Source organism: Oncorhynchus masou, chromosome 14 (assembly GCF_036934945.1).
Source record: "Oncorhynchus masou masou isolate Uvic2021 chromosome 14, UVic_Omas_1.1, whole genome shotgun sequence".
Lineage (NCBI taxonomy): Eukaryota > Metazoa > Chordata > Actinopteri > Salmoniformes > Salmonidae > Oncorhynchus > Oncorhynchus masou.
In genome coordinates this window covers 12,301,811-12,444,386 of record NC_088225.1, presented here as the reverse complement: position 1 = coordinate 12,444,386, position 142,576 = coordinate 12,301,811, and the positions used below count along the sequence as shown (strand labels likewise).

General features: G+C 45.1%; 8 protein-coding genes and 1 long non-coding RNA gene across 12 annotated transcripts; 2 read left to right on the top strand and 7 right to left on the bottom strand.

Moving 5' to 3' along the window:
* Positions 1 to 8,675: 8,675 nt before the first annotated feature.
* Positions 8,676 to 10,414, bottom strand: LOC135554879 (myosin heavy chain, embryonic smooth muscle isoform-like). The gene is made up of 5 exons (XM_064987311.1): positions 10,403 to 10,414; positions 10,041 to 10,249; positions 9,649 to 9,757; positions 8,955 to 9,127; positions 8,676 to 8,842 (listed from the first exon to the last, which is right to left on the bottom strand). The coding sequence occupies exons 1-5, from the start codon at positions 10,412 to 10,414 to the stop codon at positions 8,686 to 8,688; spliced, it is 660 nt and encodes a 219-aa protein (XP_064843383.1). The 3' UTR covers positions 8,676 to 8,685.
* A 5,602-nt stretch (positions 10,415 to 16,016) lies between these two features.
* LOC135553719 (ubiquitin carboxyl-terminal hydrolase 26-like) lies at positions 16,017 to 17,067 on the top strand. The gene is made up of 4 exons (XM_064985669.1): positions 16,017 to 16,107; positions 16,211 to 16,284; positions 16,651 to 16,720; positions 16,806 to 17,067. The coding sequence occupies exons 1-4, from the start codon at positions 16,089 to 16,091 to the stop codon at positions 16,946 to 16,948; spliced, it is 306 nt and encodes a 101-aa protein (XP_064841741.1). The 5' UTR covers positions 16,017 to 16,088; the 3' UTR covers positions 16,949 to 17,067.
* A 6,839-nt stretch (positions 17,068 to 23,906) lies between these two features.
* On the bottom strand, positions 23,907 to 128,758 carry LOC135554254 (myosin-10-like). Of its 4 annotated transcripts, XR_010457667.1 has the most exons (42): positions 128,675 to 128,758; positions 127,250 to 127,622; positions 113,011 to 113,167; positions 93,300 to 93,327; positions 90,925 to 91,027; positions 90,498 to 90,530; positions 86,390 to 86,482; positions 85,916 to 85,979; positions 84,982 to 85,080; positions 84,615 to 84,758; positions 84,436 to 84,531; positions 83,331 to 83,449; positions 83,028 to 83,180; positions 82,723 to 82,896; positions 82,461 to 82,634; positions 81,528 to 81,642; positions 77,094 to 77,287; positions 76,024 to 76,145; positions 75,540 to 75,609; positions 75,145 to 75,305; positions 74,880 to 74,988; positions 74,587 to 74,718; positions 74,057 to 74,263; positions 73,762 to 73,899; positions 73,526 to 73,649; positions 73,262 to 73,433; positions 72,248 to 72,605; positions 71,899 to 72,105; positions 71,709 to 71,813; positions 71,007 to 71,159; positions 70,608 to 70,856; positions 70,260 to 70,472; positions 69,869 to 70,081; positions 69,570 to 69,731; positions 69,274 to 69,402; positions 68,938 to 69,150; positions 68,533 to 68,741; positions 68,141 to 68,249; positions 67,482 to 67,654; positions 65,705 to 67,371; positions 47,913 to 47,998; positions 23,907 to 23,938 (listed from the first exon to the last, which is right to left on the bottom strand). XR_010457667.1 is itself a non-coding variant. In XM_064986426.1 (40 exons), the coding sequence occupies exons 2-40, from the start codon at positions 127,592 to 127,594 to the stop codon at positions 67,215 to 67,217; spliced, it is 5,976 nt and encodes a 1,991-aa protein (XP_064842498.1). In that variant the 5' UTR covers positions 127,595 to 127,622; positions 128,675 to 128,758; the 3' UTR covers positions 65,665 to 67,214. The 4 variants fall into 4 exon arrangements, 2 of the variants coding, with proteins under 2 accessions (XP_064842498.1, XP_064842499.1); XR_010457666.1 differs by lacking the exon at positions 23,907 to 23,938 and having other exon boundaries at positions 47,873 to 47,998; XM_064986426.1 differs by lacking the exons at positions 23,907 to 23,938; positions 47,913 to 47,998 and having other exon boundaries at positions 65,665 to 67,371.
* LOC135554878 (myosin heavy chain, embryonic smooth muscle isoform-like) lies at positions 30,391 to 33,741 on the bottom strand. Its single transcript, XM_064987310.1, has 5 exons — positions 33,724 to 33,741; positions 31,801 to 32,009; positions 31,409 to 31,517; positions 30,818 to 30,990; positions 30,391 to 30,706 (listed from the first exon to the last, which is right to left on the bottom strand). Exons 1-5 carry the CDS (start codon positions 33,739 to 33,741, stop codon positions 30,550 to 30,552), a joined length of 666 nt encoding a protein of 221 aa, XP_064843382.1. The 3' UTR covers positions 30,391 to 30,549.
* On the bottom strand, positions 48,904 to 51,898 carry LOC135554877 (myosin heavy chain, embryonic smooth muscle isoform-like). The gene is made up of 5 exons (XM_064987309.1): positions 51,881 to 51,898; positions 50,253 to 50,461; positions 49,861 to 49,969; positions 49,177 to 49,339; positions 48,904 to 49,083 (listed from the first exon to the last, which is right to left on the bottom strand). The coding sequence occupies exons 1-5, from the start codon at positions 51,896 to 51,898 to the stop codon at positions 48,914 to 48,916; spliced, it is 669 nt and encodes a 222-aa protein (XP_064843381.1). The 3' UTR covers positions 48,904 to 48,913.
* Positions 53,296 to 55,543, top strand: LOC135553718 (uncharacterized). The gene is made up of 3 exons (XR_010457621.1): positions 53,296 to 53,331; positions 55,122 to 55,260; positions 55,387 to 55,543. It is a non-coding gene; the product is annotated as an uncharacterized LOC135553718 (long non-coding RNA).
* A 961-nt stretch (positions 128,759 to 129,719) lies between the features above and the next one.
* Positions 129,720 to 132,876, bottom strand: LOC135554253 (probable ATP-dependent RNA helicase DDX47). The gene is made up of 11 exons (XM_064986425.1): positions 132,731 to 132,876; positions 132,114 to 132,207; positions 131,792 to 131,980; positions 131,625 to 131,696; positions 131,334 to 131,524; positions 131,098 to 131,214; positions 130,844 to 130,990; positions 130,569 to 130,706; positions 130,382 to 130,452; positions 130,156 to 130,285; positions 129,720 to 130,072 (listed from the first exon to the last, which is right to left on the bottom strand). The coding sequence occupies exons 1-11, from the start codon at positions 132,860 to 132,862 to the stop codon at positions 129,902 to 129,904; spliced, it is 1,452 nt and encodes a 483-aa protein (XP_064842497.1). The 5' UTR covers positions 132,863 to 132,876; the 3' UTR covers positions 129,720 to 129,901.
* Positions 132,877 to 133,190: 314 nt separating this feature from the next.
* Positions 133,191 to 139,638, bottom strand: LOC135554252 (WW domain-binding protein 11-like). The gene is made up of 12 exons (XM_064986424.1): positions 139,446 to 139,638; positions 137,227 to 137,313; positions 136,942 to 136,973; positions 136,755 to 136,848; positions 136,435 to 136,631; positions 136,177 to 136,310; positions 135,931 to 136,082; positions 135,577 to 135,816; positions 135,322 to 135,444; positions 134,829 to 135,113; positions 134,507 to 134,692; positions 133,191 to 134,230 (listed from the first exon to the last, which is right to left on the bottom strand). The coding sequence occupies exons 2-12, from the start codon at positions 137,288 to 137,290 to the stop codon at positions 133,581 to 133,583; spliced, it is 2,157 nt and encodes a 718-aa protein (XP_064842496.1). The 5' UTR covers positions 137,291 to 137,313; positions 139,446 to 139,638; the 3' UTR covers positions 133,191 to 133,580.
* Positions 139,639 to 140,423: 785 nt separating this feature from the next.
* Positions 140,424 to 142,125, bottom strand: LOC135553717 (osteocalcin-like). Its single transcript, XM_064985668.1, has 4 exons — positions 142,043 to 142,125; positions 141,763 to 141,810; positions 141,494 to 141,587; positions 140,424 to 140,754 (listed from the first exon to the last, which is right to left on the bottom strand). The coding sequence occupies exons 1-4, from the start codon at positions 142,101 to 142,103 to the stop codon at positions 140,652 to 140,654; spliced, it is 306 nt and encodes a 101-aa protein (XP_064841740.1). The 5' UTR covers positions 142,104 to 142,125; the 3' UTR covers positions 140,424 to 140,651.
* Between the last annotated feature and the right edge of the window lie 451 nt (positions 142,126 to 142,576).

Genomic DNA, 142,576 nt, shown 5'->3' with positions numbered 1-142,576 from the left:
TGAGAGTCTTCAGGTGGCTTTTGGCAAACTCCAAGCGTGCTGTCATGTGCCTTTTACTGAGAAGTGGCTTCCGTCTGACCACTCTACCATAAAGACCTGGTTGATGGAGTGCTGCAGAGATGGTTGTCCTTCTGGAGGTTTCTCTAATCTCCACAGAGGAACTCTGGAGCTCTGTCAAATCAAATCAAATCAAATAAATGTTTATTTGTCACATACACATGGTTAGCAGATGTTAATGCAAGTGTAGCGAAATGCTTGTGCTTCTAGTTCCGACAATGCAGTAATAACCAACAAGTATTCTCGCTAACAATTCCAAAACTACTTCCTTATAGACACAAGTGTAAGGGGATAAAGAATATGTACATAAAGATACATGAATGAGTGATGGTACAGAGCGGCATAGACAAGATACAGTAGATGGTATCGAGTACAGTATATACATATGAGATGAGTATGTAAACAAAGTGGCATAGTTAAAGTGGCTAGTGATACATGTATTACATAAAGATGCAGTAGATGATATAGAGTACAGTATATACGTATACATATGAGATGAATAATGTAGGGTATGTAAACATTATATTAGGTAGCATTGTATTAGGTAGCATTGCCACTGCTGCGCCTTCTTCACGATGCTGTCTGTGTGGGTGGACCAATTCAGTTTGTCTGTGATGTGTACGCCGAGGAACTTAAAACTTACTACCCTCTCCACTACTGTTCCATCGATGTGGATAGGGGGGTGTTCCCTCTGCTGTTTCCTGAAGTCCACAATCATCTCCTTAGTTTTGTTGACGTTGAGTGTGAGGTTATTTTCCTGACACCACACTCCGAGGGCCTTCACCTCCTCCGTGTAGGCCGTCTCACCGTTGTTGTTAATCAAGCCTACCACTGTTGTGTCTTCCGCAAACTTGATGATTGAGTTGGAGGCGTGCGTGGCCACGCAGTCGTGGGTGAACAGGGAGTACAGTAGAGGGCTCAGAACGCATCCTTGTGGGGCCCCAGTGTTGAGGATCAGCGGGGTGGAGATGTTGTTGCCTACCCTCACCACCTGGGGGCGTCACATCAGGAAGTCCAGTACCCAGTTGCACAGGGCGGGGTCGAGACCCAGGGTCTCGAGCTTGATGACGAGCTTTGAGGGTACTATGGTGTTAAATGCCGAGCTATAGTCGATGAATAGCATTCTCACATAGGTATTCCTCTTGTCCAGATGGGTTAGGGCAGTGTGCAGTGTGGTTGAGATTGCATCGTCTGTCAACCTATTTGGGCGGTAAGCAAATTGGAGTGGGTCTAGGGTGTCAGGTAGGGTGGAGGTGATATGGTCCTTGACTAGTCTCTCAAAGCACTTCATGATGACGGAAGTGAGTGCTACGGGGCGGTAGTCGTTTAGCCCTGTTACCTTAGCTTTCTTGGGAACAGAAACAATGGTGGCCCTCTTGAAGCATGTGGGAACAACAGACTGGGATAGAGATTGATTGAATATGTCCGTAAACACACCAGCCAGCTGGTCTGCACATGCTCTGAGGGCGCGGCTGGGGATGCCGTCTGGGCCGGCAGCCTTGCGAGGGTTAACATGTTTAAATGTTTTCCTAACGTCAGCTGCAGTGAAGGAGAGTCCGCATGTTTTGGTTGCGGGCCGTGTCAGTGGCACTGTATTGTCCTCAAAGCGGGCAAAAAAGTTATTTAGTCTGCCTGGGAGCAAGACATCCTGGTCCGTGACGGGGCTGGTTTTCTTTTTGTAATCCGTGATTGACTGTAGACCCTGCCACATACCTCTTGTGTCTGAGCCAATTTGTAAGTCGCTCTGGATAAGAGCGTCTGCCAAATGACTTAAATGTAAATGTAAATGTAAATGAGCCGTTGAATTGAGATTCTACTTTGTCTCTATACTGAAGCTTAGCTTGTTTGATTGCCTTGCGGAGGGAATAGCTAAACTGTTTGTATTCGGTCATGTTTCCGGTCACCTTGCCCTGATTAAAAGGAATGTTTTAATCATTGCTATGGGAACGACATCTTCAACGCACGTTCTAATGAACTCGCTCACCGAATCAGCGTATTCGTCAATGTTCTTGTTTGATGCAATACGAAACATATCCCAGTCCACGTGATGGAAGCAGTCTTGGAGTGTGGAATCAGATTGGTCGGACCAGCGTTGAACAGACCTCAGCGCGGGAGCTTCTTGTTTTAGTTTCTGTCTGTATGCAGGGAGCAACAAAATGGAGTCGTGGTCAGCTTTTCCGAAAGGAGAGCGGGGCAGAGCCTTATATGCGTCGCGGAAGTTAGAATAGCAATGATCCAAGGTTTTTCCAGCCCTGGTTGCGCAATCGATATGCTGATACAATTTAGAGAGTCTTGTTTTCAGATTTGACTTGTTAAAATCCCCAGCTACAATGAATGCAGCCTCAGGATATATGGATTCCAGTTTGCAAAGAGTCAAATAAAGTTCGTTCAGAGCCATCGATGTGTCTGCTTGGGGGGGAATATATACGACTGTGATTATAATCGAAGAGAATTCCCTTGGTAGATAATGCGGTCGACATATGATTGTGAGGAATTCTAAATCAGGTGAACAGAAGGACTTGAGTTCCTGTATGTTGTTGTGACCACACCACGTCTCGTTAAACATGAAGCATACGCCCCCACCCCTCTTCTTACCAGAAAGATGTTTGTTTCTGTCGGCGTGATGCGTGAAGAAACCAGCTGTCATAGTGACCATCAGGTTCCTGATAGCTCAGTTTGGCCAGGCGGCCAGCTCAAGGAGTCTTTGGGGTTCCAAACTTCTTCCATTTAGGAATGATGGAGGACAATTCCTTCGACCTCATGGTTTGTTTTTTGTTCTGACATGCACTGTGAACTGGGACCTTATATAGACCTTTCATATACAGGCCTTTCTAATCGACCTGGCCGGGGTATCCTGGAAGGATATTGATCTCATCCCGTCAGTAGAGGATGCCTGGTTATTTTTTTTAAATGCCTTCCTACCCATTTTAAATAAGCATGCCCCATTCAAGACATTTAGAACCAGGAACAGATATAGCCCTTGATTCTCACCAGACCTGACTGCCCTTAACCAACACAAAAACATCCTATGGCATTCTGCATTAGCATCGACCAGCCCCCGTGATATACATTTACATTTACATTTAAGTCATTTAGCAGACGCTCTTATCCAGAGCGACTTACAAATTGGTGAATTCACCTTCTGACATCCAGTGGAACAGCCACTTTACAATAGTGCATCTAAATAATTAAGGGGGGTGGTGAGAAGGATTACTTATCCTATCCTAGGTATTCCTTGAAGAGGTGGGGTTTCAGGTGTCTCCGGAAGGTGGTGATTGACTCCGCTGTCCTGGCGTCGTGAGGGAGTTTGTTCCACCATTGGGGGGCCAGAGCAGCGAACAGTTTTGACTGGGCTGAGCGGGAACTGTACTTCCTCAATGGTAGGGAGGCGAGCAGGCCAGAGGTGGATGAACACAGTGCCCTTGCTTGGGTGTAGTGCCTGATCAGAGCCTGGAGGTACTGCGGTGCCGTTCCCCTCACAGCTCCGTAGGCAAGCACCATGGTCTTGTAGCGGATGCGAGCTTCAACTGGAAGCCAGTGGAGAGAGCGGAGGAGCGGGGTGACGTGAGAGAACTTGGGAAGGTTGAACACCAGACGGGCTGCGGCGTTCTGGATGAGTTGTAGGGGTTTAATGGCACAGGCAGGGAGCCCAGCCAACAGCGAGTTGCAGTAATCCAGACGGGAGATGACAAGTGCCTGGATTAGGACCTGCGCCGCTTCCTGTGTGAGGCAGGGTCGTACTCTGCGGATGTTGTAGAGCATGAACCTACAGGAACGGGCCACCGCCATGATGTTGGTTGAGAACGACAGGGTGTTGTCCAGGATCACGCCAAGGTTCTTAGCGCTCTGGGAGGAGGACACAATGGAGTTGTCAACCGTGATGGCGAGATCATGGAACGGGCAGTCCTTCCCCGGGAGGAAGAGCAGCTCCGTCTTGCCGAGGTTCAGCTTGAGGTGGTGATCCGTCATCCACACTGATATGTCTGCCAGACATGCAGAGATGCGATTCGCCACCTGGTCATCAGAAGGGGGAAAGGAGAAGATTAATTGTGTGTCGTCTGCATAGCAATGATAGGAGAGACCATGTGAGGTTATGACAGAGCCAAGTGACTTGGTGTATAGCGAGAATAGGAGAGGGCCTAGAACAGAGCCCTGGGGGACACCAGTGGTGAGAGCGCGTGGCGAGGAGACAGATTCTCGCCACGCCACCTGGTAGGAGCGACCTGTCAGGTAGGACGCAATCCAAGCGTGGGCCGCGCCGGAGATGCCCAACTCGGAGAGGGTGGAGAGGAGGATCTGATGGTTCACAGTATCGAAGGCAGCCGATAGGTCTAGAAGGATGAGAGCAGAGGAGAGAGAGTTAGCTTTAGCAGTGCGGAGCGCCTCCGTGATACAGAGAAGAGCAGTCTCAGTTGAATGACTAGTCTTGAAACCTGACTGATTTGGATCAAGAAGGTCATTCTGAGAGAGATAGCGGGAGAGCTGGCCAAGGACGGCACGTTCAAGAGTTTTGGAGAGAAAAGAAAGAAGGGATACTGGTCTGTAGTTGTTGACATCGGAGGGATCGAGTGTAGGTTTTTTCAGAAGGGGTGCAACTCTCGCTCTCTTGAAGACGGAAGGGACGTAGCCAGCGGTCAGGGATGAGTTGATGAGCGAGGTGAGGTAAGGGAGAAGGTCCCCGGAAATGGTCTGGAGAAGAGAGGAGGGGATAGGGTCAAGCGGGCAGGTTGTTGGGCGGCCGGCCGTCACAAGAAGCGAGATTTCATCTGGAGAGAGAGGGGAGAAAGAGGTCAGAGCACAGGGTAGGGCAGTGTGAGCAGAACCAGCTGTTCAGGGAAGCTAGAAACCAGTATACACAAGCAGTTAGAAAAGCCAAGGCTAGCTTTTTCAAGCAGAAATTTGCTTCCTGCAACACTAACTCAAAAAAGTTCTGTGACACTGTAAAGTCCATGGAGAATAAGAACACCTCCTCTCAGCTGCCCACTGCACTGAAGATAGGAAATACTGTCACCACTGATAAATCCACTATAATTGAGAATTTCAATAAGCATTTTTCTACAGCTGGCCATGCTTTCCACCTGCCTACTCCTACCCCGGTCAACAGCACTGCACCCCCCACAGCAACTCGCCCAAGTCTTCCCCATTTCTCCTTCTCCCAAATCCAGTCAGCTGATGACCTAAAAGAGCTGCAAAATCTGGACCCCTACAAATCAACCGGGCTAGACAATCTGGACCCCTTCTTTCTAAAATTATCTGCCGAAATTGTTGCCACCCCTATTACTAGCCTGTTCAACCTCTTTCGTGTCGTCTGAGATTCCCAAAGATTGGAAAGCAGCTGCGGTTATCCCCCTCTTCAAAGGGGGACACACTCTTGACCCAAACTGCTACAGACCTATATCTATCCTACCCTGCCTTTCTAAGGTCTTCGAAAGCCAAGTCAACAAACAGATTACCGACCTTTTCGAATCTCACCATACCTTCTCTGCTATGCAATCTGGTTTCAGAGCAGGTCATGGGTGCACCTCAGTCACGCTCAAGGTCCTAAACAATATCTTAACCCGCCATCGATAAGAAACATTACTGTGCAGCCGTATTCATTGATCTGGCCAAGGCTTTCGACTCTGTCAATCACCACATCCTTATCGACAGACTCGACAGCCTTGGTTTCTCAAATGATTGTCTCGCCTGGTTCACCCACTACTTCTCTGATAGAGTTCAGTGTGTCAAATCGGAGGGTCTGCTGTCCGGACCACTGGCAGTCTCTATGGGGGTGCCACAGGGTTCAATTCTTGGACCGACTCTCTTCTCTGTATACATCAATGATGTCGCTCTTGCTGCTGGTGAGTCTCTGATCCACCTCTACGCAGACGACACCATTCTGTATACTTCTGGCCCTTCTTTGGACACTGTGTTAACAACCCTCCAGGCAAGCTTCAATACCATACAACTCTCCTTCCGTGGCCTCCAATTGCTCTTAAATACAAGTAAAACTAAATGCATGCTCTTCAACCGATTGCTGCCTGCACCTGCCCGCCTGTCCAACATCACTACTCTGGACGGTTCTGACTTAGAATACGTGGACAACTACAAATACCTAGGTGTCTGGTTGGACTGTAAACTCTCCTTCCAGACCCACATCAAACATCTCCAATCCAAAGTTAAATCTAGAATTTCGCAACAAAGCATTCTTCACTCATGCTGCCAAACATACCCTTGTAAAACTGACCATCCTACCATCCTCGACTTCGGCGATGTCATTTACAAAATAGCCTCCAATACCCTACTCAACAAATTGGATGCAGTCTATCACAGTGCAATCCATTTTGTCACCAAAGCCCCATATACTACCCACCATTACAACCTGTACCCTCTCGTTGGCTGGCCCTCGCTTCATACTCGTCGCCAAACCCACTGGCTCCATGTCATCTACATGTCATCTACAAGACCCTGCTAGGTAAAGTCCCCCCTTATCTCAGCTCGCTGGTCACCATAGCATCACCCACCTGTAGCACGCGCTCCAGCCGGTATATCTCTAGGGTCCTACCCCCAAAACCAATTCTTTCTTTGGCCGCCTCTCCTTCCAGTTCTCTGCTGCCAATGACTGGAACGAACTACAAAAATCTCTGAAACTGGAAACACATCTCCCTCACTAGCTTTAAGCACCAACTGTCAGAGCAGCTCAGATTACTGCACCTGTACATAGCCCACCTATAATTTAGCCCAAACAACTACCTCTTTCCCTACTGTATTTAATTTATTTATTTATTTTGCTCCTTTGCACCCCATTATTTTTATTTCTACTTTTCACAATCTTCCACTGCAAATCTACCATTCCAGTGTTTTACTTGCTATATTGTATTTACTTTTTTTCCTTTACCTCCCTTACCTCACCTCATTTGCTCACATCGTATATAGACTTGTTTATACTGTATAATTGACTGTATGTTTATTTTACTCCATGTGTAACTCTGTTGTTGTATGTGTCAAACTGCTTTGCTTTATCTTGGCCAGGTCGCAATTGTAAATGATAACTTGTTCTCAACTTGCCTACCTGGTTAAATAAAGGTGAAATCAAAAATAAATAAAATAAATAGACAGGTGTGTGCAGTTCCAAACCATGTACAATCATGTACAAGTATTTCTGTTTTTTATTTTGTATAAATTTGCTACAATGTCTAAAAACCTGTCTTCACTTTGTCATTATGGGGTATTGTGTGTAGATTGATGATTTTTTATATCCATTTTGAATAAGGCTGTAACATAACAACATGTGGAAAAAGTCAAGGGGTGTGAATACGATCTGAATGCACTGTATAAGAGGCAATCTATCATTCATTCATGTTGGGTAAAAAGAGGAAACAGTTAATAATACAACAATATTGTGTGTCTGTGCACAGTCTATCTACACACTTCCTCAGGGTTTTAATGTAACCACAAATACAATGAAGTAAGGGAACAATGAATGGCAATGTAACATAGACCATACATCACATATCAGTTTGGAGACAGTCTTGACCCACAACTACTGTGGGAAAGACTAAGAGGACATCAATGTGTTGCACAAGAAATATAGAAGAACATTTGTTTTCTATAATGAATATGTTTATTGGTCTTTTACAACAACAACAACAACAAAAAAGTCTAGAAATACAAGAAATAAAAGGAGATGATGAATACCTGGTCGTCAACAGCCAGTCCACTAATAATAACAACCTTCAGGATGTTAAAGCTTTGAACCCAATGAAAACCTACTTTCTGCCTGGCAGACAGAAGGCTCCATAAATCACTCTGTTATAACACTGGTTCACACCAACACGATGGGAGAGGTGCTTATGGTATAATATGACACTAAAGCTATGAAACTGGTTCAAACACTATACACTTTTTTCCCCTCATGTCTTTATTGAGAAGTGTCTTTCAAGAGAAACAGATAAACCTTTTTTCCCCCAATTTGTTATGGCTTAAAATAATAATGAAGGCCTCAAATATGTAATTAGTCATTTACAAAATGGTCATTTATGTTTAACAATTAATAATCAAGGCATCATCAAGTGTGCATATTCAAATTGATCGATTGCTCTACCCTGAACCACTGAATTAAAACCAACGCTCCAACACTCAATAAAACATGAATTACCCCTCTGTAAATCATGCTAATATTATTCAGCCATTTGTAATGCATTGAAATTAAGGTGACACGAGATGTCAAAGAGACCTTTTTGAGTTAAGTATTTTGTACATGGTACAGAAAACATAACTGAATAGCCAGAATTATACATAGCAATATTATAGTATGTCAAGCACACATTTGGGCTGTCTTTCTAAAAAAAGGGCCTTTGCTCCAAGTCTGACAAACCTAATTCCACACATTATCGTACACCACTTAAAGTAGATTGATATGTCAAATATAAAATGGTGGGTTATTGGACAAGGTTATATTGATAAAGTTTTGATGAAAAACATTTGATGGGATCGTCATTTAGGCTACCATTTAAAAATAATTCCCTCGCTTATGCTGTCCTTTGTTTTACATATCCTGGTCCAATACTGTACAATCATGAAAGACACATGTTTTTACAGGTTTGTGGGGGCCGAGGCCATGCTGCGTGTGGGCTGGAGGGAGCGCGTCTACTCTGGTTGGGGAGCTGCTGGCGTCTCGTTGGCATTGGCGTCCGTGGTCTTGTTTTCCACCTCATCGTCGGATAGGAGGTCGAGCGATGTTCCCTCCACCTGCAGCTGATGCCTTCCCGAGCGGCTGGAGGAGAAACTGATGGGGCCCCCACGCCTGCAGGGGACATAGGGGGCCAGGAGAAGTATTAGTAACGAGGACCATCAATTTGGCCAATATACACAACTGTTTGTGTGTGTGTGTGTGTGGAGGGGGGGGCTCTAAATACCTGAGGCGGCTCTTGAGTGTGTTGACCTCACGGCTGAGACCCTCGCTGCCCTCAGTGGCATCGTCCAGCTCCCTCTGCAGCTTCCTGCGGTAGGTGTTGGCACGTGTGGCCTCCTCCTCAGCCTCCTCAAGCTGCCTCTTCAGCTGCTTCATGCGAGAGTTGGCCTTCTCCATCTGACCCAGCCAGGAGTCACAACAGACATCAACAATGATGAACAGTCAATACTAATACTTACAATACTCAGCAGTCCTGTGGTCCAGTGGTTACTGGAAAGAACCTACTGTAGGAAAGACTCCAATCCTAAATCTTCACACCTATCCAATCCTGGCCCACCTTTGCAAGTTGTACTGAATTGGATAGAATTCCTTCATTAAAAATGCACTATGCAGCATTTGCCTAATTTCTGTTTGTGTCAAAAGAAGCAGTCATTGTGTAGAGAATCCATAACCAAAAATCTATATATTTTCAGCTGTTGTACAAAACCGAAAGTAAAAGACACAAAAACTCAATTTAAGAATGGAAAGCATAGAAATGGAGCACTTAGAACAGATCTATTGCTTTTTAGACTTGTTTTCAATGAGAATTAAATATCTATAACTCAAATTTCTATGTTAATTTGGTTAAGTCTCCCAAAAAGTTACATATTGTAGCTTTAATATCTGAGACGTCCAAACTTCTGTGACAAGCTCGTCACCTGTTCCTTGTACTGGTCGGAATGGCGGCGCTCGTCCTCCACCTGCAAGCACACCTCCTTCAGCTTCTTCTCTGTCCGTCTCACGAGCTTATTGGCCGCTGCTCGCTCCCTGATAGGAGGACAGAGGAATGAGGTCATAGGACAGTTAGAGCACCACAGGAACCGCACTGTAACAAAGGCTGTCAGTCATAGATCTTCAAGTACATCTCTTAAGATTGCTTTTGACTCATTACATTGATCACATTAACATTTAGATCACATTCAAGAACCTCTCTTCCAACGGGATGAGCTTGTTCTAAGGCCCTCATGAACTCCTCCTGAGTCTTGGTCTGCTATTTCACCTTGTCTAATAAGCTATGGAGTTGTTATAAGAGAGTTGCTCTGTTTCTCACTTTGCCTCCTGCTCCAGCTGCTCCTCCATCGGCAGTATCTTGGCCTCCAGGGCGGTGATGGAGGCCTTGAACCGGCTCTTCATGGAGCCCTCCAGCTCACACAGCTTGGCTCGCAAGTCCTTGTTCTGCCTCTCCAGCTGCTGGCGCGCATTCTCACTCTTCTGGGCCATGCTGCGCTCTGCCACAAGCTCCAGGGTCAGGGTGTCCACCTGGGGGAGGAGAGGGGGAAGAGAGAGGTGGAGAGAGGAAAACAGGGAATGAAGGAGAGAGGGGAAAGTGAGAGAGAGATAAGAGTACTTTTTATGACTGGTGTGGTAGAGACCAACTGGGTTTACAGAACAGCAAATATACAACAAATGTACTAACGTTACCATTTTTTTTTAGTTTACAGTCACTAGGCAGAGTGGCACCTTTTCAATGAGGTATGGTCAGAGATTAATATATCCATCTGTGTTAAGGTGCTCCTAACATTATAAGCTGATGAAGACAGCTTTTCGGTCAGAAAGGTTGGATATTAGGTTATTAAATTATTGAGTCTGCGCAAGAGTGTGCAGCTCTCCTTTTGTTTTTCAAAGGTCCTCCTAACAACCATTGCAAAGCTACGTTCGATCTGTATCAGATCAGCGTCAACTGAAGTGAAATAGGCATTTTACTTTCCATAATAAAATGTTACTCTAAAGTATCTTAAGATAGAAGCTAATAAATATGTTTTATGTTTACTGCATATTGTTTAAGGCTGCAAATGTGTCTTTACGTTTGTCTATTGCTGGCAGCACCAATTCATTGAGTCAAATTCTGTGAATGTGTGAATGTAGGCCACTTGGCCAATAAAAGTTGTTTTGATTCTGATAGACAGTAACGTTACTTTGAATGTCCTAGCTTCTTCCCATATCCCATACAATCACGCATCAGTGGCCCAGGGAGCGTGGGAGAAAGATACCCCAATGTTTTCTCAATAAAAAACAGGTGTATTGGCAAGAATCTAGTTATTTTGTATATTTTATGAAATAGGAATAACTCTGAATTACACAATAAATTAATTTTGTAAATCATTTTTCAACATTTTGGCGTGTGTGATTTGTTTACTATTTATGCTGGTGACGTGGAGACAGGCGCATCATAATTTGGTTTATGACATCACAATGTGAAATGGGCAACATATTTTGATGTTCTGTAAAATAAGGCACAGTCTACAAATACACTGAAATGGGATGTTTGTGTTGCTGTAAAAAGGTATATGTCTATTCTGGGCTAGAATTTGTCTAATTATGTTACGCTTTAGAGTGTATTCTATTATTTTCAGCTATTCCTAGTTGTTTCATTGTCTATTTATGTGTCCCAAATGGCAGGATTTGGGACAGAGGGTATAACTGTATGGTTACAATGGTTTTATTTTTATAAACATGTATTTATTATTGCTATTTGTTGGCCTATGATACAGAATTCAATATGATTGGGCGACAAGTTCTTTATTTTATAGTCAGATCATGTGGTTTGGGTGTGACATTTGCTGCTAGTTCAAATATAACATATATAATGTTTCTCCAAACAGAAAAAGAAGTGCAGAGTTCGCCTCGGGATTGGGAGCCGCTGTCCATCGCCGTTCCCAATCCCACCCAAACTGACGTCATTGGATGCCAGCATGGTAACTGCGTCAGTTTGGAAAAACCGGGAGAAGAAGAACGTAAAGGATCACCACCAACTTGATTCTTCCTTTGTCTCTTCTTTCCATTTGAAAACGTCTACAACATCTCTGACGCACCTCGACCCCTTGTCCGGCCGAACACCAATCGGCACTCCATCCCCCTCACCCCCCTCACCCCCTGGATCCCCTGCCAGATCCCCTTCCACTCTCTCCAAGTTCTTCGGCCTCTCTTCCATCTCCTCTCTCCACATGTCATCTCTCTCTTCTTCTTCTTCTTCAGAGGAAGGATCACAGACCTCCTCACCTTTTAGTGCTTCTTTTGTTTCCCTGGCTGTCTCAACTCAGTTTTCCTCCTCTGCCACTCCCCCAGTCCTGCCTGCACTTCCTCCACAACCCACGTCTCCTCCCCTGCCCCCCAGTCCTCCTCTCCAAACCCTCTGGACCACCATGGAGAGACCAACAAAGACAGTGAGATTGGCAGGTACTGCAGCCTCATATCACATTTCATGCCAACCAACACCATTAAATTGAAATGCAAAAGCCAATATAATATAGCTAACCTAATGCATATGTCTGTGTGTCTTTACAGAGATCTTATGAGCTCTGAGGTCAAAGAGGTGGGGGCAGTTGTTCCACAGACAAAGAGAATGGTACCTCTATTTGCTGGCATCGCAGGTCTGTAAACGGGTGCCATTTTTTGGTGCTATTTGTCTCAATTCATCTTTGACAAAGCTTCTCTCTTACCGCTCTCCGTCTCTCGGTCTCTCTCTGCAGAGGCCTCCATTGACCTGAAGGCTTCCTCTGTCTCCTTGGAGAGGTAAGTACTGTATACAATAGCCACCTTCATCTCACTCAACTCTACATAAGAGTGGTCACTCACACCATGACATGGTAAAGAATATCTGTATGCCTGCACATTAAAACAGTGTTCAAACAGACTGATTGGTGTTGAGCTACTGCTACTGAGGCCTCTACCCTGTCTCTCTTCCTCCAGGCCATTGGTCAGGCCTCGGGAAGCCATGGCTCACCTTCCTAACCTGTTCAGCAAGAGTAGCACCCAGCTGGGGGAGCAGAGCTGCACAGGCGAGGGCGAAGACAACACCAAGCTTCTCGGGTAAAACACACACTCACACACACACACACCTACTCTTATCTCTGAGCTCTGCTTTTTGTTTTAAATAATTCGGTGTGGTACTCAGAGTTATCTTGTGTTCATGCCTTACAAATACATTCATTAGTTTACCTTTGGTCCACAGTTCAGATATTAGTGTGTAACTGATGGCTCCTTTCCCTCAGGTTGCCCAATATTGGCAACACCTGCTTCATGAACTCTGCTCTGCAGTGCCTGCTGGGGCTGCCAGCATTTTGCAGAGACATCCTGAGACAGCAGAACATCTGGAGTTCCTCCCCCTACTCTCAACTGCTATGGTATACAGCCTCGCTCTCACCCTCCTGTCCCACCTGTACACACACTGACCCACCCACCTAGACGCTTATTGTTACAGTACACAAGTTCCGCCTCAATGTATGTGTCAGTGGAGGCTGCTGAGGGGAGGACAGCTCGTAATGATGTCTGAAACGGAGCAAATGGATTGGCATCAAACACATGGAAACCATATGTTTGATGTATTTGATAGCATTCCACAGATTCCGCTCCAGCCATTACCACGAACCCGTCCTCCCCAATTAAGGTGCCATCAACCTTCTGTGGTATGTATGTATGTCTGTCTATCTATCTATCTATCTATCTATCTATCTATCTATCTATCTATCTATCTATCTATCTATCTATCTATCTATCTATCTATCTATCTATCTATTTATGTATGTGTGATAAACAAAAATATAAACATATAAATATTCAACAATTTCAAAGATTTTACTCATTTACAATTCATATAAGGAAATGAGTCTATTGCAATAAATGAATTAGGACATAATCTATGGATTTCACGACTGAGCAAGGGTGCAGCCATGGGTGGGGCTGGGAGGGCATAGGCCCACCCACTGGGGAGTTAGACCCATCCGATCAGAATGAGATTTCCCCACAAAAGGGTTTTATTACAGACAGAAATACTCCTCAGCACCCCCTCAGACGATGCCGCAGGTGAAGAAGCTGGATATGGAGGTCCTGGGATTGTGTGGTTACACCTGGTCTGCGGTTGGGAGGCCGGTTGGACATACTGCTAAATTCTCTAAAACAATGTTGGAGATGGCTTATGGTATAGAAATGAACATTCAATTCTCTGGAAACAGCTCTGGTGGAGATTCCTGCTGTCAGCATGCTAATTGTACACTCCCTCAAAACCTGAGACATCTGTGGTATTGTGTTGTGTAACAAAACTGCACATTTTAGAGTGGCCTTTTATTGTCCTCAGCACAAGGTGCACCTCTGTAATGATCATGCTGTTTAATCAGCTTCTTGATATGCCACCTGACAGGTGGATGGATTATCTTGGCAAAGGATAAACGCTCACTAACAGATATGCAAACAAATCTGTGCAAACAAATCAGAAATAAGCTTTTTTTGTGCGTATGGAAAATTTATAGGATCTTTTATTTCAGCTCATGAAACATGGGACCAACACTTCACATGTTGCATTTATATTTTTGTTCAGTATACTGTATGTATGTATGAATGAATGGATGGATATATATTGTCCTTCGTACACTCTTAGTGCCTCATAACATTTTTAAGATAAAACCACACCCAACTCAGCTTCTGATTAACACCAGAGATGATTTCCTGTCACAGTCAGGAATCAGTTGAATCATATTTGATCAGAGGCTAAAGTAGAAGCACTGTCACGGGATTCTTCCTGGGAAGGAGAGGTGGACCAAAACGCAGAGTAGCTATTTTGATACATCTTTAATAAAGATGAAAATAGAACAATATACAAAACAAGAACTATGAAAAAAAAAATCAAAAACAGCCCTATCTGGTGCAACAAACACAAAGACAGGAACAATCACCCACAAAACCCAACACAAAACAGGCTACCTAAATATGGCTCCTAATCAGAGACAATGACTAACACCTACCTCTGATTGAGAACCATATCAGGCCCAAACACAGAAATAGACAAACAAGACATCCAACATAGAATGCCCACTCAGATCACACCCTGACCAAACAACACATAGAACATACATAGCAAACTATGGTCAGGGTGTGACAAGCACAGAGCTAATCTGTGGCCAAGGTGAGAGAGTGAAACCTGAATGCATGCTCTTTGTCTCCCTCCACAGCTGCTTTGCCGAGTTACATCAGGCCAGGCTTTCTGGAGGCACTGTTCATGCTAAGAACAAGGAAAATAAGAAAATCCTTCAAACAGTCAAGCGCTGTCTTTCCGTTGTCAATGAGGACTATGAGGAAGACTATGAACAGGTAAGATATTATTTGCTGAAAGACTCACTTAACAATAAACCTGGGACACGTGACAGTGTTTTTCCTCAGCTCTGTTTCAGTTGGAGTTGTTGATGTATTTTCTGCTTCTTTCCCATTCTTCTCTCAGGATGCCCATGAATGTGTGTTGCTCCTCCTCTTTCAGCTGAAGGAGGAGGGTATGGCATTAAAGGGCTCACCAGAGCCATACACCTGCCCCGTGAAGCAGTTAGAATTCAAGCTGAAGACTTCCCGTACCTGCACCAGGTAACAGCTGTCATTTCTATACGGTGTACCTTGATGTCGTCATCACATTGGTGAGGAGGTTTAATGTCAGCATAACATGCAGGATACAGAGGTAAAGCATTAAGACAGTGTGTAGAGGGATCAAAAGGTTTGTGTTGGATAGCTGATGCATTTCTCTCCGTACTTCTGAAGCTGTGGAGTTATAGTGTATGGTCAGGAGGATTACAATCACTTGTCACTGAGCCTGAGCCATTACCTGCCACACAGCCTGGACCTCTACTTTAAGGTCAGCACTTAGCTTAAACCAAGAGTTAGTATGTCAAGGAACACTATCATTAATGTCATAATGTTCATAATTGTATTGCTATCCTTTGCCACCTAGCCATCTGCGTTAGAGTGTGCATGCAGGGTGTGCTCAGGCAGCATGGCATCTGTGACTAGACACTTCCTCACGCTGCCCCGGTGAGTCCCCCCATCATCATCTCAGATTACAATTGACAGTCCTGATCTAACTCACCGAACTGGGTTATTGATTTGAGTACAAGACTGATTCCTTTGTCTGTGTGAATGCTTGCCTGGCCGTCTCTGTATGTGTCTGTCTGTCTGTCTGTCTGTCTGTCTTTGTGAATGCCTGCCTGTCTGTCTCTGAGCAGGGTCCTAATGCTTCATATCAAGCGATTTACTGTAGGCAACTGGGAGCCAGAGAAGGTGGATGATCCCATGTCCATCCCTGCAGAAATAACCCTCCCAGCCGTATGTGGGAAGACAGCCCATGTCCAGTATGGAGCCAGGTTGGTTTACACTCTGTTTGGGGACATTGCACATTGAGTAGCCAACACACACCATGATTTTCACACACTAGATATTTATTTTCAATGCCATCAATTTACACAGGGCAAGCTCCCTGGGGAAAAACAACATGGACAACACACCTGCAAACTCCCCGAAAGGCACCCTTGATAGACCAGGTAGGACATTGTGTTACTGACATCATGCAGAACACCCTCTCATGAAACAGGACTGTTGAGGAAAGCAAGTCGGAAGCTGAAGTTAAGAGTATATTTGTTGATAGGTTTCCACTTCACTTTCTGGTTTGCATTTACACTATATTTGATATACCCCCACCAGCTTCAAATTCCTCTGACCAGCTAGAGAAACCAGCTGACAGTGAGAAAAAGCAGCAGGCAGCCACTGTGGTGAGGAGAGAGAAAAATAAATAACAGATAATCAGATCCAGTTGAGATAGTGGGCGGATCAAGATAAGGCAGTTATAGAAGGCACCCCTATCCTGTAGACAAAATAACAATCCTATTATTAAATGTGTTTCCTTACAGAGACACCAGCCAGACAATATCTACAAATTGTCAAGTGTGATCTCACATCTGGGAGACAACATGTATACAGGTATGCAGGCATGCAGTTATGCAGGCACGCACACACAATTATGAAAGCTTAATGTACACTCTATTTTGTTTCCCTTGTTCCCTAGGCCACTACATCAGTGATGTTCTGGACAGCCGTGGCAGTGGGTGGCTCTGCCTGGATGACGCACATGTCTTGAGGACAGATGAGGCCACTGTGCTGAAGGCGATTACACAGACTGCCTACATCCTGTTCTATGTCTGCAGGTAAGGCACTAGGCCACAAATTTGAGAAGAATGTCACAAATGGAGTCAATGACGACAATGAGTCATCAAGAAAAAAAAAGTGTTTACCAAAGCTGGAAAGATGATTTATTGACCACGCATTAAGAGTTATCCCTTTAACCTGTAATCCCTCTGTATGTTATTTTTCAGACATTGTATGTACATGTAAGATCTCTCTGTCATTTCTCATTGAAGTGGAGCAGGTGAAGGAGACCAGGCCCCTCACTACCAGGAGAGGGACCAGGAGAACCCATCATTAAACTCAGGGAGAGGCACAGGGCTCAGGGACCACCTGGAGTAGCACGTACCACACACCAAGAAACATCAGATTCATCGAATGAGGCTGCCCTACACCACCATCAACTGCCTTAGACCACCATAAAGCTGCCCTAGACCACCATCAGCCTGCCCATCACCACCATCAAGCTGCCCTAGACCACCATCAAGCTGCCCTAGACCACCATCAAGCTGCCCTAGACCACCATCAAGCTGCCCTAGACCACCATCAAGCCGCCCTACACCACCATCAAGCCGCCCTACACCACCATCAAGCCGCCCTACACCACCATCAAGCCGCCCTACACCACCATCAAGCTGCCCTACACCACCATGAGACTATCCTAGACCACCATCAATCCTCCCTACACCACCATCAAGCTGCCCTACACCACCATCAAGCTGCCCAACACCACCATCAAGCTGCCCTACACAACCATCAAGCTGCCCTAGACCACCATCAAGCTGCCCTAGACCACCATCAGTCTGCCCTACTCCACCATCAAACTGCCCTACACCACCATTAAGCTGCCATACACCACCATCAAGCTGCTCTAGACCAACATCAGACTATCCTAGACAACCATCAAGCTGCCCTACACCACCATCAGACTATCCTAGACCATTAGGACATCATGCTGGCCTAAACCACCTAGACACCAAGCTGCCCTAGACCACCAGAACACCAGGCTGCCCTAGACCACCTGGACAGCAGGCTGCCCTAGACCACCAGGCTGCCCTAGACCATCAGAAGAAACAGCCTACACCACAAAGCATGTACCCACTCTTGAGCATCTACTGTATGTTTACAATTATATAAATATAAAACATCTCACCTACCGAGTGCAATTAATGTTCTTTTACTGTACATGGTAGTGAATAAATGTACCTACAGTGCATTCAGAAAGTATTCAGATCCCTTGACTTTTTCCACATTTAGTTAAGTTACAGCCTTATTCTAAAATGGATTAATTTATTTTTTCTTCTTCTCATCAATCTACCCCATAATGACAGCAAAAACAAGATTTTAGATTTATTTGCAAATTTATCAAGAACATAAATCTAAACTATTACATTTACATAAGTATTCAAACCCTTTACTCAGTACTTTGTTGAAGCACCTTTGGCAGCGATTACAGCCTCAACATTTCTTGGGTATGACGCTATAAGCTTAGCACATCTGTATTTGGGGAGTTTCTCTCATTCTTCTCTGCAGATCCTCTCAAGCTCTGTCGGGTTGGATGGGGAGTATCGCTGCACAGCTATTTTCAGGTCTCCAGAGATGTTCAATCAGGTTCAAGTCCGGGCTCTGGCTGAGCCACTCAAGGCCATTCAGAGACTTGTCCCCAAGCCACCCCTGTGTTGTCTTGGCTGTGTGCTAAGGGTCGTTGTCCTGTTGGAAGGTGAACCTTCGCCCCCAGTCTGAGATCCTGAACGCTCTGGAGCTGGTTTTCATCAAGCATCTCTCTGTACTTTGTGCCGTTCATCTTTCCCTCGATTCTGACTAGCCTACCAGTCCCTGCTGCTGAGAAACATCCCCACAGCATGATGCTGCCACCACCATGCTTCACCGTAGAAATGTTGCCAGGTTTCCTCCAGACATGGCGCTTGGCATTCAGGCCAAAGAGTTCAATATTGGTTTCATCAGACCAGAGAATATTGATTCTCATGGTCTGAGAGTCTTCAGGTGGCTTTTGGAAAACTCCAAGCGTGCTGTCATGTGCCTTTTACTGAGAAGTGGCTTCCGTCTGACCACTCTACCATAAAGACCTGGTTGATGGAGTGCTGCAGAGATGGTTGTCCTTCTGGAGGTTTCTCTAATCTCCACAGAGGAACTCTGGAGCTCTGCCAAATCAAATCAAATCAATTTTTATTTGTCACATACACATGGTTAGCAGATGTTAATGCGAGTGTAGCGAAATGCTTGTGCTTCTAGTTCCGACAATGCTTGGAGGGTACTATGGTGTTAAATGCCGAGCTGTAGTCGTAGAATAGCATTCTCACATAGGTATTCCTCTTGTCCAGATGGGTTAGGGCAGTGTGCAGTGTGGTTGAGATTGCATCGTCTGTGGACCTATTTGGGCGGTAAGCAAATTGGAGTGGGTCTAGGGTGTCAGGTAGGGTGGAGGTGATATGGTCCTTGACTAGTCTCTCAATGCACTTCATGATGACGGAAGTGAGTGCTACGGGGCGGTAGTCGTTTAGCTCAGTTACCTTAGCTTTCTTGGGAACAGGAACAATGGTGGCCCTCTTGAAGCATGTGGGAACAACAGACTGGGATAGGGATTGATTGAATATGTCCGTAAACACACCAGCCAGCTGGTCTGCGCATGCTCTGAGGGCGCGGCTGGGGATGCCGTCTGGGCCTGCAGCCTTGCGAGGGTTAACACTTTAAATGTTTTCCTCACGTCAGCTGCAGTGAAGGAGAGTCCGCATGTTTTGGTTGCGGGCCGTGTCAGTGGCACTGTATTGTCCTCAAAGCGGGCAAAAAAGTTATTTAGTCTGCCTGGGAGCAAGACATCCTGGTCCGTGACGGGGCTGGTTTTCTTTTTGTAATCCGTGATTGACTGTAGACCCTGCCACATACCTCTTGTGTCTGAGCCGTTGAATTGAGATTCTACTTTGTCTCTATACTGACGCTTAGCTTGTTTGATTGACTTGCGGAGGGAATAGCTATACTGTTTGTATTCGGTCATGTTTCCGGTCACCTTGCCCTGATTAAAAGCAGTGGTTCGCGCTTTCAGTTTCACGCGAATGCTGCCATCAATCCACGGTTTCTGGTTTGGGAATGTTTTAATTGTTGCTATGGGAACGACATCTTCAACGCACGTTCTAATGAACTCGCTCACCGAATCAGCGTATTCGTCAATGTTGTTGTTTGATGCAATACGAAACATATCCCAGTCCACATGATGGAAGCAGTCTTGGAGTGTGGAATCAGATTGGTCGGACCAGCGTTGAACAGACCTCAGCGCAGGAGCTTCTTGTTTTAGTTTCTGTCTGTACGCAGGGAGCAACAAAATTGAGTCGTGGTCAGCTTTTCCGAAAGGAGAGCGGGGCAGGGCCTTATATGCGTCGCGGAAGTTAGAATAGCAATGATCCAAGGTTTTTCCAGCCCTGGTTGCGCAATCGATATTCTGATACAATTTACATTTACATTTACATTTAAGTCATTTAGCAGACGCTCTTATCCAGAGCGACTTACAAATTGGTGAATTCACCTTCTGACATCCAGTGGAACAGCCACTTTACAATAGTGCAACTAAATCATTAAGGGGGGGGGTGGTGAGAAGGATTACTTATCCTATCCTAGGTATTCCTTGAAGAGGTGGGGTTTCAGGTGTCTCCGGAAGGTGGTGATTGACTCCGCTGTCCTGGCGTCGTGAGGGAGTTTGTTCCACCATTGGGGGGCCAGAGCAGCGAACAGTTTTGACTGGGCTGAGCGGGAACTGTACTTCCTCAATGGTAGGGAGGCGAGCAGGCCAGAGGTGGATGAACGCAGTGCCCTTGCTTGGGTGTAGGGAGTCTTGTTTTCAGATTAGCCTTGTTAAAATCCCCAGGTACAATGAATGCAGCCTCAGGATATATGGATTCCAGTTTGCAAAGAGTCAAATAAAGTTTGTTCAGAGCCATCGATGTGTCTGCTTGGGGGGGAATATATACGGCTGTGATTATAATCGAAGAGAATTCCTTTGGTAGATAATGCGGTCCACATTTGATTGTGAGGAATTCTAAATCAGGTGAACAGAAGGACTTGCGTTCCTGTATGTTGTTGTGACCACACCACGTCTCGTTAACCATGAAGCATACGCCCCCGCCCCTCTTCTTACCAGAAAGATGTTTGTTTCTGTTGGCGTGATGTGTGAAGAAACCAGCTGTCATAGTGACCATCAGGTTCCTGATAGCTCAGTTTGGCCAGGCGGCCAGCTCAAGGAGTCTTTGGGGTTCCAAACTTCTTCCATTTAGGAATGATGGAGGACAATTCCTTCGACCTCATGGTTTGGTTTTTGTTCTGACATGCACTGTGAACTGGGACCTTATATAGACCTTTCATATACAGGCCTTTCTAATCGACCTGTCCGGGGTATCCTGGAAGGATATTGATCTCATCCCGTCAGTAGAGGATGCCTGGTTATTTTTTTTAAATGCCTTCCTACCCATCTTAAATAAGCATGCCCCATTCAAGAAATTTAGAACCAGGAACAGATATAGCCCTTGGTTCTCCCCAGACCTGACTGCCCTTAACCAACACAAAAACATCCTATGGCATTCTGCATTAGCATCGAACAGCCCCCGTGATATGCAGTTGTTCAGGGAAGCTAGAAACCATTCCCAAAGATTGGAAAGCAGCTGCAGTCATCCCCCTCTTCAAAGGGGGACACACTCTTGACCCAAACTGCTACAGACCTATATCTATCCTACCCTGCCTTTCTAAGGTCTTCGAAAGCCAAGTCAACAAACAGATTACCGACCATTTTGAATCTCACCATACCTTCTCTGCTATGCAATCTGGTTTCAGAGCTGGTCATGGGTGTACCTCAGCCACGCTCAAGGTCCTAAACGATATCTTAACCGCCATCGATAAGAAACATTACTGTGCAGCCGTATTCATTGATCTGGCCAAGGCTTTCGACTCTGTCAATCACCACATCCTCATCGGCAGACTCGACAGCCTTGGTTTCTCAAATGATTGTCTCTCCTGGTTCACCAACTACTTCTCTGATAGAGTTCAGTGTGTCAAATCGGAGGGTCTGCTGTCCGGACCTCTGGCAGTCTCTATGGGGGTGCCACAGGGTTCAATTCTTGGACCGACTCTCTTCTCTGTATACATCAATGATGTCGCTCTTGCTGCTGGTGAGTCTCTGATCCACCTCTACGCAGACGACACCATTCTGTATACTTCTGGCCCTTCTTTGGACACTGTGGCCCCCAATTCCTCTTAAATACAAGTAAAACTAAATGCATGCTCTTCAACCGATCGCTGCCTGCACCTGCCCGCCTGTCCAACATCACTACTCTGGACGGTTCTGACTTAGAATACGTGGACAACTACAAATACCTAGGTTTCTGGTTGAACTGTAAACTCTCCTTCCAGACCCACATCAAACATCTCCAATCCAAATTTAAATCTAGAATTGGCTTCCTATTTCGCAACAAAGCATTCTTCACTTATGCTGCCAAACATACCATTGTACAACTGACCATCCTACCATCCTCGACTTCGGCGATGTCATTTACAAAATAGCCTCCAAAACCCTACTCAACAAAATGGATGCAGTCTATCACAGTGCAATCCGTTTTGTCACCAAAGCCCCATATACTACCCATCATTGCGACCTGTACCCTCTCGTTGGCTGGCCCTCGCTTCATATTCCTCGCCAAACCCACTGGCTCCATGTCCATCTACATGTCATCTACAAGACCCTGCTAGGTAAAGTTCCCCCTTATCTCAGCCCGCTGGTCACCATAGCATCACCCACCTGTAGCACGCGCTCCAGCAGGTATATCTCTAGGGTCACCCCCAAATTCTTTCTTTGGCCGCCTCTCCTTCCAGTTCTCTGCTGCCAATGACTGGAACGAACTACAAAAATCTCTGAAACTGGAAACACTTATCTCCCTCACTAGCTTTAAGCACCAGCTGTCAGAGCAGCTCACAGATTACTGCACCAGTACATAGCACACCTATAATTTAGCCCAAAACAACTACCTCTTTCCCAACTGTATGTTATTTATATTTATTTTGCTCCTTTGCACCCCATTATTTTTATTTCTACTTTTCACATTCATCCACTGCAAATCTACCATTCCAGTGTTTTACTTGCTATATTGCATTTACTTTGCCACCATGGCCTTTTTTTCCCTTTTCCCTCCCTTATCTCACCTCATTTGCTCACATCGTATATAGACTTGTTTATACTGTATTATTGACTATATGTTTGTTTTACTCCATGTGTAACTCTGTGTTGTTGTATGTGTCGAACTGCTTTGCTTTATCTTGGCCAGGTCGCAATTGTAAATGAGAACTTGTTCTCAACTTGCCTACCTGGTTAAATAAAGTTGAAGTCAAAAATAAATAAAATAAATAGACAGGTGTGTGCAGTTCCAAACTATGTACAATCATGTACAAGTATTTCTGTTTTTTATTTTGTATAAATTTGCTACAATGTCTAAAAAAATGTCTTCACTTTGTCATTATGGGGTATTGTGTGTAGATTGATGATTTTTTATATCCATTTTGAATAAGGCTGTAACATAACAACATGTGGAAAAAGTCAAGGGGTGTGAATACGATCTGAATGCACTTTATAAGAGGCAATCTATCATTCATTCATGTTGGGTAAAAAGAGGAAACAGTTAATAATACAACAATATTGTGTGTCTGTGCACAGTCTATCTACACACTTCCTCAGGGTTTTAATGTAACCACAAATACAATGAAGTAAGGGAACAATGAATGGCAATGTAACATAGACCATACATCACATATCAGTTTGGAGACAGTCTTGACCCACAACTACTGTGGGAAAGACTAAGAGGACATCAATGTGTTGCACAAGAAATATAGAAGAACATTTGTTTTCTATAATGGATATGTTTATTGGTCTTTTACAACAATAACAAAAAAAGTCTAGAAATACAAGAAATAAAAGGAGAGGATGAATACCTGGTCGTCAACAGCCAGTCCACTAATAATAACAACCTTCAGGATGTTAAAGCTTTGAACCCAATGAAATCCTACTTTCTGCCTGGCAGACAGAAGGCTCCATAAATCACTCTGTTATAACACTGGTTCACACCAACACGATGGGAGAGGTGCTTATGGTATAATATGACACTAAAGCTATGAAACTGGTTCAAACACTATACACTTTTTTCCCCTCATGTCTTTATTGAGAAGTGTCTTTCAAGAGAAACAGATAAACCTTTTCTCACCCAATTTGTTATGGTTTAAAATAATAGTAAAGGCCTCATATGTAATTAGTCATTTACCAAATGGTCATTTATGTTTAACATTTAATAATCAAGGCATCAACAAGTGTGCATATTCAAATTGATCGATTGCTCTTCCCTGAACCACTGAATTAAAACCAACACTCTAACACTCAATAAAACATGAATTACCCTTCTGTAAATCATGCAAATATTATTCAGCCATTTGTAATGCATTGAAATTAAGGTGACACGAGATGTCAAAGAGACCTTTTTGAGTTAAGTATTTTGTACATGGTACAGAAAACATAACTGAATAGCCAGAATTATACATAGCAATATTATAGTATGTCAATGTCACGGGATTCTTCTGTTGAAGGAGAGACGGACCAAAACGCAGCGTGGTTATTGTGATGCATCTTTAATAAAGATGAAAATAGAAAAATATACAAAAACAACGTGAAAAATCGAAAACAGCCTTATCTGGTGTAACCAACACAAAGACAGGAACAATCACCCACAAAACCCAACACAAAACAGGCTACCTAAATATGGTTCCCAATCAGAGACAATGACTAACACCTGCCTCTGATTGAGAACCATATCAGGCCCAAACACAGAAACAGACAAACATCCTACTTTTGTTCATGTAATTTTCCTGGACATTAAAGCGTGTTTTTTCCCACATCTTTTGCTCTCTGCGCCTGACTCCACACCTCCTCACTCATTCTTCGTAACAGAAGCCAGCACAACGATATGGAGTCAGCAGGAGCAGCGACCACTCCACTTCCCACTATGGAGGAGAGAGTCCTTCATCACACGTCCATCCTCCATCGCCTAGGATCAGCGATGGATCAAATGATGGAGAGGATGGATCGTTGGGAGAGGAATGGTCTCCCTACTACCCCACCGACCCTCCCACCAGCAACTCTACCATCTCCCCCATCTGGATCCGGTTCCAGCACTCTGCGCATTACGCCTCCGAGGGAGTACGATGGAGCAGCGACGGGGTGCCAGGGATTCCTGCTTCAACTAGACCTCTACCTGGCCACCGTTCGGCCGGCTCCCTCGGACGAGGAGAGAGTGTGGGTCCTCATCACATGCCTTACGGGTAGAGCCCTGGAGTGGGCTAATGCGGTCTGGAACGGGCCCGACTCAGCGAAGGACAATTACCCGGAGTTCACCCGCCGTTTCAGGGCCGTGTTCGATCACCCTCCGGAAGGTCGAGCGGCGGGTGAGAGATTGTTCCATCTCAGACAGGGGACTAGGAGCGCGCAGGACTTCGCGCTGGAGTTCCGGACCTTGGCCGCTGGAGCAGGGTGGAACGACAGGGCCCTGATAGACCATTACAGATGTAGCCTGAGAGAGGACGTCCGCAGGGAGCTGGTCTGTCGGGACACTACACTTAGCCTGGATGGACTGATAGACCTGTCAATCCGGTTGGACCATCTGCAAGCTGCTCGCGGACGTTCTGAAAGGGTCCTGTCAGTTCTACCTCCTGACCCTCCTGCTCCTATCCCGATGGAGCTAGGAGGGACCGCGTCTAGGGAGATTGGAGGATGAAGCTCCTCCTGTACCAGTTGTGGCCGGAGAGGGCACACGTCTGGTCGGTGCTGGAGGAATTCATCTGGGAATCGAGAAGGCAGGCAGAACACTCCTCGGTCACCCCAGGTGAGTAAGCACCACACTCTCCCAGAGTTTCCTGTTGGTCACATGTTCTTATTAATTTGTTTCCTTAATTATTTTCCTTCTCTCCAGCATAAGGCACTGGTAGATTCAGGCGCAGCTGGAAACTTTATAGATTGCGGACTCGCTCAGAGGTTGAGGATTCCGTTAGTAAAAGTAGACCCCCCTTTTCCCGTGCACTCTTTAGATAGTCGACCATTAGGGTCAGGGCTGGTGAGGAAAGCCACAATTTCGTTGGAGATGATTACGCAGGGGAATCACAAGGAGCGAATTAGTTTGTTCCTTATCGATTCACCTGCGTTTCCAGTAGTGCTGGGGATTCCCTGGCTAGCTATTCATAATCCTACGATTTCGTGGAAACAGGGAACTCTCCAGGGGTGGTCTGATGAGTGTTCAGGCAGGTGTGTAGGGGTTTCCATCGGTGCGACAACGGTGGAGAGTCCAGACCAGGTTTCCACCGTGCGCATTCCAGCTGAGTATGACGATTTGGCTATCGCTTTCAGTAAAAAGAAGGCGACCCAATTACCACCCCATAGGCAGGGGGATGCGTGATAAACCTCCAGGTTAACGCTGCACTCCCCAGGAGTCATGTGTATCCTTTGTCCCAGGAGGAGACGGTGGCTATGGAAACTTATATCACCGAGGCTCTGGGACAGGGGTACATTCGGCCCTCCATGTCACCTGTCTCTTCGAGTTTCTTTTTTGTGAAGAAAAAATATGGTGGTTCGCGTCCGTGTATTGATTATAGAGGTCTAAATTCCATCACGGTGGGTTTTAGTTACCCACTACCTCTCATTGCTACGGCAGTGGAATCATTTCACGGAGTGCAGTTCTTCACTAAACTGGATCTCAGGAGTGCTTATAATCTGGTGCGTATTCGGGATGGAGATGAGTGGAAAACTGCATTTAGCACTACTTCTGGCCATTATGCGTACCTCGTCATGCCATACGGTTTAAAGAATGCTCCAGCTATATTTCAATCCTTCGTGGATGAGATTCTAAGAGACCTGCACGGACAGTGTGTAGTGGTGTATATTGACGATATTTTGATCTACTCCGCTACACGCACTGCGCATGTATCTCTGGTGCGCAAGGTTCTTAGACGACTGCTGGAGCATGACCTGTATGTGAAGGCGGAGAAATATGAGTTTTCCAAACGATCAGTTTCCTTCCTGGGTTATCGCATTTCCAGCTCTGGGTTGGTAATGGAGGGTGACCGCGTAAAGGCCGTGCGTAATTGGCCGACTCCGACCACGGTAAAGGAGGTGCAGCGGTTCTTAGGGTTTGCCAATTACTACCGGAGGTTTATCCGGGGTTTTGGTCAGGTAGCTGCCCCTATTACCTCACTGCTGAAGGGGGGGCCGGTGCGTTTACAGTGGTCAGCAGAGGCGGACGGAGCTTTTTGTAAGATGAAGGCGATGTTCACTGAGGCGCCGGTGTTGGCGCATCCGGACCCTTCTTTGGCGTTTATAGTAGAGGTGGACGCATCCGAGGCTGGGGTTGGAGCGGTGCTCTCACAGCGTTCGGGTGCGCCACCGAAGCTCCGCCCCTGTGCCTTTTTTTCAAAGAAACTCGGGCCAGCGGAGCGGAATTATGATGTGGGGGATAGGGAGTTGTTGGCTATGGTTAAGGCCCTGAAGGTGTGGAGACAGGGGCTTGAGGGGGCTAAGCACCCTTTCCTTATCTGGACTGACCACCGTAACCTGGAGTATATCCGATCAGCTAGGAGACTGAATCCTCGTCAGGCAAGGTGGGCCATGTATTTCACCAGATTTAGTTTTACTATCTCGTATAGACCAGGTTCCCTCAACACTAAGGCCGACGCGCTGTCAAGACTCTATGACACTGAGGACATGTCCATCGATCCTACTCCCATCATTCCGGCAGCTAAGCTGGTGGCACCAGTAGTATGGGATGTGGACGCGGACATCGAGCGGGCGCAAAGGGAGGAACCTGCGCCTCCACAGTGTCCGGAGGGTCGTAGGTACGTGCCGCTGGCTGTTCGTGATCAATTGATTCGATGGGCTCATTGTCTACCCTCGTCGGGTCACCCAGGTATTTTTAGGACAGTGCAAGGTCTTCAGAGGAAGTACTGGTGGCCCACTTTGAGGAGGGATGTGCGATTCTATGTCTCCTCTTGTTCGGTGTGCGCCCAGAGTAAGGATCCTAGACACCTGCCACGAGGTAAATTACAACCTCTTCCCATTCCACAACGGCCGTGGACCCATCTATCGGTGGATTTTCTTACTGACCTTCCCCCCTCTCAGGGTAACACAACGATCCTGGTCGTTGTGGATCGGTTCTCTAAGTCCTGCCGTCTTATCCCATTGCCCGGTCTCCCTACGGCCCTACAGACTGCGGAAGCTCTTTTCACCCATGTCTTCCGGCACTGCGGGGTGCCCGAGGATATAGTTTCTGATCGGGGCCCCCAGTTTATCTCCCGTGTATGGAGGGCATTTATGGAGCGTCTGGGGGTCTCGGTCAGCCTGACCTCAGGGTATCACCTGGAGAGTAATGGGCAGGTGGAGAGAGTGAACCAGGAGGTGGGTAGGTTTCTGCGGTCGTATTGCCAGGACCGGCCAGGGGAGTGGGCGAGATATATTCCCTGGGCAGAAATAGCCCAGAACTCACTAAGCCACTCCTCTACCAACATGTCACCATTTGAGTGCGTGTTGGGGTACCAGCCAGTCCTGGCACCGTGGCATCAGAGCCAGACTGAGGCTCCTGCGGTGGAGGAGTGGGTGCAGCGCTCTAAGGAGACCTGGAGGGCTGTCCAAGAGTCATTACGCCAAGCGAGTGTAAGGCAGAAGAAGAGCGCTGACCGTCACCGCAGTGAGGCCCCCGTGTTTGCACCTGGGGACAGGGTCTGGCTCTCGACCCGAAACCTGCCCTTCCGCTTGCCCTGCCGGAAGCTGGGTCCGCAGTGTATAGGGCCATTTAAAGTCCTGAGGAGAATAAACAAGGTTTGTTATCGATTATTACTTCCTTCGTATTATCGTATTAACCCCTCGTTTCATGTGTCTCTTCTCAGGCCGGTGGTAGCTGGTCCCATGCAGGAAGGTGAGGTTCCGGAGGTTCCTCCGCCCCCTCTGGACATCGAGGGGTCCCCGGCGTCGGCGCGCTGCGGGGGCTGCGCGTCAGGGGGGGGGTACTGTCACGAATATTACCAAAGGTGACTCCCCTTCTTGTTCGGGTGGCGCTCTGCGGTCGTCGTCGCCGGTCTACTAGCTATCACCGATCCGTTGTTCTGTGTTCCTTTGGTTTTGTCTGATTGGTATCACCTGTTTCTTGTTTGGTTGTTAGGGTGGGGTTATATATAGTTTGTTCAGTCCGCTTCTGTTTCGTGCGGGCTTGTTCGTCTGTTCTCTTGTTTGAGTGTATTTTTGTTGTATTTTGGGTTTCGCGCTGTCCGTTATTATTTCTGATCATTTGTTTTCCTACTTTTGTTCATGTAATTTTCCTGGACATTAAAGCGTGTTTTTTCCCACATCTTTTGCTCTCTGCGCCTGACTCCACACCTCCTCACTCATTCTTCGTAACACTGCGCCGCTGTTACGGTTTTCTTCCGTTGAAGGAGAGGCGGACCAAAACGCAGCGTGGTTATTGTGATACATCTTTAATAAAGATGAAAATAGAAAAATATACAAAAACAAGAAACGTGAAAAACCGAAAACAGCCCAATCTGGTGTAACCAACACAAAGACAGGAACAATCACCTACAAAACCCAACACTAAACAGGCTACCTAAATATGGTTTCCAATCAGAGACAATGACTAACACCTGCCTCTGATTGAGAACCATATCAGGCCCAAACACAGAAACAGTCAAACAAGACATCCAACATAAAATGCCCACTCAGATCACACCCTGACCAAACAAAACATAGAAACATACAAAGCAAACTATGGTCAGGGTGTGAGAGTCAAGCACACATTTGGGCTGTCTTTCTAAAAAAAGGGCCTTTGCTCCTAGTCTGACAAACCTAATTCCACACATTATCGTACACCACTTAAAGTAGATTGATATGTCAAATATAAAATGGTGGGTTATTGGACAAGGTTATATTGATAAAGTTAACAGGGTCTTTTCCTGGTCATATATACAGGGGGAATGCTGAGGCAACATGGCGTGGTACAATCTAATTTACTACAAACCTGCTACTAAAGAGTTATTCACATAGTTATTTTTATACTAAACTAAGTGTATTGCAATATCTCTATGACAGTGGTGGTTTTGATGAAAAACATTCGATGGGATGGTCATTTAGGCTACCATTTAAAAATAATTCCCTCGCTTATGCTGTGCTTTGTTTTACATATCCTGGTCCAATACTGTACAATCATGAAAGACACATGTTTTTACCGACTTGTGTGCAGTCGATCACCTGTGTGCCAGTAAACCAGCTGAAATGACAGTGGTTAATTCTAGCTAGAGGGCTGTTTGATTCTAATGGCTGTTCCAGGGAAGTAGCGTAACATAATTATGGTAAACTCCTGCTATTTGTTTTCGAGTGCCTATGCAGACTCAGACTGCAATTGATGTTAAAAACGAATCCAAGGCTTGATGTGCGGTATATTCATATGGAGGAGATGATGGATTTGCTTGGCCCTGCAGCTTGCCATAGAAGGGTAAGGCAGAGTAGTGGGGTCCACTGCTGGTGTCTGGGGTTAGGAGGACAGGGGTCTACTCTGCGTCTACTCTGGTTGGGGAGCTGCTGGCGGTTCGTTGGCATTGGCGTCCGTGGTCTTGTTTTCCACCTCATCGTCGGATAGGAGGTCGAGCAATGTTCCCTCCACCTGCAGCTGACGCCTGCCCGAGCGGCTGGAGGAGAAACTGATGGGGCCTCCACGCCTGCAGGGGACAGAGGGGGCCAGGAGAGGTGGAGAGGTATTAGTAACGAGGACCATCAATTTGGTCAATATACACAACTGTTTGTGTGTGTGTGGAGGGGGCTCTAAATACCTGAGGCTGCTCTTGAGTGTGTTGACCTCACGGCTGAGACCCTCGCTGCCCTCAGTGGCATCGTCCAGCTCCCTCTGCAGCTTCCTGCGGTAGGCGTTGGCACGTGTGGCCTCCTCCTCAGCCTCCTCAAGCTGCCTCTTCAGCTGCTTCATGCGAGAGTTGGCCTTCTCCATCTGACCCAGCCAGGAGTCACAACAGACATCAACAATGATGAACAGTCTATCCAATCCTGTCCCACCTTTGCAAGTTGTACTGAATTGGATAGAAATCCTTCTTTTGCTGTGTATATCTTACAAATGCACTATGCAGAATTCACCTAATTTCTGTTTGTGTCAAAACAAGCAGTCATTGTGTAGAGAATCCATAAGCAAAAATCTATATATTTTCAGCTGTTGTACAAAACCGAAAGTAAAAGACGCAAAAACTAAACTTAATAACGCACTTAGAACAGATCTATAGCTTCTTAGACTTGTTTTCAATGAGAATTAAATATCTATAACTCAAATGTTAATTTGGTTAAGTCTCCCGTGAAAGTTACATATTGTAGCTTTAATATCTGGGATGTCCAAACATCCGTGACAAGCTCGTCACCTGTTCCTTGTACTGGTCGGAATGGCGGTGCTCGTCCTCCACCTGCATGCACACCTCCTTCAGCTTCTTCTCTGTCCGTCTCACAAGCTTATTGGCCGCTGCTCGCTCCCTGATAGGAGGACAGAGGAATGAGGTCATAGGACAGTTAGAGCACCACAGGAACCGCACTGTAACAAAGGCTGTCAGTCATAGATCTTCAAGTACATCTCTTAAGATTGCTTTTGACTCATTACATTGATCACATTAACATTTAGATCACATTCAAGAACCTCTCTTCCAACGGGATGAGCTTGTTCTAAGGCCCTCATGAACTCCTCCTGAGTCTTGGTCTGCTATTTCACCTTGTCTAATAAGCTATGGAGTTGTTATAAGAGAGTTGCTGTGTTTCTCACTTTGCCTCCTGCTCCAGCTGCTCCTCCAGCTGCAGTATATTGGCCTCCAGGGCGGTGACGGAGGCCTTGAACCGGCTCTTCACGGAGCCCTCCAGCTCGCCCAGCTTGGCCCACAAGTCCTTGTTCTGCCTCTCCAGCTGCTGGCGCACATTCTCACTCTTCTGGGTCATGCTGCGCTCTGCCACAAGCTCCAGGGTCAGGGTGTCCACCTGGGTGAGGAGAGGGGGAAGAGAGAGGTGGAGAGAGGAAAACAGGGATAGAAGGAGATAGGGGAAAGTGAGAGAGATAAGAGTATTTTTTATGGTAGGGCTGAATAATGGATTATTCCCTGGTGGTAGTAGGATCTACAATCTACTCTGCGAGCACAAATGATGCTTTGCATTTATGTCATGATCTGTTGACAGTTGTGACCGGTGTGGTGGCGACCAACTGGGTTTACAGAACAGCAAATATACAACAAATGTACTAACGTTAGTATTTTTGTTTAGTTTACAGTCACTAGGCAGAGTGGCACCTTTTCAATGAGGTATGGTCAGAGATGAATATATCCATCTGTGTTAAGGTGCTCCTAACAGTATACGCTGATGAAGACTGCTTGTCGGTCAGAAAGGTTGGATATTAGGTTATTTAATTATTGAGTCTGCGCAAGAGTGTGCAGCTCTCCTTTTCTTTTTCAAAGGTCCTCCTAACAACCATTGCAAAGCTACATTCGATCTGTATCAGATCATCGTCAACTGATGTGAAATAGGCATTTTACTTTCCATAATAAAATGTTACTCTGAAGTATCTTAAGAAGATAGAAGCTAATAAATATGTTTTATGTTTACTGTATATTGTATAGGCTGCAAATGTGTCTTTACGTTTGTCTATTGCTGGCAGCACCAATTCATTGAGTCGAATTCTGTGAATGTGTGAATGTCGGCCACTTGGCCAATAAAAGTTGTTTTGATTCTGATAGACAGTAACGTTACTTTGAATGTCCTAGCGTCTTCCCATATCCCATACAATCACACATCAGTGGCCCAGGGAGCGTGGGAGAAAGATACCCCAATGTTTCTCAATAAAAAACAGGTGTATTGGCAAGAATCTAGTTATTTTGTATATTTTATGAAATAGGAATAACTCTGAATTACACGATACATTAATTTTGTAAATAATTTTTCAACATTTTGGCGTGTGTGATTTGTTTACTATTTATGCTGGTAACGCGGAGACAGGCGCATCATAATTTGGTTTATGACATCACAATGTGAAATGAGCAACATATTTTGATGTTCTGCCAAATAAGGCACAGTCTACAAATACAGTGAAATGGGATGTTTGTGTTGCTGTAAAAAGGTATGTGTCAATTCTGGGCTAGAATTTGTCTAATTCTGTTACAATTTAGACTATATTCTATTCTTTTCAGCTATTACTAGTTGTTTCATTGTCTATTTATTTGTTCCAAATGGCAGGATTTGGGACAGAGGGTATAACTGTATGATTACAATGGTTTTATTTTTCTAAACATGTATATTTGCTATTTGTTATCCTATGATACAGAATTCAAAATGTTTGGGCGACGAGTTCTTTATTTTATGGTCAGATCATGTGGTTTGGGTGTGACATTTGCTGCTAGTTCAAATATAACACATGGGGCGGCAGTGGTTATAGCATTGAACTAGTAACCGAAAGGTTGCAAGTTCAAATCCCCGAGCTGACAAGGTACAAAATCTGTCGTTCTGCCCCTGAACAGGCAGTTAACCCACTGTTCCTAGGCCGTCATTGAAAATAAGAATTTGTTCTTAACTGACTTGCCTAGTAAAATAAAGGTAAATAAATAAATAAAATATAATGTTTCTCCAAACAGAAAAAGAAGTGCAGAGTTCGCCTCGGGATTGGGAGCCGCTGTCCATCACCGTTCCCAATCCCACCCAAACTGACGTCAATGGATGCCAGCATGGTAACTGTGTCAGTTTGGAAAAACCGGGAGAAGAAGAACGTAAAGGATCACCACCAACTTGATTCTTCTTTCCATTTGAAAACGTCTACAACATCTCTGACGCCCCTCGACCCCTTGTCTGGCCAAACAGCAATCGGCACTCCCTCACTCCCCTCACCCCCTGGATCCCCTGTCAGATCCCCTTCCTCCACTCTCTCCAAGTTCTTCGGCCTCTCTACACTCTCCTCTCTCCACATGTCATCTCTCTCTTCTTCTTCTTCTTCAGAGGAAGGATCACAGACCTCCTCCCCTTTTAGTGCTTCTTTTGTTTCCCTGGCTGTCTCAACTCAGTTATCCTCCTCTGCCACACCCCCCAGTCCTGCCTGCCCTTCCTCCACAACCCACATCTCCTCCCCTACCCCCCAGTCCTCCTCTCCAAACCCCCTGCACTGCCATGGAGAGACCAACAAAGACAGTGAGACTGCCAGGTACTGCAGCCTGATATCAAATTTCATGCCAACCAACACCATTAAATTGAAATGAAAAATCCAATATAATATAGCTAACCTAATGCATATGTCTGTGTGTCTTTACAGAGATCTTATGAGCTCTGAGGTCAAAGAGGTGGGGGCAGTTGTTCCACAGACAAAGAGAATGGTACCCCTATTTGCTGGCATCGCAGGTCTGTAAACGGGTGCCATTTTTTGGTGCTATTTTTCTCAATTCAACTTTGACAAAGCTTCTCTTATCGCTCTCTGTCTCTCGGTCTCTCTCTGCAAGGGGCCTCAATTGACCTGAAGGCTTCCTCTGTCTCCTTGGAGAGGTAAGTACTGTAGACAATAGCCACCTTCATCTCACTCAACTCTACATAAGAGTGGTCACTCACACCATGACATGGTAAGGAATATCTGTATGCCTGTACATTAAAACAGTGTTCAAACAGACCGATTGGTGTTGAGCTACTGCTACTGAGGCCTCTACCCTGTCTCTCTTCCTCCAGGCCATTGGTCAGGTCTCGGGAAGCCATGGCTCACCTTCCCAACCTGTTCAGCAAGAGTAGCACCCAGCTGGGGGAGCAGAGCTGCACAGGCGAGGGTGAAGACAACACCAAGCTCCTCGGGTAAAACACACACACACACACACACACACACACACACACACACACACACACACACACACGCACACCTACTCTTATCTCTGAGCTCTGCTTTTAGTTTTAAACTATTCGGTCGGTATGGTACTCAGAGTTATCTTGTGTTCATGCCTTACAAATACATTCATTAGTTTACCTTTGGTCCACAGTTCAGATATTAGTGTGTAACTGATGGCTCCTTTCACTCAGGTTGCCCAATATTGGCAACACCTGCTTCATGAACTCTGCTCTGCAGTGCCTGCTGGGGCTGCCAGCATTTTGCAGAGACATCCTGAGACAGCAGAACATCTGGAGTTCCTCCCCCTACTCTCAACTGCTATGGTATACAGCCTCGCTCTCACCCTCCTGTCCCACCTGTGCACACACTGACCCACCCACCTCGACGCTTATTGTTACAGTACACAAGTTCCGCCTCAATGTATGTGTCAGTGGAGGCTGCTGAGGGGAGGACGGCTCGTAATGATGTCTGAAACGGAGCAAATGGAATGGCATCAAACACATGGAAACCATATGTTTGATGTATTTGATAGCATTCCACTGATTCCGCTCCAGCCATTACCACGAACCCGTCCTCCCCAATTTAGGTGCCATCAACCTCCTGTGGTATGTATGTATGTATGTATGTATGTATGTATGTGTGTGTGTGTGTGTGTGTGTGTGTGTGTGTGTGTGTGTGTGTGTGTGTGTGTGTGTGTGTGTGTGTGTGTGTGTGTGTGTGTGTATGTATGTATGTATGTATGTATGTATGTATGTATGTATGTATGTATGTATGTATGTGTGTATGTATGTGTGTATGTATGTGTGTGTGTATGTATGTATGTATGTATGTATCTATTTATGTATGTATGTATGTATGTATGTATGTATGTATGTATGTATGTATGTATGTATGCATGTATTTATGTACAGTGGCAAAAAAGTATTTAGTCAGCCACCAATTGTGCAAGTTCTCCCACTTAAAAAAAATGAGGGAGGCCTGTAATTTTCATCATAGGTACACTTCAACTATGACAGACAAAATTAGAAAGAACATCCAGAAAATCACATTTTACGATTTTTAAAGAATTTATTTGCAAATTATGGTGGAAAATAAGTATTTGGTCACCTACTAACAAGCAAGATTTCTGTCTCTCACAGACCTGTAACTTCTTCTTTCAGAGGCTCTTCTGTCCTCCACTCGTTACATGTATTAATGGCACCTGTTTGAACTTGTTATCAGTATAAAAGACACCTGTCCACAACCTCAAACAGTCACACTCCAAACTCTACTATGGCCAAGACCAAAGAGCTGTCAAAGGACACCAGAAACAAAATTGTAGACCTGCACCAGGCTGGGAAGACTGAATCTGCAATAGGTAAGCAGCTTGGTTTGAAGAAATCAACTGTGGGAGCAATTATTAGGAAATGGAAGACATACAAGACCACTGAAAATCTCCCTCGATCGGGGGCTCCACGCAAGATCTCACCCGTGGGGTCAAAATGATCACAAGAACGGTGAGTAAAAATCCCAGTACCACACTTTGGTCCCAGCTCTCTGCAGGTCATTCACTAGGTCCCCCACCTACCATCAGTAACACACTACGCCGCCAGGGACTCAAATCCTGCAGTGCCAGACGTGTCCACCTGCTTAAGCCAGTACATGTCCAGGCCCGTCTGAAGTTTGCTAGAGAGCATTTTGATGATCCAGAAGAAGATTGGGAGAATGTCATATGGTCAGATGAAACCAAAATATAACTTTTTGGTAAAAACTCAACTCGTCGTGATTGGAGGACAAAGAATGCTGAGTTGCATTCAAAGAACACCATACCTACTGTGAAACATGTTTTTCTGCAAAGGGACCAGGACGACTGATCTGTGTAAAGGAAAGAATGAATGAGACCATGTATCATGAGATTTTGAGTGAAAACCTCCTTCCATCAGCAAGGGCATTGAAGATTAAACGTGGCTTGGTCTTTCAGCACGACAATGATCCCAAACACACCGCCTGGGCAACGAAGGAGTGGCTTCGTAAGAAGCATTTCAAGGTCCTGGAGTGGCCTAGCCAGTCTCCAGATCTCAACCCCATATAAAATCTTTGGAGGGAGTTGAAAGTCCATGTTGCCCAGCAACAGCCCCAAAACATCACTGCTCTAGAGGAGATATGCATGGAGGAATGGACCAAAATACCAGCAACAGTGTGTGAAAACCTTGTGAAGACTTACAGACAACGTTTGACCTCTGTCAACAAACGGTATATAACAAAGTATTGAGATAAACTTTTGTTATTGACCAAATACTTATTTTCCACCATAATTTACAAATAATTTCATTAAAAATCCTACAATGTGATTCTCATTTTGTCTATCATAGTTGAACTGTACCTATGATGAAAATTACAGGCCTCTCTCATTTTTATAAGTGGGAGAACTTGCACAATTGGTGGCTGGCTAAATACTTTTTTGCCCCACTGTATGTACAGTGCCTTGCGAAAGTATTCGGCCCCCTTGAACTTTGCAACCTTTTGCCACATTTCAGGCTTCAAACATGGGAAAAAAATTCAGTCTCTCGATGTGCAAAACTGATAGATACATACCCCAAGCGACTTACAGCTGTAATCGCAGCAAAAGGTGGCGCTACAAAGTACTAACTTAAGGGGGCTGAATAATTTTGCACGCCCAATTTTTCAGTTTTTGATTTGTTAAAAAAGTTTGAAATATCCAATAAATGTCGTTCCACTTCATGATTGTGTCCCACTTGTTGTTGATTCTTCACAAAAAAATACAGTTTTATATCTTTATGTTTGAAGCCTGAAATGTGGCAAAAGGTTGCAAAGTTCAAGGGGGCCGAATACTTTAGCAAGGCACTGTATGTATGAATGTAAGTATGTATGGATGGATGGATATATATTGTCCTTCGTACACTCTTAGTGCCTCGTGTGATTTTTAAGATAAAACCACACCCAACTCAGCTTCTGATTAACACCAGAGATGATTTCATGTCACAGCCAGGAATTAGTTTAATCATATTTGATCAGAGACTAAAGTAGAAGCACAGAGCTAATCTGTGGCCAAGGTGAGAGAGTGAAACCTGAATGCATGCTCTTTGTCTCCCTCCACAGCTGCTTTGCCGAGTTACATCAGGCCAGGCTTTCTGGAGGCACTCTTCATGCTAAGAACAAGGAAAATAAGAAAATCCTTCAAACAGTCAAGCACTGTCTTTCCGTTGTCAATGAGGACTATGAGGAAGACTATGAACAGGTAAGATATTATTTGCTGAAAGACTCACTTAACAATAAACCTGGGACACGTGACAGTGTTTTTCCTCAGCTCTGTTTCAGTTGGAGTTGTTGATGTATTTTCTGCTTCTTTCCCATTCTTCTCTCAGGATGCCCATGAATGTGTGTTGCTCCTCCTCTTTCAGCTGAAGGAGGAGGGTATGGCATTAAAGGGCTCACCAGAGCCATACACCTGCCCCGTGAAGCAGTTAGAATTCAAGCTGAAGACTTCCCGTACCTGCACCAGGTAACAGCTGTCATTTCTATACGGTGTACCTTGATGTCGACATCACATTGGTGAGGAGGTTTAACGTCAGCATAACATGCAGGATACAGAGGTAAAGCATTAAGACAGTGTGTAGAGGGATCAAAAGATTTGTGTTAGATAGCTGATGCATTTCTCTCCGTACTTCTGAAGCTGTGGAGTTATAGTGTATGGTCAGGAGGATTACAATCACCTGTCACTGAGCCTGAGCCATTACCTGCCACACAGCCTGGACCTCTACTTTAAGGTCAGCACTTAGCTTAAACCAAGAGTTAGTATGTCAAGGAACACTATCATTAATGTCATAATGTTCATAATTGTATTGCTATCCTTTGCCACCTAGCCATCTGCGTTAGAGTGTGCATGCAGGGTGTGCTCAGGCAGCATGGCATCTGTGACTAGACACTTCCTCACGCTGCCCCGGTGAGTCCCCCCATCATCATCTCAGATTACAATTGACAGTCCTGATCTAACTCACCGAACTGGGTTATTGATTTGAGTACAAGACTGATTCCTTTGTCTGTGTGAATGCTTGCCTGGCCGTCTCTGTATGTGTCTGTCTGTCTGTCTTTGTGAATGCCTGCCTGTCTGTCTCTGAGCAGCGTCCTAATGCTTCATATCAAGCGATTTACTGCAGGCAACTGGGAGCCACAGAAGGTGGATGATCCCATGTCCATCCCTGCAGAAATAACCCTCCCAGCCGTATGTGGGAAGACAGCCCATGTCCAGTATGGAGCCAGGTTGGTTTACACTCTGTTTGGGGACATTGCACATTGAGTAGCCAACACACACAATGATTTTCACACACTAGATATTTATTTTCAATGCCATCAATTTACACAGGGCAAGCTCCCTGGGGAAAAACAACATGGACAACAAACCTGCAAACTCCCCGAAAGGCACCCTTGATAGACCAGGTAGGACATTGTGTTACTGACATCATGCAGAACACCCTCTCATGAAACAGGACTGTTGAGGAAAGCAAGTCAGAAGCTGAAGTTAAGAGTATATTTGTTGATAGGTTTCCACTTCACTTTCTGGTTTGCATTTACCCTATATTTGATATACCCCCACCAGCTTCAAATTCCTCTGACCAGCTAGAGAAACCAGCTGACAGTGAGAAAAAACAGCAGGCAGCCGCTGTGGTGAGGAGAGAGCGAAAAATAAATAACAGATAATTAGATCCAGTTGAGATAGTGGGCGGATCAAGATAAGACAGTTATAGAAGGCACCCCTATCCTGTAGACAAAATAACAATCCTATTATTAAATGTGTTTCCTTACAGAGACACCAGCCAGACAATATCTACAAATTGTCAAGTGTGATCTCACATCTGGGAGACAACATGTATACAGGTATGCAGGCATGCAGTTGTGCAGGCACGCACACGCAATTATGAAAGCTTAATGTACACTCTATTTTGTTTCCCTTGTTCCCTAGGCCACTACATCAGTGATGTTCTGGACAGCCGTGGCAGTGGGTGGCTCTGCCTGGATGACGCACATGTCTTGAGGACAGATGAGGCCACTGTGCTGAAGGCGATTGCACAGACTGCCTACATCCTGTTCTATGTCTGCAGGTAAGGCTCTAGGCCACAAATTAGAGAAGAATGTCACAAATGGAGTCAATGATGGCAATGAGTCATGAAGAAGAAAAAAAGTGTTTACCAAAGCTAGAAAGATGATTTATTGACCAAGCATTAAGAGTTATCCCTTTAACTTGTAATCCCTCTGTATGTTATTTTTCAGACATTGTATGTACATGTAAGATCTCCCTGTCATTTCTCATTGAAGTGGAGCAGGTGAAGGAGACCAGGCCCCTCACTACCAGGAGAGGGACCAGGAGAACCCATCATTAAACTCAGGGAGAGGCACAGGGCTCAGGGACCACCTGGAGTAGCACGTACCACACACCAAGAAACATCAGATTCATCGAATGAGGCTGCCCTACACCACCATCAACTGCCCTAGACCACCATAAACCTGCCCTAGACCACCATCAAGCTGCCCTACTCCACCATCAAGCTGCCCTACTCCACCATCAAGCTGCCCTACACCACCATCAGACTATCCTAGACCACCATCAATCTTCCCTACACCACCATCAAGCTGCCCTAGACCACCATCAAGATGCCCTGCACCACCATCAAGCTGCCCTAGACCACCATCAAGCTGCCCTACACCACCATCAAGCTGCCCTACACCATCATCATGCTGCCCCAGACCATCATCATGCTGCCCTAGACCACCATCAACTGCCTTAGACCACCATCAAGCTGCCCTAGACCACCATCAATCCTCCCTACACCATCATCAAGCTGCCCTACGACACTTTCAAGCTGCCCTTCACCACCATCAGACTATCCTAGACCACCATCAATCCTCCCTACACCACCATCAAGCTGCCCTACACCACCATCAAGCTGCCCTACACCACTATCAAGCTGCCCTACACCACCATCAGTCTGGCCTACACCACCATCAAGCTGCCCTACACCACCATCAAGCTGCTCTAGACCACCATCAGACTATCCTAGACAACCATCAAGCTGCCCTACACCACCATCAGACTATCCTAGACCATTAGGACATCATGCTGGCCTAAACCACCTAGACACCAAGCTGCCCTAGACCACCAGAACACCAGGCTGCCCTAGACCACCAGAACACTAGGCTGCCCTAGACCACCTGGACAGCAGGCTGCCCTAGACCACCAGGCTGCCCTAGACCATCAGAAGAAACAGCCTACACCACAAAGCATGTACCCACTCTAGGCCATCTACTGTATGTTTACAATTATATAAATATAAAACATCTCACCGACCAAGTGCAATTAATGTTCTTTTACTGTACATGGTAGTGAATAAATGTACCTACAGTGCATTCAGAAAGTATTCAGATCCCTTGACTTTTTCCACATTTAGTTAAGTTACAGCCTTATTCTAAAATGTATTTGTTTATTTTTTCTTCTTCTCATCAATCTACCCCATAATGACAGCAAAAACAGGTTTTTAGATTTTTTTGCAAATTAATCAAGAAAACATAAATCTAAACTATCACATTTACATAAGTATTCAAACCCTTTACTCAGTACTTTGTTGAAGCACCTTTGGCAGCGATTACAGCCTCAAGTTTTCTTAGGTATGACGCTATAAGCTTAGCACATCTGTATTTGGGGAGTTTCTCTCATTCTTCTCTGCAGATCCTCTCAAGCTCTGTCAGGTTGGAGGAGTATCGCTGCACAGCTATTTTCAGATCTCCAGAGATGTTCAATCAGGTTCAAGTCCGGGCTCTGGCTGAGCCACTCAAGGACATTCAGAGACTTGTCCCCAAGCCACCCCTGCGTTGTCTTGGCTGTGTGCTAAGGGTCGTTGTCCTGTTGGAAGGTGAACCTTCGCCCCAGTCTGAGATCCTGAACGCTCTGGAGCTGGTTTTCATCAAGCATCTCTCTGTACTTTGTGCCATTCATCTTTCCCTCGATTCTGACTAGTGTACCAGTCCCTGCTGCTGAAAAACATCCCCACAGCATGATGCTGCCACCACCATGCTTCACCCTAGAAATGGTGCCAGGTTTCCTCCAGACATGGCGCTTGGCATTCAGGCCAAAGAGTTCAATATTGGTTTCATCAGACCAGAGAATATTGATTCTCATGGTCTGAGAGTCTTCAGGTGGCTTTTGGCAAACTCCAAGCGTGCTGTCATGTGCCTTTTACTGAGAAGTGGCTTCCGTCTGACCACTCTACCATAAAGACCTGGTTGATGGAGTGCTGCAGAGATGGTTGTCCTTCTGGAGGTTTCTCTAATCTCCACAGAGGAACTCTGGAGCTCTGTCAAATCAAATCAAATCAAATAAATGTTTATTTGTCACATACACATGGTTAGCAGATGTTAATGCAAGTGTAGCGAAATGCTTGTGCTTCTAGTTCCGACAATGCAGTAATAACCAACAAGTATTCTCGCTAACAATTCCAAAACTACTACCTTACAGACACAAGTGTAAGGGGATAAAGAATATGTACATAAAGATACATGAATGAGTGATGGTACAGAGCGGCATAGGCAAGATACAGTAGATGGTATCGAGTACAGTATATACATATGAGATGAGTATGTAAACAAAGTGGCATAGTTAAAGTGGCTAGTGATACATGTATTACATAAAGATGCAGTAGATGATATAGAGTACAGTATATACGTATACATATGAGATGAATAATGTAGGGTATGTAAACATTATATTAGGTAGCATTGTATTAGGTAGCATTGCCACTGCTGCGCCTTCTTCACGATGCTGTCTGTGTGGGTGGACCAATTCAGTTTGTCTGTGATGTGTACGCCGAGGAACTTAAAACTTACTACCCTCTCCACTACTGTTCCATCGATGTGGATAGGGGGGTGTTCCCTCTGCTGTTTCCTGAAGTCCACAATCATCTCCTTAGTTTTGTTGACGTTGAGTGTGAGGTTATTTTCCTGACACCACACTCCGAGGGCCCTCACCTCCTCCGTGTAGGCCGTCTCACCGTTGTTGGTAATCAAGCCTACCACTGTTTTGTCGTCCGCAAACTTGATGATTGAGTTGGAGGCGTGCGTGGCCACGCAGTCGTGGGTGAACAGGGAGTACAGGAGAGGGCTCAGAATGCATCCTTGTGGGGCCCCAGTGTTGAGGATCAGCGGGGTGGAGATGTTGTTGCCTACCCTCACCACCTGGGGGCGGCCCGTCAGGAAGTCCAGTACCCAGTTGCACAGGGCGGGGTCGAGACCCAGGGTCTCGAGCTTGATGACGAGCTTTGAGGGTACTATGGTGTTAAATGCCGAGCTGTAGTCGATGAATAGCATTCTCACATAGGTATTCCTCTTGTCCAGATGGGTTAGGGCAGTGTGCAGTGTGGTTGAGATTGCATCGTCTGTCGACCTATTTGGGCGGTAAGCAAATTGGAGTGGGCCTAGGGTGTCAGGTAGGGTGGAGGTGATATGGTCCTTGACTAGTCTCTCAAAGCACTTCATGATGACGGAAGTGAGTGCTACGGGGCGGTAGTCGTTTAGCTCTGTTACCTTAGCTTTCTTGGGAACAGAAACAATGGTGGGAACAACAGACTGGGATAGAGATTGATTGAATATGTCCGTAAACACACCAGCCAGCTGGTCTGCACATGCTCTGAGGGCGCGGCTGGGGATGCCGTCTGGGCCTGCAGCCTTGCGAGGGTTAACATGTTTAAATGTTTTCCTAACGTCAGCTGCAGTGAAGGAGAGTCCGCATGTTTTGGTTGCGGGCCGTGTCAGTGGCACTGTATTGTCCTCAAAGCGGGCAAAAAAGTTATTTAGTCTGAATGGGAGCAAGACATCCTGGTCCGTGACGGGGCTGGTTTTCTTTTTGTAATCCGTGATTGACTGTAGACCCTGCCACATACCTCTTGTGTCTGAGCCGTTGAATTGAGATTCTACCTTGTCTCTACACTGACGCTTAGCTTGTTTGATTGCCTTGCGGAGGAATAGCTACACTGTTTGTATTCGGTCATGTTTCCGGTCACCTTGCCCTGATTAAAAGCAGTGGTTCGTGCTTTCAGTTTCACGCGAATGCTGCCATCAATCCACGGTTTCTGGTTTGGGAATGTTTTAATCGTTGCTATGGGAACGACATCTTCAACGCACGTTCTAATGAACTCGCTCACCGAATCAACGTATTCGTCAATGTTGTTGTTTGATGCAATACGAAACATATCCCAGTCCACGTGATGGAAGCAGTCTTGGAGTGTGGAATCAGATTGGTCGGACCAGCGTTGAACAGACCTCAGCGCGGGAGATTCTTGTTTTAGTTTCTGTCTGTACGCAGGGAGCAACAAAATGGAGTCGTGGTCAGCTTTTCCGAAAGGAGAGCGGGGCAGAGCCTTATATGCGTCACGGAAGTTAGAATAGCAATGATCCAAGGTTTTTCCAGCCCTGGTTGCGCAATCGATATGCTGATACAATTTAGGGAGTCTTGTTTTCAGATTTGACTTGTTAAAATCCCCAGCTACAATGAATGCAGCCTCAGGATATATGGATTCCAGTTTGCAAAGAGTCAAATAAAGTTCGTTCACAGCCATCGATGTGTCTGCTTGGGGGGGAATATATACGACTGTGATTATAATCGAAGAGAATTCCCTTGGTAGATAAATCAGGTGAACAGAAGGACTTGAGTTCCTGTATGTTGTTGTGACCACACCACGTCTCGTTAAACATGAAGCATACGCCCCGCCCCTCTTCTTACCAGAAAGATGTTTGTTTCTGTCGGCGTGATGCGTGAAGAAACCAGCTGTCATAGTGACCATCAGGTTCCTGATAGCTCAGTTTGGCCAGGCGGCCAGCTCAAGGAGTCTTTGGGGTTCCAAACTTCTTCCATTTAGGAATGATGGAGGACAATTCCTTCGACCTCATGGTTTGGTTTTTGTTCTGACACGCACTGTGAACTGGGACCTTATATAGACCTTTCATATACAGGCCTTTCTAATCGACCTGGCCGGGGTATCCTGGAAGGATATTGATCTCATCCCGTCAGTAGAGGATGCCTGGTTATTTTTTTTAAATGCCTTCCTACCCATTTTAAATAAGCATGCCCCATTCAAGACATTTAGAACCAGGAACAGATATAGCCCTTGATTCTCCCCAGACCTGACTGCCCTTAACCAACACAAAAACATCCTATGGCATTCTGCATTAGCATCGACCAGCCCCCGTGATATGCAGCTGTTCAGGGAAGCTAGAAACCAGTATACACAAGCAGTTAGAAAAGCCAAGGCTAGCTTTTTCAAGCAGAAATTTGCTTCCTGCAACACTAACTCAAAAAAGTTCTGGGACACTGTAAAGTCCATGGAGAATAAGAACACCTCCTCTCAGCTGCCCACTGCACTGAAGATAGGAAATACTGTCACCACTGATAAATCCACTATAATTGAGAATTTCAATAAGCATTTTTCTACGGCTGGCCATGCTTTCCACCTGCCTACTCCTACCCCGGTCAACAGCACTGCACCCCCCACAGCAACTCGCCCAAGTCTTCCCCATTTCTCCTTCTCCCAAATCCAGTCAGCTGATGTCCTAAAAGAGCTGCAAAATCTGGACCCATACAAATCAACCAGGCTAGACAATCTGGACCCCTTCTTTCTAAAATTATCTGCCGAAATTGTTGCCACCCCTATTACTAGCCTGTTCAACCTCTTTCGTGTCGTCTGAGATTCCCAAAGATTGGAAAGCAGCTGCGGTTATCCCCCTCTTCAAAGGGGGACACACTCTTGACCCAAACTGCTACAGACCTATATCTATCCTACCCTGCCTTTCTAAGGTCTTCGAAAGCCAAGTCAACAAACAGATTACCGACCTTTTCGAATCTCACCATACCTTCTCTGCTATGCAATCTGGTTTCAGAGCAGGTCATGGGTGCACCTCAGTCACGCTCAAGGTCCTAAACAATATCTTAACCCGCCATCGATAAGAAACATTACTGTGCAGCCGTATTCATTGATCTGGCCAAGGCTTTCGACTCTGTCAATCACCACATCCTTATCGACAGACTCGACAGCCTTGGTTTCTCAAATGATTGTCTCGCCTGGTTCACCAACTACTTCTCTGATAGAGTTCAGTGTGTCAAATCGGAGGGTCTGCTGTCCGGACCACTGGCAGTCTCTATGGGTGTGCCACAGGGTTCAATTCTTGGACCGACTCTCTTCTCTGTATACATCAATGATGTCGCTCTTGCTGCTGGTGAGTCTCTGATCCACCTCTACGCAGACGACACCATTCTGTATACTTCTGGCCCTTCTTTGGACACTGTGTTAACAACCCTCCAGGCAAGCTTCAATACCATACAACTCTCCTTCCGTGGCCTCCAATTGCTCTTAAATACAAGTAAAACTAAATGCATGCTCTTCAACCGATCGCTGCCTGCACCTGCCCGCCTGTCCAACATCACTACTCTGGACGGTTCTGACTTAGAATACGTGGACAACTACAAATACCTAGGTGTCTGGTTGGACTGTAAACTCTCCTTCCAGACCCACATCAAACATCTCCAATCCAAAGTTAAATCTAGAATTTCGCAACAAAGCATTCTTCACTCATGCTGCCAAACATACCCTTGTAAAACTGACCATCCTACCATCCTCGACTTCGGCGATGTCATTTACAAAATAGCCTCCAATACCCTAGTCAACAAATTGGATGCAGTCTATCACAGTGCAATCCGTTTTGTCACCAAAGCCCCATATACTACCCACCATTGCGACCTGTACCCTCTCGCTGGCTGGCCCTCGCTTCATACTCGTCGCCAAACCCACTGGCTCCATGTCATCTACATGTCATCTACAAGACCCTGCTAGGTAAAGTCCCCCTTATCTCAGCTCGCTGGTCACCATAGCATCACCCACCTGTAGCACGCGCTCCAGCCGGTATATCTCTAGGGTCCTACCCCAAAACCAATTCTTTCTTTGGCCGCCTCTCCTTCCAGTTCTCTGCTGCCAATGACTGGAACGAACTACAAAAATCTCTGAAACTGGAAACACATCTCCCTCACTAGCTTTAAGCACCAACTGTCAGAACAGCTCAGATTACTGCACCTGTACATAGCCCACCTATAATTTAGCCCAAACAACTACCTCTTTCCCTACTGTATTTAATTTATTTATTTATTTTGCTCCTTTGCACCCCATTATTTTTATTTCTACTTTTCACAATCTTCCACTGCAAATCTACCATTCCAGTGTTTTACTTGCTATATTGTATTTACTTTTTTCCTTTACCTCCCTTACCTCACCTCATTTGCTCACATCGTATATAGACTTGTTTATACTGTATAATTGACTGTATGTTTATTTTACTCCATGTGTAACTCTGTTGTTGTATGTGTCAAACTGCTTTGCTTTATCTTGGCCAGGTCGCAATTGTAAATGATAACTTGTTCTCAACTTGCCTACCTGGTTAAATAAAGGTGAAATCAAAAATAAATAAAATAAATAGACAGGTGTGTGCAGTTCCAAACCATGTACAATCATGTACAAGTATTTCTGTTTTTTATTTTGTATAAATTTGCTACAATGTCTAAAAACCTGTCTTCACTTTGTCATTATGGGGTATTGTGTGTAGATTGATGATTTTTTATATCCATTTTGAATAAGGCTGTAACATAACAACATGTGGAAAAAGTCAAGGGGTGTGAATACGATCTGAATGCACTGTATAAGAGGCAATCTATCATTCATTCATGTTGGGTAAAAAGAGGAAACAGTTAATAATACAACAATATTGTGTGTCTGTGCACAGTCTATCTACACACTTCCTCAGGGTTTTAATGTAACCACAAATACAATGAAGTAAGGGAACAATGAATGGCAATGTAACATAGACCATACATCACATATCAGTTTGGAGACAGTCTTGACCCACAACTACTGTGGGAAAGACTAAGAGGACATCAATGTGTTGCACAAGAAATATAGAAGAACATTTGTTTTCTATAATGAATATGTTTATTGGTCTTTTACAACAACAACAACAACAAAAAAGTCTAGAAATACAAGAAATAAAAGGAGAGGATGAATACCTGGTCGTCAACAGCCAGTCCACTAATAATAACAACCTTCAGGATGTTAAAGCTTTGAACCCAATGAAATCCTACTTTCTGCCTGGCAGACAGAAGGCTCCATAAATCACTCTGTTATAACACTGGTTCACACCAACACGATGGGAGAGGTGCTTATGGTATAATATGACACTAAAGCTATGAAACTGGTTCAAACACTATACACTTTTTTCCCCTCATGTCTTTATTGAGAAGTGTCTTTCAAGAGAAACAGATAAACCTTTTTTCCCCCAATTTGTTATGGCTTAAAATAATAATGAAGGCCTCAAATATGTAATTAGTCATTTACAAAATGGTCATTTATGTTTAACATTTAATAATCAAGGCATCAACAAGTGTGCATATTCAAATTGATCGATTGCTCTACCCTGAACCACTGAATTAAAACCAATGCTCTAACACTCAATAAAACATGAATTACCCCTCTGTAAATCATGCTAATATTATTCAGCCATTTGTAATGCATTGAAATTAAGGTGACACGAGATGTCAAAGAGACCTTTTTGAGTTAAGTATTTTGTACATGGTACAGAAAACATAACTGAATAGCCAGAATTATACATAGCAATATTATAGTATGTCAAGCACACATTTGGGCTGTCTTTCTAAAAAAAGGGCCTTTGCTCCAAGTCTGACAAACCTAATTCCACACATTATCGTACACCACTTAAAGTAGATTGATATGTCAAATATAAAATGGTGGGTTATTGGACAAGGTTATATTGATAAAGTTTTGATGAAAAACATTTGATGGGATCGTCATTTAGGCTACCATTTAAAAATAATTCCCTCGCTTATGCTGTCCTTTGTTTTACATATCCTGGTCCAATACTGTACAATCATGAAAGACACATGTTTTTACAGGTTTGTGGGGGCCGAGGCCATGCTGCGTGTGGGCTGGAGGGAGCGCGTCTACTCTGGTTGGGGAGCTGCTGGCGTCTCGTTGGCATTGGCGTCCGTGGTCTTGTTTTCCACCTCATCGTCGGATAGGAGGTCGAGCGATGTTCCCTCCACCTGCAGCTGACGCCTTCCCGAGCGGCTGGAGGAGAAACTGATGGGGCCCCCACGCCTGCAGAGGACATAGGGGGCCAGGAGAGGTATTAGTAACGAGGACCATCAATTTGGCCAATATACACAACTGTTTGTGTGTGTGTGTGTGGGGGGGGGGCTCTAAATACCTGAGGTGTTGACCTCACGGCTGAGACCCTCGCTGCCCTCAGTGGCATCGTCCAGCTCCCTCTGCAGCTTCCTGCGGTAGGCGTTGGCACGTGTGGCCTCCTCCTCAGCCTCCTCAAGCTGCCTCTTCAGCTGCTTCATGCGAGAGTTGGCCTTCTCCATCTGACCCAGCCAGGAGTCACAACAGACATCAACAATGATGAACAGTCAATACTAATACTTACAATACTCAGCAGTCCTGTGGTCCAGTGGTTACTGGAAAGAACCTACTGTAGGAAAGACTCCAATCCTAAATCTTCACACCTATCCAATCCTGGCCCACCTTTGCAAGTTGTACTGAATTGGATAGAATTCCTTCATTAAAAATGCACTATGCAGCATTTGCCTAATTTCTGTTTGTGTCAAAAGAAGCAGTCATTGTGTAGAGAATCCATAACCAAAAATCTATATATTTTCAGCTGTTGTACAAAACCGAAAGTAAAAGACACAAAAACTCAATTTAAGAACGGAAAGCATAGAAATGGAGCACTTAGAACAGATCTATTGCTTTTTAGACTTGTTTTCAATGAGAATTAAATATCTATAACTCAAATTTCTATGTTAATTTGGTTAAGTCTCCCAAAAAGTTACATATTGTAGCTTTAATATCTGAGACGTCCAAACTTCTGTGACAAGCTCGTCACCTGTTCCTTGTACTGGTCGGAATGGCGGCGCTCGTCCTCCACCTGCAAGCACACCTCCTTCAGCTTCTTCTCTGTCCGTCTCACGAGCTTATTGGCCGCTGCTCGCTCCCTGATAGGAGGACAGAGGAATGAGGTCATAGGACAGTTAGAGCACCACAGGAACCGCACTGTAACAAAGGCTGTCAGTCATAGATCTTCAAGTACATCTCTTAAGATTGCTTTTGACTCATTACATTGATCACATTAACATTTAGATCACATTCAAGAACCTCTCTTCCAACGGGATGAGCTTGTTCTAAGGCCCTCATGAACTCCTCCTGAGTCTTGGTCTCCTATTTCACCTTGTCTAATAAGCTATGGAGTTGTTATAAGAGAGTTGCTCTGTTTCTCACTTTGCCTCCTGCTCCAGCTGCTCCTCCATCTGCAGTATCTTGGCCTCCAGGGCGGTGATGGAGGCCTTGAACCGGCTCTTCATGGAGCCCTCCAGCTCACACAGCTTGGCTCGCAAGTCCTTGTTCTGCCTCTCCAGCTGCTGGCGCGCATTCTCACTCTTCTGGGCCATGCTGCGCTCTGCCACAAGCTTCAGGGTCAGGGTGTCCACCTGGGGGAGGAGAGGGGGAAGAGAGAGGTGGAGAGAGGAAAACAGGGAATGAAGGAGAGAGGGGAAAGTGAGAGAGAGATAAGAGTACTTTTTATGACTGGTGTGGTAGAGACCAACTGGGTTTACAGAACAGCAAATATACAACAAATGTACTAACGTTACCATTTTTTTTTAGTTTACAGTCACTAGGCAGAGTGGCACCTTTTCAATGAGGTATGGTCAGAGATTAATATATCCATCTGTGTTAAGGTGCTCCTAACATTATAAGCTGATGAAGACAGCTTGTCGGTCAGAAAGGTTGGATATTAGGTTATTAAATTATTGAGTCTGCGCAAGAGTGTGCAGCTCTCCTTTTGTTTTTCAAAGGTCCTCCTAACAACCATTGCAAAGCTACGTTCGATCTGTATCAGATCAGCGTCAACTGAAGTGAAATAGGCATTTTACTTTCCATAATAAAATGTTACTCTAAAGTATCTTAAGAAGATAGAAGCTAATAAATATGTTTTATGTTTACTGCATATTGTATAGGCTGCAAATGTGTCTTTACGTTTGTCTATTGCTGGCAGCACCAATTCACTGAGTCAAATTCTGTGAATGTGTGAATGTCGGCCACTTGGCCAATAAAAGTTGTTTTGATTCTGATAGACAGTAACGTTACTTTGAATGTCCTAGCGTCTTCCCATATCCCATACAATCACGCATCAGTGGCCCAGGGAGCGTGGGAGAAAGATACCCCAATGTTTTCTCAATAATAAACAGGTGTATTGGCAAGAATCGAGTTATTTTGTATATTTTATGAAATAGGAATAACTCTGAATTACACGATAAATTAATTTTGTAAATAATTTTTCAACATTTTGGCGTGTGTGATTTGTTTACTATTTATGCTGGTGACGTGGAGACAGGCGCATCATAATTTGGTTTATGACATCACAATGTGAAATGGGCAACATATTTTGATGTTCTGTAAAATAAGGCACAGTCTACAAATACACTGAAATGGGATGTTTGTGTTGCTGTAAAAAGGTATATGTCTATTCTGGGCTAGAATTTGTCTAATTATGTTACGCTTTAGAGTGTATTCTATTATTTTCAGCTATTCCTAGTTGTTTCATTGTCTATTTATGTGTCCCAAATGGCAGGATTTGGGACAGAGGGTATAACTGTATGGTTACAATGGTTTTATTTTTATAAACATGTATTTATTTTTGCTATTTGTTGGCCTATGATACAGAATTCAATATGATTGGGCGACAAGTTCTTTATTTTATGGTCAGATCATGTGGTTTGGGTGTGACATTTGCTGCTAGTTCAAATATAACATATATAATGTTTCTCCAAACAGAAAAAGAAGTGCAGAGTTCGCCTCGGGATTGGGAGCCGCTGTCCATCGCCCTTCCCAATCCCACCCAAACTGACGTCATTGGATGCCAGCATGGTAACTGCGTCAGTTTGGAAAAACCGGGAGAAGAAGAACGTAAAGGATCACCACCAACTTGATTCTTCCTTTGTCTCTTCTTTCCATTTGAAAACGTCTACAACATCTCTGACGCACCTCGACCCCTTGTCCGGCCGAACACCAATCGGCACTCCATCTCCCTCACCCCCCTCACCCCCTGGATCCCCTGCCAGATCCCCTTCCACTCTCTCCAAGTTCTTCGGCCTCTCTTCCATCTCCTCTCTCCACATGTCATCTCTCTCTTCTTCTTCTTCTTCTTCAGAGGAAGGATCACAGACCTCCTCACCTTTTAGTGCTTCTTTTGTTTCCCTGGCTGTCTCAACTCAGTTTTCCTCCTCTGCCACTCCCCCCAGTCCTGCCTGCACTTCCTCCACAACCCACGTCTCCTCCCCTGCCCCCCAGTCCTCCTCTCCAAACCCTCTGGACCACCATGGAGAGACCAACAAAGACAGTGAGATTGGCAGGTACTGCAGCCTCATATCACATTTCATGCCAACCAACACCATTAAATTGAAATGCAAAAGCCAATATAATATAGCTAACCTAATGCATATGTCTGTGTGTCTTTACAGAGATCTTATGAGCTCTGAGGTCAAAGAGGTGGGGGCAGTTGTTCCACAGACAAAGAGAATGGTACCTCTATTTGCTGGCATCGCAGGTCTGTAAACGGGTGCCATTTTTTGGTGCTATTTGTCTCAATTCATCTTTGACAAAGCTTCTCTCTTACCGCTCTCCGTCTCTCGGTCTCTCTCTGCAGAGGCCTCCATTGACCTGAAGGCTTCCTCTGTCTCCTTGGAGAGGTAAGTACTGTATACAATAGCCACCTTCATCTCACTCAACTCTACATAAGAGTGGTCACTCACACCATGACATGGTAAAGAATATCTGTATGCCTGCACATTAAAACAGTGTTCAAACAGACTGATTGGTGTTGAGCTACTGCTACTGAGGCCTCTACCCTGTCTCTCTTCCTCCAGGCCATTGGTCAGGTCTCGGGAAGCCATGGCTCACCTTCCCAACCTGTTCAGCAAGAGTAGCACCCAGCTGGGGGAGCAGAGCTGCACAGGCGAGGGCGAAGACAACACCAAGCTTCTCGGGTAAAACACACACTCACACACACACACACCTACTCTTATCTCTGAGCTCTGCTTTTTGTTTTAAATAATTCGGTGTGGTACTCAGAGTTATCTTGTGTTCATGCCTTACAAATACATTCATTAGTTTACCTTTGGTCCACAGTTCAGATATTAGTGTGTAACTGATGGCTCCTTTCCCTCAGGTTGCCCAATATTGGCAACACCTGCTTCATGAACTCTGCTCTGCAGTGCCTGCTGGGGCTGCCAGCATTTTGCAGAGACATCCTGAGACAGCAGAACATCTGGAGTTCCTCCCCCTACTCTCAACTGCTATGGTATACAGCCTCGCTCTCACCCTCCTGTCCCACCTGTACACACTGACCCACCCACCTAGACGCTTATTGTTACAGTACACAAGTTCCGCCTCAATGTATGTGTCAGTGGAGGCTGCTGAGGGGAGGACGGCTCGTAATGATGTCTGAAACGGAGCAAATGGAATGGCATCAAACACATGGAAACCATATGTTTGATGTATTTGATAGCATTCCACAGATTCCGCTCCAGCCATTACCACGAACCCGTCCTCCCCAATTAAGGTGCCATCAACCTCCTGTGGTATGTATGTATGTCTATCTATCTATCTATCTATCTATCTATCTATCTATCTATCTATCTATCTATCTATCTATTTATGTATGTGTGATAAACAAAAATATAAACATATAAATATTCAAAATTTCAAAATTTCAAAGATTTTACTCATTTACAATTCATATAAGGAAATTAGTCTATTGCAATAAATGAATTAGGACATAATCTATGGATTTCACGACTGAGCAAGGGTGCAGCCATGGGTGGGGCTGGGAGGGCATAGGCCCACCCACTGGGGAGTTAGGCCCATCCGATGAGAATGAGATTTCCCCACAAAAGGGTTTTATTACAGACAGAAATACTCCTCAGCACCCCCTCAGACGATGCCGCAGGTGAAGAAGCTGGATATGGAGGTCCTGGGATTGTGTGGTTACACCTGGTCTGCGGTTGGGAGGCCGGTTGGACATACTGCTAAATTCTCTAAAACAATGTTGGAGATGGCTTATGGTATAGAAATGAACATTCAATTCTCTGGAAACAGCTCTGGTGGAGATTCCTGCTGTCAGCATGCTAATTGTACACTCCCTCAAAACCTGAGACATCTGTGGTATTGTGTTGTGTAACAAAACTGCACATTTTAGAGTGGCCTTTTATTGTCCTCAGCACAAGGTGCACCTCTGTAATGATCATGCTGTTTAATCAGCTTCTTGATATGCCACCTGACAGGTGGATGGATTATCTTGGCAAAGGATAAACGCTCACTAACAGATATGCAAACAAATCTGTGCAAACAAATCAGAAATAAGCTTTTTTTGTGCGTATGGAAAATGTATAGGATCTTTTATTTCAGCTCATGAAACATGGGACCAACACTTCACATGTTGCATTTATATTTTTGTTCAGTATACTGTATGTATGTATGAATGAATGGATGGATATATATTGTCCTTCGTACACTCTTAGTGCCTCATAACATTTTTAAGATAAAACCACACCCAACTCAGCTTCTGATTAACACCAGAGATGATTTCCTGTCACAGTCAGGAATCAGTTGAATCATATTTGATCAGAGGCTAAAGTAGAAGCACTGTCACGGGATTCTTCCTGGGAAGGAGAGGTGGACCAAAACGCAGAGTAGCTATTTTGATACATCTTTAATAAAGATGAAAATAGAACAATATACAAAACAAGAACTATGAAAAAAAAAAATCAAAAACAGCCCTATCTGGTGTGCAAACACAAAGACAGGAACAATCACCCACAAAACCCAACACAAAACAGGCTACCTAAATATGGCTCCTAATCAGAGACAATGACTAACACCTACCTCTGATTGAGAACCATATCAGGCCCAAACACAGAAATAGACAAACAAGACATCCAACATAGAATGCCCACTCAGATCACACCCTGACCAAACAACACATAGAACATACATAGCAAACTATGGTCAGGGTGTGACAAGCACAGAGCTAATCTGTGGCCAAGGTGAGAGAGTGAAACCTGAATGCATGCTCTTTGTCTCCCTCCACAGCTGCTTTGCCGAGTTACATCAGGCCAGGCTTTCTGGAGGCACTGTTCATGCTAAGAACAAGGAAAATAAGAAAATCCTTCAAACAGTCAAGCACTGTCTTTCCGTTGTCAATGAGGACTATGAGGAAGACTATGAACAGGTAAGATATTATTTGCTGAAAGACTCACTTAACAATAAACCTGGGACACGTGACAGTGTTTTCCTCAGCTCTGTTTCAGTTGGAGTTGTTGATGTATTTTCTGCTTCTTTCCCATTCTTCTCTCAGGATGCCCATGAATGTGTGTTGCTCCTCCTCTTTCAGCTGAAGGAGGAGGGTATGGCATTAAAGGGCTCACCAGAGCCATACACCTGCCCCGTGAAGCAGTTAGAATTCAAGCTGAAGACTTCCCGTACCTGCACCAGGTAACAGCTGTCATTTCTATACGGTGTACCTTGATGTCGTCATCACATTGGTGAGGAGGTTTAATGTCAGCATAACATGCAGGATACAGAGGTAAAGCATTAAGACAGTGTGTAGAGGGATCAAAAGGTTTGTGTTGGATAGCTGATGCATTTCTCTCCGTACTTCTGAAGCTGTGGAGTTATAGTGTATGGTCAGGAGGATTACAATCACTTGTCACTGAGCCTGAGCCATTACCTGCCACACAGCCTGGACCTCTACTTTAAGGTCAGCACTTAGCTTAAACCAAGAGTTAGTATGTCAAGGAACACTATCATTAATGTCATAATGTTCATAAGTGTATTGCTATCCTTTGTCACCTAGCCATCTGCGTTAGAGTGTGCATGCAGGGTGTGCTCAGGCAGCATGGCATCTGTGACTAGACACTTCCTCACGCTGCCCCGGTGAGTCCCCCCATCATCATCTCAGATTACAATTGACAGTCCTGATCTAACTCACCGAACCGGGTTATTGATTTGAGTACAAGACTGATTCCTTTGTCTGTGTGAATGCTTGCCTGGCCGTCTCTGTATGTGTCTGTCTGTCTGTCTGTCTGTCTGTCTTTGAATGCCTGCCTGTCTGTCTCTGAGCAGGGTCCTAATGCTTCATATCAAGCGATTTACTGCAGGCAACTGGGAGCCAGAGAAGGTGGATGATCCCATGTCCATCCCTGCAGAAATAACCCTCCCAGCCGTATGTGGGAAGACAGCCCATGTCCAGTATGGAGCCAGGTTGGTTTACACTCTGTTTGGGGACATTGCACATTGAGTAGCCAACACACACTGATTTTCACACACTAGATATTTATTTTCAATGCCATCAATTTACACAGGGCAAGCTCCCTGGGGAAAAACAACATGGACAACACACCTGCAAACTCTTCCGAAAGGCACCCTTGATAGACCAGGTAGGACATTGTGTTACTGACATCATGCAGAACACCCTCCCATGAAACAGGACTGTTGAGGAAAGCAAGTCAGAAGCTGAAGTTAAGAGTATATTTGTTGATAGGTTTCCACTTCACTTTCTGGTTTGCATTTACACTATATTTGATATACCCCCACCAGCTTCAAATTCCTCTGACCAGCTAGAGAAACCAGCTGACAGTGAGAAAAAGAAGCAGGCAGCCGCTGTGGTGAGGAGAGAGAGAGGGGGAGAGAGAAAAATAAATAACAGATAATTAGATCCAGTTGAGATAGTGGGCGGATCAAGATAAGGCAGTTATAGAAGGCACCCCTATCCTGTAGACAAAATAACAATCCTATTATTAAATGTGTTTCCTTACAGAGACACCAGCCAGACAATATCTACAAATTGTCAAGTGTGATCTCACATCTGGGAGACAACATGTATACAGGTATGCAGGCATGCAGTTGTGCAGGCACGCACACGCAATTATGAAAGCTTAATGTACACTCTATTTTGTTTCCCTTGTTCCCTAGGCCACTACATCAGTGATGTTCTGGACAGCCGTGGCAGTGGGTGGCTCTGCCTGGATGACGCACATGTCTTGAGGACAGATGAGGCCACTGTGCTGAAGGCGATTGCACAGACTGCCTACATCCTGTTCTATGTCTGCAGGTAAGGCTCTAGGCCAAAAATTTGAGAAAAATGTCACAAATGGAGTCAATGATGGCAATGAGTCATGAAGAAGAAAAAAAAGTGTTTACCAAAGCTAGAAAGATGATTTATTGACCAAGCATTAAGAGTTATCCCTTTAACCTGTAATCCCTCTGTATGTTATTTTTCAGACATTGTATGTACATGTAAGATCTCCCTGTCATTTCTCATTGAAGTGGAGCAGGTGAAGGAGACCAGGCCCCTCACTACCAGGAGAGGGACCAGGAGAACCCATCATTAAACTCAGGGAGAGGCACAGGGCTCAGGGACCACCTGGAGTAGCACGTACCACACACCAAGAAACATCAGATTCATCGAATGAGGCTGCCCTACACCACCATCAACTGCCCTAGACCACCATGAAGCTGCCCTAGACCACCATCAGCCTGCCCATCACCACCATCAAGCTGCCCTACTCCACCATCAGACTGCCCTACTCCACCATCAAGCTGCCCTACTCCACCATCAAGCTGCCCTACACCACCATCAGACTATCCTAGACCACCATCAATCCTCCCTACACCACCATCAAGCTGCCCTAGACCACCATCAAGCTGCCCTAGACCACCATCAAGCTGCACTAGACCACCATCAGACTGCCCTAGACCACCATCAAACAGCCCTAGACCACCATCAATCCTCCCTACACCATCATCAAGCTGCCCTACAACACCATCAAGCTACCATAACCACCATCAGACTATCCTAGACCACCATCAATCCTCCCTACACCACATCACCATCACCATCAAGCTGACCACCCCTGCCCTACACCACCATCACCACACCATCAAGCTGACCACCTAGCCCTACTCCACCATCAAGCTCCCTACACCACCATCAAGCTGCCCTACTCCACCACCATCAAGCTGCACCACCCCTACACCACCATCCTAGACCACCATCAAGCTGCCCTAGACCACCATCATCACCACCATCAAGCTGCCCTACACCACCATCAAGCTGCCCTACACCACCATCAAGCTGCCCTAGACCACCATCAAGCTGCCCTACTCCACCATCAAGCTGCCCTGCACCACCATCAAGCTGCCCTACTCCACCATCAAGCTGCCCTACTCCACCATCAAGCTGCCCTGCACCACCATCAAGCTGCCCTACACCACCATCAGACTGCCCTAGACCACCATCAAGCTGCCCTAGACCACCATCAAGCTGCCCTACACCACCATCAAGCTGCCCTACACCATCATCATGCTGCCCTAGACCACCATCAACTGCCTTAGACCACCATCAAGCTGCCCTAGACCACCATCAATCCTCCCTACACCATCATCAAGCTGCCCTACAACACTTTCAAGCTGCCATTCACCACCATCAGACTATCCTACACCACCATCAATCCTCCCTACACCACCATCAAGCTGCCCTACACCACCATCAAGCTGCCCTACACCACCATCAAGCTGCCCTACACCACCATCAGTTTGGCCTACTCCACCATCAAGCTGCCCTACACCACCATCAAGCTGCTCTACACCACCATCAAGCTGCTCTAGACCACCATCAGACTATCCTAGACAACCATCAAGCTGCCCTACACCACCATCAGACAATCCTAGACCATTAGGACATCATGCTGGCCTAAACCACCTAGACACCAAGCTGCCCTAGACCACCAGAACACCAGGCTGCCCTAGACCACCAGAACACTAGGCTGCCCTAGACCACCTGGACAGCAGGCTGCCCTAGACCACCAGGCTGCCCTAGACCATCAGAAGAAACAGCCTACACCACAAAGCATGTACCCACTCTAGGCCATCTACTGTATGTTTACAATTATATAAATATAAAACATCTCACCGACCAAGTGCAATTAATGTTCTTTTACTGTACATGGTAGTGAATAAATGTACCTACAGTGCATTCAGAAAGTATTCAGATCCCTTGACTTTTTCCACATTTAGTTAATTTACAGCCTTATTCTAAAATGGATTAATTTATTTTTTCTTCTTCTCATCAATCTACCCCATAATGACAGCAAAAACAGGTTTTTAGATTTTTTTGCAAATTAATGAAGAAAACATAAATCTAAACTATCACATTTACATAAGTATTCAAACCCTTTACTCAGTACTTTGTTGTAGCACCTTTGGCAGCGATTACAGCCTCAAGTTTTCTTGGGTATGACGCTATAAGCTTAGCACATCTGTATTTGGGGAGTTTCTCTCATTCTTCTCTGCAGATCCTCTCAAGCTCTGTCAGGTTGGATGGGGAGTATCGCTGCACAGCTATTTTCAGGTCTCCAGAGATGTTCAATCAGGTTCAAGTCCGGGCTCTGGCTGAGCCACTCAAGGACATTCAGAGACTTGTCCCCAAGCCACCCCTGCGTTGTCTTGGCTGTGTGCTAAGGGTCGTTGTCCTGTTGGAAGGTGAACCTTCGCCCCAGTCTGAGATCCTGAACGCTCTGGAGCTGGTTTTCATCAAGCATCTCTCTGTACTTTGTGCCGTTCATCTTTCCCTCGATTCCAGTCCCTGCTGCTGAGAAACATCCCCACAGCATGATGCTGCCACCACCATGCTTCACCCTAGAAATGGTGCCAGGTTTCCTCCAGACATGGCGCTTGGCATTCAGGCCAAAGAGTTCAATATTGGTTTCATCAGACCAGAGAATATTGATTCTCATGGTCTGAGAGTCTTCAGGTGGCTTTTGGCAAACTCCAAGCGTGCTGTCATGTGCCTTTTACTGAGAAGTGGCTTCCGTCTGACCACTCTACCATAAAGACCTGGTTGATGGAGTGCTGCAGAGATGGTTGTCCTTCTGGAGGTTTCTCTAATCTCCACAGAGGAACTCTGGAGCTCTGTCAAATCAAATCAAATCAAATAAATGTTTATTTGTCACATACACATGGTTAGCAGATGTTAATGCAAGTGTAGCGAAATGCTTGTGCTTCTAGTTCCGACAATGCAGTAATAACCAACAAGTATTCTCGCTAACAATTCCAAAACTACTACCTTACAGACACAAGTGTAAGGGGATAAAGAATATGTACATAAAGATACATGAATGAGTGATGGTACAGAGCGGCATAGGCAAGATACAGTAGATGGTATCGAGTACAGTATATACATATGAGATGAGTATGTAAACAAAGTGGCATAGTTAAAGTGGCTAGTGATACATGTATTACATAAAGATGCAGTAGATGATATAGAGTACAGTATATACGTATACATATGAGATGAATAATGTAGGGTATGTAAACATTATATTAGGTAGCATTGTATTAGGTAGCATTGCCACTGCTGCGCCTTCTTCACGATGCTGTCTGTGTGGGTGGACCAATTCAGTTTGTCTGTGATGTGTACGCCGAGGAACTTAAAACTTACTACCCTCTCCACTACTGTTCCATCGATGTGGATAGGGGGGTGTTCCCTCTGCTGTTTCCTGAAGTCCACAATCATCTCCTTAGTTTTGTTGACGTTGAGTGTGAGGTTATTTTCCTGACACCACACTCCGAGGGCCCTCACCTCCTCCGTGTAGGCCGTCTCACCGTTGTTGGTAATCAAGCCTACCACTGTTGTGTCGTCCGCAAACTTGATGATTGAGTTGGAGGCGTGCGTGGCCACGCAGTCGTGGGTGAACAGGGAGTACAGGAGAGGGCTCAGAATGCATCCTTGTGGGGCCCCAGTGTTGAGGATCAGCGGGGTGGAGATGTTGTTGCCTACCCTCACCACCTGGGGGCGGCCCATCAGGAAGTCCAGTACCCAGTTGCACAGGGCGGGGTCGAGACCCAGGGTCTCGAGCTTGATGACGAGCTTTGAGGGTACTATGGTGTTAAATGCCGAGCTGTAGTCGATGAATAGCATTCTCACATAGGTATTCCTCTTGTCCAGATGGGTTAGGGCAGTGTGCAGTGTGGTTGAGATTGCATCGTCTGTCGACCTATTTGGGCGGTAAGCAAATTGGAGTGGGCCTAGGGTGTCAGGTAGGGTGGAGGTGATATGGTCCTTGACTAGTCTCTCAAAGCACTTCATGATGACGGAAGTGAGTGCTACGGGGCGGTAGTCGTTTAGCTCTGTTACCTTAGCTTTCTTGGGAACAGAAACAATGGTGGGAACAACAGACTGGGATAGAGATTGATTGAATATGTCCGTAAACACACCAGCCAGCTGGTCTGCACATGCTCTGAGGGCGCGGCTGGGGATGCCGTCTGGGCCTGCAGCCTTGCGAGGGTTAACATGTTTAAATGTTTTCCTAACGTCAGCTGCAGTGAAGGAGAGTCCGCATGTTTTGGTTGCGGGCCGTGTCAGTGGCACTGTATTGTCCTCAAAGCGGGCAAAAAAGTTATTTAGTCTGAATGGGAGCAAGACATCCTGGTCCGTGACGGGGCTGGTTTTCTTTTTGTAATCCGTGATTGACTGTAGACCCTGCCACATACCTCTTGTGTCTGAGCCGTTGAATTGAGATTCTACCTTGTCTCTACACTGACGCTTAGCTTGTTTGATTGCCTTGCGGAGGGAATAGCTACACTGTTTGTATTCGGTCATGTTTCCGGTCACCTTGCCCTGATTAAAAGCAGTGGTTCGTGCTTTCAGTTTCACGCGAATGCTGCCATCAATCCACGGTTTCTGGTTTGGGAATGTTTTAATCGTTGCTATGGGAACGACATCTTCAACGCACGTTCTAATGAACTCGCTCACCGAATCAACGTATTCGTCAATGTTGTTGTTTGATGCAATACGAAACATATCCCAGTCCACGTGATGGAAGCAGTCTTGGAGTGTGGAATCAGATTGGTCGGACCAGCGTTGAACAGACCTCAGCGCGGGAGATTCTTGTTTTAGTTTCTGTCTGTACGCAGGGAGCAACAAAATGGAGTCGTGGTCAGCTTTTCCGAAAGGAGAGCGGGGCAGAGCCTTATATGCGTCACGGAAGTTAGAATAGCAATGATCCAAGGTTTTTCCAGCCCTGGTTGCGCAATCGATATGCTGATACAATTTAGGAGTCTTGTTTTCAGATTTGACTTGTTAAAATCCCCAGCTACAATGAATGCAGCCTCAGGATATATGGATTCCAGTTTGCAAAGAGTCAAATAAAGTTCGTTCACAGCCATCGATGTGTCTGCTTGGGGGGGAATATATACGACTGTGATTATAATCGAAGAGAATTCCCTTGGTAGATAAATCAGGTGAACAGAAGGACTTGAGTTCCTGTATGTTGTTGTGACCACACCACGTCTCGTTAAACATGAAGCATACGCCCCGCCCCTCTTCTTACCAGAAAGATGTTTGTTTCTGTCGGCGTGATGCGTGAAGAAACCAGCTGTCATAGTGACCATCAGGTTCCTGATAGCTCAGTTTGGCCAGGCGGCCAGCTCAAGGAGTCTTTGGGGTTCCAAACTTCTTCCATTTAGGAATGATGGAGGACAATTCCTTCGACCTCATGGTTTGGTTTTTGTTCTGACACGCACTGTGAACTGGGACCTTATATAGACCTTTCATATACAGGCCTTTCTAATCGACCTGGCCGGGGTATCCTGGAAGGATATTGATCTCATCCCGTCAGTAGAGGATGCCTGGTTATTTTTTTAAATGCCTTCCTACCCATTTTAAATAAGCATGCCCCATTCAAGACATTTAGAACCAGGAACAGATATAGCCCTTGATTCTCCCCAGACCTGACTGCCCTTAACCAACACAAAAACATCCTATGGCATTCTGCATTAGCATCGACCAGCCCCCGTGATATGCAGCTGTTCAGGGAAGCTAGAAACCAGTATACACAAGCAGTTAGAAAAGCCAAGGCTAGCTTTTTCAAGCAGAAATTTGCTTCCTGCAACACTAACTCAAAAAAGTTCTGGGACACTGTAAAGTCCATGGAGAATAAGAACACCTCCTCTCAGCTGCCCACTGCACTGAAGATAGGAAATACTGTCACCACTGATAAATCCACTATAATTGAGAATTTCAATAAGCATTTTTCTACGGCTGGCCATGCTTTCCACCTGCCTACTCCTACCCCGGTCAACAGCACTGCACCCCCCACAGCAACTCGCCCAAGTCTTCCCCATTTCTCCTTCTCCCAAATCCAGTCAGCTGATGTCCTAAAAGAGCTGCAAAATCTGGACCCATACAAATCAACCAGGCTAGACAATCTGGACCCCTTCTTTCTAAAATTATCTGCCGAAATTGTTGCCACCCCTATTACTAGCCTGTTCAACCTCTTTCGTGTCGTCTGAGATTCCCAAAGATTGGAAAGCAGCTGCGGTTATCCCCCTCTTCAAAGGGGGACACACTCTTGACCCAAACTGCTACAGACCTATATCTATCCTACCCTGCCTTTCTAAGGTCTTCGAAAGCCAAGTCAACAAACAGATTACCGACCTTTTCGAATCTCACCATACCTTCTCTGCTATGCAATCTGGTTTCAGAGCAGGTCATGGGTGCACCTCAGTCACGCTCAAGGTCCTAAACAATATCTTAACCCGCCATCGATAAGAAACATTACTGTGCAGCCGTATTCATTGATCTGGCCAAGGCTTTCGACTCTGTCAATCACCACATCCTTATCGACAGACTCGACAGCCTTGGTTTCTCAAATGATTGTCTCGCCTGGTTCACCAACTACTTCTCTGATAGAGTTCAGTGTGTCAAATCGGAGGGTCTGCTGTCCGGACCACTGGCAGTCTCTATGGGTGTGCCACAGGGTTCAATTCTTGGACCGACTCTCTTCTCTGTATACATCAATGATGTCGCTCTTGCTGCTGGTGAGTCTCTGATCCACCTCTACGCAGACGACACCATTCTGTATACTTCTGGCCCTTCTTTGGACACTGTGTTAACAACCCTCCAGGCAAGCTTCAATACCATACAACTCTCCTTCCGTGGCCTCCAATTGCTCTTAAATACAAGTAAAACTAAATGCATGCTCTTCAACCGATCGCTGCCTGCACCTGCCCGCCTGTCCAACATCACTACTCTGGACGGTTCTGACTTAGAATACGTGGACAACTACAAATACCTAGGTGTCTGGTTGGACTGTAAACTCTCCTTCCAGACCCACATCAAACATCTCCAATCCAAAGTTAAATCTAGAATTTCGCAACAAAGCATTCTTCACTCATGCTGCCAAACATACCCTTGTAAAACTGACCATCCTACCATCCTCGACTTCGGCGATGTCATTTACAAAATAGCCTCCAATACCCTAGTCAACAAATTGGATGCAGTCTATCACAGTGCAATCCGTTTTGTCACCAAAGCCCCATATACTACCCACCATTGCGACCTGTACCCTCTCGCTGGCTGGCCCTCGCTTCATACTCGTCGCCAAACCCACTGGCTCCATGTCATCTACATGTCATCTACAAGACCCTGCTAGGTAAAGTCCCCCCTTATCTCAGCTCGCTGGTCACCATAGCATCACCCACCTGTAGCACGCGCTCCAGCCGGTATATCTCTAGGGTCCTACCCCCAAAACCAATTCTTTCTTTGGCCGCCTCTCCTTCCAGTTCTCTGCTGCCAATGACTGGAACAAACTACAAAAATCTCTGAAACTGGAAACACATCTCCCTCACTAGCTTTAAGCACCAACTGTCAGAGCAGCTCAGATTACTGCACCTGTACATAGCCCACCTATAATTTAGCCCAAACAACTACCTCTTTCCCTACTGTATTTAATTTATTTATTTATTTTGCTCCTTTGCACCCCATTATTTTTATTTCTACTTTTCACAATCTTCCACTGCAAATCTACCATTCCAGTGTTTTACTTGCTATATTGTATTTACTTTGCCACCATGGCCTTTTTTTGCCTTTACCTCCCTTACCTCACCTCATTTGCTCACATCGTATATAGACGTGTTTATACTGTATTATTGACTGTATGTTTATTTTACTCCATGTGTAACTCTGTGTTGTTGTATGTGTCAAACTGCTTTGCTTTATCTTGGCCAGGTCGCAATTGTAAATGAGAACTTGTTCTCAACTTGCCTACCTGGTTAAATAAAGGTGAAATCAAAAATAAATAAAATAAATAGACAGGTGTGTGCAGTTCCAAACCATGTACAATCATGTACAAGTATTTCTGTTTTTTTTTGTATAAATTTTCTACAATGTCTTCACTTTGTCATTATGGGGTATTGTGTGTAGATTGATGATTTTTTACATCCATTTTGAATAAGGCTGTAACATAACAACATGTGGAAAAAGTCAAGGGGTGTGAATACGATCTGAATGCACTGTATAAGAGGCAATCTATTATTCATTCATGTTGGGTAAAAAGAGGAAACATTTAATAATATTACAACAATATTGTGTGTCTGTGCACAGTCTATCTACACACTTCCTCGGGGTTTTAATGTAACCACAAATACAATGAAGTAAGGGAACAAAGAATGGCAATGTAACATAGACCATACATCACATATCAGTTTGGAGACAGTCTTGACCCACAACTACTGTGGGAAAGACTAAGAGGACATCAATGTGTTGCACAAGAAATATAGAAGAAAAACATTTTTTTCTATAATGAATATGTTTATTGGTCTTTTACAACAACAACTACAACAAAAAAGTCTAGAAATACAAGAAATAAAAGGAGAGGATGAATACCTGGTCGTCAACAGCCAGTCCACTAATAATAACAACCTTCAGGATGTTAAAGCTTTGAACCCAATAAAATCCTACTTTCTGCCTGGCAGACAGAAGGCTCCATAAATCACTCTGTTATAACACTGGTTCACACCAACACGATGGGAGAGGTGCTTATGGTATAATATGACACTAAAGCTATGAAACTGGTTCAAACACTATACACTTTTTTCCCCTCATGTCTTTATTGAGAAGTGTCTTTCAAGAGAAACAGATAAACCTTTTTTCCCCCAATTTGTTATGGCTTAAAATAATAATGAAGGCCTCAAATATGTAATTAGTCATTTACAAAATGGTCATTTATGTTTAACATTTAATAATCAAGGCATAATCAAGTGTGCATATTCAAATTGATCGATTGCTCTTCCCTGAACCACTGAATTAAAACCAACGCTCTAACACTCAATAAAACATGAATTACCCTTCTGTAAATCATGCTAATATTATTCAGCCATTTGTAATGCATTGAAATTAAGGTGACACGAGATGTCAAAGAGACCTTTTTGAGTTAAGTAATTTTGTACATGGTACAGAAAACATAACTGAATAGCCAGAATTATACATAGCAATATTATAGTATGTCAAGCACACATTTGGGCTGTCTTTCTAAAAAAAGGGCCTTTGCTCCAAGTCTGACAAACCTAATTCCACACATTATCGTACACCACTTAAAGTAGATTGATATGTCAAATATAAAATGGTGGGTTATTGGACAAGGTTATATTGATAAAGTTAACAGGGTCTTTTGCTGGTCATATATACAGGGGGAATGCTGAGGCAACATGGCGTGGTACAATCTAATTTACTACAAACCTGCTACTAAAGAGTTATTCACATAGTTATTTTTATACTAAACTAAGTGGATTGCAGTATCTCTATGACAGTGGTGGTTTTGATGAAAAACATTCGATGGGATCGTCATTTAGGCTACCATTTAAAAATAATTCCCTCGCTTATGCTGTGCTTTGTTTTACATATCCTGGTCCAATACTGTACAATCATGAAAGACACATGTTTTTCCCGACTTGTGTGCAGTCGATCACCTGTGTGCCAGTAAACCAGCTGAAATGACAGTGGTTAATTCTAGCTAGAGGGCTGTTTGATTCTAATGGCTGTTCCAGGGAAGTAGCTTAACATAATTATGGTAAACTCCTGCTATTTGTTTTCGAGTGCCTATACACACTCAGACAAATATGCAATTTAAATGCACTTTTATCTGCAATTGATGTTAAAAACGAATCCAAGGCTTGATGTGCGGTATATTCATATGGAGGAGATGATGGATTTGCTTGGCCCTGCAGCTTGCCATAGAGGGGTAAGGCAGAGTAGTGGGGTCCACTGCTGGTGTCTGGGGTTAGGAGAACAGGGGTAAGGTTTGTGGGGGCCGAGGCCATGCTGCGAGTGGGCTGGAGGGAGCGCGTCTACTCTGGTTGGGGAGCTGCTGGCGTCTCGTTGGCATTGGCGTCCGTGGTCTTGTTTTCCACCTCATCGTCGGATAGGAGGTCGAGTGATGTTCCCTCCACCTGCAGCTGACGCCTTCCCGAGCGGCTGGAGGAGAAACTGATGGGGCCTCCACGCCTGCAGGGTACATAGGGGGCCAGGAGAGGTATTAGTAACGAGGACCATCAATTTGGTCAATATACACAACTGTTTGTGTGTGTGTGGGGGGGGGGGGGGGCTCTAAATACCTGAGGCGGCTCTTGAGTGTGTTGACCTCACGGCTGAGACCCTCGCTGCTCTCAGTGGCATCGTCCAGCTCCCTCTGCAGCTTCCTGCGGTAGGCGTTGGCACGTGTGGCCTCCTCCTCAGCCTCCTCAAGCTGCCTCTTCAGCTGCTTCATGCGAGAGTTGGCCTTCTCCATCTGACCCAGCCAGGAGTCACAACAGACATCAACAATGATGAACAGTCAATACTAATACTTACAATACTCAGCAGTCCTGTGGTCCAGTGGTTACTGGAAAGAACCTACTGTAGGAAAGACTCCAATCCTAAATCTTCACACCTATCCAATCCTGGCCCACCTTTGTACTGAATTGGATAGAATTCCTTCTTTAGCTGTGGAACATCTTAAAAACGGGCTATGCAGAATTCACCTCATTTCTGTTTGTGCCAAAACAAAACAGTCATTGTGTGGAGAATCCATAACCAAAAATCTATATATTTTCAGCTTAAGAATGGAAAGCATAGAAATGGAGCACTTAGAACAGATCTATCGCTTATTAGACTTGTTTTCAATGAGAATTAAATATCTATAACTCAAATGTCTATGTTAATTTGGTCTCCCAAAAAGTTACATATTGTAGCTTTAATATCTGAGACGTCCAAACATCCGTGACAAGCTCCTCACCTGTTCCTTGTACTGGTCGGAATGGCGGCGCTCATCCTCCACCTGCATGCACACCTCCTTCAGCTTCTTCTCTGTCCGTCTCACAAGCTTATTGGCCGCTGCTCGCTCCCTGATAGGAGGACAGAGGAATGAGGTCATAGGACAGTTAGAGCACCACAGGAACCGCACTGTAACAAAGGCTGTCAGTCATAGATCTTCAAGTACATCTCTTAAGATTGCTTTTGACTCATTACATTGATCACATTAACATTTAGATCACATTCAAGAACCTCTCTTCCAACGGGATGAGCTTGTTCTAAGGCCCTCATGAACTCCTCCTGAGTCTTGGTCTCCTATTTCACCTTGTCTAATAAGCTATGGAGTTGTTATAAGAGAGTTGCTCTGTTTCTCACTTTGCCTCCTGCTCCAGCTGCTCCTCCAGCTGCAGTATCTTGGCCTCCAGGGCGTTGATGGAGGCCTTGAACCGGCTCTTCACGGAGCCCTCCAGCTCGCCCAGCTTGGCCCGCAAGTCCTTGTTCTGCCTCTCCAGCTGCTGGCGCGCATTCTCACTTTTCTGGGCCATGCTGCGCTCTGCCACAAGCTCCAGGGTCAGGGTGTCCACCTGGGGGAGGAGAGGGGGAAGAGAGAGGTGGAGAGAGGAAAACAGGGAATGAAGGAGAGAGGGGAAAGTGAGAGAGAGATGAGAGTACTTTTTATGGTAGGGCTGAATAATGGATTGTTCCCTAAAAGTCAGAAGAACAAGGGTAGTATGATTACAATGATCAAGCATCCTGAAAAGGTTTCCTTCTGGCTCATACCTGCATGGTTGTCTTGCGGAAGCGGTCATTGAGCAGCTCCATGTTGCCCTGTTCCTCCTCTAGTTCCTCCTCCAGCTGAGCAATGCGAGCCTCCAGCCTCCTTTTCTCATCCATCAAGGCAGACTTGCCCGAGGTGCTGTTGGAGATCTCGTCCGCTAGCTCATCCCGTTCCTGCTCTGCATGGCGCCGCGCCCTCTCTGATGCCGCCAGGTCCTACAGGGCAGAGGTCAAACACAGGTCACCATTTCTCACAGTAAGACGAGCCAGTCTCGACTACAGGAAACAGAAGACCAAAACACAGAGTTATGACAGGAGCAATACTACAGCCCACTGTACCTCATGCAGCTGGAGAACCTCGGCCTCCAGGCTCTTCAGCTTCTTCTCATTCTCCTTGGATTGGGAGAATATCTCATCCCGAGAGGCCCGGGCGTCCTCCAACTCCCTCTGGTAGTCTTTCATCTGGGACTGAGGGAGAAAGTGGAGATATATTTTGGTCAATAATGGGATTCGATCTATATAGATCTATATATATATATATATATATATATATATATATATATTTTTTTTTATATATATTTTTTATTGTATTTTTATTTGTCTTGTCTGTTCTACAGACAGTGTGAGTTTATTACCTGCAATTTGCGTAGCTGCTTGATGGCTTCGTCACGGGCCTTGTTGGCGCCCTCTATCTGTCCAACCATGTCCATCAGGTCCATCTCCAGCTTCTTCTTAGCAGCCACGGCTAGAGCTCTCTGCTTCCGCTCATCCTCAAGCTCTGCCTCCATCTCACGCACCTGAAGAGACCAGGACAGACCAGGTCAGAGGAGGGGAAGGGGATGGTGTACATTCTCTGAGAGTATGACAACATATTGTTCCTGGAATTGTTTCACACAATTCTTGTTTGTATGGAAGTGATGTGTCCTCTATGCACCTGTTTGACAAGTGCCCTTTTCTTCTCGTCGTTCTGGTCGTCTCGCCCTGCCAGGTCTCTCTCGTACTGGGCCTTCATGGCCTGCATGTTGACCTCCAGACGCAGCTTGGCGTCCTCCGTGGCCTGCAGCTCGTCCTCCAGCTCCTCCAGCTGAGTCCTCATCTCCTCCAGCTGCTGATCCAGAGTCCTCTTGGACTTCTCCAACTCATGGACCTGGACAATGGTAGAGAAGATACTTTGAGGTGATGCTATTTGGAATGAACTGGCTTTTAAAGTTTAGGTTTAACCTAGTTTATTTCTGTAGGATGCAGAGCAGTCCATCTGAAAACAACAGATGCAAACCATTCTGCCCTCAGCTGAACAAAACACCAGTATTCAGTACAACACTCACGTTCTTGCCCACGTCGTCCTTGGAGCTCATCAGGTCCTCCATCTCACTCCTCAGCTGCTTGTTGAGTCTCTCAAACTCCTCCTTGGCCTCCAGAGCCTCCTCCAGAGCCCGGGCCAGAGACAGGGACTTGGTCTCCTTCTCCCTGGCTTCTGCCTCAGCCCTGTCCTTCTCCTCAGCATAGCGTGCAGAGATGTTCTTCTCCTCAGCCAGCAGCTACAACACAGGGTAAAAACTGACTTACAGAGGGAAAATGTCCACCATCTATCTACACAATGCCATTCCATACTGTGCTCTAAGACCAAGCCAATTTCACTACCATTATGGATGGCTTAGAGTGATCAGTCAAACCTGGTCAAACTTCTTCTGCTTCTTCTCCAGGTTGGAGACGATGGTTCTCTGGTGATCCAGATCCACCATGAGGTCGTCCAGCTCCTGCTGCAAGCGGGTCTTGGTCTTCTCCATCTTCTCAAAGGCGATGCCCTTCTCCTCCAGCCTCAGGGTGGCCAGCTCCATGTCCTTCTGCAGCTTCCTCTTCACTTCCTCCAGACCCTCCACCATCCCCACGTCATCCTCCAGCTTCTTCTTGGTCTCAACCAGCTACACATACATAACGTTTATAATGATATGATGCTCACTGAAGGATGGCTACAGTAGGTGGTAGATTGTTATGGTGATAATATCTGTATTGCAGTTAATGTGTAATATTATTTGAATAGATACAATTAAGCTGTAAGGCGCTGTATTGACCTGGGCCTGCAGTGTGCACAGCTGTTTCTCCAGGTTTCTGCGCGCCACCTCGTCCTCCTCCTGCTGCTCCTGCAGGGTGCTCTTCTCCTCCTCCAGCTGGCGGATACGACTGCTCATGTTCAGCTTCTGACGCGTCTCTTCCTGGAGAAGCTCCTACACACACAGACAGAGAGAGACACAGACATTCAAACAGAATGCCACCTCCTCTTAATGTAAAATTCCCAATACACCCATTTTTATATCAAATAATTTCTAGGTAACAATTAAGTACTTTATTGTAATAGATTTTCATTAAAATGGGCAAAAATAGCTTTTAGCAAAACACAATTTTTCAAGCAACAATTTCACTGGGACTGTCTGGAAGTGGGGAGGGGGAAACTGAAAACTAGCTGCTATTGGCAGATAGGTTTGGATCTCCCTTTGTTATTGGTCTGTTAATCAGTTTACCGCATGGCGATGTCACCATGAAAAGCCAAAACTCCTACGCATGCAAACCTGCTGATTAGAAGGACTTGCTGGTTGAAAATACAATTTATGCAACTACCAGGAAATAACACTGATCAAATTTGTTCAGTGTTAGTTTCATCAGCTGTTGTACAATATGATATAAAAGGCAGGAAAAACAAGATTTTGTCTGCACTGGGCCTTTAAGATAAACATGATGTATTCCTCTCCGTTGAGAGGTTGTCCAGTCTAGCTCACCTGTGTGTCCTGCAAAGCGCTCTCCAGGACAGCGGTGTCTTTAACCAGCTTGATTCCCTTCCTCTCTGCATCTTCCAGCAGAGCAGACACACTGTCCAGCTCCGTCTGCACACACAGCAAACAGCCCAGTTGAGAGACCATCACCAGCAGAGGTTAACGTGTGTGTGTGCTGCAAATGGCCCTCTCTCACCTGTAGCTTGAGGGAGCGGTCGGCCAGCTCTCCCTTGCCCTTCTCTCCCTCTGTGACCCGGGCCATGAACTCCTGGAGCTGGGCCTCCAGCTTCTTCTTCTTGTGTTCTGACTCCGTCTTGGCCTGTTGCAGCCCCTTTACTTCACTGACCAGCTCCTTGTTGGCACTCTCTGTGCTCTGCTTGTTCTTCTCCAGGTTGACCTTGAACTGGACACAGACCAAGAGATATTACAATAGGAATCATGCTCAGACAACACGTAACATTTAAAACAGAGGAAGTACTACCTCAACCATGTGAAACATTTTCTCTGCCTAAACATGACCATGCGGTTGTTGTGAAGCCACCCACCCTTTTGGCCTGCTCTAGCTGCTCAGACAGCTCCTCCAGGGCTGTGGAGTGTCTCTGTCTCATCTCCTGGATCTGAGCCTCGTGGTTCTTGGTCTCCTCATCGATGGCCTTCTTCAGCTCCGTCACCTCCTGCTCACGCTTGGTCCTGAGCTCCTGCTGGGCTGCGGTGGTGTCCAGGGTGTCCTCCAGCTCAGTCTTTAAGGCCTCCAGTTCCTCACTCAGATCTCTCTTGAGCTTCTCAGCCTTGTTCCTAGAGACCTTCTCTGATTCCAGGTCTTCTTGCAGCTCTGCCAACTGGGCCTGTAGCTCCCGTACCTGCTTCAGGGCGTTGTTCTTCTGGGTCACCTCCTCGTCTCCCCTGACACACACATTTTAAATTCTTTATTAAGGATGCAAAATACAACATTGTCGTACAAGTACAAAGGACCCCAAATAGTCAGGCCTATGGTTGGAGAGTTGAACTAAGTTGCTATGCATGTATTTTCCACTGGGTGGCAGTATCAGACAATATATCCTGAAATAAACACAGTTACCTTGTTTCTGTCACTACCATTGAGTATGTGAGTTGGTCCTGAAAGAGCAGAGTGTTTTTAGTGGCCAGTGTTCAACACAGACTAGACGTGGGGCCAACATTTACACATTCCAACCCAGTGAGATCTGCTGAATAAATAGCTGCTGGGTGGTCTGGTCAGCACTGTTTTCATGACGAGAGGGCATAAATATGGTAAATGCTCATAGGGTTTTAATAGTCAAATTACAAGATTACCGGTGCAAGTCTGGCCAACTGTAGACCTACCATTGTTAAATATGGCATATAAAAAGACAGGTGTTGAGACAATTAAAATAGGAGGAGATTTGATGACGGCGCTACACAGCTATGTGATAATTACTTCAGTCAGAGAATCAGACTTCCTCGCAGTCAAACACCTTCCAATTGCAAAAGACAGCTGAACTACAACTCCAGGTGGCTTCCATCCAGCTTTGGCCCTGTCTGTCAGTCTGTCAGTCTGTCACCTGGCCTGTATAGCCTGCAGCTCCTCCTCCTTCTTGGCCAGCTGCACCCTGAGCTCCTCTATCTGGGCCTGCAGCTCAGCTATCTGGTCCTGTAGGTCTGTGGTCTCTCCATCCAGCTTCCTCTTGGCCTTCTCCAGCTCCTGGCGAGTCTTCTCCTCCTTCTTCAAACGCTCTGAAGGGAGAAGAGAAGGAGACCGATGGTGTTAAAGTGTCTGGACTCACTACCTATAACTAGTGAGACCTTGTAGGTAAGAGGACATCTACCTTCCAGGTCCACCATCATCACCTCCTGCTTGTTCTTTGTCTTGCCCAGGTTCTTGGCCTTCTCCTCCTCCTCAGTCAGCTGGGACATCATCTCATTGACACGGTCATCCAGGAGCTTCTTCTCCTGAAGGGGAAAAGAGGACTCCGGTTGTTTATAATGATAGTAAAGTCCAGCAGCATAATGTTAGTAAGGTCCAATATTTCTCAACCCTAGACTGCCTTTCATCTCCACTCACCTTCAGGAACTTGGAGTTCTGGTCCTCCAGGAGCAAGATGTCCTCTTCAAATTTCTTCATCTTGGCCTCGGCTGTCACCTTCTCCAGCTGCAGCTTCTGCCTGGCAGCCTCCTCCTCATCCAACTGCTCCTCCAGGTCCTGGAAGAAATAAAATCACAGCATTTATTAAGAAGATAACTGGTAGAAATGCTTTGGGTCCACAGAAAATGTATTTTCTGTCATAAAACACGTGCAACCACTTCCATGTTCAATCTTCTCAAGCTTCCACTCTGCAGCCTCCATGTCTCATCAGTACCTGGATGTGAGACTGCATCTTCTTCTTCTCACTTTGCAGGCCCTGGGTCCTCTCCTCCTCCTCCTCCACTCTGGCCTCCAGGTCATGAAGGATCTCCTCCAGCTCCTGCTTCTTAGCGGCCAGACGGGCTCTCATCTCCTCAGCCTCGGCAAACAGCTCCGTCTCAGCCTGCAGCTGCTCCGCTAGGATGTTCTTCTCCTCAATCAGCTACACAATGCAAACATGGGCATAATGGACTGAATGGTACAATGCGGAATTTAAGTTCATAAAGGGATGATCCTTAGGGTCTACACTCTTAGAAAAACGTGTTCCAAAAGGTAGGTAGAACCCTTTTAGGTTTCAGGTAGAACCCTCTGTGGAAAGGGACATGGAATATGGACATGGAACTCAAAAGGGTTCTACCTGGAACCAAAAAGGGTTATTCAAAGGGTTCTCCTATGGGAACAGCCAAATAACCTTTTCACGTTCTAGATAGCACCTTGTTTTCTAAGAGTGTAGTCTACTATAGTTGGTGTGGACTGGACACTGACCTGTGAGTGCTTTCTCTCCATCTCCACCAGTTCTCCCTCCACTTTGGTCTGCTTCTCCTTCACCTTGACAAGCTCATCGTCCTTGGCCTGCATCTCCTCCTCCTGCCTGGTCACCTGCAGCAGGGGCTTCACCTGGGGGACAGAACACAGGCCTGGGGTCAGCCACTGTTCAAACACAGATGACTAGGAGCCTTATCATATAGCTATATAGAGAGACGTGACAATGCTGGCGTTACAAAGACAGATTAGCCATATACAGTAGATATCGTGTACTGTAATGGAGACATGCCCACCTTGGTAAAGAGTCTCCACCACTGCCAGTGCTTCAGCTTCAGGTAGGCAGAACAGTTCCTCTGAAGCACCTTCAGACAATTCAGTTGCTGCTGCTTCTTAACAAACGCCCTGTCAGGAGAGAGAGGGGGAGACGTGGTCAGACATACTGACCAAGAAGGTCAAAGGAAACATATCTGTGGCATCTTTCTGTCCTAAGAAGTGTTGTAGTGGTCACAAAAGGAAGGAATTGAGGAAAGGTAAGGCCATTACATATAGAGAACTCACTTGCGGGCCAGGTATCCCCGGCAGACAGACTGGAAGTAGATGATGATGTCCGTGATCTTCAGGTCTCGCTCCTCCTCCAGGTGAGCCAAGACTCCAGCCCTGAAGAAGATCTTACTCTGACCAATCCTGAACAGGTTAGGATCCAACTCCAAGGCTCGGATCTGGAGTGAAAATGGGGCATAGATTTAAATCCAGGGAAGGAAGGCCAAATCATAATAAACAGTGTCACTTAAGCGATGCCCTATAAATACTAAGGAAGAATCATGTCATGGGTGTTTATGAAGTCGATATACATTTAACATGCTTACCATGCTCTAGCTTGTAAAAGGACAAAGAGCCTCTCCCAAGTATTCAATGTGCTAAACACAGTAAAATAGTGTCACACAAATCCTCACCATTCTCTCACAGGCTTGCTTGCCATCCATGAAGCCCTTGGGGATGGCGTTGGGGGTGAGGATCTCATACCTGGCAACAGAGTGGACATGAATGTGTAAAGGCCCTGGGTCATTACACCACACCTCCATGTTGACTAGGACCAGGGTGTGAGGAGAGACGTGAGAGGCCTCGGATCTTACAGAAGCCTCACTGTTCAGAAATGGAACAGCTCCATGAGATAATCAAAGCACAACACCCATGGCAATGGGAAACCAATGCCACTTTGTCCTGTATAATCTCTCTCTCAAAAGTAAACACAGGAATTTATCAATTGGGTTGAAATACATAAATAGGCTGTATGAGGTGCGTGTATGAGGTGCGTGTATGAGGTGCGTGTATGAGGTGCGTGTATGAGGTGCGTGTATGAGGTGCGTGTATGAGGTGCGTGGATGAGGTGCGTGTATCAGGTGCGTGTATGAGGTGCGTGTAGAATGAATACAGTACCTCTGTCTGAACTCCTGGAAGACGATACGGTTGGGGAAGCCCTGTCTGCAGATACGGATCCCCTCCAGAACACCATTACACCTCAGCTGGTCCAGAACCAGGTGGGGGTCTAGCTTACCAGCCTGTAGGGAGGGAGGGGCATTGAAGTGAGAGGTCAGGGAGAGATACAGTAGAGTACCAAACTTCACGCAAAGAAGTTTATTCTAAACTAATAGAAACTAAATGCTGTTACTGTTCATTCAGCTTTTAAAAATTTCATCCAGAAAATGTTTTATAGGGAAACAATGTTACTTCAAATATATTTGTGTAATATTATGCAAAATGCCATTCTACAATTAGGATTGCATTGGGACTAGACTAACTACTTGAACACATTCACACCAAAACAACCAGTGTTTATATCCTCTTCTCCATCCATACCATCCATTTATGACAGTCATTTGTGGTTGCGCTGCAGAAACAAGCGTGTCTAGTCTAAATCCCCTGGAATACATTAGGGAACACTTAACAGGCCCACATAGCCCATAACTCCCCACTCTGCTATTGTTTCATTTTCAGCCTTCCATCTGAGCTGTTGTTTATGGGGGCAGAGGGCCCACTGAGGCCTGGTAGCAGAGTGTGTCTCCAGGGGTTCTGGTGGGTAGTGTGGTGGCTGTAGTCTGGGCTACAGTGGTTCTGGTGGGTGGTGGAGGGTCTGTAGTGTGGGCTACAGTGGTTCTGGTGGGTGGTGGAGGGTCTGTAGTGTGGGCTACAGTGGTTCTGGTGTGTGGTGGAGGGGCTGTAGTCTGGGCTACAGTGGTTCTGGTGTGTGGTGGAGGGGCTGTAGTCTGGGCTACAGTGGTTCTGGTGGGTGGAGGAGGGGCTGTAGTCTGGGCTACAATGGTTCTGGTGTGTGGTGGAGGGGCTGTAGTCTGGGCTACAGGGTTTCTGATGGCTGGTTGTGGAGGAGCTGTAGTCTGGGCTACAGGGTTTCTGGTGGATGGTTGTGGAGGGGCTGTAGTCTGGGCTACAGTGGTTCTGGTGGATGGTGGAGGGGCTGGTTAGTGGTTAGTGTGCTGCTCATAGCTCACCCTCTTCTCGTGGTTGGGGATGATGCAGCGGACAAAATTGGGGTTGGTGTTCCTCAGTGTGGCCATGAGCTTGGTGAGAGACTCCTTGTAGAGCTGGCCCACCGTACGGAACATGCCCTTCTTGGTCTTATAGGCTGCGCCGAAGGCCGTCTCGTTCATCCCTGCTACCTGGTCCAGACCCACGATACGGTCCACTGACAGAAGAAAGAGGGAGAGGAGAGAAGGGCAGAGTTAGATGGGTAGACGCTGGTAGAGGGGTGACTGATGCGTGAACAAAACATATATACTGTGTAATCAAGCCGCAAAGGACTAGAGGCATGACCAGGACAGATGAGGGCTTCCAAGCTTAACATGTAAACAACATAACTGACAGCCAGAGTGGGTGGGATGGGCGGTTGGCCCTAGCATGACTACATGTTCATTAAAAGCAGACAAAGGAAACAAGACTGAACCAAGCTATTGCAAAACCTAATCCAACTAAACTCAAAACATGTTCATAATACAGCTGTTTTTCCAAGAAGAGCACAGCCATTTTATTTGACCTTTCCACCCCCACCGTTACATAAACTGCAGTCAATTGGTTTTATTTGAATGTAAATAGACTAGCGAGATCAGTTGTTGTTCTTGCCATAGAATACATAGAAAAATACCAACAATACCATCTTGTTTGCAAATTCAGATAGCATCAATATATGAGGCAATGTTCTTTGCAGAGATCAAGGGGAACTGAAGGGAAGAGATGTTACTATTCAAAGCGTTGTGTGGCAGCTCACCTTCCTTTAGAGACCAGTTGGCTGTCTCCATTTCAGACAGACTAAAAAGGCCTTCCTCAGAGTATTACTAACATAGTGCCTTTGGAAAGTATTCAGACTCCTTGTCTTTACAGCCTTAATCTAAAATGTATTACATCGTTTTCCCCCCTCGTCAATCTACACACAATAGCCCATAATAACAAAGCAAAAACAGGTTTTTAGAAATGTTTGCTAATTTATAAAAAATAAAAAACTGAAATATCACATATACATAAGTATTCAGACCCTTTACTCCTCCTTTACTCTAGACCCTGTACTTTGTTGAAGCACCTTTGGCAGCAATTACAGCATCGAGTCTTCTTGGTTTTGACGCTACAAGCTTGGCACACCTGTATTTGGGGAGTTTCTCACGTTCTTCTAAGCAGATCCTCCCAAGCTCTGTCAGGTTGGATGGGGAGTATTGCTGCACAGCTATTTTCAGGTCTCGCCAGAGATGTTAGATTGGGTTCAAGTCCAGGCTCTGGCTGGGCCACTCAAGGACATTCAGAGACCTGTCCCGAAGCCACTCCTGCGTTGTCTTGGCTGTGTGCTTAGGGTCGTTGTCCTGTTGAAAGGTGAACCTTTGCCCCAGTCTGAAGTCCTGAGCACTCTGGGGCAGTTTCTCATTAAGGATCTCTCTGTTCTTTGCGCCATTCATATTTGCCTCGATCCTTCCACTGAAAAACATCCACACAGCAATGATGTTGCAACCACCATGCTTCACCGTAGGGATGGTGCCAGGTTCCCTACAGATGTGACGCTTGGCATTCAGGTCAAAGAGATGAATCTTGGTTACATCAGACCAGAGAATCTTTTTTCTCATGGTCTGAGAGTCTATAGGTGGCTGTTGGCAAACTTCAAGCGCCCTGTCATATGCCTTATACTGAGGAGTGGCTTCTGTCTCGCCTCTCTACCATAAAGGCCTGATTGGTGGAGTGCTGCAGAAATGTCTCGACACAATCCTGTCTCGGAGCTCTACGGACCATTCCTTCTCTGTCAACTGTGGGACCTTATATAGACAGGTGTGTACCTTTTCAAATCATGTCCAATTGAATTTACCACAGGTGGACTCCAATCAAGTTGGAGAAACATCTCAAAGATAATGAATGGAAACAGGATGCACATGAGCTCAATTTCGAGTCTCTTAACAAAGGGTCTGAATACTTAAGTTAAAAAAAAATGATGTTTTCTATTTATAATAAATATCAAAAAAACTTTTTTAGCATTGTCATTATGGGGTATTGTGTGTAGATTGCTGAGATTTAATTTAAAAAATTGAATCAATTTTAGAATAAGGCTTGAAGTCAAGGGGTCTGAATACTTTCCAAAGGCACTGTATAGTTAAGAAGCGATATCATTTTCAAAACAAGAACTAGATGGAAATGGAACACCGACTGGGTGTCTCAATGTTATTAAATTACACAATCTAATGCATTTGATTTATCAAAAACATAAAAGGAGAAATACTGCTACCGAAGGATAAGTGTGAATTATCATACACTAGAGCAACACATTGGGGGATAAATTACTTTCTGTATTCAGAGAGAAGGATATGTCACAAAGAGCACAACAAAACCCAAAAGTAATATATCTTTCATTCACCAATTCCAATTATGAACACATAATTGCCATCTCTCTTTCCCATAAGGTACACAGCAGAGCTGAAATTGACCTGTTTGATGATCGAGGGTGAACACATACATAGTGCTTGCAATGGGCTATAAATCAGAGCTATACTACGGAATCTATATACTGTACTGAAATATCTTTCAGAAATTCTCTATTGGGGTCAGGCAGTATTTCCCTTGGCAGGGATGCATCATGCCTCTTTGATGTGATTTTAGAGGCTTATTAGGAAACCATGGTTTCACAGTGTAGTCGGCTGTCCTTAAATGTGGCATGGTAAGCTTCATTGGCATGGTAAGCTTCATTGGCATGGTAAGCTTCATTGGCATGGTAAGCTTCATTGGCATGGTAAGCTTCATTGGCATATGGTAAGCTTGAGACGCCTTTTTATGAAAGGATCTGGACATATGCAAACACATTCTTCCTAGATGGTGCAAAGGATAAAGTCATCAGATGAAAAGGGCCCTGATCCGTTTGGAGAACCAGAACCAGGCTTCTAAGCATATGGCAATGGTCAAGACTGACAACTGATTGGAACAGGAACAGAGCTGAATCATTACAACTCTTTGAATCATATTCTCCCCTTAACTCTCAGTGACTGTTCTGATTTACTTCAATATCCAAGGGTGACAGAAGTTTAAGGAGTGTGTGCGAAGGTTAAGTGACACTGACTGATGAATCATTTCTCCTTCAATCATTGTCATTCCACATCAGCTTCACTGATATCTACAGGGTGATATTTAAGCAAAGCTTCATTTCACAATCTATATTTTTAAATAAAAGATTATGGCAATCAGATCAGTGGTCTGGCATGCAGGTTAAGGTTGCTAAAAAAATGTACCCTCAAAAAACAGGCTTAGCTCATGCTAAAGGGATTATGAAATCCAGCAAAGTCAGTGTGATCTGTAGCTAAAATATCCTGTGAAAGAGGTGGTGGAGGGAGTCGGTCTCTATCCATCAGTCTCCAGTCAGCTCCAAGCCTTACTGACGCCACTTTACAGGTGAGTGTTGAATACATTAAACAGCCATGGCCCTGGCAATGTCCAGGCTTTTTCTCATACATTTACTCCACACCAGCAGATGTCTCCATGCTAGTATTCTTCAAGGTTCTACCTCTTCCAAACAAATTATAACAATCCTGGTGTTTCCTTGTGCAGGTATCTCAAATAAACAATCTGAGCTGAGATTTGACTGAGACAGAATGGCACCAGACAAACCAGCATCGCTGAAAGGTACGGTCTTGGTTAGCAATAGTGCATTATGGGTCATGCAAAGCCTAGAGGCGGTGGGTGCATCTAAGGGTGCAGAGTGCAGCCGTGAGCGAGCAGGAAGAGCCCTACAGAGCTGCAGCAACGTGTGCATTCACCTGGAGGCTCAAGGAGACCAGAGGCCTTGTCATAGAAAGAGGCTCTCTGAAAGGTCTGAATGTCTACAGCTCAGAAACAGAGAGAGGGGAGGATGTGAAGGACAACTCAGCTTTACATAAACATCCATGCAGACACAGATTTATTCGTATTATGTTACCGCATACACACTCACACAAACAATGATTAGTTGTGTACATTGTAAAGGACAGAGACATATTGCTGTTACTGGTCTAGTAGAATATTCCATGCACAAAAACAAAGCAATTCAGTCATTTCCTTTCTATTAGTTGTTTCTGTATACATTGTAGTTGTCCAATGACTCATAATGAAACTCAATCGCTTTTTAAAACAAGTGGATGTGCCAAATGGGGAAATAAAAAGCGGGAGGAGATTTACGAGCGGATATTTCAGGTTACCTCACAAACGCACAATATTTTGGCTGACAATACTCATCACAGAGAAGCGAGCAGCTGAATATGAACCAGACAAGAAGTCTAGTGGATGAGAGCGCGTACAAAATACTCCCACCATAGCCATTGTCCTAAGTTCCAGGTTTTAAGGGGATTCTTCAATACTGTCACTGAACAACCAAGACTCAAACAAAGTGACAACTACATGGTCCAAACAGGAAGAGAGTATGAGACACTCACCGTCCTTCCACAGTTCAGACACAAACTTGTCAGTGGACTGGTTGAGCAGCGTGGCCACGTTGTCGTTCAGAGGGTCCATGTTCTTCATCAACCACTCGTCAGCCTTGTAGTCCACCTGAGGATTTGACAGACAGACGTAAGCTAAACAGGCTATATGTACCGGTACATCATGTTAAATAGCTTCCTTTTATCTTGTCTCACTGACTTTCATGTCTGATCAAATGAAATAGATACCTGGTCAAGAGAAAATGAGTTTATGCGCTGTAAACAAAACCTATTTATTAAGTCTTAGCATGCGTGAGGAATACTGGTGCTGTGACCAGAACAAAATGTACATCTGAATTTTGTCTGACAAATTTAATAAGAAAATGGATGAAGATGATATGAACTTTATTTCATGTGGAGTCTGGCCTGGAACGCACACAGACCCTCTGCAGATGGGAGACCACACTGAGGTGAAAGTTGAAAAATCAGTGATTACGTAACAGTGTAAAAACGGTCTCACACCAACGTGAACCAGATGTGGAGATTGGGAGCACAACTGGACTTTTGTGCTAAGGCCTGTTAAATGTTAACCTGTTAACTAGAGCTTTAGTGGAGACATGTCCGCTGCCTCAAAGGCAGCACTTTAACATTGACAGGTTACAACGTCATTCAGAAAGAAAACATGTTTCTCAAGACATTATGGAGCTGAACAAGCATTCTAATTTCAAAAACACTGCTTCATCTTTCCAACACTCCAACCCCTAACCAGGCAAAGCAACAAAAATGTCAATGGCAAATCAGTTTCTTTGAACGAATGAGGCCCTCACCAGAAAAAGGGAGCTCATATGGCAGAAATACCTTGTTTTCACCAATCAATGATACGATATGAGAGGACGAGCTGAGGAAGTCATTTCAGTGTATTGAGTCCCAGGCTCTGCGTGGACGTACCCTGCCAGCGTAGTGAATGATGCAGAAGTCGGCTTTGTCCTTCAGCTGCCGGGGTTTCTGGAACTTGGGGTGGGTGCCCTGCTCCTGGAGCACCTTGTCTACAAATGTCTTATCAGTGGCCTTGGGGAACCAGCATTCCTCATCCAACAGGGCCAGAACTCCTGGAGGGTTGGTCTGCAGACAGAGAGCAAGGGGAAGAATGAAGTTCGTCAGGCAGAATCTGAGTAAAATACACCTATATGTGTAAAGATGAAAAGCTGACCGGTCTCTCAATCAGGTCGATGCAGGGCTGCAGGTCCAGGCCGAAGTCGATGAAGCTCCACTCGATGCCCTCCCTCTGGTACTCCTCCTGCTCCAGGATGAACATGGTGTGGTTGAACAGCTGCTGCAGCTTCTCGTTGGTGTAGTTGATGCACATCTGCTCAAATGAGTTCAGCTAGAGTAGGGATATGGGGAGAGAAAGAGATGTGAGAGATGAGTATTACAGATCAATAAGACAAGAAAGTCCCTCTTGGACATGTTTATATGTCTGCAACAAGAGATGAATGATCTTGAAAATAAATTTACCTCAAAGATCTCAAAGCCAGCGATGTCCAGGATGCCGATGAAGGAGGCTCCCTGTCTCTTGGTCCTGTCCAGGGCCTTGTTGATACGGTGGACGAGCCAGCGGAACAGACGCTCATATGTGGCCTTGGCCAGGGCTTCCACTGCAAAGTCAGCCTGAGGAGAGAACCAGAGAGCGATAGACGACAGTCTGCTGGGTACCAGTCTGTTTCTGCTCAGGCCAACTTCATGGACCTGCATAGATCAGTGTTAGTGAATTCATAAACAGGAGTGTACAACTGATGGGAACTGGAGAACAGCTCCTACCTGTTCTTTGGTCTGGGCCTTCTGGACGTAGTCTCGGCCCACTTTGATGCGGGGGGACAGAATGGCCCTGGTAAACTCCATCACATTCAGCCCCAGCAGGTGGCACAGCTTCTGAGCCACTAGGAGGAGAGACAGGACATTGGGTTACTAGTGACCCATCAGTGTTGCAACCTGGAGATGGGCACAGACAGAGCCTTCTATACAGTACAAATAGAGAGCTTTGTATGCAGCCTAACCAGTCTCAATTCAAAACAGTTGGGGAAATGTCAGACAGGAATATGTAATGAAAGACCTCAGTAAAGCACTACCGCTACATTTCACCCCAGCTACCCAAGAATATGGCCACAGTCTGATGTATGATTCATCAGTCAAAATCACCAAGGATAAATCTCAGCAGAGACACAACCATTTTCCTAATGACAACCAAACGGCATGGCTTACCGTTATAAACTGACCATTAGTGCAGAGCAACGTGCCAGAAAGAAATGATATTCATGACACATTTATTCCTACTAGCCATCTCCTTCTGAAGTAAAATACAGACACATAGCATGAGCCCTGGGGTATAACATACCTGATATGGACCGCTACAATGTGCCTGCCTGCCTTTATATTAACAAACACCGGACAAAGAGCTCCAGCCAAGACACTGTCACTGCAAGAGTTCCTAGGAATCTGACCTCAGTTCAGTGAAGTGTCTCTGCGCTGCCAGACTTCATAATGTACTAAGGACAGACAACTGGAGCTGCTGACGCTTTGCTATCCTTGTCTCAGCCACAACGGTGAAGGATGACTCTACTCTGCTAGTGTTGTGATTCCAGCGGACTCACACGAAGACCCAATACTGATTACAGCATCATTTTAATGAAGCTGTTCTGCAGTAAGTTATGTGGACCAAGTGAGTGCACTGTTTTTGAGACTGAGCAGCATATTGTGGGAGGATGATCAATGTTGAAGACTTGCAGCCCAGAGAATCAGCTCACTGTAAACTGGGACAATGTATTTTTCAGCTGTGTGGTGAGAAATGGTCAAACTTAAGCTGGATGATTTCAAAGTGCTGGAGTGTTGGTTGGATTATGTATGGCCTCTGAGGGTATAGCATCACCTGTGTTCTCGGGCATGGAGGCCTGGTCTGTGTTCCTCTCCTTCTTGAAGACAACGTTACCAAACTGTAGTACTGCAGACACCACCTTCAGCATGCCTGCAACCACAAGGGAGAGTGAATCAGACAAGAGGCAAGGACCGACATTGATACGACATGTATGGTCTAGCGTGTGTACTCACATACAATCTCCTCATGGGAGAAGCTCATGATGTGCATGGCATCCATGGTCTCCTGGAAGTTGTCCTTGTCCTGCTGGCCAGGGATGGTAATGTTGCCATTGGACAGGAAGCGGTAGTTGTTGAAGCCCTCCAGGAGCAGGTCGGCTGAAAGGAGAGGGGTAGGGGGAGACAAATCAAAAACCAGTAGTAATAACAGAACAGCCAAGACTTATAACATGAGGAGAAATAATGAAATGGTATTATTTCTGGTCGAGCCATTTCTGGCGCAGAGCACTGACAAACTGAAAAGAATAGACTAGTTGTGATTCTTCTTGCAGGAGACACTACTGACAATCATTATAATTGGAATGGTGTATAAGATACTGACTTTTGAGGTGCTCCCCGGCTCCTGCCAGAAGCTGGTAGAAGACATGGAAGGTCCTCTCGTCTTTGGCCTGGCGAACGGCCCTGGACTTCTCCAGGAGGTCTGGTAGTCAGGGAGTCAAGGTCCAAAGGAGCAATGCCATCATTCCTGTGCTGGTAAATGGCTTACTGGTTATTGTGCCATGCCAAGCAGAATCTTCTCAAACATACAATGGATTGGTATGAATTGCTGCTTCTTGCTATACTGGTATGATATACTGTAAAATAATAAGTGTTAATTTCTGTTAATGCCAATCTCAATAGACTTTAATATGTTAAATGCCGTCCCAATCTAGAGATACTGTGCATAATTTGCTGGCCCTAAAACGGTAAAGTCATGTGTTTCTGATCACTTGTGTCTGAATATAGGGTGTTTTGTCTAAAGAGCGACCATTTTGGGCTTCAGGCAAGAGCTCAACTGTGCACATCACTGGACCTTAGTTTTACAGGAGACTGAAATGCCCACTGAGTGGGTTGCTATTTAGTCAGTGTTTCCAGAAACCTTGACTACCACCATCTCAGAAAGAGGAATGCCTGTATAGCACACATCACACTGCTTTATAAATCATACTTTCTGCAACGCCAAATCTTGCACAACATGCTATTCTTGAGGGACATAAATTTGACATCTCACAAGCATAACGACCAGATATAATTCAATCTTAGAAAACGAAAACCAGTATTCTCCAAAGTCAACCTAAACATGAATAAACAAAGGCTGAGTATGAATATATCTAGCTCTAAGAACCTAAGTCTATCCACTATCTGGTGAGCACTCTGCATTGAAGTGTGGCACAAATCCCAGAGCCCCTTGAGCCAAACCCCGACTATGTATGTACATCTGCAGGCTCCTGCATCCCCTCCCCCTTCACTTCCCAGTTTCCCATCTTTGAGGATACAGGTCTCGATATTGGCCCCAACAATGTAGCCGGTCACGTCAAAGTTGACTCTGATGAACTTGCCCTGTAGGGAAGGATACAAAATGTGTAAGGCAGCAGTTCTAAACATTGTGTGACATTGTAGGCCTCTGTGAGCCCAAAACACAGTCCCCACTGAGTCAACAGTATCACTTCTGCAGACATCCGTGACATAGAATGTCAGGTCTGGTCGGAAGTGGGGATACACTGTGTGTGTGTGTGTGTGTGTGTGTATGCCAGGATTATGGAACATGGAAAGCACATTGCCGTGCTCTTTAGCAGATAGTGTTCCCCCTCACACACTTCTTCACTGTATTCTGGAGAGCCAGGTCCTACAATACCTATTTACACAGAGGGACCGTTTATAGACCGTCTACAAATGTGTACATAAAACATACAGTACAGCTGTCACATTCAAGACCATTTGTATCCAAGTGTAGCTTTTTAAAAACTTACGAAACGTGACGAGTTGTCATTTTTCACCGTCTTGGCATTGCCAAAGGATTCAAGGATGGGGTTGGCTTGCAGAAGCTGCCGTTCCAGCTCACCCTGTAAAGTGAGGGAGAAACTGAGTGATATAGAGCCAGTTAATACCGCCACCACCTAAACCAGCCATGAACCGCTAATGAAAGATGTATTAAATCGGTATGGACAAGTGTCTTTGCTTTCACCACAGGGTGGACATGGGAAGTAAAAAGAGTGTGAGAATGGAGCCTCTGTTATGCAGTAGACCTCTGCTATATTTCTACTGAATGAATAACCCATTAAAAGTATGATGTCAGTAAGACGACATGGTACCCAATTATTTCATACAATGTTGAGAAACACTAAATGTAAACCATATGGTTCAGCTCATCTGCAAGACGGAAGATTCAGTGCACTCTTGACTGAGGCTTTAATAATGCATTCCTTAATATCAATACCAGGCTTTGGAGAGAACAATTATTTTTGTTTGACTGAACACAAAATGGTGCAGCACTAGAATCCTCCTCGAAGGGCCTGATCATAATGCTCTTAAATCAGATGTGGCGTTCTGTCACACCCTGACCATAGTTTGCTCTGTATGTTTCTATGTGTTGTTTGGTCAGGGTGTGATCTGAGTGGGCATTCTATGTTGTGTGTCTAGTTTGTCTATTTCTATGTTTGGCCTGATATGGTTCTCAATCAGAGGCAGGTGTAGTCATTGTCTCTGATTGGGAACCATATTTAGGTAGCCTGTTTGGTGTTGGGTTTTGTGGGTGATTGTTCCTGTCTCTGTGTTTGCACCAGATAGGGCTGTTTTGGGTTTTCACGTTTCTTGTTTTGTTAGTTTGTTCGTTCATGTGTAGAGTCTTTATTAAAGAACCATGAATAGAAACCACGCTGCATTTTGGTCCGCCTCTCCTCCAAGTCAAGAAAACCGTTACGCGGTCGTGTTATGCTCATATTAACATCTAAATATTATTTTGTTTATTATATTATACAGTTTAATAATATTATGTCAAAACATACACCAACTAATCAATTCGAGCTATTGAGCAGAGCGAATACAAGCCTACTGTATGAATCATATAGACAGAGGTTTATATGCTGTTTATATGCTGGTCATGTCCATCACAGGTTGGAGGGCATAGCCAACCACGGAGCATAGCCAACCACAGGGCATAGCCAACCACAGGGCATAGCCAACCAGAGGGCATAGCCAACCACAGGGCATAGCCAGCCACAGGGCATAGCCAACCACAGGGCATAGCCAACCACAGGGCATAGCCAGCCACAGGGCATAGCCAGCCACAGGGCATAGCCAACCACAGGGCATAGCCAACCACAGGGCATAGCCAACCACAGGGCATAGCCAACCACAGGGCATAGCCAACCACAGGGCATAGCCAACCACAGGGCATAGCCAACCACAATGCATAGCCAACCACAGGGCATAGCCAGCTACAGGGCATAGCCAACCACAGGGCATAGCCAACCACAGGGCATAGCCAACCACAGGGCATAGCCAACCACAGGGCATAGCCAACCACAGGGCACAGCCAACTGTCTCACAGGGTTTGAGGGGCCACTAGTCTACTTCTTCCCCACATACAGAGAGGACAGAGGGTAAAAAGCAGCACTGCCTGAAGTAACTAAAGTGAGATTGTGGGGTGGTGAGAACATTCCTGTGGTTGTGACGCTGCTCACATGCACCCTCCACTTCCGGGAGGCACTGCTGTGACGGGGCGGTGGCTACTTCCCAAATCCTCGAGCGGTGGGGGCATTCCACCACCACGCACCTCGCCCACTTTACCCGCTCTAACCAGGGCGCTGGCTCTGTGGGCACAACAGAAATAGCACTGCAACCAGTCAGCCTGTACCGCCCTGGTTTCTCTACGGTGATGGGACACTGGGGCCTGGTTTTTGATGACCCAGTGGGCCAGAGTTTTCTGTGATTTTAAAGGTTGGGGGGTAGCGCTGCCCAGCCCCACCACAGATATGTGGGACAGGCTCAGCCTACATACGGGTGAGTGAGAGAGTGGTGCAGAGAGAAGTAGGGCTGCTACCAGAAGGACTGGGGTCTGGCCCACTTAAACATACTGCAGCCTCTACCGTGTAGATGTGTCGCAGCCAACCCTGAAGCACATCCTATAACTCAGGTTTCTAGAGTTTGAGAAACGCACTACAGAGCATACATACACTAAACCCCTGGTTCCAGACAAGACACATTCTTGACTAAATGTTTTCTGAATAGTTCAACATGTCAATGTAATAGATGGGAGCATCATCGGGGTTGCTTGTGTTTAATTAGCCCCAATGACTCCACATATAAATCATTTCCAGGAATGAGACTGGAGTCGGGGTGCCTGGCGGGACAGAACACGACTATTTTTCTTTCAGGATTTCAACTCAGGGTGGAAATCAGATCGAAACTGTACAGATCACATGGGGGTATTGAGTTCCTCCTCCCACTGTCTGGATCAGAGTCAGAGAGCTGCTATAGTCAAACCTCTCTCTCCTGATGGCTGGACGCTAGGGAAGGGTGATGTGGACATTTTCACTCCCTCTCTTATCCTTTACCTACTACACTGCACAATACCTCCCTACCTCCCTAATGCACACACATTATATCAGATCAATGCAATACTTCCACTGCTCTGCCCCACAAAAAAGCCCCAAGTTCCTGGCAACTGGGTGTCTGGGGCCCACTCTTCTCTCAGAGCTGCTACTTGGACCCTAGCCTCTTCTATCAGAGCTGCTACTTGGACCCCAGCCTGCCCTCTCCTCCCTCCCATCATCCCCTCGCTCCACATTCCTCTGGCCCGTGCTCATAGGGATCCTAACTGGACACAGAGGCAGCGTGGTGTGGGAGAGCAGTGAGCTGTAGTGGACTGGTGTATTCTGGCACAGGGACCCAGGTACAGAGTTACAGCCAGGATATCGCCACACATCAACACTGTGTAGTACATATACACAGCCTGGGTGAGTGTACTTTTTTTTTGGGGGGGGGGGGGGTTTAATCATAGCAGCATCTGCTTCAGCAAAGCATAGCTTTACTGAGGGGGGAAAAAGGTTTTGGGAAAGAAAAATAGCTCCTGGGCAAACTGAGTGGGGGGACAATGAGGGCCAGTAAATATCTCATTTACACTCAGAAGAATCCACAGTGGATTTCAGTTGGAAAGAATGCTGTAATGTTAGAAGTCTCTGTGTGGGAACAGTGGATCATGAATCAAGCTGAAACATTCTGCATGGTGTATTAGTCCCAGGTGAGCCTCCATTGTTACTGAAGCATGCCCATGTTATGCAGCAGAGAGACAATAGTAGCTTCATTTTATTCTCCCAAGATGTCCAAGTGAGGATCGCGATGGTCACAGCATTCCCACATCACTGACCCAACATGTGCTTATTGATTAGGAACAATCAAAAGCAACAGCTACTCACAGAATTAACTGTAGGACAGGAATCCACTGTGTGTGAATGAGTAGTCAGGTGTTATTATGGACACAAACCGTATTCGTGTGGTCGTGGGCATTAACCGTGCATGAAAGGTATTTGAAGCTATGACAAAGGCTTTCTGAGCTAATCCAATGAAAAGCTAGCATGAATAAAGGAGAATGGTTGAGATATTAGAGGGCTGTTGTGGAAGAGGGTTTGGAGAGCCACAGTCTGATGGGATTTCACAGTTCACACCAAATCCTCTCATTGCCATGGACATTCAAAGTGGGAATGACAAAAATAAATATGACTAGAACCTAACCACAAAAAGCACATGCATAATGGGGTTAGTTATTGTAAGGTCACTGCAAATTAACAGCCACTGTGTTTCAAATGACAAAATATTTGTTTCCCTTTTTAAGGCTTACTGTATGTTGACACTGTTGGGCATTTCCTTAAAATAAACCTAAAACAACTGATAAAACATAATGTAATACAAGTCTGTCGGTTTGATAGCAGACTTAAACGTTTTGCCAGCACAAACAATTACCACATATACCAGCAGAGATAAGTTCATGGGAAAAGACAGTACAGTTTGATTTCGGGAAGGGCATGCAAAAACATCCAAACTGAGCACAAGTGTTTTAGAAAGTGGGGAAGCACTTGCCTGGAGCTTGTTCAACGCTTTAGGGGATTCTGGCTGTTTGTTTTAGATCATAAACAAAGGGAAGGGTTAGACCTGGAGGTGCATAGGTCAAACACAAGCCATAAGCAGTGAACCTACTGGTGGCTAACATTATCCTGCTAACATTATCCTGCTAACATTATCCTGCTAACATTATCCTGCTAACATTATCCTGTTAACATTAGGCTCTGACAGAGTGGCACTGAGCACCACAGAGCTGGAGAGGAGACCGTTCAGGTTCAGGCGTTAGCCATTAGCATCAGGGTCATTAAACTAGAACACATTTAGAAGTCAGTTGAGTACACACTGTGGTAAAGCCTCGGCCTTTGGGTCCGGCATGGGCACATTGGAGGGTTTAACAGGAAGAGTTCTGGAAGGGAACAGGGAAGGAGGGAATGGAAACACTCACAGGAATGTTGTGGTCTTTGCGTCCTTTGTGTGACGAGGCGACGTGGGCCAGGTACTGGATGACCTTTTTGGTGTTTTCTGTCTTGCCGGCACCCGACTCGCCTCTGTGTGAGGAGGAGACAGACAGGACCAATACATATCAGATTAAACAGAGGAGGAAGAGAGGATGGGGAGAGAGAGAGGGGGGTGGGGTAGAGGGATGAGGGAGAGCAAAGAAACTGGTCTAGTCTACTACCAAGCAGGCCTCATAAAATAAATAACATTTCAGCACTGTTGAAAACTTCCAGCAAATCCTTATATAACCCTTTGTCTACTGTTATAACTGTGCATTTAGTTGCCAGACAGAGCCAAGCTTCCTGGAAGGCTTCCACATATAATCTCAACCAAGTACAGTCAAAAGACATAAACGACCCAGCCCAGCCCATAGGCTCATCATGTCAGATGGGATGTCTCTGCTCAGCCCGGGGACATACTATAGACTAGAGAGAGTCTGATGCTGTTGTTTGTTTTGCCTGCTCTGCTCGGTCTGATTTTAACTCCAGGGTCCTGTGGTTGGGTGGGCAGGTCTCCAGGGTTTCTAGGCTCTGCTTTTGGCTCGGCTCTAATGACAGGGACATCCACAGCTCCGCCAGGACCCAACTCTCCCTCCCCTCCAGAACCAGCACACAGCCACATACCCGTGGCTTTACCATAGCCAGCTATTAGCTCTCCACACAGAATGCTGGCTTAATGGATAAATGGCCAGAGTGCAATGTGAGTCTCCTCCTCTACACTTTGTATATGGGTGATATGGGGGTATAGTGTAATATATGTTAATCAAATGCCATTTCAGATTCATTTGATGTCACATTACAATTGTGAGAACAGTGAGATGTTTTAGGTTGAAATGACAACATCAGATTTGGTCATGGGGACCGACTTTTCTTCATTCCAAGCAGACTGACTTTCTGTATTAGTCACTCTTCTTGTTCAAGCACAAGGTAGCCAGGTCATCAGTGTGTGAGGCCTGTGACTCCTGCATCAGTGTCACACTCTTAAGGTGAGAGATTCCACAGGTCTGTGGCCCAGTGGATCACTTCCTGTTCTGTAAACCAAATTACTTAATCATCATGTGCACTGGCATGTAAACCAATTCTCACTGGTTTTCAATGACAGGGAGACTGGATTCTCTCTCAGATAGTACAACAGAGTAGGTTTCTGATTGGACATGACAACTTTATAAGATGGTGTAAGATTGGTGTGCTTATTTCTGTGATAATGGGAGGGTCTAAATGAGATCATTGGCATATAGCACTCAAGAACTCGGCAAGTAGCATCCTGGCCAACAGGGGGTGTAATTGTTTGAAGACGGTGTACCAAACCACACTCATAACTCCCTCTGCACAAAGTTGCTCAAAGGCCAACTCAGTTCCATAACTACATCATAAAGCTTTTTAGATCTAGTCCATAATTGAGAACCAGCAGTATGGCAGGACCTTGCTAATCACTTCAGTATAACTCCCATTCTGACCAACTAACAGATGCTAATGCTGCCCACTTCACTCCCACATACTGTAGGCTTGTTCTGCCTTCTTCCCCGAGTCTAAGAGCTCGACTGTAAATCTGAAAGGAGTAACTGGGGGTGCAATTCTGCATGGTGGAAATCTCCAAATGTGAACTCAAGGAAAAGAGGGGGCACGTCACTGAGACCCTCAGCCACATCAGTCTCAGTGCCAGACAGGTTACTTTTCCAGCTCATAATGCCGCTGAGTCTCCTCTGGAATCGGCCCACCTTAAAAAAAAAACATCTACCCTCTGAGTCCTCTTTGAGAGATGGTGTCAGAGCAGGACTTGGCGGGCTGAGGCGATCTGTTTTCCTTACTGGGCAGTTTAATGAGGTAATGTTTCAGGAGCAGGACAGCTAGCATACTGACGCAGCAGAGCAGAGGCCTCTGAGAACATCCTCAGGCGTCATCAGGTGCATTAGCATGATGCAGTTTAGATAAAGGTTTGGGCTGATAATACACCTCTGATGTGGAACACTGAAACATACACACAACACATTTTTTGATATGTTAAATTTAGTCAATGTCATTACCACCATTTGATTACCTCGACTAACCTGTACCCCTGCACATTGACTCGGTACCGGTACCCCCTGTATTATAGCCTCGTTATTGTTATGTAATCTTATTGTGTTACTTTTTATTTTATACTTTAGTTTATTGAGGAAATAGTGTCTTTACTCTATTTCTTGAACTGCATTGTTGGTTAAGGGCTTGGTTAAGGGCTTGGTACGGTAAAGTAAGGTCTACACCTGTTGGAAAATGTTTCAGTGAAATGTGAGTGGAAAGGATGTCTAGAGAAATGATCCCAACAGAGTAGTAGGATACTCACGTGCAAAGGATTGATTGGTCTTCACGATCTGTGGGGGAAAAAACAAAAAGACAGAGTCAGAATCAGCCTATTCCAATACAGATAGTGCGCACACACACACACACACACACACACACACAATTTCATGACATCCAGACAAGAAATGAACACCCCCACCCCATGCAGTGTTTATGTCAACAGGAGTCCCCTGGCCTGCAGTGACAGTGTGGTCCTGTTCTGCCCCAGCAGACACTGAGGACTGTGATCAGATCAGCCTTACAGCCCATTCATAAAGACTCTAGCTGTATGAGAGACAGTCATGCTGTGTCAGGGTCAGATCTTAACACGTCTTTCATTTCAAAAGAGATTTCGATCCATAGCAGATTGGACATGCCTAGTCCTAAACTCTGAGGGCAGCCATGTAGACTACAAATCCTAGGATCCACAGAGGACTGCTCTGACACCCTGCCTCTGTGGTTGAGGAGGTGCTTGATATTATCAAATCATGCCCTAATTTCATCCATATATTGAAAAACAAGATATTCAATACAACAGAACTACTAAAGTTGAACACCCAGTTACAGGGAAACCCAGATGAAAGCCGCCAACTTGGCAAGCGTCTTTCTCCACGCTGCAAGGCAAGTGTTTAATCCAGTAAACACAGGCAACGGATGAGGTTAAAGAGTACTGGGCCTAAGTCTCAGATGTAGCTGGATATACAGGTGCTCTGAAACTTGTGCATAATAATGTTTCCATAACCTTTTATTCTGCCAACGGCGGTATGATAAGATCCCTAGCTAGCTACAATTGGGGGCTACTAAATTAAATCAATATTCCATTTCATTTGGAACGGCAAGCCAGACAAAATTAAACAGGCCTATTCATTAATGAATATTACATTTACATTTAAGTCATTTAGCAGACGCTCTTATCCAGAGCGACTTACAAATTGAATTCAGCGGGCATAAATGATGAAATATTAAAGCATTAGACCAAAGGTCCTGTTCCAACCCTGTTCCTGGAGAGCCCGCGTCCAGGTTTTTGCTCCAACCCTAATCAAGCACACCTGATTCTAATAATTAGCTGGTTGAAAAGCTGAATCAGCAAGGTTACAACTGGGGTTGTAGTAAAAGCCTACAGGAGGGTAGCTGTCCAGGACCAGGGTTAGAAGCATAGATAGAGACAGATGCTAGATAGATCAGTGCTCTGCCAGAGAAATGCCAGACAAATACCTGCTGCAGCTGCTATCCTCATGATTCTCCTTTTGCCTCTCATTATTCACCCCCTCAGCCCACTCATGACTCAGCATCTATTCACCATCTCCTCTACCAAGAACCTGCTCTGTGGACTGGACACACAGTAACTCAACTCCATAGATTGACTCTGATGAAGCTCTTTAGTGGGTGTTGTGGAGGCATGCAAGTATATCTGAGTGAATATCAGCCCCAAAAATGTAATGGAACAGGACCTGTCGGAATGATGTGACAGGCACTCTCTCAATCCTTGAATGTATGGGAAATTAAATCACAAAGTTATTTGGGGATAGGTGACATAGCTGACATGACACAGTGACACCAGAAGGTATATCATCCGGAGGGATGTAACACACAGAGTCAACTCAATGAGGGTCTCTGGGTAGGAAGCTATTTGAGTCCAGATGGAAACATCTTGTAATGTGGACAAACATCATAGCCACGGAGGCCCCTCTGTGTTTGGATAACCTTTTCTCCTATAATGCAGACAACATTCTGACGCTGTAAGGACGGAGTCCTCAACATTCCTGTGGAAGATAGACAGTGTCACACCCTGATTCGTTTCACCTGTCCTCATTATTGTCTCCACCACCTCCAGGTGTCACTCATTTTCCCCAGTGTATTTACCCCTGTGTTTCCTGTCTCTCTGTGCCAGTTCATCTTGTATGTCCAAGTCAACCAGCGGTTTTTCCCCTTTCTCCTGCTTTTGCTCTTTCTCCTTCTTCTAGTCCTCCCGGTTTTGTCCCTTGCCTGTTTTTGGACTGCCTGACCATTCTGCCTGCCTTGACCTCGAACCTGCCTGCCTCTCTGTACCTCCTGGACTCTGATCTGGTTTTGACCTTTTGCCCGTCCACAACCTTTCTCTTGCCTACTCCTTTTTGATTATTGAACATCTAAGACTCCAACCGTCTGCATCTGGGTCTCGCCTTGAGTTATTATACAGAGGTGGTTTCATTTCCTGTGGAAATCCTCCAAACGTACAGTTGAAGTCGGAAGTTTACATACACTTAGGTTGGAGTCATTAAAACTTGTTTTTCAACCACTCCACAAATGTATTTCTAACAAACTATAGTTTTGGTAAGTCATTTCTCCAACAATTGTTTACAGACAGATTATTTCACTTATAATTCACTGTATCACAATTCCAGTGGGTCAGAAGTACATACACTAAGTTGACTGTGCCTTTAAACAGGTTGGAAAATTCCATAAGATGATGTCATGGCTTTAGAAGCTTCTGAAAGGCTAATTGACATAATTTGAGTCAATTGGAGGTGTACCTGTGGACCTACCTTCAAACTCAGTGCCTCTTTGCTTGACATCATGGGAAAATCAAAAGAAATCAGCCAAGACCTCAGAAAAGAAATTGTAGACCTCCACAAGTCTGGTTCTTCCTTGGAAGCAATTTCCAAATGCCTGAAGGTACCACGTTCATCTGTACGCAAGTATAAACACCATGGGACCACGCAGCCGTCATACCGCTCAGGAAGGAGACGCATTCTGTCTCCTGGAGATGAACATACTTTGGTGCGAAAAGTGCAAATCAATCCCAGTACAACAGCAAAGGACCTTGTGAAGATGCTGAAGGAAACAGGTACAAACGTATCTATATCCACAGTAAAACAAGTCCTATATCGACATAACCTGAAAGGCCGCTCAGCAAGGAAGAAGCCACAGCTCCAAAACCGCCATAAAAAAGACAGACTACAGTTTACAAATGCACATGGGGACAAATATTGTACTTTTTGGAGAAATGTCCTCTGGTCTGATGAAACCAATAGAACTATTTGGCCATAATGACCATTGTTATGTTTGGAGGAAAAAAGGGGAGGCTTGCAAGCCGAAGAACACCATCCCAACTGTGAGCACGGGGGTGGCAGCATCATATTGTGGGGGTGCTTTGCTGCAGGAGGGATTGGTGCACTTCACAAAATATGTCATCATGATACAGGAAAATTATGTGGATACGTTGAAGCAACATCTCAAGACATCAGTCAGGAAGTTAAAGCTCGGTCACAAATGGGTCTTCCAAATGGACAATGACCCCAAGAATACTTCCAAAGTTGTGGCAAAACAGCTTCAGGACAGCAAAGTCCAGGTATTGGAGTGGCCATCACAAAGCCCTGACCTCAATCCTATCGAAAATTTCTGGGCAGAACTGAAATAGCGTGTGTGAGCAAAGGAGGCCTACAAACCTGACTCAGTTACACCAGCTCTGTCAGGAGGAATGGGCCAAAATACACCCAAATTATTGTGGAAGGTTACCCGAAACGTTTGCCCTAAGTTAAACAATGTAAAGACAATGCTACCAAATACTAATTGAGTGTGTATGCAAACTTCTGATCCACTGGGAATGTGATGAAAGAAATAAAAGCTGAAATTAAATCATTCTCTCTACTATTATTCTGACATTTCACATTCTTAAAATAAAGTGGTGATTCTAACTGACCTAAGACAGGGAATTTTTACTCAGATTAAATGTCAAGAATTGTGAGTTAAAATGTATTTGTCAAAGGTGTATGTAAACTTCTGACTTCAATTGTACCTTGAATTCCTGAACATTAATATCAATGGGAGGAATGACCCCTCCACAAATACCAACACCTCTTACCACCTCCATCTATATCTAACCAGTATTGCTGTGCTCCCCAATCTCTGAATGGGTTTGATTTCACAGCCCCTCTGCTGTAGGTTACACTGATATTTTAATGTGACAAGCCAACTTTATGTCTGTGTAGCCCCGGCATTACAAACAACCACGCTGTGAGTGGTCTCTGTCGCCAGCAGAGCGTATCCCCTACACTGTCTGCTGAACCAGCAGCCTGCCTGACGCCCCTAAATCTACCCACCCTGGGGACGACGCTTTGAGCCAGGGAGAGAGTGGGAAAGGGGTGAAGTGAGGACACACTGATTCTTTGTGTGCATGTGCATCATGAATAGCTAATGAATCCATTGCAATTTTCGGAGAGAAAGGTATGTGGCAAACGCTGAAAACTGACATTGTGACAGCCATAGTGGATGGTTATAGATTAAACAGAGCATTCTCAAAAGGGATCAGAGGGACACGAGCTAGTATGTGTTGGTTACAGGTCTGGTCCTATAGCAACCCCCTCCCTCTGTGTCTCTGTCATAGCTCTGTCCTCACTCCCTAAAAACTCATTGTGCCTCAGCTCCATTCAGACTCACCCTGGTGGCCCATGGTATGAGGTGTTGTCAGTGTGAGGAGGCCTGTGGGTGACTCAGCCACACTGAAGGTCACCATTGGATACCCTTTAAGGTCACTGTGTTTACCTTACCAGCCCCATGTCCCTCTGACTAACAGACTGGACAGCCACAGAGGGCAGCTGTCACTGCTAGACCCTGCGTCATAGGTACATTGCTCCCCAGCCCAAGCCCATATTTGATCAGGAGATAAAGAGCTTACATGGTTTTATTAAGCCCACAGGTCTGGGACTGTGACCTCATGACAGATTTGAACAATGAGTCCCAGGAACAAATATAACTCTACGGATGATCATCTTTCCACTCAAATGATGGTTGGAATGATAAGTAGTTCATGTCGGTCACCTTCCATCAGAGGACTGACTGGCTACCTGAATGTCTACCAGGTGTTATAGGCACAACCTTTTGTTATGTTACTATAGTGTGAACTGCTGCTGGTGAGTCAGTCTGATAAATGAACATATTGTTCAGCTCTCCGATTTCTCTGACCTGTGGTGCTCTTTTTTCCTCCCAGAGACTCACGGTCTGTTTCTACTTGTATGCGTCTGATGAGAATAGCAAAAACAGGAGAGATGATCCATGGTTGCTGAGTAGAACTGGCCAGGTTCCTGACGACACACCAGACTCCAGAGCTCCAATTTGATTACTCTTCCTCTCCGTGACAGAGCTTTTCACTGGGTTTTCATGAGAATAACTTTCTATGAAATTCAGATGGTTATCATCCACGTCATGTTGATTTTCAACCAGACCTTGTAGCTGTGATCGCTTTGAATCGAAGCACCCAACACCGAGCTACATCAACTCAGATATACATGATTAGAATATGATTCACATCAGAGACCAATCGCGTTTTTGAAAATGGCAGCGATAATGATGACCTCAGCCATTGAGTCGTCGATCCAGTCACTGATATAAAATGGTATGCTGGTCTCTACCTACTTCCTGTTTTCTCTTGATCTAATATTCTCTCATTGACACCTGCCTTACTCCCTCTCCAATGACGAAGGGTTAGGCATTCAAACGGTCATTTATCATCTTTAATTATCTTCTAAAGCCAAATAAATAAATAGGATACTGACTTCAATTACCCGTCTCTGTGGGCCATTTATCAAAAAGCATTTCACAATCAGAGCACAGAGCCAGACACCCAATAAGCTGAAGTCATTCTGTAATACATGGCTCATATGATCTCCACGTGCTCAGAAAGCATGCCAGCTAAAGGTCATTATGTGAATGGGGAAAGTTATCTTTATTACTTAGGATAGATACTTTATACCTACCACAAAATCATTCATTTCGTATGCATTGTGTTATTATACTCACTATAGGGCTAATAATGATATTATCATATGAAAGAGAAATCTATTGGCTCCATACATTCATATCAATCAACTAACTGATCCCAACCCATTGCCTGGTAAAGGTGAGCCAGTAGCCCCTCCATTCTGAACAGCCACCACATATTGATCAAACCATTGACTTTGTCTCTCTTGTTCCCATGCACAGAGGGCTGTCTGACTGAATCCATCTGTTCTGCCCATATATGCTCTGTCCCTAGCCGTTTCCTAGAGTACCAGTTTCACATACCCAGGATGGGGCCAATGAAAATTGTTCTACCAATTTCACACTCTATTGGCTCATCTCTCTCCCTCTGTCCTGACTGTTGCTCTCATCTCTTATTCTCTCCATCCTCTGACAGAGTCCTTCTCTCCCTCTCCCTCTGCAGCCATGCCACAGAGCCAAAGTATTACTCAGAAATAAAACAAAAGCTCTTTTGCGACCCACAGGTCCTTGATTTGATCGATTAATCAGCAATTCCAGCACAGTTTTTTGTTTCCTCCCAATGAAGTTACAAGCCACCATTATCCTGGGCCTAACAGGTCAAATCAGGGGTCAAATCAGTCCATACATCCATCAAGCTGTGGACTACTGAAAACTCCTTTCTGAAGGCTCAGGAAGGCTGATCTCAGTACAATCAAGCTGTCAGTCTCCTGCCATCAATTCAGAGTGAACAGTTCACTATAACCAGGGGAGAACCTATACCCCTACCAACAAAATACAACAGTTCAGATAATGGTTGGGCAGACACAAACATGTCATTGGCCTTGTTGTCTGTTGCTCCACACAGCATGCAACAACTACGGGAATGAAAGAGAAGCAACTGCGACCTGGACAAGATAAAGCAAAGCAGTGTGACACAAACACAGAGTTACACATGGAATAAATGTACAGTCAATAATACAATAGAATAATCTATATGCAATGTGTGCAAATGAAGTAAGATTAGGGAGGTAAGGCAATAAAGAGGCCATAGTCGCGAAATAATTATAATTTAGCAATTAAACACTGGAGTGATAGATGTGCAGAAAATGAATGTGCAAGTAGAGATACTGGGTGCAAAGGAGCAATAAATCAATAAATAAATAACAATATGGGGATGAGGTAGTTGGGTGGGCTATTTACAGATGGGCTATGTACAGGTGCAATGATCTGTAAACTGCTCTGACAGCTGATGCTTAAAGTTAGTGAGAGAGATATGAGTATCCAGCTTCAGTGATTTTTGCAATTTGTTCCAGTCATTGGCAGCAGAGAACTGGAAGGAAAGGCTTTCGGGGTGACCAGTGAAACATACCTGCTGGAGCACGTGCTACACGTGCTACAGGTGGGTGCTACTATGGTGACCAGTGAGCTGAGATAATGACATCGCCGAAGTCGAGGATCGGTAGGATGGTCAGTTTTACGAGGGTATGTTTGGCAGTATGAGTGAAGGATGCTTTGTTGCGAAATAGGAAGCTGATTCTAGATTTAATTTTGGATTGGAGATGCTTAATGTGAGTCTGGAAGGAGAGTTTACAGTCTAACCAGACACCCACGTATTTGTAGTTGTCCACGTATTCTAAGTCAGAGCCGTCCAGAGTAGTGATGCTGGAAGGGCGAGCAGGTGCGGGCATTTAGTTTTACTTACATTTAAGAGCAGTTGGAGGCCACGGAAGGAGAGTTGTATGGCATTGAAGCTCGTCTGGAAGTTAGTTAACACAGTGTCCAAAGAAGGGCCAGAGGTATACAGAATGGTGTCGTCTGAGTAGGTGTACATAGGTCTACATCTAGGTCTAAATAGACAAACAACCCTCTCCTCGTCTCCTCCCTGGGCCACGCAGCAGGAGACAGACTGGGGATTCGTTTTCCACTAATAATTTATTCCCCAGACAGATTAATCTACTCATTCCACACATTCCAGGCCACCCCCCCCCAGGCCACCCCTTTTACCCCCTCAACCTCTCCCCCCCTCCCTCAACTAGCCCCCTAATCTCTCAACATTCCCATCTACTCCCCAAAACATGTCCAAGCCTCCCTAATCTTGAACCGTAGAAGTACAGTGGAGCCCAAGTATGGATTGTAGCCTACTCCATTCCACTCTTCCTGCTGCACCACTCAAAATTCAAACAAGTCAAATAAAATAATGGTTATATTCTAGAGGTTAACCGATTAATCGGAATGGCCGATTAATTGGGGCCGATTTCAAGTTTTCATAATTGGAAATCAGTATTTTTGGACACCGATTTTTTTTTTACACCTTTATTTAATCTTTACTTAACTTGGCAAGTCAGTTAAGAACACATTCTTATTTTCAATGACGGCCTAGGAACGGTGGGTTAACTGCCTCGTTCAAGGGCAGAACGACATATTTTCACCTTGTCAGTTCGGGGGATCCAATCTTGCAACATTACAGTTAACTAGTGCAACGCAATAACGACAGTTGCACTCCACAAGGAGACTGACTGCCTGTTACGCGAATGCAGTAAGCCAAGGTAAGTTGCTAGCTTGCATTAAAATCTTATTTAAAAAAAATCAATCAATCATAATCACTAGTTAACTACACATGGTTGATGATTTTACTAGATATTATCTAGCGTGTCCTGCGTTGCTATAATCTGACTGAGCATACAAGCATCTAAGTATCTGACTGAGCTGTGGTAGGCAGAAGCACGCACGTAAATATTCATTCAAACAGCACTTTTGTGTGTTTTGCCAGCAGCTCTTCGTTGTGCGTCAAACATTGCGCTGTTTATGACTTCAAGCCTATCAACTCCCGAGATGAGGCTGGTGTAACCGAAGTGAAATGGCTGGCTAGTTAGTGTGCGCTAATAGCGTTTCAAATGTCACTCGCTCTGAGCCTTGGGGTGGTTGTTTCCCTTGCTCTGCATGGGTAACGCTGCTTCGATGGTGGCTGTTGTCAATGTGTTCCTGGTTCGAGCCCAGGGGGAGCGAAGAGAGGGACGGAAGCTATACTGTTACACTGGCAATACTAAAGTGCCTATAAGAACATCCAATAGTCAAAGGTTAATGAAATACAAATGGTATAGGAGGGAAATAGTCCTATAATTCCTATAATAACTACAACCTAAAACGTCTTACCTGGGAATATTGAAGACTCATGTTAAAAGGAACCACCAGCTTTCATATGTTCTCATGTTCTGAGCAAGGAACTTAAACGTTAGCTTTCTTACATTGCACATATTGCACTTTTACTTTCTTCTCCAACACTTTGTTTTTGCATTATTTAAACCAAATTGAACATGTTTCATTATTTATTTGAGGCTAAATTGATTTTATTGATGTATTACATTAAGTTAAAATAAGTTTTTATTCAGTATCGTTGTAATTGTCATTATTACAAATAAATGTTTAAAAAAATATTTATATATATTTTTTTAAAGAAATCGGCCGATTAATCGGTATCAGCTTTTTGGTCCTCCAATAATCGGTATCGGTGTTGAAAAATCATAATCAGTCGACCTCTATTATATTCTGACATGGGGTCTGTAGTTAGTGAAATATGATCACAGACTAGGGGAGGCAGGGTGAGAGCTGGTATGAAAAAACAGCCTCACCACCACTTCAACTGGATACTACACTCTTTTTCCATATCCTTCATCCTGCTCTCTAAATTAGCTTCATAAAAGAAGTCATAAAACCCCAACAAACGCAGTGCTAATTCTAGAGCCATTTCTCCTTTTTTAAACGTATTTTACCAGGTTTTGTCTCATTAAAATACCTACAAAGTGATACTTTGAGACCAGTTTGACACAAAGCTGAGAAGTGTGACAGATCAGAAGAAGACCCTCCAGTTCTGCTGGCTAGCAGTGCATTGTGGGCTGCAGTCAGTAATCAGTTATGACTGTTGGAATTCGGATGCCCATGGTTCCCCTCACCATCAACGCTGGGGTCCTGGGGCGAGGACATTCCTGTGATGTCACAGAGGGTGGCCAGGCTTCCTGGCCCACAGCAACTGCTAGGGGTAAAAGGGGAAGAGGTGAGGGGGCAGAGGAGCTGTAGACTGCACCCTTCAAGGCCATGGAAACCCACTGACAGTAATGCATAGAGAGCAGCGTGGTGGGCCAGACCTGGGCAAGGTAGGATGGTGTCAGTCAACTCGGATACACAGATGAGGGCATTCTAGATGTGGCATTGTAGGCCGGAATGGAATGTGTTGCAGTAACTACTGTAGCTACAATAAATAGCTTGAGAGAGACTACTTTATTGGTTTGACTCAATTACAGTGGAAATTGATATCATTGGCAGGAATAAGGGTCAGAAAGAAGGACTGTTCCCTGTCTAGTGGATATGACAGGGAAGGGAGGTTGTGTAAAGTGACCATTTGGACTAGAGAGAGAGAGAGAGCGAGGGCGAGACTGCACATTAAAGGCAGGAAGTCATTGTCCTCCCTCACACCTAGCGAGGCTTCCTTCCTCCCACACCTAAGCCTGTTGACCCCCACAGAGGGTAACGGCCTCACACACACACTTTGCTCATACCTCACAAAGCACATTTTCCACAGGCTTCTGACACGGGGTGAAATGAGAAACACCTGTGAATGTGTAACAGCAGTAACAGGGGCTCATCATGGGGTTCTAATGTAGCCCTGCTGCTGGTGTCAACATCCTAGGGCTTATTGGAAACTGGAGTATAATGTCTCAATTCCACTGAATTCACCGCGAGCTGCTCTGAGAAGAGATATAGAGGTACAGGAGAGTGGAATGAGAAGTCATGGTCTCACTTCAAAGGAGGAGTACAGACGTATTACTGTTCACTGGAGGGTTAGGTGGGTCAGACAAAGTAGAGACCCATGCAAGGGACCTGCATTAGAAATGATGTTTCTGAGCAGTGTTGTACACACACACACACACGCAGCAAGATTCAATGTTCTTTTTGGTTCACTAAGCCCATTGCCCCGACAGACATCCAGCAGCACCAAAATAGCAGAAGACACACACTCATGTTCTCAATGCTTAGGCTAGTCACAATAGAGAGGGGGAGCCACCCTCCACTACTCCTGATACAGTCCCTGTTCAGATCCAATCCCTACGTCTGATACAGTCCCTGTTCAGATCCAATCCCTACGTCTGATACAGTCCCTGTTCAGGTCCAATCCCTACGTCTGATACAGTCCCTGTTCAGGTCCAATCCCTACGTCTGATACAGTCCCTGTTCAGGTCCAATCCCTACGTCTGATACAGTCCCTGTTCAGGTCCAATCCCTACGTCTGATACAGTCCCTGTTCAGGTCCAATCCCTACGTCTGATACAGTCCCTGTTCAGATCCAATCCCTACGTCTGATACAGTCCCTGTTCAGATCCAATCCCTACGTCTGATACAGTCCCTGTTCAGATCCAATCCCTACGTCTGATACAGTCCCTGTTCAGATCCAATCCCTACGTCTGATACAGTCCCTGTTCAGATCCAATCCCTACGTCTGATACAGTCCCTGTTCAGATCCAATCCCTACGTCTGATACAGTCCCTGTTCAGATCCAATCCCTACGTCTGATACAGTCCCTGTTCAGATCCAATCCCTACGTCTGATACAGTCCCTGTTCAGATCCAATCCCTACGTCTGATACAGTCCCTGTTCAGGTCCAATCCCTACGTCTGATACAGTCCCTGTTCAGATCCAATCCCTACGTCTGATACAGTCCCTGTTCAGGTCCAATCCCTACGTCTGATACAGTCCCTGTTCAGATCCAATCCCTATGTCTGATACAGTCCCTGTTCAGATCCAATCCCTACGTCTGATACAGTCCCTGTTCAGGTCCAATCCCTACGTCTGATACAGTCCCTGTTCAGATCCAATCCCTACGTCTGATACAGTCCCTGTTCAGATCCAACCCCTACGTCTGATACAGTCCCTGTTCAGGTCCAATCCCTACGTCTGATACAGTCCCTGTTCAGATCCAATCCCTACGTCTGATACAGTCCCTGTTCAGATCCAATCCCTACGTCTGATACAGTCCCTGTTCAGATCCAATCCCTACGTCTGATACAGTCCCTGTTCAGATCCAACCCCTACGTCTGATACAGCTCATCCCTGTTTGGACCCATTCACTAACACAACAGAAAGCCATCAATGAGTTAAACACGGATGCACCTCATGCTGTTTAGAATGCAGTCACCTGTAAAACAGACTGTTATTCATCCAAGCTCTTACCTACAGAGAGCCCAGTCTGGCAGAGCCCCAGCCTACAGTCATCACTGTGAGAACTATAGAATGACTCAAACCTGTCTCCACTCTTAAATATGCTGAAAACAGGTTGAGTCTGAGCATAGAACACCTGCTGCCATCGGGGGTAATACTGTACACCCAGGTAGTTGATCTGAATTCCTTGAATTGCAACTTCAGATATTCCAAGCGATTTATTCCAGTGTACCATGAGGCAATCACGCAGTCCAGTCCTGTCCGTACATATCTACAATCTAAGGGTGTAGTCACTGCTACATTCCCCAGACAGCGATCCAAACACTCCCTGCTTCCACAGAGATCCTTCATGTCAGAATGTATCACATTACCAAGTGACCTGGTTGGCACTGTTCATCTGCCCACTTTCCATGCATGTCACTTTCAAATAGTCCCAAGACATCTCCCTTGCTCTCATTTTATGGGGCATATTTACATTCAGGCACTGCTGCTACTTTATCCAGACAATCCTGGCAGTTTCCACATCTCCGCTCTCCCCAGAGGTCCTCTAAATGTGTGTTTGTTAGAAAGAGTTGGTTGTGTACTGTCCTACATGTCCCTCCTTGCCCTCCACAGTGGCTGGTGGCAGCTCCAGGGAGGGAGAGAGGGAGTGAGGGGCAGCATCTTCAGGTAACCTCATCTCCCTGGCTCAGACTGTAGCTATCCCAGCTATGTGTAACTAATGAAAACACTTCTAGACGGATGCTGGTGGTTCTCGCTCTTCACTCACCCACCCAACACCGTGTCTCCAGTGGTGCCCTGCATGCCCAGACCGTGGGTGGATAGGTGGCATTGTGTGGCCACCCAAGACACAGGCCCCAGTAAAACATTGGACAGACCTGCAGCGCTGGGGAAGCTGCCATTCTACCTGAGGTGGTTGAGCTCCCCTCTCTACCCTTACGGAAAAAAACACATGAATTTGTGTCCAAAAACACGTCTCCATGTGATCTTTAGTGAAGTTAATACGATAACGTGGCAACATGTGATAACATGAAACTACACATGAAAAGTTTTCCACAAAACATGTTTTCACATTAATACACATGAAAATTTCATGGGAAATAATGTGATTTTCCACATGTGAAATCATGTGTTTTTTCTGTAAAGGTACTTAGAACAGCCCGATAACCTCTAACATATACAGTAATAAAGCACCTATGATAATAATTTATTTCATAACAGGACTGTCACTCATAGCCATGCATGTACAGTTGAAGTCAGAAGTTTACGTACACTTAGGTTGGAGTCATTAAAACTCGTTTTTCAACCACTCCACACATTTCATGTTAACAAACTATAGTTTTGGCAAGTAGGTTAGGGCATCTACTTTGTGCATGACACAAGTCATTTCTCCAACAATTGTTTACAGACAGATTATTTCACTTATAATTCACTGTATCACAATTCCAGTGGGTCAGAAGTTTACATACACTAAGTTGACTGGGCCTTTAAACAGGTTGGAAAATTCCAGAAAATTATGTAATGGCTTTAGAAGCTTCTGAAAGGCTAATTGACATCATTTGAGTCAATTGGAGGTGTACCTGTGGATTTATTTAAAGGCCTACCTTCAAACTCAGTGCCTCTTTGCTTGACATCATGGGAAAATCAAAAGGAATCAGCCAAGACCTCAGAAAAAGTGTAGACCTCCATAAGTCTAGTTCATCCTTGGGAGCAATTTCCAAACACCTGAACGTACCATGTTCATCTGTACAAACAATACTACGCAAGTGTAAACACCATGGGACCACGCAGCCGTCATACCGCTCAGGAAGGAGACGCATTCTATCGCCTAGAGATGAATGTACTTTGGTGCGAAAAGTGCATATTAATCCCAGAACAACAGCAAAGGACCTTGTGATGATGCTGGAGGAAACAGGTACAAAAGTATCTATATGCACAGTAAAACGAGTCCTATATCGACAGAACCTGAAAGGCCACTCAGCAAGGAAGAAGCCACTCCCCCAAAATTGGCATTAAAAAAAAGCCAGCCTTCGGTTTGCAACTGCACATGGGGACAAATATTGTACTTTTTGGAGAAATGTCCTCTGGTCTGATGAAACAAAAATAGAACGGTTTGGCCATAATGAACATCGCTATGTTTGGAGGAAAAAGTGGGAGGCTTACAAGCCAAAGAACACCATCCCAACGGGGGTGGCAGCATCATGTTGTGGGGGTGCTTTGCTGCAGGAGGGACTGGTGCACTTCACAAAATAGATGGCATCATGAGGAAGGAAAATTATGTGGATATATTGAAGAAACATCTCAAGACATCAGTCAGGAAGTTAAAGCTGGGTCGCAAATGGGTCTTCCAAATGGACAATGACCCCAAGAATACTTCAAAGGTTGTGGCAAAATGGCTTAAGGACAACAAAGTCCAGGTATTGGAGTGGCCATCACAAAGCCCTGACCTCAATCCTATAGAACATTTATTGGCAGAACTGAAAAAGCGTGTGCGAGCAAGGAGGCCTACAAACCTGACTCAGTTACACCACCTCTGTCAGGAGGAAGGGCCAAAATTCACCCAAATTATTGTGGGAAGCTTGTGGAAGGCTACCGGAAATGTTTGACCGAAGTTAAACAATTAAACAATTTAAAGGCAATGCTACCAAATACTAATTGAGTGTAGGTAAACTTCTGACCCGCTGGAAATGTGATGAAAGAAATAAAAGCTGAAATACATCACTCTCTCTACTATTATTCGGACATTTCACATTCTTAAAATAAAGTGGTGATCCTAACTGAGCTAAGACAGGGAATTTTTACTAGGATTTAATATGAGGAATTGTGAAGAACTGAGTTTAAATGTATTTGACTAAGGTGTATGTATGTAAACTTCTGACTTCAACTGTATGTTGAGCAAACTCCCCACATCGTCAAGGGCTTTCATGGGGTCTCCACTCAACCCCGGTCTGTAATCTCAGACTCTGCTCCCTCCCACCAGTGAAACCTCTAAAAACCAGTGAACTGAGGAGAACATGTTCATGTCGCTGGTTTATTAAGGGTGCATTCTTTCCCCCTATTGGAGAGACTCAACAGTTCATGGCTGTCTGAGATCAGAGATCTATGACAAGAGCCCGCCAACAGAAATACCATTTTATACTGAATGAACTCCACAGCTGTCTGCCATTAGGGGAGCATCTGCCAACATGTGTCTATATGAGTGGGATTGTGTGTGTGTACACTGCCATTTGTCTGAAACTCTAGTCCATCCACCAAGGAACACATAGTTATTTCACTACAGAGAGAGGGTCCCCCCTGCCACCATATCCCTGTCCTGCCTGGTCCTTCACACCTGTCCTGTCACTCAGACCTGACCTCTTCCCTGCAGTTAACACTCTCTGCCCCAACACAAGACCCTCTATTCCCAGCCCTGTCGGTCCGGGCCTCCCCATACTGCACCCTGGCCCCTTCTCCAGGCAACACAAAGCCCCCATTGTGAGCCACAATACAGGCCGCCCCATTACTCTCCCGTCTGCTCTGGAGTGCAGGAGCACGTCCAGACCTGCATGTCAGCAGCAGAGCGTGCTTCGGACGAGGGGGTCAGAGCAAAGAGAGGGAGCCTCGTCTGTAGCAGTTCCTGAGACTCAAACATGTGTCTGAGAGAGACAGAGAGTGTCAAACACAAACAAATGACCTGAGGAAAGGGCTACATCCCATAATAAGCACCTAGAACTATTCAAGCTCTGCTCCTGCTGACAGCTTAGGTGCAGTGAGGCCTCGGTACGGTCCGGTTGACTAACCCCCTGACTGAAGCCAGAGGGCCAGAGACAGGGACGCTGTTACTGTAAATGAGGAGAGAAGAGAATGGTACAGAGAGAGAGAGAGAGAGAGAGAGAGAGAGAGAGAGAGAGAGAGAGAGAGAGAGAGAGAGAGAGAGAGAGAGAGAGAGATGGTCATTGGTTGAGGCAGAAAATAAACTGTAGAATGGTCTGTGAACCTTCCATAGCAATGCTAGAGCCATAGTCTGGGCTGAAGTCAGAACACAGACATTCCACACACTTGTCCTCCTGTGTTCTCCTCACAAAGGAACCACGTTGGGGAAAGAGAGCGCACAAAGCCACCCGGTTGTATTTTTCAGTTAACAGTGCTGTAAGTGAAAGGGTCCCAGAAAAGCCCTGGCAGGATGAGTGGAATTTTTCCGTCAACGTCCTCTGAGCCAGAACATTTTGAAGAAAAGGGGGAAAAAAGACAGAACAAAAGAAGGAACAAAAGAAAAGAAGTGGAAATGAGATAGGTTGGCTTGTTTAGTTCCTGAGAGGAGAAGAAAGAGAGCCATTACAGAACAGTGGGGGATCCCTAAAAGCCCAAAATGGCTTTTGAAGCATCAATAGGGGCAGCCTTTCCACTCCCAAATTAAATAATCTGTATAATCTGTATAACACACTGTAAGCACTACGCAGATCATAAGTTATTCAACTGTGCAAGATACAATATACTGTCAATATAAGGTCAGCTACTCAGAAAGTGAGCTGACACACTAACTCCTCTGTGTGATGTGCCAGTGCGGGAATGTTATTTTGGTCACACTCATATCCATAATGAGGCATCCCTCTTCAGGCAGCCGGACAGTCTGCACTCTGCAGTGATCTGAGGCCCATGACACTACCACGATGACTCAGTACTTAGCATGCTGCGGATCGCTAAAACAAGGGATGACCCCAATCCACAGTAGACCCCCTAGGGTGTGTACACAATGACCACTATGTGGCAGGACTGTGGGCAGTGGGGCAATGGGGGGGGGGGTAGATTTGACATGGGGCCCCAATTCAAACACTTCTCATGTTGAAACTGGAAGGCAGGCTGGCCACAATGGGTGAGTGCACTGTGCAGGGACTCAGCCTATATTTAGTTAATGGAAAGTATGATGGGGGGGGGGGGATTGGTCACAAGGGTTTCATGGCTATCATTGGTTAAGACACCATAATGTATGTGTGGATGGGGGTCACAAAAGGAAGTCAGTGATGAGACGTTGGGTGAGGTGGGGGGATAGAGGTGTTTGAATTGGACCAACCGGTAAAGCACTTTACCTACTGTATACGTGTGGTCACTGGCCAATATCATAACACTACTCAACTCCTCAATAGAACTGAGAAGCAGGAAGGATTACTGCTCATCGCTTCAAGCTCTGGCTAAAAAAAACTACAGACACAAACAGTACCAGTCAAAGGTCAGGACACACCTACTCATTCCAGGGTTTTACTTTATTTTTACTATTTTCTACATTGTAGAATAATAGTGAAGACATCAAAACTATGAAATGACACATATGGAATCATGTAATAACCCCCCAAAAAACAAATTATTCAAAGTTGCCACCCTTTGCCTTGACGACAGCTTTGCACCCTCTTGGCATTCTCTCAACCAGCTTCATGAGGTAGTCACTTGGAATGCATTTCAATTAACAAGTATGCCTTGTTAAAAGTTAATTTGTGGAATTTCTTTGTGTTCAGTTGTGTTGTGACAAGGTCTGGGTGGTATACAGAAGATAGCCCTATTTGGTAAAATACCAAGTCCATATTATGGCAAGAACAGCTCAAATAAGCAAAGAGACATTTCAAGAACTTTGGAAGTTTCTTCAAGTGCAGTCGCAAAAACCATCAAGTGCTATGATGAAACTGGCTCTCATGAGGACCGTCACAGGAAAGGAAGACCCATAGTCACCTCTGCTGCGGAGGATAAGTTCATTAGAGTTACCAGCCTAAGAAATTCCAGCCCAAATAAATGCTTCAGAGTTAAAGTAACAGACTCATCTCAACATGAACTGTTCAGAGGAGACTGCATGAATCAGGCCTTCATGGTCGAATTGCTGCAAAGAAACTACTACTAAAGGACACCAATAAGAAGAAGAGACTTGCTTTGGCCAAGAAACACAAGCAATGGACATTAGACCGGTGGAAATCTGTCCTTTGGTCTGATGAGTCCAAATTTGACATTTCTGGTTCCAACCGCTGTCTTTGTGAGACGCAGAGTAGGTGAACGAATGATCTCTGCATGTGTGGTTCCCACCTTGAAGCGTGGAGGAGGAGCTGTGATGGTGCTTTGCTGGTGACATTGTCTGTGATTTATTTGGAATTCAAGGCACACTTAACCAGCATGGCTACCACAGCATTCTGCAGCGATATGCCATCCCATCTGGTTTGCGCTTAGTGGGACTATCATTTGTTTTTCAACAGGACAATGATCCAACACACCTCCAGGCTGTGTAAGGGCTATTTGACCAAGAAGGAGAGTGATGGAGTGCTGCATCAGATGACATTGCCTTTCATAATCACCCGACCTCAACCCAATTGTGATGGTTTGGGATGAGTTGGACAGCAGAGTGAAGGAAAAGCAGCCAAGTGCTCAGTATATGTGGGAACAAGACTGTTGGAAAAACATTCCAGGTGAAGCTGGTTGAAAGAATGCCAAAAGTGTACAAAGCTGTCATCAAGGTAAAGAGTGGATACTTTGAAGAATCTAAATTCTTACAATGTTTGGGTTACTACATGAGTTTATATTTTATTTCCCAGTTTTGATGTCTTTACTATTATACTACAATGTAGAAATTAGTAAAAATAAAGAAAAATGTCTAGATTCTAACACAGGGACGAGGCTGCTAAGGGGGCATGTGTCCAGCACCCTTCCCAGTACAACGAGAATAGCGCAGCTTCTTCCTGAAGATGAAAAGACCTGAGATTCTTTCTCTTCCTGTAGCTCTGAGCTGCAGTAGCAGTGATAGTGACAGCAGTACTGTAGGGTGGAAGCCAGAACATCCAGAGCAGCAAGCCACAGTTCTGGATATATCCAGTTAGGGCCAGCCTGAGGAGCTGTAATGACAGAGAGGCTCCAGGCTCCATCAAATGGAACTTAGCTGAGGAGGCAAAACCAGACCCACTGAGAGACTGTACTGTTCAGAAGGCTGACGTTACTCTGAACTCATTGAAACTGAACACACACTGTATCTATTGAAAAGTGTCCCTTTGCAAGGAGCCAGAGATAGATAGAATGTCTCACTGGAGGAAGAAGATTAACAGTGAGTGGTACATTTCCCTAGGATCACAGGTAGAGTTAATAGCATCCTAAGTCTTGATCCTGGGCTCACACTCTCCAAGTCCCTCAGTCAGTGGCCATCAATGTTAACAGGCTGAACTTTCACCTCTAATTAAACTGGTTCTTATCTGCAAAAGAGCCAGGGAGGTCCTGGTCCAGAGCATATGCCATCCCACCTGGGATACAGGACAGTCGGCAGGGCAAGTAGAGGGACCTTAAGGAAGGCTAATTATGTGTGCCAAGTGGTTTTTGACTTAACGCAAACAAATACATGCCATGGTCTGAAATTGAAGCATTCATGTTTTGCAGACAATGTACATACCTTGCAGATAGACTGTACTCTTTGTGGTTTGTGAAACTACAAGCCTATTGTTGAGCTTTTACACATTACATAGTCTCAAAGTGGGACAGTATAGTCTGTCTGTCTCAGTAGATCCACGTCAATAAGTAGTCTGTCAGACCCCTATGGCTTGCAGAGGCAGGGGGGCAGCTCGACCATGACTAACGATGCCACTGCTTCCCTGACTCTGGAACCTTTCACACACTATTCTCCTGGATTATGCAGCAAAACCCACACAATCCACAACTCAGCAGGGCACCTGCCAGTCACACTTTGTGCACGTTGCGTCGCAGCAAAAGAGAGAGACGGAACGAGTCCACGGAGGAAGGAGCTATACCTTCCAAACACTGCACAAAACAGAGTGAGAGAGGAGGTTTACCTTGGAGCATGCAGCGGTATGCTGACTCTGAAATGGCGTAGATGTGTGGTGGCATCTCATGACGCTTCTTCCCTCTGTACATCTCTATGATGTTCTCGGAGTAGATGGGCAAGTTTTTGTAGGGGTTTATCACCACACAGAACAGCCCAGAGTAAGTCTATGGGGGGGGAGAGAGAAACAAAACAAAAATACAGTAAATTAACAAAATAAGAGTAAGTTATGAATGCAGATTTTATCTCTAGAAGAGGTTAAAATGGGACCGGAGGTTTTTCCAAGATGAGTTTCCATTGTACTGTGATCGAGGAGGATAAAAACGTGTTCGTCTGAGAAGTGATCAATCTCTCTGTGGTTGAACTCAATCATCATACATAATTCATAAGAATTACTCAATCATCATTTTCTAACTCTAGAGTGGCTCTGAAGTGGTCTGCAAAATGTCAGTGTAATAATTAAATCATTATGCTACATTTTGGTCCCTTACATAGAGGCAATAGTAGAAAATGGATAAAGTGGGAGAAATAGTTGTGGGAAAGGCAGTCAAATGGTAGACTAGCTTATCATGAACTATCCAGTTGAATGTCAAATCTGGCAGCTCCTTAGTGACGCCTCCCCATTAAACAGTCTGAACTCCACGGCCATAGTGAGTGCCTCCTTATCAAGCCCTGTGGCTAATGTTCTGAGAAATGACAGAGGCCTTGGTGGGACATTAGCTCATTCTCATGTGACTGGGGCTTGACATTCCCACTAAAGAGTGGAATGATCCCTCCCTACCCTCACACACACACACACACACACACACACACACACACACACACACACACACACACACACACATTTTCCAACGTGCAATCATTGGAAAATAAAATGGATGACCTACGATCAAGATTATGCTACCAACGGGATATTAAAAACTACTATCTTATGTTTCACAGAGTCGTGGCTGAACGACAAGACGGATAAAATAGAGCTGGCAGGATTTTCCGTGCACCAGCAGGACAGAGGAGCTACGTCTGGTAAGACGAGGCGCTGGGGTGTGTGTCTATTTGTCAATAACAGCTGCTGGTGCGCAATATCAACTATTAAAGAAGTCTCGCCTGAGGTAGAGTACCTTATGATAAGCTGTAGACCACACTATCTACCAAGAGAGTTCTCATCTATATTATTTGTAGCCGTCCATTTACCACCACAAACCAATGCTGGCACTAAAACCGCACTCAACCAGCTGTATAAGGCCATAAGCAAACAAGAAAAAGCTCATCCAGAAGTGGCGCTCCTAGTGGCCAGGGACTTTAATGCAGGCAAACTTAAATCCGTTTTACCTAATTTCTACCAGCATGTCACATGTGCAACCAGAGGAAAAAAAGATGTATACAAAGCTCTCCCCCGCCCTCCATTTGGCAAATATGACCATCATTCTATCCTCCTGATTCCTGCTTACAAGCAAAAACTAAAGCAGGAAGTACCAGTGACAAGCTCAATACAGAAGTGGTCAGATAGTCCTGTAGCATAGCATCCGCACTGTTTTGCTAGTGCAGACTGGAATATGTTCCGGGATTCATCAAATGGCATTGAGAAGTATACCAGTCATCAGCTTCCTCAATAAGTGCATCGACAACGTCATCCCCACAGTGACCCGTACGTACATATCCCAACCAGACGCCATGAATTATAGGCAACATCCGCACTGAGCTAAAGGCTAGAGCTGCCACTTTCAAGGAGCCGGACACTAATCCGGGCGCTTATAAGAAATATAAACTTTTTAAAAATCATTTTGGAGAAATTGGTCTGCCTTCTGTAAGAAACATTGCCTTGTGCCTTGGAATTCCGTTACAAAACCCCCCACATATCTTTAAGATACTGTATGTTCTCCTTTCTCTCCATCATTAGTAGGGAGGATAATAAAAGTTTCATAGAAGTAACAAGTAAAGGTAGACTAGCAATTAGTTAGTGTTTTTCATTATTATTATTTTTTCAAAACTATTTTTTCAAAACTCGAACTTCCGTTACCAAAATCTTTAACGAAATTTCAGAGAAAATCGGGAACAACATTTCTGGAATTTAATTGGCTAAAATGAGAAATCATAGTAGTCACAAACCACAGTTGGGTTCACAAGTTTATACAGTACAGCAAAGAAAAGTAGCGGATAGTTCAGTACACTACAGCACACTAGAGTTGAGTACACTATAATGTACTGTACTCTATTGTACTGTTCTGTGCTGTACTATACTGAGCTCTACTGTGCTGTAATTTGTCTCTTTGTCCCAACTTGTGAAACATAGATGTCTATGATTGGTTCAGATTTGGTCTGGTTTGGACCAAACAAATTTGGTCTTGTTTGGAGGCAGAGCTCATTAAAATAAATGGCCAGTGTTTAGAATATTACCCAAATATGCAAAGTAGGATATTGTATATTTATACGTGTATGTGCCTATTTAGGATACATCACCATGAAGAGAATGACATTCATGTCCATAATTATGCATTTCTGTATAGTACATACTGTATCAAGGACCCATGATGAAATTCCGTTATCGCATTTCCATTACTGGGTGTAGATCCACTACACTTATTACTATTCAATAACAAAAATAGATTTTTTCAAACTCAATGTGTCATGTCCTAGCTGACACCCCATTCTTTCTACATTATTGAATCTTACACCGAGAAGAGATATAACAGGGTTTTTGAAAAATTAGAAACAAGAAAATGTTACCAAAATTCTGTTATCAAACATAGAGTTTTATGGTTTCTTAAACTTTGAAATCAAATGGTTTTGGTTTGGCATGCATTTTAAGTAAAAGATCAGAATTGCGCTGTTACCGACCTTATCACACACGCCAAGTAGAGTACAGTGGGGGGGGGGGGGGGAGTAGAGTACAGTGGGGGTGGGGGGATGCAGAGCAGAATTAGGGTGATACCCGCTGACTATCAAAATCCAGAAAAGAGCCACAGGACAGAAACACAATGAGACCCAAACAAATCATGAGTAAACAAAAAGATAATTACTTGACACATTGGAAAAAATGTACTAAAAAACAGAGCAAACTGGAATGCTATTTGGCCCTAAACAGAGAGTACACAGTGGCAGAATACCTGACCACTATGACTGACCTGAAATTAAGGAAAGCTTTGACTACATACAGACTCAGTAAGCATTGCTATTGAGAGATGGCACTGTAGGCAGACTTAGCATGGGTCCTCAGATCCTCAAAATGTTCTACAGCTGCACCATCGAGGTTGCATCACAGCCTGGTATGGCAACTACTCGGCATCCGACTGCAAGGCTCTACAGAGGGTAGCGCGTACGGCCCAGTACATCCAGGACATCTATACAAGGCTCTACAGAGGGTAGCGCGTACGGCCCAGTACATCCAGGACATCTATACAAGGCTCTACAGAGGGTAGCGCGTACGGCCCAGTACATCCAGGACATCTATACAAGGCTCTACAGAGGGTAGCGCGTACGGCCCAGTACATCCAGGACATCTATACAAGGCTCTACAGAGGGTAGCGCGTACGGCCCAGTACATCCAGGACATCTATACAAGGCTCTACAGAGGGTAGCGCGTACGGCCCAGTACATCCAGGACATCTATACAAGGCTCTACAGAGGGTAGCTCGTACGGCCCAGTACATCCAGGACATCTATACAAGGCTCTACAGAGGGTAGCGCGTACGGCCCAGTACATCCAGGACATCTATACAAGGCTCTACAGAGGGTAGCGCGTACGGCCCAGTACATCCAGGACATCTATACAAGGCTCTACAGAGGGTAGCGCGTATGGCCCAGTACATCCAGGACATCTATACAAGGCTCTACAGAGGGTAGCGCGTACGGCCCAGTACATCTATACAAGGCTCTACAGAGGGTAGCGCGTACGGCCCAGTACATCCAGGACATCTATACAAGGCTCTACAGAGGGTAGCGCGTACGGCCCAGTACATCCAGGACATCTATACAAGGCTCTACAGAGGGTAGCGCGTACGGCCCAGTACATCCAGGACATCTATACAAGGCTCTACAGAGGGTAGCGCGTACGGCCCAGTACATCTATACAAGGCTCTACAGAGGGTAGCGCGTACGGCCCAGTACATCTATACAAGGCTCTACAGAGGGTAGCACGTACGGCCCAGTACATCCAGGACATCTATACAAGGCTCTACAGAGGGTAGCGCGTACGGCCCAGTACATCCAGGACATCTATACAAGGCGGTGTCAGAGGAAGGCCCTAAAAATTGTAAAAGACTCCAGTCACTCTAGTCATAGGGTTAGGCCAAGCGGTACCGGAGGGCCAAGTCTAGGTCCAAAAGTCTCCTGAGCAGCTTCTACCCCCAAGCTAGAAGACTGCTGAACAGTTAATAAAATGGCTACCTGGACTATTTGCATTAACACAAGTTTTTTTATGTTGCTGCCATTTGCTGTTTATTATCTATACATAGTCACTTTACCCCTACCTACATGTACATATTACCTCAATTACCTGTTTATTATCTATGCATAGTCACTTTACCCCTACCTACATGTACATATTACCTCAATTACCTGTTTATTATCTATGCATAGTCACTTTACCCCTACCTACATGTACATTTTACCTCAATTACCTGTTTATTATCTATGCATAGTCACTTTACCCCTACCTACATGTACATATTACCTCAATTACCTGTTTATTATCTATGCATTGTCACCTTACCCCTACCTACATGTACATATTACCTCAATTACCTCGACTAACCTGTTTATTATCTATGCATAGTCACTTTACCCCTACCTACATGTACATATTACCTCAATTACCTCGACTAACCTGTTTATTATCTATGCATAGTCACTTTACCCCTACCTACATGTACATATTACCTCAATTACCTCGACTAACCTGTTTATTATCTATGCATAGTCACTTTACCCCTACCTACATGTACATATTACCTCGACTAACCTGTACCCCTCGCACATTATAGCCTCGTCATTGTTATTTTATTGTGTTGCTTTCTTTTTACTTTATTTTGTAAATATTTTCTTAACTCTTATTTTTCTCAAAACTGCATTGTTGGTTAAGGGCTTGTAAGTAAGCATTTCACGGTAAGGTCTACTCTACTTGGCGTGTGTTGTATTCGGCGCATATGACAAATACAATTTGATTTGAGGTGGAAGCTGATTAGAGAAACATATTTCCCTCAGATTACACCGAAACAAAGAACTTGAAAACAAATCCAATTTTGATTAACACCCATATCTATTAGGTGAAATATGACAGTGTGCCATCACAGCAGCAAGATCTGTGACCTGTTGCCACAAGAAAGGGGCAACCAGTGAAGAACAAACACCATTGTAAATACAACCCATATTTATGTTTATTTATTTTCCCTTTTGTACTTTAACTGTGCAAGGCTATAATATTTTGTGAGGTGTAATGTTTACTGTTAATTTCTGATTCACATGCCAATTAACCCCTTTGGGGAGCGGGAGTGTAAGTTCATAGAACACAGAGGTAACTATGTCTGACGGAGCCTGGGGCCCAGTGGCTCCATTCACCTCTTCCAAGGGGTCTGGATAAGGCAATGGGCAGAGGTGACCACAATATAAATAGAACAATAAATAATTATACTTTTATGAGACCACCAAAATATATGGCATACTAGACCTTATCCTAAACCACAGAGGTGAAGCCCATGGGTTGTCTATTTGTGAGCCATAAGATGCAACCCTGTCTAACAATCAGGAGTCAGCCAAGCAATTAAGGCAGAAGGATAATGACTCAGCAGCCCAGCCACCGACAAGCGGCCCTGGAGAGCATGCTCATGATGTAAGAGGAGCCCAGTCAGCTCTTTCAGGGGAATGCCTTGCCAAACACTGACATAGGGAGAGGAAGAGAGAGAAACAGAGAGAGAGTAGGCTGTAAGGAGAGAGAGAGGGGAAAGGAAGGAGAGCGAGAGAGAGCGAGTAGGCTGTACGGAGAGAGAGGGGAAAGGAAGAGAGAGAAACAGAGAGAGTAGGCTGTAAGGAGAGAGAGAGGGGAAAGGAAGGAGAGCGAGAGAGAGCGAGTAGGCTGTACGGAGAGAGAGGGGAAAGGAAGAGAGAGAAACAGAGAGAGAGTAGGCTGTAAGGAGAGAGGGGGGAAAGGAAGGAGAGCGAGAGAGAGCGAGTAGGCTGTAAGGAGAGAGAGGGGAAAGGAAGAGAGAGAAACAGAGAGAGAGTAGGCTGTAAGGAGAGAGGGGGGAAAGGAAGGAGAGCGAGAGAGAGCGAGTAGGCTGTAAGGAGAGAGAGGGGAAAGGAAGAGAGAGAAACAGAGAGAGAGTAGGCTGTAAGGAGAGAGAGAGAGGGGAAAGGAAGGAGAGCGAGAGAGAGCGAGTAGGCTGTATGGAGAGAGAGGGGAAAGGAAGGAGAGCGAGAGAGAGCGAGTAGGCTGTAAGGAGAGAGAGGGGAAAGGAAGAGAGAGAAACAGAGAGAGAGTAGGCTGTAAGGAGAGAGAGAGGGGAAAGGAAGGAGAGAGAGGTGGTCTGTGAGACAGCTGAGCTGACAAGAATCCCTGTTGGTAGAGAAGCAGGGCATAATGATTCTATCAGCCTCCTCTCACTCCTTCTAAACCTTATGGGAGGTTAATAGGAGAAGCCAGCCCTCTGTAACTCTAACTTGAAGCTCCATATTGTAGCTAATTAAAAATGGATTCCCTTGATCTGAAAGCAGGAGCTATTAATAGTGTGGCAGTGCCTCCGTGACGAGGCAGAGCTACCTGGCTGCACCCACAGCAATCCTCTCAGGGCCTACTGTAGCATCCTACCAGACTGCAGCAGGGCCGAGATGGTTAGACACCAGACCAGGAAGAAAAAAATATGTTTATCTGGTTTATTCCTGATAATAACTCTATAATAACATAATCAACAGTATTGGTTTAAAATAACACTTTCCTATCATACTGAGTATGCTTACTTTCAGGTTAAATGTGAGTGTGTGTTAATAGCGAGTTAACACTGTCAACAGTGCAGGAGAGTTTTTGCCATTACTCTGGGTAAACCTACAATACCTTATAGATGCATAATTTGTCTCCAGTCACAAATTCAGCTACGTTGCAGAACACAAATAAATGCATTCTACAGTACAGTCTACTCAGAAGGCCTCTTTCTCCCTCTCACCAAAATGTGAATCACTCTCCCCTTCCCTCCCCACTCTCCTTCCGTGTCAGGAGGGGTTGGAGGCAGCAGCCTCTTCAGCAGAGGACAGAGTGGTAGGCCAGGCCTGCTGCTGGAGGGAGTGGGTCAGGTTAGCCTGCTCTCCACGCACCATGCTCCAGGGAAGGGGATATTTCCACTGTGAAATCAGATCCGGGTAGGGATGCAGTGGCTTAGTAACAGCTGAGAAACACACAGGCAACAGCAGACATAAGTCACCTTCATCTGCCATTTGGAATTAATAGCAAACCTACTGCGCAAGGTGAGGACGGCCTAGTCCATTGATCTGTGGAGAATGACCTTGACAGTGCATACTCATAAAAGCTAATAACCCTTCAAAGTATGTTTTGAAATATGATCAATACTCTTTGCGCAGACATATTGAATGAAAACGAGTTTCAAGTCAGTAGCAGGGTGTTCAACTATCTTGATTTGATAATGCAATGGGCTTTAACATAATCATATTCATAATACCTGGGAAACTGAAAGAAAGAGAGCTATGCCTTAAGTGGAATTGTGGCATATACTCTGTAATTGCAAGGCACTAATGTTACATAGCTCTTAGCCCATGACCTTAACCACCAGCTTAAAAACAAAGCCACTCAGACCTTCTCAAAACAGAAGATTTTTTATCAAATAAAGTAACTGTTGCTCACTCTTTCTGGATAATTTAATTCAAAAACAACCACTGTAACTGCATGATGAACCATGAAAAGCCTGGTGCTGGTTTGGTATCCATGGTGTTTGTGTGTGTGTGTTTGCCAAGTTCATGGTAACACCTAAGTTGTTTACATGCAAAAGAGTTCTCCATGGAGAAATGGCAATGCCATGACAACAACAAAGCACTCAAGATATGACTATGTGGGAGGCCTGAACACAATGCCACTCTTGAGAGAGGGTTAATGTACCCTTTATGCATGCACATAGCGAGTGAAAGCTTGTTCTCGAACCTCAAAGAAACATATTAGCCAAACAAGAATGACAAGACAGCTAATTAGTAGGGGTTTTTCCATTAGTGATACCACCTACATCCTGTCAACCAAGAGGCAGCTGGCCTCCACAAGTACAGAAGCTCAGCCAAGACTGTTCAAACATTTAATAAATGCAATGCAATCAAACATTTGAAACACCTAAAGAAGTGCAGGAATAAGGTTATTGGCGTTGGCCAGAGCATTAGGACAGAGAAAAGAGAGAAATCATAAATTAGAGAGTGAGTGTGGGAAAGGAGACAGGACAGTCAGACACATTGCAATGAAGTGGGCGGGAGACAGACGGATGCTTTTTTCATGAAAGAATGCTGAGGCTTTCTGACAGCTGGGGATTATATGCTGACACAAAGGCCTGGTTGTAGCGTCGCTAGCTAGCTTTCCGGTTAGCCTGTTACCCACTGGACTGGCTCAACTCCCTGACTTCACATGAAGCCAAGGCTACGCCACCATGCTGTACTGGGGCCTCACTGAGGGACTGACCACAACGCACAGAGCCACATTACCCACGGGGCTCCCTCTGCACGCCAACCCTAGCTCAGACACACAAAGCCTGGGGCAACAGTGTACAGCACAGCTGGGGATGGGTTATGCCCCACTGTGGGGGGAGGTCACCCCCTGGGGCACTCTCCCACTGACAAAAACAGTGTGAACAGGCAGTGGCTCGGGTGGTTGTTGTCCTTGATGATAATTTTGGCCTTCCTGTGACATCAGGTGCTGAAGGTGTCATAGAGGGCAGGCAGTTGTTGTGCAGACCACACCACCCTCTGGAGAGCTTTACGGTTGAGGGTGGAGCAGTTGCCGTACCAGGCTGTGTTACAGCCCGACAGGATGCTCTTGATTGTGCATCTGTATAAGTTTGTCAGCGTTTTAGGTGACAAGCCAAATTTCTTCAGCCTCCTGAGGTTGAAGAGGTGCTGTTGCGCCTTCTTCACCACACTGTCTGTGTGGGTGCACCATTTCAGTTTGTCTGTGATGTGTACGCCGAGGAACTGAAAATTTTCCACCTTCTCCACTGTGGATAGGGGGGTGCTCCCTCTGCTGTTTCCTGAAGTCCACGATCATCTCCTTTGTTTTGTTTACGTTGAGTGAGAGGTTGTTTTCCTGACACCCCACTCCGAGTGCCCTCACCTCCTCCCTGTAGGCTGCCTCATCATTGTTGGTAATCAAGCCCACTACTGTTGTGTCGTCTGCAAACTTGATGATTGAGTTGGAGGCGTGCACGGCCACGCAGTCATGGGTGAACAGGGAGTACAGGAGGGGGCTGAGCAAGCACTCTTGTGGGGCCTCAGTGTTGAGGGTCAGCAAAGTGGAAATGTTGTTTCCTACCTTCACCACCTGGGGGCAGCCCGTCAGAAAGTCTAGGACGAGGCTTGATGATGAGCTTGGAGGGTACTATGGTGTTGAATACTGAGCTGTAGTCAATTAACAGCACTCTTACGTAGGTATTCCTCTTGTCCAGATGGGATAGGGCAGTGTGCAGTGTGATGGTGATTGCACCGTCTGTGGACCTGTTGGGGCAGTATGCAAACTGAAGTGTGTCTAGGGTGGCCGATAAGGTGGAGGTGATATGATTCTTGACTAGCCTCTCAAAACACTTCATGATGATAAGAGTGCTAAGCGGCGGAAGTAATTTAGTTCAGTTATCTTTGCCTTCTTGCGTACAGGAACAATGGTGGCCATCTTGAAGCATGTGGGGACAGCAGGCTGGGATAGGGAGCAATTGAATATGTCCGTAAACACACCAGCCAGCTGGTCTGCGCATGCTCTGAGGACGCGGCAAAGGATGCCGTCTGCACCAGCAGCCTAGCGAGGGTTAACACGTTTAAATGTTTTACTCACGTCAGCCACAGAGAAGGAGAGGGGGCACAGTCCTTGTTAGCGGGCCGAGAGAATGGCACTGTATTATCCTTAAAGTGGGCGAAGAAGGTGTCTAGTTTGTCTGTAAGCGTGACGTCGGTGTCCGTGACATGGCTGGTTTCTTTTTATAGTCCATGATTTCCTGTAGACCCTGCCTCATACGTCTCGTTTCTGAGCCGTTGAATTGAGACTCCACTTTGTCCCTGTAACGGCATTTCGCTTGTTTGATTGCCTTGCGGAGGGAATAACTACACCGTTTATATTCAGCCATATTCCCAAACCTTTCTTGAATCTTGAAGCATGGGTTCCAATTGGTCAGAACAGCGTTGAATGGTTCTAGTCACTGGCACATCCTATTTGCGCGATGAGACAAGGACATCCCTACCGGCCAACCCCTCCCTGACCCGGGCGACGCTAGGCCAATTGTGCGTCGCCCCACGGACCTCCCGGGCACGGCCGGTTACGACAGAGCCTGGGCGCGAACCCAGAGTCTCTGATGGCACAGCTGGCCACTGCGCCACCCGGGAGGCCCCCATTGTAGGATTTTGAATTAATTTATTTGCAAATTATGGTGGAAAAAAAACTTTTGTTATTGACCAAATACTTATCACAATACTTTGTTATATACCCTTTGTTGGCAATGACAGAGGTCAAAAGTTTTATGTAAGTCTTCACAAGGTTTTCACACACTGTTGCTGGTATTTTGGCCCACTCCTCCATGCAGATCTCCTCTAGAGCAGTGATGTTTTGGAGCTGTTGCTGGGCAACACAGACTTTCAACTCCCTCTAAAGATTTTCTATGGGGTTGAGCTCTGGAGGCTGGCTAGGCCACTCCAGGACCTTGAAATGCTTCTTACGAAGCCACTTCTTCGTTGCCCGGGTGGTGTGTTTGGGATCATTGTCATGCTGAAAGACCCAGCCACATTTAATCTTCAATGCCCTTGCTGATGGAAGGAGGTTTTCACTCAAAATCTCACGATACATGGCCCCATTCATCCTTTCCTTTACACGGATCAGTCGTCCTGGTCCCTTTGCAGAAAAACAGCCCCAAAGCATGATGTTTCATAAAGCTACTATCTAGTGGAATTCGTCATCAAGCCTGGTAAAGAAGATAAATCAAAATGACTGCAGTTCCTCCAGAATCCCCTTCACCATGTCTCTGGTGATAACCAATCCACATTCTATTCCTGGAATGCATGTCACTAAATGGGTCAAGATCACAACGATACACTGTATATAGGACATCATTAACTAGACGCATCAGCACCGAAACATAGCTGCAGATAACTCACACACAGTGAAAGCACCCAATTTAAACCAATGCAAACTCGGACGTTGGATTTTATTGCACGTGTGCTTAGATTTGTAAAAAGTTAACGGAATCCAGAATGGAGGGGGTAGCTTTAGAATCTCCCTAAATGTGTGACATCATATACATCATTGACACTGGCTATCATCTAATGGAATTCTGGGATTTTAGGAGGTTTTTCTACCGACGGCTCATGTGTGAGAGGACAAAGACTCACGACTATAAAAATGAACCAGACCTAACGCAGCCAGTCTGGGCCATTGAGCACAGCAGCAGCAGTGACAGGAGGTGGGCCAGTGCCTCTCCCAGTCTGCCACCCTGCCCTGGGGCTCCACAGTCAACACACAGGGCCAAATGTGTTTGCTTTAATACCCAGGGACCCCATTAGATGAGACACAGACAGCTCAGAGATCAAACAGGGCAACCTCAAGGAATGGGGTCATGCAAACAAACTGACCCACCAGTGTTTATGATAGAAATGTCACCTTTAAAGGTGAAAGTAAAGAAGATGGCAGGTAATCTAGATACAGAGAGAGAATTTACCATTTGTCTGGACTATCTGGAAACAGTTATAGACTGTGATCAGTATTTGTGTTTATTTTAACTTCAATCAAGCCACAAGACAATGGTCGTATCCAAATACCCATACCAGCGTTCTAAATAGTATGCGAAAAAAGAAAGTGTTATAGTATGTGCAATTTCTAAAATAGTACTCTAAATTAGTAATCTAATGTGTGATTGTGTTGACTTCTGCCATTTGTTCATTTTGGTACAGTGAGTCAATTTATCTGATTATCAGCTGTTGTCAGACACGTGAGTCAGAAAAGACAAGTGAATTCTACTAGATCAAACGCCAAAATTAGTATGCAGTTTAAGTATGTAGTGCTTATGCAGACTCAGACCCTATTTCCTCATAGTTCCCCAGCGGTCAGGTTCTGTAGGTGAGCCAGGTCAGGGGATATTGTATACCCGCTGCCTTTATGATTTGATGTATGCAGAGCAGACAGACACAGGGAGTTTGAAGGAGTAATTAAAACAAATATGTTCTTTTCCGCTCCATTGGTGGCTATGTCAGTGTGTGGGGGGTAGGTGAGGGGGTGTGTTTGGTAAGGAGTGGGTTAGGGACACAGAATTAAATGATCTCAAACAACCCTGTCTCAACATTATAACATTATCAAGAGTCCAATACATGGTCTGTGGTCTGGGTCTCATTCACGTTGTCCGGTCCTCTGGCAGTCTCTATGGGGGTGCCACAGGGTTCAATTCTCGGGCCGACTCTTTTCTCTGTATACATCAAGGATGTTGCTCTTGCTGCGGGCGATTCCCTGATCCAGCTCTACGCAGACAACACCATTCTGTATACTTCCGGCCCTTCCTTGGACACTGGGCTATCTAACCTCGAAACGAGCTTCAATGCCATACAACACTCCTTTCGTGGCCTCCAACTGCACTTAAACGCTAGTAAAACCAAATGCATGCTTTTCAACCGTTCGCTGCCTGCACCCACACGCCCGACTAGCATCACCACCCTGGATGGTTCCGAACTAGAATATGTGGACATCTATAAGTACCTAGGTGTCTGGCTAGACTGTAGACTCTACTTCCAGACTCATATCAAACATCTCAAATCTAAAATCAAATCTAGAGTTGGCTTTCTATTCCGCAACAAAGCCTCTTTCACTCACACCGCCAAACTTACCCTAGTAAAACTGACTATCCTACCGATCCTCGACTTCGGCGATGTCATCTACAAAATAGCTTCCAATACTCTACTCAGCAAACTGGATGCAGTTTATCACAGTGCCATCTGTTTTGTTACTAAAGCACCTTGTACCACCCACCACCGCGACCTGTATGCTCTAGTCGGCTGGCCCTCGCTACATATTCGTCGCCAGACCCACTGGCTCCAGGTCATCTACAAGTCCATGCTAGGTAAAGCTCCGCCTTATCTCAGTTCACTGGTCACGATGGTAACACCCACCCGTAGCACGCGCTCCAACAGGTGTATCTCACTGATCATCCTTAAAGCTAACACCTCATTTGGCCGCCTTTCGTTACAGTTCTCTGCTGCCTGTGACTGGAACGAATTGCAAAAATCGCTAAAGTTGGAGACTTTGATCTCCCTCACCAACTTCAAACATCTGCTATCTGAGCAGCTAACTGATCGCTGCAGCTGTACATAGTCTATCGGTAAATAGCCCACCCAATTTACCTACCTCATCCCCATACTGTTCATATTTATTTACTTTTCTGCTCTTTTGCACACCAGTATCTCTACCTGTACATGACCATCTGATCATTTATCACTCCAGTGTTAATCTGCAAAATTGTAATTATTTGTCTACCTCCTCATGCCTTTTGCACCCAATGTATATAGACTCTCTTTTTTTCTATTTTTTTTCTACTGTGTTATTGACTTGTTAATTATTTACTCCATGTGTAACTCTGTTGTCTGTTCACACTGCTATGCTTTATCTTGGCCAGGTTGCAGTTGTAAATGAGAACTTGTTCTCAACTAGCCTACCTGGTTAAATAAAGGTGAAATAAAAAAATTAAATAAAAAAATTCAAGGTATGCGTTGCCAGAGTTGCTGAAAAACAGCTAAAATATTGAACTATTGAGCAATGTCTGTTGTGTGCACTATGTGTGAGTATGGTTGAATCTGCTTTCTAGGTGAATAGATGTATAATAAAATGGTCAAAAAAAGTGCTATCTAGAACCTAACAGGGTTCTTCGGCTGGCCCCATAGGAGAACCCTTTGTAGAACCCTTTTTCATTCCAGGTAGAACCCTTTCCACAGATGGTTCTACATTGAACTCAAAAGGGTTCTACCTGGAACCAAAAAGGGTTATCATAACCCTTTTGCAACCCTTTTTTCTAACAGTGTACAACAACACAACCACTCACGTAGATGAGTCCAGAGTAGTAGCGGTCCTTGAGGTTGTGCAGCACCGAGGCCTCGTTCAGGCAGGTGAGCTCGGCCATGTCTTCCACCTTGCTGAACTTGGGCGGGTTCATCTTCTGGATGTCGTCCTTATTGACAATGGCCTTCTTGCCATTCTCTGACAGTTCCACCACCACCTCCTCTCCCCGCTCCTCCTTGATGCTGGCCGCCTCAAAGCCATGACGCTCTGAAGGGATCCACACCACCTTCTTGGCTGTCCAGTCAGCCTGTGTGGCCGGGTTGTAGACGACAGCGCGGTCCACAAACAGGTACCGCTCCGGGTCCTCCTGCCCACTTCGATGAGCCATTTTGGGGGTACCAGAGCAAGAGTGGCACCTGGAAGAGGCAGAGACAGGCAGAAACTCAGTATAGCAACATATTTGTCATGATGTTAAGCACTCTCAGGCATTGCATTTATCAAGGTGACATTAAAGTTACCCCCTTTTCAAGTCTAGATGTAGCCAGCAGATCCGACCCGCTTGCTTACAGCTGCACTGGGTTTAGACAGAATTCCTGTGTAGATTAAGACACCATGGAGCCTGCACGAATATGGCTCGGGGAAAATGTACCTCAATCCAGGGATGAGAAATACATTGCACTCTGAGAATTGTCCCATTATCCCAACTGTTACACCAAGAAGATTGAACTACTGCTACGTTGTATCTGTACATGCAAAAATAGGCCTACAACGTCATTGTTATTTACAGCATAATTTATCACAAATTCCTCATCCAAGTAGATGTTTGCAGCCAAACATGGAAAGCAATTCCTCACTTCCAGGTAGAGTATTCAACGTGTTGAACAAATGTATTCAGAATAAAGTACAAAACAATTGTATTTTTTGTTGTTGTTGATTTGCCTTTGTTGACTCGTTTAATAACACGCGTTTTACGCTGACTTGACTAGAGCCACCTCGCGCGCTGGTGTAACGGTGTTGTGAATGGTACGCAATCGGTCCACACATGACAATCAACATAGACAATAAACATGTATTTATTAGATCAGCAGGTCCCTGAACAACCTATATCACTATTATAGATCACGTAGATTCAGATAGCTGCACGTTATCTGACATTTAACCACTTTGATAATAACATAAACCATCTGAAATCATGCAGCGAGCTGTACTGGTCAAGGGAGTCAATTTTGGTGTAACAACATCTCTAAAGTCATTATTTCAATTAAAATCTTCAATAAATATAAAGCAATATATGCCTTAAACATATTTTAATTCAACGTATCTGGGTAATCAATAGTCCTGAACGTAATATAGCGACATCATTGCAAGTACCTCCACAGTTACGCAATTTAGCCTAAATCCATCCAGCCGGACAGTCTTCAAGTTGCTAATAGAATTACAATTATTCCTCAAAGAGCTGGTAATTTACCTGGTGCTGTGACGGAAGAAACGAGGACAACTGTTCACAGGAATAGACCGACCTCCCTCTTTAATAACACTTTCTGCAACAACACAATTGATATTCAGGCATCTGTCTAGGCTTTGGTATGCAGCAAAGACACTGCCCCTACGGTTGGGCCCCTCAACCGAACAGATCTGACCGCTGTTACTCCGCCTACGATGGGTTGTGCAGACATGAATATTGACCAATAGATCAGCTCGTCCGAATTCAATAGCTCATTGTGATGCTTTACGTGCTATGTTTTCTACAGTGTTGATATCCTCTGACAAACAGACGTCTAATGATAAACAAATACAAATCATGTTTTATTCTGAAGCCACATGAGGTGAATATAGTATCTAGTTGTGAAAGTCTATTCACTGCACACGCCTACTAGATGCGGCTAAAACAGAATTGGATTCTCTAGTACCCTTGCCTCCTATTGGCTAAAAATAAATACCCCAGAGAAAACCAACTATTTTCAGAGGAATGATTTCTGGTCCATCGTTCCACCTGTTCCCGACACCGTCTTCAACCTGACCCTCAACATGAAAAAAAAAGTGTTCTAATCAATTTCCTTTCAATTAAATCCTTATGACCAGTGCATGAAATAACAATGCACATATTTGTTCCTTGTCATTAACACGCGGTTGATGCAAATAACGATCTAAAGGTGTTTTGTATGTTCATCGGGTATTGCATGGAGTGATATTTGACATGGTACAAATGTTACAATAAGCTACCACATAATAACTGGTTAGATATCATGATATGCAACACCCCCATCTTGTGTACAAAGTGGCGGGGCTTATTTGTACCATTCTCTTCCGGGAAATATAGGTCATTGTTGGTTTAAAGTCTATTTTCGCCATTATTCCACAAATATAGTTCAACCCTGTTCATGTCACCTGCATTGCTAATCTACTTTCTAAAGATTTAATACAAATTCATGAAGATGTTATCATATCAGGATTCCATTCATGTTGACCAAGCTTTATTATCAAATTGTGAACACAACTCACTGAACACGAGCTTGATTTTACATAAACATTTTATTACAAATGGAAATATTGATTAGTAAAGTGAACAAGTCATTGGTAATTAAATAGCCTGTCTCCATGATGTGGTGGTTGTGATAATGTTGATGTTTTATATCAAGGAGAAAATGACATAGTATCTGACAATATGTACAGTATTGTGTAACTACTGGCAACTTTAACGTCCTCCTCTCCATGCTGCTCCACCACGTTTTCCTCCTCCTCCTCTGCCTCCCCCTCCAGCACCAGCGCCGCCTCCTACTTTCTTCCTCACGCCGCTGGACTGCTCTGTGTCATCCCCCTCTTCTCCTCTGGGCCTCTTCCTCTTTTCTCCTTGTTCCTTCATTTCCTGAGAGGGAAAGAGGTTATTGCGACTGACCATAGAGCTATTACAATGGATGACGACATTGCTGAAAAGACACTGAGACTCACAATTCTGGCGAATCGCTGTGCCTCGCTCACTCTCTCCACCAGCATCATCACTTCCTCCTCCTGCGTGGGGAAGGCAGGCAGCTTCTTGCCAATCAGAGTTTCGATTCGCTGGAACAGCTCCACATCATACCTGAGAGGTCAATATGTCAACCAGAAGAAAATCTTTGGACGAAGTCACCAATTTCAATAAGATTGGTTGAGAGTGAGCATAAAAGGTGGCCCTTACTGTGTGACAAATGTGATGGATTTTCCAGACCGTCCTGCTCTGGCGGTTCGCCCCACTCTGTGGATGTAGTCCTGAGTACAAACACACGTGCTAAACTGACACTAAACTTGCTCGGTTGGGTCCCTCATTTGTGATAACATTGAAGAGACTAGACAGGGAGAAACATTCACACAAGCAAGACTGATACCTTTGAGTGAGTTGGGATGTCGTAGTTAATGACACAGTCTACATGTGGAATGTCCAGTCCTCTTGATGCCACGTCCGTCGCCAGCAACACAGAGCGAGACTTAGACTTGAACTTGTTCAGCGACCCTAGACGTTTGTTCTGACCAACAGAGAAAGACATTTATTAGTTATACATGCAGATTCCACTGATGTGTAAAACATTTGGAAGTGTTATAGAGTATGATATTTGGAGTGAGTATGTTGGTAGACAGTAGTGTGTTTGGATAAGGGGGGTACCTGACTCATCTGCCCATGCAGGGGGATGGCAGTGATGCCCAAGTTCCTGAGCAGCAGCGCCACCCGCTGGGCATTGTTACACGTACTGCAGAAGATCATGAAGGAGTTCCCAGCCAGCTCGTTGATGATGGACACCAGATAACAATCCTGGAGATACAGCCAGTTAACTTACAATCCAACACTAACCATACACAGCTTCTGACTTCTCAGAGACAAATTACCTTGATACCATTACAACATTAAACTTCAAGTACCTTGTATTTCGAGGGTATGAAGACATAGTACTGCTGAAGTTTTTCTACTGTTGAGTATTTGGTGTTAACGGCACACTTAACTGGATCCTTCAGAGCTGCTCTCTGCAGCTTTGCGACCTTGGTAAATATAGAAGACATAGAAGGGTTAGTGTGACAGGCCAGGTGTTAGGGATACTCTGACAAGTCTCAAATGAAGATCTAAACGGAATAGATAACAGGGGCTATTACGTGGTTACCTTTTTGGTCATGGTGGCAGAGAAGAGGAACGTTCGTCGGTCTCTGGGAATAACCTTTAGGATCTTGTCCACCTCAGTCTCAAAGTCCATGTTGAGGATCCGGTCTGCCTCATCCATCACCAGGAACTTCAGCGCTCGCAGTGAGAAGCCTTTTGTGTTCTCTAAGTGGTCTATCAACCGCCCGGGGGTGGCTGTTATGACATACATGGTGAATACACAGTATCAACCAGGAATGCACTTAAAAGATGGTACCATATTATGCAACTGAAAGGGATGAAGTTATTTTCTCACCAATGACAATGTGAGGTTTCTTGGCCAGAACCAGGGATTGGGACATCATGTCAATTCCTCCAACTATAACAGCTGAAACAGAAAAAAAGACAAGCGAGTTAAAACAACAGTCACATGACACTTGAGTTCCATCAAATATGTTTCTACTCCTTCCGATGCCCATGTACCAGTCTTGACTCCGATGCTGGAGCCCAGGGCCTCAAACTGCTCTGCTATCTGGAAAGCCAACTCTCTGGTGGGGGTGAGTATGAGCGTGTGCAGCCTCTGAGCGGAAGCGAGGAGTGACTGCAGGATGGGCAGAGCAAACGCCCCGGTCTTCCCTGAGCCGGTCTCTGCTAAGCCAATTACATCCTTTCCTGAGATAGGAGAGAAGAAAGTGCATTGTGAGTGTACAGACAGACATGAGACCTTCCACCGAGAGGACAGGTCTTTACCAACCGTTTTATACACAAACAAACAAGAACATTCAACCACCTCCATCCAACTCACCTTGTAAGGCTACAGGTATGGCCTCTATCTGGATCTTTGTAGGAGTCTTCCATCCCAATTGTTCACAAGCTTCACACAGCACTTCAGTTACACCCTATATTAAACAGATGCATGCCATAGCAGGAATATGTAAACACGTTAGAATATGGAGTTTGTTACACATCTACACAAATCGCATGGCTGAATGCGCGCCCGATTTTTAAATGCCTGTCAATCACCACCTTCCGGAGACACCTGAAACCCCACCTCTTCAAGGAATACCTAGGATAAGATAAGTAATCCTTCTCACCCCCCCCCTTAATGATTTAGATGCACTATTGTAAAGTGGCTGTTCCACTGGATGTCAGAAGGTGAATTCACCAATTTGTAAGTCGATCTGGATAAGAGCGTCTGCTAAATGACTTAAATGTAAATGTACATCACATCATCTCACAGCTGTACCCAGCTCTCTGCCTGGTGAACCGTAGGATGCTGAACTGTATGTTGGTGGTTGAAAGACAGTTAACTTGCTAACTTATCAGCGGTAGGCTGGTTTGTTGATGTGCTCTTAACGTTAGCTCGCTTCCAAGCCGGCAAGCTTATCCACCATTTCCATTTAGCTAGCTAGCGTTACTCACCAGATCCTTGAAGGTCTTCACTGGCTTATCGTTTTCAGCGATATTAACGTTACTGTCATCATCACTACTAGAATCTTCATCCTTTACGCCATCTGTTTTTATCGCAACACTTTTTCCCGAGTCGTCCGCCATGCTTGTTTGCCAACGTGCCGTCTACGCTAAACTACGCATGTACGGAAATGGATAAGATTTCATGCTAGGATTTCTGGGACTTGATGTTCCCCGCTGAATTCATAAATAATTTCAATTAATTGCAATGTTTAGAACACATTCAGTTGTCAAACGTTGCAGATAAATGCCACGAATAGAGCTGATGTGATTATCCAACATAGTTCTTCCATCTGAATGATCCAAAACGTTGCATCCTGCAGAACTAGCCTGTTCATCACGGTGGTTTATTAATTTGTAGTCTGACTTATGAAAAGATGCTTAAAAAAAGATTGGGACTGAAAATAGTTAATTGAGTTTAAGTATTTATTTAGTTGCAGGTCTAACCATTTCAGACAAGCATATACACACTCATTTGGATTTTCCTACAAACACCCCCTTTCTTTCTTTGAAATCCATCACGTTTCTCAGTTCAACAATAAAATAAACATTTGACAGTCATAAAAAACACTAGCTTTTTCACAAAGATTGAGCCAAATTATCATAGCCATGTACAGTAAGTTGGTAGGGAGGAGATTCTAGTCTCATTGTGAAAAACAAAGCCTTTCCGCTTCATTTAGAGGAACCAATGTGTTTCTGAACAGCATCTGCTTGCTGGTATCACTAACACTTTCTTCATGACCCCTACTGTTCATTCCTTCTCAACACACCCACCCTTTCCACCCCGCAGCCGTTGTCAGTCTCAGAGGAGTCCCTCCATCTCCCTCATGAAGGCCTCATACATCTGGTCCTTGGTCTTCATGTTGGGCTGAGAGACTGGGCCCATCTGAGTCGGGTTGGCCGACCCCATGGGAGCAGCCATCGACTGCTGCTTCTGGCCTCCCACCCTTTCATCTCTTCTTCCTCTCTTTTCCATAGGCCCACCTCCGCTCCCGGCCCCTTTATCCCTGCGCACCCTCAGCGCCGTGGGCACGAAGCGGGTGACCTCTGTCTTGGGGTTGATGATCTGGGGTTTGGCTGAGATGGTGGCTCCGCCACTCCCCTGGCCTGTTGCCAGATTGCTGCCTCCGGCTGAGACAGAGGTGATGTTGGCCCGCTTCTCGATGGTTGGTGCATGGTGGTGGCTGGTGGGGTTTGCGCCCGATGGCGGGGCACTTGTCCCAGGGGGAGGGGGCATTTGCATCCCTGGACGCATGGACATAGGCATGGAGGGAGGGGGCAGCATGGAGGCATTGGGGTTGCTATGGGAGCCATCTGGGTTGGAGCCGGGTTTCTGGCGGTGGACGATGCTGGGGGGAGCGCTGAGTACGTTGGAGTTAAGCGGCGGGGGAAAAAGAGAGAGGGGAGGGGCAAGTTGGCGTGGGGGGCCAGATCGTGGTGGAGGGGGGATGCCTACAGAAAGCGAGAAGAGAGGAGATTAGAGTGGAGGGAAATCCTGCTTTATTCCCATGCTTTGGAGCCCAAAATACATTTTACATTCATTTTAGCTTGAGGTATGTGCCATGTTGACATATATTTTTATTACTGTTAACTTTGGGTACTGCTGAACTGTAGTTATGTTACATTTTTTTTGTATGTTTTGACAATGTTCTGTGTTTAAGGAGAAGGGATAAAGTCATATGTAATTCCAATTAAAGGCAACAAAAAAATCCACGCATCCACACATACCTGGGGGAGCTGGGGGAGGCAGTCTGGGTGGGGGTCCCCGGGGTGGAGGACCAGGAGGGAGGCCTGGAGGGGGGCCTGGGGGAGGGCCAGGGGGACGACCTGGTGGGGGTCCAGGGGGCAGTAGCCGGGGCATCGGTCCCCTTGGACCACCTAGCATACCAGGCGGCCTCAAAAACGGGGGAGCACCTTAGGATGACAAACAAGACATATCATATGGCATATCACATCATAGTGCTTTGTTTAAGTAATTTGATAGTAATGAAGCAACATCACACAAGATGACACTGTACTCCAATCATTACTACACATAAAACCAACTAACCGGGTGGAGGGCCGGGAGGCAGGCCAGAGGGCGGACCAGGAGGCCTCATTGGAGGAGCTGGGGGTGGTCCCAACGGTGGAGGCCCTGTTCCTGGTGGACCCTGCATGTGTAGAGGTGGTTGCTGTCCTCCCATTGGTCCAGAGGGTGGAGGCATGCGCTGATTGGGTATAAGATGAGATTGGTTGTCACCTGGTGGTCCCCTATCCTCGATGTCTGAGTCGTCAGAGTCAGTGTACTCCTCCTCAACTTCCTCTTCCTCCTCTTCGTCTTCAGGGATGGACTGCCCTGTAGACAAATAATAAAGGGGGATGAGTGAGAAAGGGATGAAGGAAGAAAGTATAACCTAGTCCCATGGAGAAATCATCCTCCAGCGAATACAAACCTCTTTAAAGGTCATTCTCCAAAATAGTGTCAACAATCCAATCATTCATCTGCATCACAAGTCCTGCTCAAGTGTGGTAGTGGTGTTGTGTGCAGACTGAAGATACAGTACCTGCCATCCTAAGCATCATAGCCTGCAGTGGAGTGATGGCCTTTTTCTTCTTCACAATCCTCTTCTTCTTGCTCTTCTCCCTGGGGGCTGAGGGGGGCATGTCTGCAAACCGCACACTGCGTCCTGCAAAACACATCACACAACCTCGTGTAAAACGCCATATCACAACACCAAGCAGTGCAGACTTGAAGACAGAACCCAACACACTTGGGGTGATCGATCAAGCACATATGTGGACAAGGCCCCGCCTCTCACCTGCATGTCTGTCCCCTCTGTCCTCCTCTCTGCCCTTCTCTCTATCGTCCTCCTGCCGGTCCACCATCATCCTCTTGTCAACCTCGCCTCCTTCATCCCTATCTCCTTCACTGTCCTCTTCAGAGTCGCTGTCGTCTTCCTCGCCATCCTCTCCATCACTCTCGCTCCCACTGTCCCTCTCTCCTCCCATCAGCATAGTGTCCAGGGCTTTCTCCATGTCAGAGGCCTGGTTGGACAGATCTGGTTGTAGGCAGAGAAAGGTGGATTTGGATAAGAAAGTAGAATGAAGCATATTTATTCCTCCTGATTCCATGTACAAACATGCAGTAGTGAGATGAGGTGTGTGTGCAGTACCTGCATCTGCTGCGAACTGGGCCCTACGTGAGGCGTACAGCACCAGGACCTGAGACGGTGGGGGGCCAGGTGGGGGACCTGGGGGTTTCCTACCAGGGGGTAACCGAGGGACGCCTGCCACCGCTGCAGACATGGAGGCACTGATCCCCTTACTGAGAAAGAGAGATATTACAGAGCAGCTGGTAGGGTTGTGGTATGGTCCACATGAATGATACTGAGACACTGTAAATTCAGGGGACTGCCCACCTAAACGAGGAGCCCTTCTTCAGGATGGAGGGAGGCTGGGCCCCAGGCAGGGGGATGTCCTGGATCAGGATGCTGGAAGGGGCGTGGGGCATCTCTGGAAGTGGGATGCTATCTACCTCCACCAGTTCAGCATTCTGGTTGACAGAGCGAGGAAGAGAAAGCGTGAGTAGTGAACAACAGCAAAAATTATGGCATGATCTCAGCACTGCTCGGTTTATCTGTGCAATTCATACTTGTTCATCAGCATAGCATACACACCTTGACTGAGTCGAAGTAGAGTGACAGCTTGCCGCGATTGCTCTCATAGTCCAGCTCCAGTTTGCGTAGCTCCTTGTAAGTGTCTGGGTTCTCTCTTTCGTACAAACGTACGATGCGCTCAAACGTCTCCCGTAGCTTCTTCCTCTTGTCTCTCAGCACCTTCTCATTCAGCAGCGGCTGCTGGACAGGGTTGAACTCTGGCACAGAAAAAAAACAGATAGAGAACAGATGTGAACAGGAGAGAATAAAATTATTAGCAAGATCCTTTTGGAAGACAATAAACGCACAACCTTGTTTAAAACCCATTTGCAATGGCTCACCCATTTCATCCAGCTTCTCCATGTCTTTGATGATCTGTCTGGGGTCCTTCATCTTCAGTACAGCTGTTCTCACCATCATCCTCTGCTTCTTGTTCTGTGGCGCAGCAAAGAAAAGCGCAGTGAGTTTTATAGACAGAACACAAAGTCAACCTGTCATTGACATTCAAATTGTCAGCCAAGGTCTTACCTTCTTCAGCTCCCGTTTCCTGGCCTCCTTCCCTGAAGAGGAAAACGCACCGCATTAGGTTTGATGTAGAAACTGTTACCTGACAGCTCCTCTACGTTGATGCATTTACTATTGTTCATAGTGCTGCTGAGCTCAATAAGACACTGAAATTATGTTCCTTTCAGATACATGGGATCCCCTGAAGCTTAAGTAACAATGGGTGTCCACTGATGTGTTCAAGCTCAAGTTGAGGTGAACGTATGATGTGAGCAGTCATGACGACGGAAAGGGTATGACGTTACTTACTGGCCTGGTCGGTGGGGTTCATGAACTTCCCACTCTTGGTGGAGGAGGTCGAACGTCGCCCCATGGTGATGGCGCGTCTCCTTCACCCTGCCAGGGAAGATACAGTATCAACAGAAAATAAACATCTATAAGTTATATTTCTAAGATAGCTGCTGAGATGGTGTGAATAAAACTAGGCTGCATTATACACTGCAATGGATATTCCACCCATGAGCCCCAGCCTGCTCTGCTCTTGCTGATCAAAAACATTTTGTGTGATTCCTAACCAATGGCTGTGCTGTGTAGGCCTATGGTGGCAGTTCAGAGGGAGAGTCAGGGGCTTCTTCCAAAAAATGCACTCTCACGGATGAACAGTGTTTCCCCAACCCTGGTCCTCCGGTACCCCCAACAGTACACATTTCTATTGTAACCCTGGACAAATCACACCTGATTATACTTGTCAACTAATCATCAAGCCCTCAATGATGTGTGTTTGTTAAGGGCCACAACAAAACTGTGTACTTTTGGGAGTATTAGAGGCCCAGGGTTGGGAAACACTGCTCTAGCCTATGTTCAGTTAAGTTTGAGAAGGAGAGCGCGAAGATGAGGAGGACCGGAGGTCAACTTTTATAGCTTGCTACTACTATAATTGATTTGATTAATGATGATGTAGGCCTACTTATCAGAGTTATTGACCTCACAATAAGCCAGATTTGAGTAACTTACAATGTGGTGCTGAAACGAAGCAGCGGCACAATCAATCGGAAAATGGACAGCTCATTGTGCTGAAAGTAGGCAAATTCGAGTAGGCAGAATTAATTTCAACATTCTTCATTTTAATTAGTTATCAACAACAAGAGGGCTTTGTGTTGGAGCCTATTGAAGAAATAAGAGGTAGGCCCACCTGGTTGGCAGACTCACTTAGGCTATAGGCTGCTATGTCAATACATTAGTTGGTCAATTCCCCCCATCCACTCTTTAAATAACAGCACTTCACTGACACAGAGGTAAGCTAAGTTAAAACCAAGACACGAATTGATGGGGTAGGAGACGGTATGCCATAAGCCAGCTTTTTATTGAAGAAAATGGCAGAAACGACTAAACAAATCTGATGATATAAAGTGATCTATAACAGTGCTTTGGTCCGCGCGATGCTTTATGCTAGAAACAAGCTGTAAAATATCCAGGAAAGACGTGACTCCGATGCATATGGGAATATCATTGTTTCTAGCATAAAACACACAAAATGTCCTTTGCTTGGGAAGTAATATAATTCTGTCACTATCAATTGATTAAGTTACTCACTTCCTATACAATATAAGATTTTTAAAACCAGGCAGCTTTTAGGTAAACACTTCTGACCTCTCGTTGGGTTGAGCTACGGAAGAAGAGTAGCGAGCAGTTAAAGCTGCCATTTTTCTGCGTCGGTAGGTCTACTCTGTCTGGGGTGATAAGTTAGGCCTAACTTTGGAAAACACCATGCTCAGATTCCTAATGAGGTCACAGATTGTATTACTTGCAAACAGGGGCAGTTTCATTGCAAACAAGACACATTGATTTGGCATTGGAGAAATATGATGAGATGAACACAGGCATATGTTCATTCTTAGCCTGTAATTTAAAAAATATTCATCTTTAAGGCTCTGGTCTGTCCAAGAAGTGAGTAAACGCTAGACATGTTCTCTGCTATCCACTTTGTTTTGATTATTATGTTGGCTGTAGGGGAGGGTCACTCATTTTTTGCGTTCAGGGAGAGTTTAGGTCAAATATATTTTGCTCTAGGGAGGGCCATCCATTTCCATTTCAGAGAGGTTCTTATTATAAATAACTTTCACTCTCGCTGCGATTAAACCAATAATGAATTGCCTTTTGACATTGTGCTGAGAAACATACTTGTACATACAAGTTCGTCTCCCAGCACAATGTCACAAGACAATTATTGGTTGAATAGCAGCTAGTCAGAAGTATACGTTAACTAGTCCCAACTAACAACCAACGTTAGCTGAATTAGCTAACAACGCTGTACAATTTATAATGTTAGCTAGCTATAGATTATGCAAATACTCGCCAATATTAATTCACTGAAATATTAAATAGTTAGTTAGCAAATTTTGTAACCAACGGTAGCTATATCACCAAAGTCTGCAGGTTTCACATCAGCATAACGTTAGCTAGCTAAATTAGCCAGTCAACTAGCTCGATGAACAGGTAACGAGAAAGCCAACTTGAATTGACTCTACCTTTATCCACGTGAAACTGTGGGCAGTGTGCCTTTCCCCTCTCTTACTTTCCAATCGGGTAAATGGTCAACTATAAATGTCGTTGCCTGTATCAAACTAATGTATGTGATACCCTTTTAGATCACACTGACATAAACGCTTTTGGCTAATTGATGCAGTTCACCATGTTTTGATTGCCGCGAGCTAGGGCGGAAGTCTCGTGTGAGATAAACCGGAAACGCCCCAAAAAAAGGTCAAACAAAATACGCTCAACCCCCCCCCCCCCCCCCCAGTGGCTGACCTAGTAGACTGCAGTTTTGCACTCAAAGTCTTTGCTTCACGCTTCATGTTTTGGGTGAACCTGCTACCTTTGCGACTGCTACTCTTACGAATAGCCTACGCTTCAACCAAGTTCATTTACAGGTGAGTGAGTTCCTTTTGCATTGTATTATACATATGTTTTGGGGTAGAATGGCGAGGTTACACCAATCTTAAGGCAAGATGACCTTACATAAATACGAACACTATTGACAGGGATGACCAAGTTAAATGCCCCTGCCTTGGGATCATTTATGCATTTGAACGTGTCTTTGTTTTGACAGAGGCACCACAGGTAGATAGATATGTTTGTTCATGCAATATCACGTCCAATGTCGTCTAAATGTTTTCAGCTGTCATATATTTTTTTTATATTCATGAAGGTGCTGAAGATCTGTACATGTAACTTTTCTCTTTCAATATTTGTAAACAAAGTCAGTAATGTCATGCCAATGGAACTTTTTGCTCCACTATAGTTTCTCCACTATTTTTGTATCAAGGTCTTTACCAGCCTTTGATACCATAGAGGTCATTTCTTCAGGTCTCCATTAGTGTGTAGCCTAATCTGTTTCTCATTTGTTCCCTTTAGGAAATGACAGATCTCGCACAATGTATCAGGTTATAGCATTGTTAGAATATTGTTATGTAATATGAAATCATTTGATGAAAGACACATTTTTTAGATAATTTTATTGACCATACTACACTACAGAATATTACCAAATAGTTATTTTAATAACTTCTCAATGTCCCCTTTCTCTCTTTCGCTCTCACTCTTCCTCTAACGCCGTATCAATTTATACTTAATTTATTTAGATTTATTCAGATGTTTCATCCTCAGAACATTACACCTATTTCTCTCCAAAAAGCCTTGCAGAATAGAAGTTGGTTTGTGGAGTGGGTTGACATCTAGTATGGGATTGGTCCATAGAATTCGGTGTAGGCAGCAATGATCCCAGCTGTGTCCATCATGTTCTCACACCAGTAGTTAAGCTCACACACCTCCCTCAGACTGGGAATGAAGGGGTTGGGCAGTTTCCATAAAATAGGAGGAAGAGGTGAAAGAAGAAAGGGGGAAGAAAAAAACCCAGATGAAAATCTGGATATTATCCAGTGTGAAGAAATAGGCTTAAATAATGAACATTTCACTTCATGATAACAACAGGAAATTCCCTGAATATTTGAGCACATTTCATCTTAAATGAAGTGGAAATTATGCTTGTTCCCATACAAACATTGATTAACAGCAAAACACATACACTGAGTGTACAAAACATTAAGAACACCTGCTCTTTCCATGATATAGACTGACCAGGTGAGAGCTATGATCTCTTATTGATGTCACTTGTCAAAGCCACTTCAGTCAGTGTAGATGAAGGGGAAGAGACACATTAAAGAGGGATTTTTAAGCCTTGAGACAATTGAGACATGTATTGTGTACTGTGTGTGTTCCATTCAGAGGGTGAATGGGCAAGACAGAAGATTTAAGTGCCTTTGAACAGGGTACCAGGCGCACCGGTTTGTGTCAAGAATGGCAACACTGTTGGGTTTTTCACACTCAATAGTTTCCAGTTTGTATTAAGAATGATCCACCACCCAAATTACATCCAGTGAACTTCACACAACTGTGGGAAGCATTGGAGTCAACATGGGCCAGCATCCCTGTGGAACGCTTTCGCCACCTTGTAGAAAACAACCTTGTGTGCCAGGCTATCAGATGACAGACAGGGGACAACAGAACAGTACTGTACCTCTCCAGCTGAGTCAGGGATAAGTCTGCAAGGGCAGTGCTGGCTCTCTTCTGTCGCACCAAAGTGGAGGCCAGGTCCTTCTTAACAAACACACCTGTAAGGTCATAGAACATATTCACTTTTTAAAACGAGAGAAATTTAAACAAGTGTAATCCCACTGCACTTAGAACAACCATGTTCAGTGCATCTACGACTGGTCATCAACATTACAGTACACACAATCAGACCCCTGCCATTCTGGTACTAATTATCCTAGTGGTGTTTCTTACCCACTCTTTTCTCACTAGCAAGCTTTGATGCAGTGGAGGTAGAGGAGTCTGTGTAGAGAGGAAACAGTATTGTACATGATTAATCATCTCGATCTGAAAACACAACGACTACATTATAAATTGTTTACATGTTTTATTTATTCTTTAACATTTATATGAAATGTCATTATTTATTTGATTATTTTCCTCATTCCATTTATGCTGAAATTCAAAAAATATTTGCACATTTTGCACAGGTGCAAAACCATGAGGAACGCTGTCGCTCTATCTCTGCTCTTACCTCCAATAGAGTGGCACACACATGCCAGAGCACAGAGGACAAGGATGGCCAAGGTCTTCATCTTTCTCTTTGCTGTTGGTTCACGATCTGGACGATCAACAAGTATGAGATTTAGACTGTTCTGTCTTGCTTGTCTTTCTTACCAGTACATGAACATCCACTCAGTTTATAGTTATGACCCTCACAATATCTTGAGTTTGTGATTGGTTGAGGAATCATGTATCATACACCCACAACAACAGCAAATGTACACTGGCACGAGTAAACAGACACACACACACACACACACACACACACACACACACACACACACACACACACACACACACACACACACACACACACACACATACACACACACACGTACACCCTGAATTCTCAAATAATTTTGCATATATTCTAAACATTCGAAAAAACATTCTACATTTATGCTTCATCATATTTTTTGGTGAGGTCATGCTTAAAAAAAACAAGATTTTTTAAAAACCCCATGAAAAAAATTGTGTTCCACCTTTTATACTTAACTGTTGTAAT

Bases quoted from the DNA above. Each gene is read 5' to 3' on its own strand.
- LOC135554879 (XM_064987311.1), bottom strand. The intron at 9,128-9,648 runs GTGACGAGCTTG...TGGCTGGGTCAG, and splicing joins CCGACCAGTACAAGGAACAG to ATGGAGAAGGCCAACTCTCG. The intron at 8,843-8,954 runs GTATTTAGAGCC...TGTCCCCTGCAG, and splicing joins ACACTCAAGAGCCGCCTCAG to GCGTGGGGGCCCCATCAGTT.
- LOC135553719 (XM_064985669.1), top strand. The intron at 16,285-16,650 runs GTAGGACATTGT...GTTTCCTTACAG, and splicing joins AGGCACCCTTGATAGACCAG to AGACACCAGCCAGACAATAT. The intron at 16,721-16,805 runs GTATGCAGGCAT...CTTGTTCCCTAG, and splicing joins GGGAGACAACATGTATACAG to GCCACTACATCAGTGATGTT.
- LOC135554878 (XM_064987310.1), bottom strand. The intron at 31,518-31,800 runs GTGAGAAACACA...TCCTCCTATCAG, and splicing joins CAGCTGGAGCAGGAGGCAAA to GGAGCGAGCAGCGGCCAATA. The intron at 30,707-30,817 runs GTATTTAGAGCC...TGTCCCCTGCAG, and splicing joins ACACTCAAGAGCAGCCTCAG to GCGTGGAGGCCCCATCAGTT.
- LOC135554877 (XM_064987309.1), bottom strand. The intron at 49,340-49,860 runs GTGACGAGCTTG...TGGCTGGGTCAG, and splicing joins CCGACCAGTACAAGGAACAG to ATGGAGAAGGCCAACTCTCG. The intron at 49,084-49,176 runs TTTAGAGCCCCC...TCCTGGCCCCCT, and splicing joins TGAGGTCAACACCTCAGGTA to ATGTCCTCTGCAGGCGTGGG.
- LOC135554254 (XM_064986426.1), bottom strand. From the start codon at position 127,594: ATGGCTCATCGAAGTGGGCAGGAGGACCCGGAGCGGTACCTGTTTGTG. The intron at 85,980-86,389 runs GTAAGTTTTTAA...CCTTCCCTACAG, and splicing joins ATGACAACTCGTCACGTTTC to GGCAAGTTCATCAGAGTCAA. The intron at 69,732-69,868 runs GTGCATAGAGGA...TGGTCTCTTCAG, and splicing joins AAAGGGCACTTGTCAAACAG to GTGCGTGAGATGGAGGCAGA.
- LOC135554253 (XM_064986425.1), bottom strand. From the start codon at position 132,862: ATGGCGGACGACTCGGGAAAAAGTGTTGCGATAAAAACAGATGGCGTA. The intron at 131,525-131,624 runs GTGAGAAAATAA...ATGTCATAACAG, and splicing joins GAAACCTCACATTGTCATTG to CCACCCCCGGGCGGTTGATA. The intron at 130,991-131,097 runs GTACTTGAAGTT...CTGTATCTCCAG, and splicing joins TCATACCCTCGAAATACAAG to GATTGTTATCTGGTGTCCAT.
- LOC135554252 (XM_064986424.1), bottom strand. From the start codon at position 137,290: ATGGGGCGACGTTCGACCTCCTCCACCAAGAGTGGGAAGTTCATGAAC. The intron at 136,632-136,754 runs GTGAGCCATTGC...TTTCTGTGCCAG, and splicing joins GGAGAAGCTGGATGAAATGG to AGTTCAACCCTGTCCAGCAG. The intron at 135,817-135,930 runs GTACTGCACACA...GCCTACAACCAG, and splicing joins CCAGTTCGCAGCAGATGCAG to ATCTGTCCAACCAGGCCTCT.
- LOC135553717 (XM_064985668.1), bottom strand. From the start codon at position 142,103: ATGAAGACCTTGGCCATCCTTGTCCTCTGTGCTCTGGCATGTGTGTGC. The intron at 141,811-142,042 runs GTAAGAGCAGAG...CTCTCTACACAG, and splicing joins TGTGTGCCACTCTATTGGAG to ACTCCTCTACCTCCACTGCA. The intron at 140,755-141,493 runs GTACAGTACTGT...CTTCATTCCCAG, and splicing joins TCCCTGACTCAGCTGGAGAG to TCTGAGGGAGGTGTGTGAGC.